This window comes from Rattus rattus, chromosome 14 (assembly GCF_011064425.1).
Source record: "Rattus rattus isolate New Zealand chromosome 14, Rrattus_CSIRO_v1, whole genome shotgun sequence".
Classification (NCBI taxonomy): Eukaryota; Metazoa; Chordata; class Mammalia; order Rodentia; family Muridae; genus Rattus; species Rattus rattus.
Genome location: NC_046167.1, coordinates 9,876,156 through 10,018,390, shown reverse-complemented (window position 1 = coordinate 10,018,390; position 142,235 = coordinate 9,876,156). Strand labels below are relative to the sequence as shown.

Sequence of the window (142,235 nt, the reverse complement as noted above, 5' to 3'; positions counted from 1 at the left end):
ACATGTGCATATACACATATATGAATACACACACGCACATATACTTAGAGTGGGCTCTTCATGCACATACGTGTTTAAGGGAGCCAACCTCTAAAAGCAGTTGAACCTGTGGCATAACAGAACTAGCCTTGGATGCTATCTTGGGGCCACTGTGAGAAGCCACTGTAAAGCCCACTCTTAACAAACAAATGGGAGTTGCATAATTTAATTTTTTATAATTAAATAACAATCACATTTCATCTCAATTGGAGCGTCTGAGAGACAAGTGAGTTTGGCCAGACATCACAACTGCTGTGTCTGTAACAACCATATGGATACTTTGTTTTCCTTACAAGCTGTCATAATCTGGGAAACATTCACTGGCTATCCTCTCTTAAAGTTATTCAGTCAAAGGTAAGATAGAGGCCTGGGGAGCATGAAAAATGTTTCTTAGCACAAGGGCTTGGATGTGGTCCCTAGTTGCAGATTTGAGAGAAATCCTACTCTCAGAGGCCAGGCATGAAGTCAGAGCCAGTTTAATGACAGTTTAATGTATCTGACAACGTTCTCACTGCCAAGGGAAGGGAAACACGTGTTTCAAAGGAAACCAACCACCTGAACCAAGTCAGCAAATGTATAGACTTTGTGGCTTGAACTTCTCTAAGTTGTGTTCAACGCCAACTTAACCTCTAAGCTAAGCTCAAATGGTAGAGAAATCCTTGAGAAGGAGCTAACTGTCATGATGATAGCATCTCTGGGTCGGGTCTCAGAGTAGAGCTATCAGAATCAGATGTGGCTGGCAGATCCTCCAAGCAGATGCTCTCTGACGACAAAGCTACAACACAGCCCTCAGCTTCAACCCTTCCCCTTAGCTCCCCCAAGATGGCTGCCACCGGGAGCCATCTTAAAAGCTTGTTTTTCATCTGCTCCTCTCCAGTGAACACTTCTTCACTTGGTTGCAATTTCCTAGCATCACATCTATAACAGGGGCATTTTTTTTTTTTTTTTTTTTTTTTTTTTTTAAGACGAGAGGAAAAGCATTTCAGGAAACTGAATTAACTTAAAAGATTCAGAATTATAGAGCCAAATGGGAGGTTACTACCTTGGAAATTTCCTGTCTCTTGTCCCTCCCTCCAATAATCTTCAGAAAAGTAAAATTGGCCTCCAAATGTTTAAGAAGTGATCTTGAGAACCATTTAGTAATTTGAGACTAGAGTCCAGGGTTTCTGGATACAAAATCCAAGACTCTTTTCCCTTTATCAAGTGCTTTGTAATTTCCTTGAGTGTCAACTTAGGCAGGCTATACCACCAAGGTATTTAATCAAACAGGAATCTAAGATTCCTAGGGAAGTCATTTGTAAGGAGGGCAAAGTCTACCATCAGTTGACTTGAAGAAAGACTGCAGTCGATAAAATAAGTGGGTATCATCTGATCAATCATAGACTTTCAGAGGAATCAGTGAGGTTCTGAAAGAAGATGAAAACACTCTGTGTCCAGGCAGCAGGGGTTAGGTAGTTGGTAGGGGGCAAAACTGCACTGTACATTTTGAACTTGTTAGTCCCAGTGAGGATATGAGTCAAACGTTTAAAACACCTCTACCTCCCTTTCTCTGTGATACACAAAGAAAGAGAGAGAGACAGACAGACAGATACACAAACACATTCATATTCTATTGACTCTGTTTCTTGAGAGAATCCTGAGTTACAAACACTAAACTTTTAAGCCAATGAGAACATGTTCATTCAAGGGAACATGTTGAATATTTTAAGCCAATGAGAACATGTCCATTCAAGAGAACATGTTGAATATTCTAAGTATTCGTTGGATAAAAGAATGATTGGGTGAAAGTTTTTCTGACCTGATTCCTTCCCAAGTAAAGCCAATCTCTACTGTGAAACACGGCAATGGATTGCGTAGAGATGGCTCTATGAGCGTATCCCCGTCATCCATGAGGGTCATACAGTGAGTGGGTGCCGGTAACACTGAGATGCTGGAGAGAAAAGGCCAGAGACTTGCCAATCGTGTACTCCTGAAAATAAGACAAGTTTAAAGCTCCCTAAGTGGGTCTTTCAACAGCTTGCTTTTAATGCTTGCCATAGGGAGTTTGCCTGGGACCTGTGGAGATACACGACAAGCAGGTCCATCCAGAGGATGCAGAAGTGAAAAACAAAAGGATCTGCTGCCGTTTGACTGCTGCCACCTAAAGTTATATTTAAGCGGAGGTGTTAAAAGACGGGGTCAGGGCCCGGGGGAATAGCTCAATGGGTAAAGTGTTTGCTTCCCAAGCATGAGGACTAGAATTTCCACCTGCAGCATCATGGTAGCTTGTCTGGGATCCCAGACATTTGGGAATTAAATACAAGGGATCCCTAGAGCAAGGTGGCTAGCTAGACAAACTGAATCAGTGATGTGGATTCATGTGAGAACCAACATGTAAGGCAGAGCATGTTTGATGAGGATACTGGATGTCACATACCTGTATTCACACATGTATGAACACACACACACACACACACACACACACACACACACACACACACACACACCAAAAAGAAAGGACACCAGGTATGGCTTTTGAGTAGCCGTTAACTCATCCGGGATCTGCTATCCATCTGCCTGGATGGATATATTCATGGGTTGTTTTCAAACTGGGGCAGTTGTAAAAAAACTATTTGGCATTTGTGGGTGCTGTGCTCATCACGTGAGACACAAGGGCACCTCAGAACTCCACATGAAGTCCCCATGACTGAGCGGGGTATCACCTACGTGTTCCCTTGATCCTTGACTTTCCAATCTCTAGAGCTATAAGAAATAAATGTAATAAACAACTCAGCCTTAGGTGGTAGTTTGCACTCAGAGTGTGGATTAGGGCAGAAAGTCTTTTTAGGTTGGAGCCCCGGGTTATAGCAACTGGGTTGTGAGTATTTCGAGAAAACATGGATTTTGAATCTAACCAAAACAAGAAGTAGGAAACAAAGGAAGAGACTAGGGAATAAATGTGAGGCAGAGACAAGACTCTGATGTAAAATCAAACTCAATTCACTGGGTGGGAAGGGAAAAAATGCTTACAGCCATATAAAGGCCTTTCAGCCCGACTGTAGGGATAAGTGTGGATGCTGTTTGACTGCTACTGCCTTTTACTGCAGCCGTTCATTGCCTGGCTGCTGGCCTAGCAGCAGTGACTCAGAGGCAAAGCCAGCGCCTTGTTCTTCAGAGCTTGCTAGCCCCGACAGCAACTTCCACTCCAAGGACGCGGGGAGCACATGCGAACTCTAAAACCTCAGACTTAGACTTGACGCCCATTACTGAAAGCACAGAAGAAATAACATATTGATAGTCTTGTTTGAAGTTATTTGTTTTTGCTGAGTCGAACCACTTTTCCCTTATTACAGACATCCTTCTGCGAACACAGGGAATGGATTCTGAGCTGACACACAGACACCAAAATCCAAAGATGTTCAAGTGCTTTATTTAACGGACATAATTTCTGCACATAATCTGCCCAATCCACCCACAAAGATGGTTTTGAGTCCTACTTGGTTACTTATTGCTGAAATCTATGAAAGTCTAGCATGTTGGCACATACCTAGAGTCTCAGCACTTTGGAGGTTGAGAGAAGAGGATACCCAGTTTGAAGCCAGCCCGGATTACATAGCCAGACTCTGTCTCAAAACCAAAGAGACACAAAACTGGGGGAGAGGAGATAGAAAGGGCAGAGAGGGGGAACTTGTAGAGCCCACCTCCAGTGGAAAGACAGGGCAGCAAGTGAGGGATGGGGCTGCTATCCCACAGTCAAAACTCTGACCCATAATTCTCTCTGTCTGAGAGAACTGCAGAGATGGAAATGGAGAAGAACCTGGGGAAGAGAAGCTCCAGGGACAGGCTCAAAGTGGGATTCCAGCCCAAGGTGAGGCCCCAATGTCTGACGCTGGTACTGAGGCTATGGAGCGCTCACAAAAAGGGACCTAACATGGCTGCCCTCCAAAAGACCCAACAAGCAGCTGAATGAGTCAGATGCAGACATGGGCACCCAACCAATCAGCAGAAGCTGCTGACCCCTGAGGTTGAATTGGGAAAAAGCTAGAGGAAGCTAAAGAGGAGGGCAACCCTGTAAGACAACCAGCGGTCTCAATTAACCTGTACTCCCGAGATCTCTCAGATACTGGATCACCAACCAGGCAGCATACACCAGCTGAGATGAGGCTCCCAACACACATACAGCAGAGGACTCCCGGGTCTGGGTTCAGTCAGAGAAGATGCACCTAACCCTCAAGAGACTGGAGGCCCCAGCAGATCTAGAGGTCTGGTGGGGTGGGTGGGTGGGGAACATCCTCATGGAGATGGGGGAGGGGGCCGTGGCAGGAGGAAGGATGGGAGGGCGGGACTAAGAGGGAATAAAATCTGAGTGTATAATTAATAAATGAAAGAAAGGAAGGAAGGAAGGAAGGAAGGAGGCAGAAAGAGAAAAAGAAAGGAATAAAGAAAAAGAAAGCAACAGAAAAATAATGGAAATAAAAGGAAAGGACGGCTATTAAATAGTTGCTTTATTTACTCTGTAGGGAATACAAGGACAAGTCCCTGCACATGTTCAGGGCAGAGGCAAACACCATGGACCTCAGTACACACTGAATGATCCTTGTGGGGCTGAATGAATGGTTGCAGGATGTGTGGGTTCTGAGTGCTGACTGCCAACACTGCTTAGTTTAACCACAATCCAGAAGCCCTTGGCTGACTAGCCTTCAAATTTAGAAAGTAGTGTGTGTGAGTACAAGATTATATAGTTCATACTTCAATCAGATGTTCAAAAACATCTTATGGACACAAAGTCCTCTACAAATTGGGGGAGGGAGGCATTCAAAATGTTGAAAGTCCAGAATTATGAGAGAAAATGGTAAAAGCCCTCCTGGCATTGACCCCCACGTCCTTCAAATAGCTCAGAACCTTGCAAAAGTGATCAATATCAGTGTGTGCTTCCTGACTGATATTAAAATCATGAGGAAAACATGGCCCCTGCTTTCCTGTTTCTGTCCTGTGTTTTTCCTAAATCGTTTAAAGTCCAAGGCAGGTAGCTGCTCTTTCTGAAACAGCACTGGGACCATATCAATGTCTAGGGTCATACGGAAAAACCAAAGCACAAAGGCTTTAGTTTCTATCGTGCAGCAAATGGCAGTGAAACAGACAGATTGGCTGGGGAGATCAAAAGCACATTTTCCTCTGGCTCAGTTCATTTGGGAAGGAAGTGTTCTTAGTTTCATCTCAAGCCTGGTAGGGACACAGTTTATTCTTCCAGAGGAAAGTGATCCTGACTTCTACCCCTTCTACACAATCTTAAATTATTTCCGTGGGTTTCTAGAAAAAGGGGATAGATCACAAAGACATTGGCAGTGCTGAGCAAAGGCTAAATGGTAAGAATATATAAAAGCGAGAAGTTCTGTGTCGTTAGTCCGCCCCTTGGTTTTGCTTTGTGGGCTGATTCTCCTTTTCATGTATTCAAAAATCCTATAAAAGTGCTGGAGGGATGGCTCAGTGATTAAGAGCATTAGCTACTCTTCCAGAGGCCCTGGGTTTGATTCCTAGCACCTCCATGGCCGCTCACAACCATCTGTAACTCCACCTCCTGGAAATCAAATGTCCTCTGCTGGCCTCCAAAAACAATGCATGTCCATGGTGTGCAGACAGGCATGCAAGGAAAAGATTAACGTATACACATCAAATAAAAATAAATTTGAAAAGTGGATCTTATAAGGTGTTGGAGATGTGAGTCAGTGGTAGAGTATTTGTCTAGCATGTTCGAGGCATAAGTTTGATCCCCAGAACCATAAGAATCTGTGAAAATATTGGGCAAACATGATAGCCCACCTATAACACAGAACAAATTGGCTAGCTGGACCAGCCTGTGTGGGTGAGTTCTGGGTTTGATTAATTTGGCTAGCTGGACCAGCCTATGTGGGTGAGTTCTGGGTTTGATTAATTTGGCTAGCTGGACCAGCCTATGTGGGTGAGTTCTGGGTTTGACTAATAGACCTGTCTCAAGGAGTGATGACACAGCAACAGGAAAGATTCCTGAAATGCAACCCCTATGGGCCTCCAAATGCTCAAACAAAACAGGATTCACACATGTGAGCTTTATGTTCAAAAATAACCTCCTCTAACGCCAGTTATTTAGGAAAATTACAGGTCAAACAAACAATATTCATAAAGACAGGGGTTTGGGATTTATGTCAGTGGTATAACCTCCTAGGAAGTAAGGCCCGTTCAGTTGGTTACTTGTAAATTACAGGTCGTGATAATAGGTCGTGATGGTTGAAATAAGAAGGTCCCCCAGAGGCTCCTGTGTCCGAACGTTTGGTCCGAGGTTAGTGGTACTCTCGATTAGCACCGAGTTAAAGGAGACCCAGATTCCTGCTGTTTGTTGAGGATTTGGTGTGCTTCCCTATGTATTCATGTATCCGTGTGCGTTTACACATGTACATGCTCATCCTTGGGAACACAAACTACCTTCTCTGAGTCAGAGCTCCTCACTGTGCTGGGGGAGCTCACCACTTGACAGGACCGCTAGCGAGTCACAGGGATCCTCCCGTTCTCACTTCCCCAACCCTGGTATTTCAATTGCACGGCCATACCCAGCATTTTTAAAACAGTGGGTCTTGGGGGTCAAACTCAAGTTCTCAGGCTTGGGAGGTGATCGCTTTACCAACTGACCTATATCCTCAGCCCAAGACTTCAAATTTTAAGTTATGTGGCCTAATTTTTTTTTCCCCAGGCAGGCAGCATCTGAGGAGGAATTTCTCCTTATAATGATCAAATCACACCTGTGGCTTAGGTTCCAACCGAACTGTCATTTCCCATTTAGGTAAGCATGGCAGGCACATACTGGGTTTCCAGAATGAGACTGTCCACATCTCCTGTCTCAGTGGCTCTAGTGGGAGCTTCTCTTCCTCTAACTGCCTCCTCTTTCCAGCCTCTCGCTTCCCCGGTGCTGAATTACAAAACCAACTGCGTCCAGAGCATATTGGAAAAAGCGTTAAGTGAACGAGTTATGTTTTCTTTGGAAAGGAAGAAGAGCGAGTGGCGAAGGAACAACAGCTCAGATCAGGTTAACAGAGTCCTTAGCTGGAAAAAAAAATCCTCTCCCGTTTCCCATGATTGATACAGCACATTCATTCAGCTGCCCCCTGTGGCTCCCAGAGCATAAGACGTGTTCAAGTTTCCAGCATATTCAGCAAGTGTAATGGTGGAACAAAAAATTTCAGCTGAAGTATGACCCTCGGCTATATAATGAAGAAGACAGTGATTCCAACTAGACAGATGCAGATAGTCTTGGGTGGGGGTCTTCCCAACTACAATCTCCTTGGTAGTTCTTTGGTTAGATGATCAAGAGCATTGCCTTTAAACACTTACATTTACTCTGTAAAAGCTGGGGTTAGGGAACACCAAGGACATGGCTCAGTTGGTAAGGTGCTTGCCCAGCATGCATGAAGGCACATCCGGTCCCCAGTAGCTCATAAACCTGCTCTGGAAGCACAGAGTTGAGCTCTCGGTACTATAGAGGTGCAGGAAGGAGAATCAGGAGTTCAAGGTCATCCTTGGCTAAGTTAGGAGTTCAAGACCAGCATAGAGTTACACAAGACCTTGCCTTTGAAAAGTAATAAAGAAAGAGTACCAATGAGTCACAAAGAGACATTAGACTCTCACTGTATAACTGAAAAGGGGTGCACCACGAACATGGGACAACCTCTCCCTCTGTACCTCTCTCCCTCTGGCATGACAGTCTCCGCTGGAATGAGTGTCGGTTTAAACTGAATTGCTAAGCAGTGGCAACCTACTCGAAAGCAGTGCCTGGGGTGCTTGTTAAATCATACACCTGTGTCTTCTTTCTCGGTTTGGAACGTGCATTCCACTCAGCTCTACCGGGTCTGGGAGTTCTGCATATTTTCTGTCCTCTGGAGTCCTTCATGGAAGATTTCCAAGAGGCAGAGCTGTACAGTGTACATTTCATGGTTTTATGAGGATCATTCATTTCACTCCATCCTCAGAGGAGCCAAGAAGCTGTTTCTCTCTCCCCCCCCTTTTTTTTTCTTTCCAGTTGGAATGCAACTGAATATCTGCCTTAGGAAATTCCTGCCCCAGTGCATAGGTGCATCATACACGAGCCGGTGCTCTGCTCGACATCTGCTGAAAGCAGGAGCGTGGCATGGAAAATCACCAGTGCTGAAATGGGATGGGCTGCGACCTGCTTGACCATCAAACCTCTGTGTCTGAGAAAGCAAAAGACGGCTGTTCCACTCGGTACACAGGACGAAACAGGACAACTTACTGAGATGGTGTGAGTTTCTAATTTGCTTTTTGATTCAAAAAACATTCCAGGGGGCCTAATACCTAGAATATATTTTTAAAAAATCATAAAAATTAAGTTCTGAAACCCAGGTCATCCAGTCAACAAGTTGGCCAATGAGCTGAAGAGGCAGTTTTCTAAAGAAGAAATACAAATGAAAAATGAGTGCTTGAAAAAGGACTCAGCACCCCTAACCACCACAGAGGCACACATTAGGGTTGCTTTGAGCCTCCGTCTCACCCCAGCCGGATGGCTGTCCTGAAAACAAACAGTTAATGCTGGCAAGGACGTCGATGAACAAGGATGTCGGGTATGCTGCTGGTGGGAATGTAAGCCTATACAGCTACCATGAAACTACCGCACAGGTTCCTCAGGAGACAACAAGACTGCTGCATGACCTAGCTGTAATGTTCCTGGATGTAATATCCAGAGGCACCGGGTCAACCTAGCACACAGACATTTGCACGCTCGTGTTTACTGCTGCACTGTGTATTCACGCCAACTAATAAGAGGAAGCAGCTGAAATGTCTATCAGCAGACGAGCAGATAAAAGGCACGGTGTCCAGAAAAGGAACAAAACCATGACGTTTGCAGCTAAGTGGATGGAACTGGAGATCATTGTGTTAAGCAACATAAGTAAGATTCACAAAGACAAATACCATACGCTTTCAGCAGACTCTAGTTTTAAGTGTGCATGTGTATACCTGTGTGCATGTATGTGTGTGTGTGTGTGTGTGTGTGTGTGTGTGTGTGTGTGTGTGTGTGATGTGAAAGTAGAAAGAGGAATGTGGGATAGGCAGAGGTCTTACCAGAAGGAAGAGAGAAGGAAAAGCAGGAAAAGCCACTACACTCAGGAACTCACAGCACCCGTGTTTGCCTGTCCAGCTGTGCAAGATCAAGTCAGTCTGCATTCTACCATGGAGCGGGAAGGGGGTCATACGTCTCACCTCCATCCGAGGAGCTACGGAGAGCTCATGGTGTGGAGAAAAAGTCATTTTTAAGGGGAGTGGCTCCTGGGAGGTGCCACATGCCCCAGGCCCCACATTCAGAAATACACGGACAACACAAATTGGAGCTATTACATTTTTACAAAAGAGTACATGAAGGGAGGATCTCAGCTGGAGGTCGGGAAAGACTTGGGGGAAAATGCAATCAAAATACATTGTAAGAAATCCTAAAATAATTAATAAAATATTTATTTAAGTAAATAAGGGGAAGGGGAGAAAGGAAATAAAAATAGAGTGATGAAGTACATGTAACATGCAAGCACATGAAGTACATGTAACATGCAAACAGATGAAGCACATGTGACATGTAAGCAGATGAAGTACATGTAACATGCAAGCAGATGAAATACATGCAGTGACGTGCAAAAGATAAAGTACATGTAACATGCAAGCAGATGAAATACATGTGACATGCAAAAGATAAAGTACATGTAACATGCAAGCAGATGAAATACATTTGACATACAAGCAGATGAAGTACATGTAACATGCAAGCAGATGAAGTACATGTAGCATACAAACAGATAAAGCACATGTAACATGCAAGCAGATGAAGTACATTTGACATACAAGCAGATGAAGTACATGTAACATGCAAGCAGATGAAGTACATGTAGCATGCAAACAGATGAAGTACATATAACATGCAAGCAGAAGAGGGCATGGTTCAGAAGACAGAAAGGACCCAGCAGGAGTGGCATGGAGCTGGAGAAGAAAGGGGGAGAGGAGGAAATCACTATGGCACATACGTCTATTTACAATGCCAACATGAAGCCTATGACTCAGTGTGTCAACTGGAAATTTTACTAAAGGTCACGTCAAATCATATGTTTAGCAGGAAGCATCCCCGACAAGGCACTTGCTTTTAATAGCTAGCTCAAGGTTCTTCAGACCCATTAGAAAAAGATACAGATCTCATTCTAAAAAAGAATGCAAGGAAATTAGTTTGTACAAAAAAATTAATATGTAGCCTCACAGAGTGTCTCCCAGTGGTACTGCCTTTGTTAGGTTTTGTTACTGGGATAAAAGACTCTAAGGAAAAGCAGCTAGGGGAGGAAAGGTTGTGTTTCATCGAACAGCTCCATGTAACAGTTCATCACGGGAAATCCAGGGCAGGAACTCAAGGCAGGAACCTGGGGGCAGGAAGTGAGCAGAGACCGTGGAAAACACCACTTTCTGGCTGGTTTCCAGCTCATGTTCAGCTTCCTTGACTACTGCCCAGGTTCACTGCTCAGGAAATTCACTGCCCAGAGAGGGCTGGGCCCCCTACTTCAGAAAAAAAATACTCTGCTGACATGCCCACTGCCAATCTGATCTTTACTTGTATGTGTGTGTGTATTTCTGGACATGTGGTTGCACATGTACACGCTGGTGTGCTACACATACATGTATGAGAGTATGCCCATGTGTGAGAACATGTATGTGGAAGCCAGAGATGAACTCAGGCGTCATTACAAGGCATCTACTTTGCTTTTTGAGACCACCATGCCCGTGAGCACCACCATGCCTGTGAGCACCATCATGCCCGTGAGCACCACCATGCCTGTGAGCACCACCATGCCTGTGAGCACCATCAGACCCATGAGCATCATCATACATGTGAGCACCACCACGCCTGTGAGCGCCACCATGCCCGTGAGCACCATCATGCCTATGAGTACCACGATGCCTGTGGATTAAACTCAACCCCTCATGCTTATGAAGCCAGCACATTACTAACAAAGGCATTTCCCTGGTCCCTACGCGTACTTTTTTTAAAGGATAGAGCATCTGGCTAGGTCTGTCCAACTCTGACAGTTAATTCCCAAGGTCTGTGATGAGACAGGCATTCTAATGTACACGTTTGGCTCTTCAAAACTTGTACCAAGACTGTGTGTTGGATAAAGAGGACAAAGGGAAATAGCCACCCCAAAGGCAGCAAAGCCAAGGTCCATGCCTTGAAAAACGAGGACTGCCTGAGTCTCTGAGTTTCCCTGGGCCTCTGTGAGACTGCAGGAATGGCTTTGCTTGCTGTCTTATGTCTGACTGTGAAATCAGCTCGTTCCAAAATGCAACACACACTCTAAGGTGGACACTGTAACCCTGAATTTTTACATAATTGACTTTTTTTAGTTACAATTATTCCCTCTCCTGTGTCAGACTGGTTACCCCCACACCAAGAACTAGGTTAAAAAAAAAAACATTGCTATATACTTTCTCAACCATGAAAAATATCTGAAGCCCTTAGCGACTCGCAGCCTTTTTTATTCCCTTACTCTATCTACAGTACCAAGACGCCGCAGGGTAAAGCACTGCCAGCCATGTAGGAAGGAGGCAGTGTGGGCTGGAAACTCATCTGTCAATCATCTACCAGTTGCCCTGCCTCCCAATCTTCTCAAGGCATCCAGCACTTAAGCCTTCTCGTACACTGCTGATATCACCAGCTTCTGCATCTGTCTCTCCCAGTGGAGTGCGAACAACTTAAGAGATTGTCCATTCATCTGCATTCCTGGGGCCAGGACTGTCTTCCCACAGAGGAACATCACAGCAACTTTAAGCTACAGCATTAAACAGAATCATTTCCGTACCCTATGGTCTGTATGACTCTACCAGTTATGAGAGGCTTCCCCTGTGAGACAGACCACCAAGGAAACATTATGAGTCCCAACCATAGAACACGTTTCGAGCTTTTTACCGTGATTCCAAGCATGAAACGGGAAAGGGACACATACAAAAACTGTTGAAACCAAGCACGGTGGCGCACGCCTTTAATTCCAGCCCTTGGGAGGCAGAGGCAGAGGCAGAGAGATCTCCATGAGTTCAAAGCCACTGTGGTCTACATAGTGAGTTCTAGGTCTGCCAGAGCTGCATAGTGAGACACTGCTTCAAAAAAGAAGGAAAAGGAGGAAGAAGGAAAAGAGGAGTAGGAAGAGGAGGAGGAAGAGGAAGAGGAGAAAGAAGAACTGAAGTCTAGTTAATATCACTTATGATTTTCAGATCATTTTTCTCGTTTCTTTTCTTTCTCTCTTTTTTTTTTGTTTGTTTGTTTTTGGTTTTTGGTTTTGAAACAGGGTTTCTTTGTGCAACTGTCTTCATTGGCTGTCCTGGAACTCACTTTGTAGACCAAGCTAAACTGGAACTACAGAGATCCACCTGCCTCTGCCTCTTGAGTGCTGGGGTTAAAGGCATGAACTACTATGCCCGCTAGTCAGATAACTTTTTAAATTAAAAAAAAATGATTTATGGGGCTGGAGAGATGACTCAGTGGTTAAGAGCACTGACTGCTCTTCCAGAGGTCCTGAGTTCAAATCCCAGCAACCACATGGTAGCTCACAACCATCTGTAATGGGATCTGATGCCCTCTTCTGCTGTGTCTGAAGACAGCGACAGTGTATTTATCTAGAATAAATAAATAAATCTTTATAAAAATGATTTACGTTTATAATGTGTGTATAATGTAAGGAATAAAAACTCAGGCTGTCAGCCTTGGGCAACAAATGCCAGCCATCTCTCTGGCCTGACATCGTTTTCTCAGTAAAGATGCACATGCCTTTCTGTACCCCAAATAAACCCTTTTGCTTCTACTTAGTCTATGCATTCATTACTCTTAGCTCTTCCACTCAGACTAGGTTCTGTTTCAGATTGAAATGACCCTCTCTCCCCTCTGATCACCAGGGTAAGGAAAGACGCCTGAGGGGTGTCTGTCCTCAGGTCACGTTGTTATAGTCTGAAGCGGAACTTCCGAAAGGAATGCAAGTATCATTAATGATCACTACCAAAGCAGCTTCCTGGGGGAGGACCGGGACACCTAAAGGGGAAATACGTCAGCCACCAGGCAAGACTGTAATAAAGCTAGCCCATTCATCAGTCACTTAGGGGAAACACATCACTGAAGACACTGTCAGGTCACAAAGAAGCCTCTGGCACTTTTAATCAGAAGTTCCCCCACGGCCATCAGCAAAGCTTTGTCTCTGACAGGAAATGAAAAATATCTCTTTCCGTAGTGTTACACACCTGCCACCATGGCAGGAAAAAAAAAGTTATGCAAATTAATTTTTAAAACGAATAATTATAATCATACACACGTATGCATTTATAAATATACATTACACTGCTGGGGGTTGAGCCCAAAGCAATCTAGTCCAGCTGCTACATTTACAGGTCCTGTACATTTTTATAAAGACACAGCATATACCCGTATGAGGCGCTCTAACTAGATTCAAAAGGAAGTGACCTCATATAGGTCACCCTATCTGGTTCTAAGTCCTCGAACATTACATATCAGTAATAAGAAGCAACTTTTATCTCCAAGGTGAACTTGGGAGTTGGAGAGAACTGACTGTATCCCTGAGCCTGACACTCCCTCCCTTTGTGGCCTTAGGAACCTCCCTAGAGTCAGATAGCCTCTGTGTAAATGCTTTGAGAAAGACAGGCAGAATGTAGGTGCTCTGTGCGGGTGAGCTCTTGGCATTGGAATCACTCCGGATGCCCACTCATCTCCTCTTAGCACACTCCCTGCCCCTTGATTTCATTCTCTTTCAGCCTTCCCAAGGTCAGCAGATGCACCCACTTCTGCCTGTAGCATTTCCTGCTGGTCCTTTTATGACTGACCCCAGAACTGAGGTACTGTACTGGCTTCTCAACTTTAGCCTTCTCAATTCTAGACCATCCCAGAACGAAATCCCGTCCACCCCATTGCTCTGTACAAAAGCCCTGAAGCTCCCACTGTGGCTCAACGTCTCTCCCTGTAGCATCCCAGACACCCCTTTGTGAGTCTTGGTCACATGACTCCTTCATCACAATGTCCCTCCCTTATTTGTTTAACTACTAAGGCTTGAGCAGACAAGATAGCTAAGTGAGGGAAGGCGCTTGCAACTTGCTACCAACCCTCATGACCCGAGCTTGACTCCTGGGACCTGAATGGAGAAGTAGAGAAGGGACTCCCGTTGCGTTTCATGGGCTCTTGTGAAATGTCAGGAGCCATTAGAAACAGAAGATCAGACCAAGCCCTTCTCTTCAGCGCTACCAAGCTCAGCAATGGAGGGTGGAGGCTGGGTTGCTGCCCGCCCTCCTTGACAGAAGCTCGTCAAGGTAGTGTAACTTCATTTCTTGATGGCGCAGCTTACGTGAACTTGGCCATGATACACAGATACTCAGATCCGCTATGGATATCTCAGTCTATGCATGGATATGCACGGAAAACTAGACGAGTGCATTGGGTTTTGTTGTTTGTTTAGGGGATTGATTTAACGATACTAACGAAAAAAATTAATGCTACTAAGATACAGTCCGGTGAAATCTTCTGCCCAGTTTCAGAACACCAGGATTCAAACAATGAAGTTAAACTTAGCCATTTTTGTTTTGTTCCCTGGCTGTTCTAGGGATGGAGTCCAGGGCCTGGTGCAAGCTGACCAAGGGCCCTACCACTGAGCTATGCCCCCCTAGACCACTTAACATAGTGCTAGATTAAGTTCACCCACTCAACACAGTGCTAGAGACCAGTGGCTCTAACCTGTGGGTCGAGATCTCTTTTCGAGGTCAAATGACCCTTTCGCAGGTGGGGGTCATCTAAGACCATCAGAAGAGGCAGACATTTTACACCAGGACTCATACCAGTAGAAAAGTTACAGTTACAAAGTAGCAATGAGGGCTGGAGAGATGGCTCAATGGTTAAGAGCACTGACTGCTCTTTCAGAGGTCCAGAGTTCAATTCCCAGCAACCACATGGTGGCTCACATCCATCTGTAATGAGATCTGGTGCCCTCTTCTGGTGTGTCTGAAGACAGCTACAGTGTACTCACATACATAAAGGCTGAGAACCATCGCTACGGACTGCCAAACAGAACTATCTTTTCAATTACGTTGTAACTCTATCTTTGATATTTTTTTTATTGCTAAAAAGACTACTTAGACCAAGTAAGCAAATCAGACAAAAAAACCCACTATTATTTAATAAATTAGGTGAGAAAAAAAAAGGCTTAAATCAGAACATCTTATTAATGAATACCAAAACCCTTTCAGGCTCTTTAACACGGTCCTCCAACGACACGATGCTTAAATAACATTTTGGGGGTTCTGCCCTTTAGAAGACTCTTTCTCCACTGCTCCTCTTAAGTGGGATTGCCAAGGACTCTAAAATGGTGTGTACAGCTCAGACAAATCAGAACGTTCAGAAACTAAAATCCAATGATGCCAAAACAAAGGCACGAAAGCTCAGGCTCAGGACCAAGCCCCAGAGGAGCAAGGAAGCCAGGCTTCAAACCTTCTCTTCCTGTCTTTAGATCTTAAACATTAGAGAAGCATCCATTTTATGAATACCGCTTTCCCTGCTTATCCCAACTTTCCCCATCATTCCCAGTTTTCCAGACATGATACATTGCAAGCACTAAAGACAATTTCTGAAATTCATAGTCGGATATATATATATATATATATATATACATATATATTATATATATATATATTGCATATATCCTCTGATCTTTTGTTTGCTCAGAGGCACTATAACCAGTTCACTAAAGTCTGGTTTGCCACTGTCACAGCCCCTGGACTCTGTCATTTCTCTCTCTACCTCTTCAGAGAACACGCTGAGAATTTAAAAGGCTTTCCCCACTTCCTCCCACTAGCGAGCGAGAATTCCTTGTTTCTTGTAAAGTAATGAATTTAAACAAGAATATTTGCGAGTTTCCAGAAACAAAAAACAACAAAACAAAAAGCAACACGTTGAACGTTCCCTAACACTGCCCCATCTGTCTCAGCATTGGGAAAGCTCACTCACCTTTGGCATGTCAATAATTGATGGTCTCGGGATGGACGTCTGGAAAGGAACGGCTTCGTGGTCTGGTTCGTCCTTCAGGGACCTGGGCAAATCCTCGGGGGTCTCTGCAGGCTGGACAGCGGAATGTTTGCTCTTACTGCCATTCCCAGTGCCGTTTTGTTCCGAGTGCATACCAGAATCTCGCCTTTTCTCTGGCGCTCCTTCTTCTACCTTTGGGTGACTTGGATGTCTGCCTGCTTTGGCCGTGGGCTGGACATAGATGGCGGAGTGAGTATCCGTCGAGCTGGACTGATCAAAGGCAGCATTTTCCCTGGTGGTCCCGAAACAGGCCAGCAGAGCTGAGCATGGGAAGGAGTGCATCCTTCGAGACGGGAGCTTCAGGCTTTTGGTGAGCCTCGATTTCCACGTGGACATGGTCTGCAGCGACACATGGCAGAGTTTAAAAGAGAAAAAGGAATCTTCCAGAGCTTTCCTTCGAGTGTCCGTTTCTGCCCCTGAAGAGGACACACTAGTGACTGTTGCCCCTACATAGATGTGGCGATGGCAGGGCCATCCTCTCTGAGAGTCTCTCGGCATCTAGCCCCGCTTGGAAGGCTCCATCCGGGGGATTCCACGCTCTTCCTCTCTTGCCTTCAGTAGCTAAGGAAGCCTCTGTGAGGCAGGCAGTTGGCTCGGGTTACAGTCCCCAGCAGGGCAGACGCGGCAGGGTAAGGTAGTGCCAAGGCAATAGACAGCTGCTTCAGGTTACCTCGGAGGCATAAAGATAATGTAGCCTGTTAGCACCCGCCATAACAGCGTCAGCCCGTGTATCAATAACACCATAACGGCCGCAAAACCTTCTACGGTTTCCCCCTTCAAATATTTATTCCCCCAAACAAAACAGAAACCACCCCAGTTATCTATGCCAAACGAAGACCCCTGTGAGAGGCCACAACCCTGGCACCTGCTTCATTATTAAAATAGAAGGTACACTGGATATTTCATCCAGAGAGATCCATGTTTGTACCTAAGGTCATAAAGAATGTTCTGGATCATTCCTGAGGCTTTCCCCAATACAGTGGCCTGGCTTCAGGGTCCAGGTTGGCTCTGGTAACCACAAGTTAGAGTTTATTAATCTGTTTCCTTAACATCGACTTCCTAATTGTTTTTTTTTAAACAGCACAAAAAACAAGATCACACTAACAATTAAAATTTTGAAGTAGGCTATGCTACCAAAGCTACTGTGTATGTGTGGAGTGGTATTCATTGCACATAGTGTATGTGAAGGAAGCTGACTGAGTGTGGGGGCAGATGCCTCTAACCCCAGAACTCAGGAGACAGAGACAGGAGGATCACCCCAAGTTCAAGGCCAAACTGGGCTACATAGCAAACTGTAGGCCGACGACGGCTACTTAATGAGAGCCTATCTCAAAAATAATTAAATGCTAATCGTGATAGTAAATTCTAAGAATTTCCCTCTAGCCAAACATCTGCTAGGAATGTTCTAGAAATGGAGTACTATAATGATTTTGTTGTAGAGACTTCTGGATCAGGGTTTTAGGATATATTACCAATTCTAATTTATTTATTGTTTGCTCTTTTATTTAATGTCAAACTATATCCCTTACCTGAGAAAGAATATAATAATAATAATAATAATAATAATAATAATAATAATGTAATACCCAATTTACAGATTCAGAAGCTCTTTATTTATTTATTATGTGTATGGTGTTGTGCCTGCATGTATGCCTGCAGGCCAGATGGTTGTGAGCCACCATGTGGTTGCTGGGAATTGAATTCAGGACCTGTGGAAGAGCAGCCAGTGCTCTTCACCACTGAGCCATCTCTCCAGCCCCCCGAAGCTGAGTCTCTGAATTTCAACTGACTAAAGGAAAATTACGCCGCCAGGAGATCTGGATGAGAATTCGAAGGGCCTCCTGGACACACTGTCAAATGCAGACTTTATTTTAGCGTCCACCAAAAGTTTGAAATGGGAACATGGGAAGACGCCACTTGCAGAAAGATCACCACACAACACCCCTGCATCAGGAGTCCTGGGGGTTAGTGCTCCTCGTTCTTCTGCTAAAACACAAGTGCACAGCCTGACTCTTGCTCCCAGAAAGGAGCAGGAAGTCCATGCATGCGTTCAGACGGCCTCTCACTCCTGGGGAGCCTGGAAACTGTTCAACTTCTCACCTGCCCCTCTGCTACCGTCAGTTTGGGCACAACCACTCCATGCTGCCTTCGAAGTACTTATGGGTAAGGGTGGCTGTGAGGCCTAACGAGGATTTCGAGAGCTTGTCGATAACAGGAAGAAACTGAAGACAATTCTTAAGTCTAGTTGTATTCATTTGTTCATTCGAGCACAAGTGAAGCACTGGTGAAATGGCAGATCCGGGGTTAACAACACCACTTTCTTTCATTTTGAAAGGGGGTCTCTCAGGGGTCTCTCAGGGGTCTCTCAGGGGTCTCTCAGGCACACCAGTCTGACCTCAAACTATTGATCACCCTGATTCCATCTCCCTCCCCAGTGCTGAGTCTGCATGGAAGGAAACCCAAATAAGCCAGCTTGGTCTACAGAGTAAGATTCAGGACATCCAGGGCCACACAGAGAAGCTGTCTGTGTTTCAAGAAAACAGTGTGTGTGTGTGTGTGTGTGTGTGTGTGTGTGTGTGTGTCTGTGTGTCTGTGTGTCTGTGTGTCTGTGTGTGTGTATGTAGCCAGCCATCTGTACAAAAATATTACATAGTAATCAAAAATAAGGATGCAGACATCTCCAGCATAATGCTGTGTACTAATTAAGCGCGTGTGTACACAGACTCTGCTGTGTGAGGAATCAATGCATCGACGGCAATGGAGCTCTCTTCAGGTCTAAATGCACAGCACTGAGAAGCGTGAGAAGACGCTCATCAATATACCAGAGAGCCCGGCAACCTCCTACAAGATCCCATATGAAACATTATTGATGAGTGGTTATTCATGAAAAGAGCTAATTAACGCTTACTAATGAAAGCAGCCTGAGTGCTTTCGGGACCACACGGGAGCCCTTGATCAGGACCCTAAGCAGAAGATCTCAAGACTAGGTCTAAGAACAGGATTAACTGTGCTGGTGTGAAAGTCAAACTCTCCTAAGTATGAAACTCTTCTAAGTAGGAAAGTCGAAGTTGCCTAGATCTGTCTACCTGAAGATAACATACACCTCCAGTCATGATGGATTCCTGATTGATTTACTGGATTTAAAACAGCACATTTAAAACCTGAGGTTTAAATCTAAGAGGAGGAGGGAAGGGAGGAGGGGAGGAGGAAGGGAGAAGAGGAAGGGGAGGAAGGGGAGGGAGAGAGGGAGAGGGAAGAGGAAAGAGGAGGAGAAGACAAGGAGGAGGGGGAGGGAGGAGGAAGAAGAGAGACAAGGAGGAGAAGGGAAGGAAGAGGAGGAGGAGAAAGGAGGAAAAGGGGAGGAGGGTGGGAGGAGGAGGAGGAGGGAAGAGAAGGAGGGGGAAGGAAGAGGAGGAGGAGAAGGAGGAAAAGGAGGAGGGGAAGGTGAAAGGTGGAATAGCTGCTAGCATCTTGAAAGGAGAGCTCACTTAAGAACTGTGAAAGAAGACTCACATCAAGGCTCCTGGATCAAGCTTTACCTGCAACCACATCTATATCCAACTTCCCTGTTTGCCATGCAAACAAGTCTTTTTCCTTTGCTTCTCTGTGAGCTTTGGGCGGAGGGATTTTAGACTTGCTACTAAGCCCCAATCAACACAAGCTCACTAAAAAAGACTTCCTAGGGATGGTGGCCACAGTGACCTAAAATAAATGGCGTCACTCTGAGCCTTCGTCAGAAGGCCTTAAGATTACTCGTCTTCCACAGAGCACATGGAGTTGATTCACTAACACTCCACTCATTTTTGTAACTTACCGAGAATAGGACAAGCCCATCTCACTGCCTCAGCCAGTGGGGCATCTTGGGAGGGAGTTTGTTGTGACGGAAGCCAGGTGACTCCCAGGAGAGAGAGTGGGCTGACCTCACAGCCAGAAGCACAATTCCTAGTTCTGCTCTCTCCCTGCTAACCACTGCTTTGCCACAGTGGCCTTCAACTGCACGACCCTGTGCTTCAGGAGTCCAGCCCATTCAGACATGTAAGTAACCGCTCCCTCTCCACACATCAGCTGATAATAAATTATCCACCATGTTTGAGCAGGCATCATTGACTAGAAAGGGGAATGTGACTTCCTCCTTCTCCATGCCTGCTTCCTATGCCATCTCTGAGAAGAGCTGACCATCCTGCCCTCTCAGGCCCATCTGGCCTCCTGACCACAGAGAGTCCAGAGATAAGACTCTCAACTCTCCTTCTCCTTTCTTGTCATTTCCTGCTCCAGAGTTGTGAATGCTGGGATATCCTCTGCCCTACGAAAGGCCTCTCTTTGTCACCAAGGCTTAGATTATGTCCCATAAGACATGCACATCTGTGTTTAGGAGCCCAACATAAGCTGCTGCAAGTGGCAGGAAGGGTCATTTCCTTCTAAGAGTGAGAGAAGAATGGAAGGTCGCCCAGGACAGGAGGACAGGTGCAAGGAGCAGAAGGCTCAAGAATCGGATCTCCATGTTGTAGGTAACATTCTGCTGCTGTTTGGCTTTATGTCTCTCTTTCCTTGTATCTATAAATCAAAGTGAATTAGAATGGAATTGTACTTTTTATTAAAACTGTTTTGAATTTCTCAAACATTCATGAGAAGATGTGAAAACATTTTAATTTGTCACAAAATCAGATTTGAGGAGAGCTCAGGTTTTTTCTTAAATAAAGCTGACCTATCTTTACATTCTCTTTCCTAGAGCTAGGAGCTGGCTCGCTGGGTGACATGCTTACAATGCAATGATGAGGATCTGAGTTTGAATCCCCTGTACCCATGTAAAAAGCTGTGGAAAATGCCTACAATCCCAGAGTCCAGGAAGGCAGGGACGGGAGATTCCCTGGGACTGACTGGCCATCCTGTCCAGTCAGTGAACAAGCTTCAGGCAGTCAGAGACCCTGCCTCACAAAATAAAAGGTAGAGCCAGGAGGCCATGAGTGGGCTCTCTCTGTGGGACCAGGTCTCTGTCTCCTCTCCCTCTCCTCTGTCTCTCCCTCTCCTGTCTCTGTCTCTCTCTGTCTCTGTCTCTGTCTGTCTCTGTCTCTGTCTGTCTCTGTCTCTGTCTCTCTGTCTCTGTCTCTGTCTCTGTCCTGTCCCTGTCCTCTCTCTCCTCTCCTCTCCCTCTCCCCTCTCCTCCCCTATATTCCTCTCACCCACTCTCGTTAAAGCTCTCTCTCTTAACTCTCTCTTATTTGGGGCTCTGGCTCCTCCCTCTCCTTTTTCTCTTTCCACTGAGCTGGATCCCTTTCTCCCCTCTCCCTCTCCCTCTAACCTCTCCCTCTGGACCTCCCCCTCCCAGGAAGCTCCCAGCCAGTCTCCCTAATATTAAGCTCCACACTCCCACACAAATTAATAACACAATAATAATAACTCAAAATAATTTATTTGGGGCTGGATGCCTCCACATGGAGGGAAGTGCACTTTTTACCAGACAACATGTAAAACTGAGTTTGATCCTGCCCTGCCCATAAAGACTTGTTTTGTTTTTCATAAAACCCCAGCACTGAGGGGTTGCTCCACACAGGCAAATCCCAGGAAGGACTTAATAACAGCCAGTTTCATCTTTTTAAAATTAAGTCCAAAGGCCAGGCTGTGATGGAGTCCCACCACAAAATTAAGAAGAAGAAGGAGGAGGAGGAGGAGGAGGAGCCTGGAGGAGGAGGAGGAGAGGGAGGAAGAGAAACCTGGAGGAAGATACTTTGATGTTGTCTCTGGCCTGGAACCACATAGAGGCACCTGGGGAAGTGCACTTATACACCAGCATACATGTAAACAGTTCCTGATGCAAATGTTATATGTTCATTTGCAAAACCTCACAGATTTACATACGTTTTAAAGGGTGCGTTGTATGTCTTTCAAATGTATACTTTCATAAACCTAGCTTAAATTTTTTAAAGGTGTTAGTAAAACATCTCTAAAAAGCAAAAAAAAAAATCAAAAGACTGTGCTGTTATAAATAACATTAAAATGTCATCACAGGGTTGGGGATTTAGCTCAGTGGTAGAGCACTTGCCTAGCAAGCACAAGGCCCTGGGTTCAGTCCCCAGCTCCGAAAAAAAGAAAAAGAAAAAAAAATGTCATCACACTCCCTCTACCCCATGACTCTACCACGGACATCCGGAGGAACGACCCACTCATTAGCTTACACCATCGACATGCACGCAGCCTCCCCCACCTCAGCCTCCCATGGCCCTTTATTCCCACAGTTCTATATGTTGCTGATTTATATCTTTTTTTCCCCCTGCATCTATATCGAGTGCATATGTGTGTTCATGTGTGCATGTGGATGGGTGGAGTGGAAATTTTTTGTTTCTATGGAGACTCAGTTGTGTCATGTGATGTTTTTCTGGATGCTGTCTTGCGAAAGGGCATGGGATGTTTTGCTGAAGCAGACACTGGAGAGGGCGAGTGATGTGTGGAAAGACTGTAATTACAACCCAACAGACTGTGAACGATGCCTTTGCATTGGTTCGCCTTGCAACACTCTGTTGTTCTTCGCTGATCTTCACTTGCTCGTGATTTTGTAGAGAGAAAAGTACCAAAGAACTCGTGGTGTTCCAGCTGCTTCCTGCTGCTTCTGAAGACTCATGCTGATACAGGGGAGCCTTGAGGTTTCTTCTGCACAGAGCTGCTGTTAAGGATTTGTGTTCAGTGTTTGCGGATTGGACTGGACTGTTGCTACTGATTCGTGTTTGGAATCACCCCCAAAGAACTACTTCTAAACAGGTCCACGTCCCCCTTGTCCTATTAACCATATTTCTCCCCTACCTTTGGTCAGTGGGCTTAAGGGAGCTTGAAGTGTTTAAGAATCCTTATTAAAGCAGGTTTTGAAAAATCTAAGCCTACATGGGGTGCATGGGGTGGGGTGATCATGCATTTGTGCACACGCCTGCATGTGTAGTCCCAAATCATCCTTAATTTCTCTTTTGCCTTCTTTGAGGCAGGATCTTTCAATCAATCCCAGAGTTCACTGATGTAGCCAGTCTCGTTGGGCTGTTTTCTCTGAGGATTGGCTCCACATTCCAAAGCTGGAGTTACATACTGTTCACCATACACAGCTTTTACTTAACGTTCTGGAAGAGAAGCTATTGTTCATAAGCTTGTGCAGCAAGGGCTTTGATCGCTAAGCCATTTCCCTTGTCCTTTGTCCTGTTTTAATCTTGGCTTCTTTTTCTATTTCCTCACTCCAGTCAAATAACTCGCTTTTGATTGTATTCCTTCTCTATCACTTCTGTTCTTTAGTTCCTTGATTCTGATTTTCATCTCTGTGAGATAAAGGATTTACACTTTGGGGATTTTTGAAATTGAAATAAGTGTATTTTGTATAATAAAAGAACCCTGTTAACCTATGGGCCCAAGAGATATAAGGCTGTGGCTTAAAAGCGATATATTTGAGTTTGAAGTTGACAAAGGTTGGAGTTATAATGGTTAACCTTGGCTGTCAACTTGATGGGGTTCAGGATTTAGAATGGCATTTAAAATAACCTATGGGTTATTTTATGGGTTGATCTTATTAGAGAGTTTCCGTATTTGGTCATCTGAGGTGGGAAGACCTTAACTGTGGGCAGCAACATTCCATGAGATCATCTGGGGTTTGGACATGAGTTGAAAAGAAAAAACGAGTTTAGCCCCTGTACCTATCACTCTGATTGTGGATATGATGTGATTGGCCATCATCCCTTCCCCGACATGATAGACTGTGTCTCCTGGAACTGTAAGCCAAAACTTTATGTTTCTTTTTGTCAAGAGTTTTGTTTGCTATGAGACAAGTACCTAATACAGGAAGTTTGTTTACATATCCTTTGGTTACTAACTTACAACCATTTTCCACAGTGATGAAATCATAAGATTTAGAATCTGTTGGGTTTGCTCATCTGACCTGGTCTTTGTTCTGTGTTTATATATGTTTTATGTGTGTTTGAGAAAAGCGTGTGTTGTTAATGAAATTAGAATCAGTACCATGTGTACAGGGAGAGCGGGCATTGGCCTGAGCCTTCTGGAATCCTTTGCTTCTCAGAGCAACTTAGACTTTGTATTCTATTCATATAAGCAAGAAATTGACTGATGGTGTGGTATGGATATTTACAACTGCACCCGGGGATGTAGCTTGGTGAGAGGGCTTGATCAGAGCGCAGGAGGTCCTAGGTTCAGTTCCCAGTAGTGGTACTGAAAAAAAAAAAAACAAATAAGAATAAAATGTTTCAGCAACTAATCGTTTCCGGAACAATTTTTTTTTTATGTTTATTCACAGTGAATCAGAGAATGAAAATATCGCCTTGTTATGTGAGCTCTCCTTATCCTTTCTTTGATAAGATGTTTCTTTGTCTGCAGTGTCCTGTACTCCCCGATAACACAGCTGAGAGGAGAAAATCTGTAGAGGCATCGAAAGCCAACTAGAGACTTCACTTGCTGCCCGTGGAGATTGAGAAACTAAACCCGGGACACCAGCCAGCCAGCTCCACAGACTGCCATCTGCTGGTGGCTACACGCTATGCGCTGCTGTTCCTAGGGTTTGGTGCCAGGAGTGATGTGTTCAAACAGGCGTCGTCCTGCTAAAAGTCAGAGACAAAATGCACTTGAGCACATGTGTTGCTCTCTTAGCTTCTGCGTCTTCAGAGGGAAAACAAAAATCTAAAGCTTTCTGTCTGCTATCGGACGTGTGTAAAAGCTCTCCCGGTGTCCATGAGCTACACTATTTCATGAATGCTTAATGAAGTGATTTCATTTTAATCATGCATCCTTCAATTGTTGGGGTGTGTGTGTGTGTGTGTGTGTGTGTGTGTTGTGGAATGCAATATATATATATATATACATATATATATATTCAATTGTTTAACAAGTGACTTGGAATGGCCAGCAGTTCATGCTCTGTGTGTCAGATCATTGAAGGATGGCTCATAAGGGCAGTTCTTAGTGGTCCCGTGAGCTTCCCTCTATGAAAGCCCAGGGGATTCTAACTCCCCCTTAGAACACATTATAACTAATCAGTCAGTCTCACTTAAACTACATTCTTATCACCGTCAACAGCTGAGCTCAAACGATGACAGAAACCTCTGTGTGTGTGCATGAGTGAGTGTGTGCATGTTCCCCTTCCTTTATCTAAAATACTTATAAGCAGAGACTACTCTGAGATCTTCAGGGCTCATGCAGCAAGAGGCTAACAGGCCAGAAGAGGATGTACCCTATACCTATTAGATTCCTCTTTGTTTCCCTTCACTGGTCTCCCAAACCCCTTCTTCACCATCTTCCTGAAAGTAGACATTCCCATCTGTGCATTGGGAAGGTTATTGTACCAACTTAATAGCATCGCTTATGCAGGTTATGGTAACAAAGAAGTCAACAGAAGAAAAAATGCTTACCTAAGGGAATGCATCAATGTCTTTAGACTAGGTAATGCATGGGACTCAGACGTGTGTATATTTTAGAAGCACAGTGTCACTGAAAATGCAGGGAAAACTTCTTCAGTTCCTGAAGCCTTTAGCTTTCTAAAGTATGTGGCATTTATACTGAGCACTTAGTGGGAATGAATTATACAGAAACAGAGGGACTCAGGGAGATGGGAAGGGACAGTCTAGGTAGAAGAGGAAGTATACAGTGAGATCCAGGAGCCAAAGAAAGTGTAGTTCCCTTAGGACAGACCAGTATGGCTAAAAGTAGAGAGGCCAGAGATTACACTCCAGGCTGTAAACCTCAGGGGAGGTGAACGTGGTCCTTCTCTGCCCTGCTGAAAAGTGAGCTTCATCTTGAAGGCTCTTGGGAAGCACTGGAGAAATAAAGCAGCCTAAATTCTAGAAGATATTGTGAAGGCCGGGGCCAACATTGTACCATTAAAGAGTGGCCAGTCCACATCTGGATCCACTTAGACAGGGCAGCTTAGAACTGGGTGACTGCCCAAGTGCTTCTCTCTGAGGTTCTGGTTTTTCTAGATGCTCTCCAGTCAGCCATTTACATAGGAGTCACCAAAGCTCATACTTCAACAAGCAGAACACTCCAAAATTTCTAAAAAGTAGCATGATAGGGGAAGAAGAGGAGGGGAGGGGAGGAGGAGGAGGAGGAGGAGGAGAAGAAGAAGAAGAAGAAGAAGAAGAAGAAGAAGAAGAAGAAGAAGAAGAAGAAGAAGAAGAAGAAGAGGAGGAGGAGGAGGAGGGAGGAGGAGGAGGAGGAGGAGGAGGAGGAGGAGGAGGAGGAGGAGGAGGAGGAGGAGGAGGAGGAGGAGGAGGAGGAGGGGGGGGGAGGAGGAGGAGAAAGAAGAAGAAGAGGAGGAGGAGGAGGAGGAGGAGGGGAGGGGAGGGGAGGGGGAGGGAGGGGGAAGGGGAAGGTAGTCTATGGCTTCTTGTTGAGACTTTAAAATAGCTATGTAGTTAGCATATCCATTCTATATCATATACAGGCACATATATTTAAATAAGGTAGCATTACCTCGAAGTGTGTGAAAAATCTAGAAGCACAGATAGCATTCAAGATATTTTGCTGGAAAGTAGAGACATGGAGTCATGGTTGGTAAACAGAGATCTTAGGTTCTGTTTTCTTCCTATTTATAGGTAAAGAGAAATAGAGAATATTCAGATGTCTATGAGAAGAATTCGAAAGAATGAAGAAGACCCACATTGTAGGAAAGGGAAGGATTTTAGAGGGGGAAAAAAACAAACCACTGAGCACAGTCGGGTCATCCTATGTAATAAGAGGAAAACAGCTCATACTCTTAACACTAGCAAAGTCAATGGGAGAAGTCAAAGTGCCCTCTTGTGATGACTTCTGGCTTTTAAATTGGAGTCAAGGCCATGCGCTAACCCCCATCAATGAAGAGGACTAATCAGAAGCTACCTACCAAAGAGACAGGCATATAAAGACTGCCCTGGCTTCTCTCTCTCTCTCTCTCTCTCTCTCTCTCTCTCTCTCTCTCTCTCTCCTACTTATCCTCCACCCCCACCCCACCCCCCATCCCCACCCAGCCTCTTCTCCCTTTCTCCTCTCTCTGTGCCTCTCTGCCTCTACCCTCTTCCTCAGGTCCCAAATAAACTCCCTTTTATACTGAGCCTATCCTATAGCTTTCTTCCTCCACTCCCTCACCACCTTTAATAAAACACAACAGTCTTCTCCGAGTATAGAAGAGCTAATCACCTCAGAAAACAAGGAAAGACGACCAGGCTCACTGAAGGCTCCCTGGGTTGACAGCCACAGAGTTGGTGTTGTGCAGTCCTCATGATTGTGAGCTTTTCTCCATGCTGTCAGGGAAGTGTAGACCAAAGGTAGAGTCTACAAGAAGTCGGTAGGGAAGTACAGGGCGAAAGCCTGGTGGCAGGGGTTAAATATTGTTAGTTATAGTGAGAAGGAAGTAAGGATGTAGGATGGATGGGTTGGTAGGTTATAAAAATACTAGTTACCCACCTCCAAATGCTAGCCAAACGATGAGACCAGCATGCTTCACAAAGTGGCTGTGTGTCTTAGGGTTTCTTTGCTGTGAAGAGACAACACGACCAAGGCAACTGTTACAGAGGCAAACATTTAATTGGGGCTGGAGTATAATTTCAGAAGTTTAATCCATTATCATCATGGCGGGAATCATGGCTGCATCCCAGCAGACTTGGTGCTGGAGGAGCCAAGGGTTCTACACCTTGATTTGAAAGCAGCCAGGATACTGTCTTCTGCACTGGGCAGAGCCTAAGCATAGGAGACGACAAAGCCTACCTACATAATGATACACTTCCTCCAACAAGGCCACACCTCCTCTGATAAGGCCACACCCCCTCTGATAAGGCCACACCTCCTCTATAAGGCCACACCCCAATGATAAGGCCGCACCTCTTCTGTAAGGCCACACCCCTCTGATAAGGCCACACCCCCTCTATAGGCCACACCTCCTCTATAGGCCACACCTCCTAATGATGTCACTTCCTAGGCCAAACATTCAAACCCATGAATCTATGTAAGTCAGACCTATTCAAACCACCACACTGATGGGATGCTTGGTGTTACGTCCTGGGTCGCTTCCACCATCTATCTCCCTTGTGTGTTCCTCTTGTCCTTGCTGCCGTCCAGTTGTTAGCACTCAGTTGTGTATCACCAATTTCACCGAGAAATCCCAAGGGTTATGTTTTTATTGGATGCTTTTCCCAAGAGTGTAGCAGGTACATTAGTCCTCCATGATGGCATTCTGCACCACGTACCCCTCCCCCACTCCAGTCCTCAAATTCCTTCAGCCTCTTTCCCCATGATGCTTCCTGGGAGTCGGGGGTGATCGAATACTTTCATCTTGATGAATTAAACTTTCTGGATAGGGATCTTGAACATTTCAGGGTGATATTATGAGTCATGTGCAAAGAGCAAATCACAAAATTTGGGCAGCGTTTTTACCACACACTAACATGATGTCTGAATGAATGAAAAGTTAGGCAGTGCCAGAAGAGAGTCCTAGTCCTGATCTGGTGATTTTTTTACATCCTATTTGGAGATTGTGTCTTACTGTATAGCCCAAATTCATGATTTCCCGCTCCATGATTCCACATGCTGCCATTATAAATCCCATGTCATTATGCCCGGCTGATCCAGTGATTGGGGGTTTTTGTTTGTTTGTTTGTTAGACATACATGATGGGAACATTCACAGATCTTTAGAGTAAATCTTCTAGGAGATTCCGAGTAAACTTGACCTTTGGGTAGTATTTTCTTCCCTGATGATGCAGTAAAAATTCCAAGACAAGGCAGTTAACTTTATATATTATTCTTCCTACTGACCACTGACCCATTGATCCAGTGTCAAAGGAAAGTCAGAGACCTGGGATCCCCATAAGTCAGTGTGTCTACAGCTCCAAGAACAGTGGTCTCCTACCTAGGGTGCGCGCGCGCGCACACACACACACACACACACACACACACACACACACACACACACCTCCTTCCAGTCTATTTAAGAGCCCTGTTTAACAAAGAAACTTCAATGAATGGTGCCCTGGAATAGAAAAGGCCTGTGCTGCATTTCCTCTGGGATCTGGACACCAGCCAGTTTCCACAGGAAACTCCACCGAGTGACAAACAGGCTACCCCGGCCTCTCCACCTGGAAGACAGGTCCCATGGGAAGAAGGTGCCCCAGAGAGGAGCACCCACCCAGAGGGGTGCGTTTGTATACACCACACAGCGCCCACACAAGCTCTGCTGTCACCAGATGCTCTGGAGGGGATATTGTTGTGCTAAGTCCATCCAGCCAACGGAGCAGGAAGGGCAGAGAAGACGCCCCACGGGGAACCTGGTTCTCTCTGCACAGAATGGAGAGAGCAGGGTAGGAACGCCATCACATAATGTTTACACTTGTGCAAAGAGATCGGTCTGGAAAGGGCGAGTTCCACGCATAAACAGCAGTTATTCTTGCCCTAATGGGGTTACCAGGAATAGTTGTTAGTTTTGCCTAGCTGGGTTTCATGCACTCTCTTCGGTGAACACCCACTGCCTTTGAAAGCGTACTGGAAGACATTCATTAAATGATCTCCAGTTCCATGCTCTGGGGAACATTACCTCATCCAGTCCTCAGCTGCTTCTCTGCAGTCGGCGAGCCCACATCCCCATCAGGTTGAGAGGAAGGAGAGCGGAGCCCCAGATTTACCTCACTCTATGATGAGTGGTCCTGCTGGGTGCTTCCCTCTGGCTTGGCTGAGATGTCTGCCCTGAAGTCCTTTCACAACCTCCAGCTAAAAGTTAGCACTTTTAATCAATGTTTGATCGATGACCACTCAACTGGGGAAGAGAGAATCCTTTCTTCTGACACTAAGATCCATGCTCAAATCAGGGGAAGGGGGCCGATAACTGCTTTGACCCTGTTAGGGCTTTTCTTTGAACAGAGAAAGTTTAGACACTAGAAGACATTAAGTAATTTGCTTAAGACTACCCAGCCAGCAAGTGACAGGGCTGTTATATATGCTAGAGCCTGTGCTTGTAGATCCTCATACTCGACTGTGTGTAAAAGCCATCTTGGTGAAGTAGTCATGACTCACTGAGGATGGCACGGATGTGGAGGTCTCAGCTCGACACCCACAGAGCTGCGGTGACTCTCTTTGTACCTAGTCTAACCCTGGCTAATGTATGTTAGACACACTGGTGTTGAGGAGAAGTTGCAATGAATGTAAGGTTGACTATGTGCAAAAGAATTAATCAGAAGCATTGATGATAGGGGCTAGCTTTCTCTGATGACAAAAAGCACAACATTCCTTTATAATTTATGTGATTAGGGGCACTCGTATGAATGCAGTGGTGTCAAGAGATTCAGATACAGAAACTGATAAAGTCTGTACATGTGGCTGTGTGTAGCCCGACCCTCTACCGAGAGATGCTGGGATCAATGAGACCCTAGACAGAGTACTGTTAATGCCTAAATCTCAGTTTCTCAATATCATTTTTAATTAAAAATTACTGAACATAGCTGAACATACAGTTCAGCTGCCTGTCACGGAAGAAAGCCTGAATTCAACTCCAGTTCCACATAAAACCAGGCACGATGGTGAATTTCTGTAACTGCAGCACTCAGGAGACGGAGGAGGGAGAATTAAAGAGTTCAGGACTAGCCTTGGCTATATAGTGAATTTTAAGGTCAGCCTAGGCTACATGAAACTCTGTCCAAAAAATTTACTTTAGCTTTGTATAGAAATAACTGACTGAGGCATGAAACATACCAAGATAAGTTATAGAATTTCTGGTAACAGGAAACTAGGACTTTGTTCTGGTTTCTTTTTCTGGTGGGGTCCAGTAAGAGGCACCAAAGCCATTTTCAAAAGGCTCCTTCTGGTTAAATTTGAGACAGCTCAAGAATTCAGGGAAATAATGTTCAAACATTATGATTCAGTCAACAAAATAAGAACCCACCAATCAACAATGGCTTAAATAAATAAAAACTAGACTTTGAGGTAGAATGCTAAGTGATCATTTTGAGAGGAATGGCTTGCATGTTATAATTATTGATCAATAATATTAATAATTGGCTTAGGTAGATGTAATAGGCAGTGGTTCACTGAGACAATAGATGTGTGTACAGCCTCCCAGTCTTCCCCACAGAACACTAATAACATCCTAGAGAATTGTTACGAGCATAGAGCAACGCTTATTAAAATAACTTCACAGAGAATGTAATGACCCTCTCCGCGGAGAAACTGGCCAGCAACCACCTGTACCACATGCGAAAAGTTTACAGGAGCAGAAGCAGGTTAAATCGTCATCATGTGCCTTTGATACGATGTTTCAAGATGAACACATTGTTGTTCCTGTTGACATTCCAATAACAGGGCTGTACACACAAACTAATGACAAAGTATCAGATAATCTGGAACTGAGACATTCTTCCTGCTAACTAAGCTGAACTTCAAGAACATCAAAAGCATGAAAGACAGCAAGACTAAATTCCTGTTCCAAACTGAAGGTGACTAAAGAGAATTTCTTTTTCTTTCATCCATCTGTCCGTCCGTCCATCCATCCTTCCTTCCTTCCATTCACTTTACATCCCAATCAATGCCCCTCCTCTCCCAGTCCACCCCCTCCAGTTTGTTCCCCATTCCACCATCTCCCTCTCCTCTGAAAAGGTGGGGCCCCACCCCTTGCCCCCTCACCTTCCCAGCCCCCCCACCCCGCTCCCTTGCTCCCAGAATCCCCGCACTCAGGCATATCAAGTCTCCCCAGGGTGAGGAGCATCCTCTCCCGCTGAGGCCAGACAAGGCAGCCCGGGTAGGGGAATGGATTCCACCAATAGGCAACAGCTTTAGGGATAGCCCCTGCTCCTATTGTTTCAGACCCACATGAAGATGGACCTGCACATCTGCTACATATGTGCGGGGAAGGGAGGCGTGAATGCTCTCCAGTTGGTGGCTCAGTGTCTGAGAGCCCCCACGGGTGCAGGCCGGCCGACTAAGTGCAATGTGTGGTCCTAACCTGGATCTTGATCCTATAAAAACCAAGGGTGTCAATTAGTCAGTTTTACACTGCTGTAACAAGGCGGCTGAAACTATTAACTTACACAGAGCCAAGTTTTATTTTGCTCCATGGTCTACGTTGGGAGCTTCCATTTCAGCATCAGTTGGAATAGATGCTTTAGGCCTCCGGTGTGCATGAAGGATGACATTGGTATGTGTTGGGGGGAGGGGAAATGACACAGTGCAGCAAACTGCTCACCTCACAGCCAGGTAGTGAGCTGGTTGTCTACAGTCCCCAAATCCCCCTCAGGGACACACCCTTAATGACCTAAGGGCCTGAGTCTCTCCACTAAACCCCTCATAATAAAAGTTTCACCTCTTCCGAACAGCACCAGCATCAGGACCGGTCTCTTAACACGGGACCCATTTGGAGGTCATCACTGAGATCATTAGTGAAATCTGAGTGGAGATATGTTGCTAAGAAAGAAGTGTGGTATCGATGTTAACGTCCTGATTTGTGCCTATCGAGTAGCTATGCAGGATGCTCCCTTACTTAAAGAGAACGAAGCACTGTGTCTTTAGCAGTTTCTCAAGCAGTTAGGGGAAAACTATGTAAAGGTAGAGAAAGAGCCAAGCAACATAAACGCAGTCAACCATGGGTAAACCTGGAGGAGGGTTTATCCGACTTCTGTGTACTTCTCATAAAATTGCAATTCAAGTGTTGAACTGTAAATTAAGTCACATTATTGAAATCATGAATAAGCCGAGTTATTTTAAGGTAAATTATTTGAAAAAAACATACACTAAAAGTCAGCACCAGCTGGGAGGTGGTGGTTCATGCATCTAATCTCAGGAGGCGGAAGCAGGGAGGTCTCTGTGAGTTTGAGGCCAGCCTGGGCTACAGAGCAAGTACCAGATCAGCCAGGGCTGCACAGAGAAACCCTACCTTGAAAAAAAAATTCAACAGCAACTTTTATCTAAGTGGATAATGTATATAATGGAAAAAAACAAACAGAAAAGAATGTTATTGAGACACACGTTTCTACAGTTATTTACAATACAAATACTTTGTTGCATTCTCTAAAACACAAAGAATCAGGGCTGGAGAGACTGCTCTGTGGTTAAGAGCATTTGCTGCTCCATTGGGAAAACCAATACTGATTCCCATCACCAGTGTTAGATGGCTCACAAACGCTATATTCCAACCCCAGGGGTTCCAGTGACCGCTTCTAGCCTCTGTGGTCACCTGCATGTGCATGACAGACCTACACGGACAGACAATTAAATAAAAATAAAAATTAAACTATTCTGCGTGACTTGCTTCTTCTTTCTTCCTTCCTGTCCTTTTGTTTGTTTTGTTTTGTTTTTAAAGACAGGTTTCTCACTCTGCAGCCCTGGCTGGCATAGAACTCACTGTATGAACCAAGCTGGCCTCAAACTCACAGAGATACACCTTCTCTCCTGCCTCTGCTCCCCCAGTGTTGGGATTTAAGAAACTACACCACCACACTCAATGTGGCTTTCTTTTTATAACTTAAAAGTAAATCATAGAGCTCTTTCTACACGGGTATAGACAAATCTACATTGGTTTTTAACTGTGTGTAGCCTTGCCATCAACTGATAGCCTTTCACTTTTAAGTCAACTCCACATCAAAAGATATCACATTGCTCTCTAATATTCTTTACTTGTGAGTGTGTATGTATATGCTCATGTGTGTACACACAGTATGCATGTGTATGTTCATGTGTGTGTTGTATATGGAAGACAGAGACTGACATCAGGTGTTTTCCTCAGTTGCTCTCTACCTTCTTTTTTGAGATAAGGTGTGTGTGTGTGTGTGTGTGTGTGTGTGTCTCTCTCTCTGTGTCTCTCTGTGTCTTACTCTGTCTCTCTGTCTCTCTGTGTGTCTCTTTCTGTATCTCTCTCTGTCTCTGTTCCTCTCTGTCTCACTATCTGTTTTTCTCTGTGTGTGTCTTTCTCTGTCTCTCTCTCTGTGTCTCTGTCTCTCTCTGTCTCACTCTGTGTCTCTGTCTCTGTGTGTGTCTCTGTCTCTCTTTGTGTCTATCTCTCTCTCTGTCTCACTCTATGCTTCTCTCTGTCTCTCTGTCTCTTTCTCTCTGTCTCACTCTGTCTCTGTTCTTTCTCTCTGTCTCTGTCTCTGTCTCTCTCTCTGTCACTGTCTCTGTCTCTCTCTCTCTCTCTCTGAACCTGGAGCTCTTTTATTTGGTTGGGCAACAAACCCCAGGAATCCCGCAGTCTCTATTTCCCACTTCCACACACTCCCAGTGTTGAGGTTACAAAGAGCTCGTGTGCCTGGCTGTTCCATGGGTGTTGGGGACCCAAAAACTCAGGTCCTCGTGTTTGCATAGCAGGCTCTTTACTCCCTAGGCAACCTCCCCTCCCTGCTATTTGACATTTTCTAGAACACTTATCCTTTAAAATGTATGCTGCTATAGTATATAACGGACTCAAAATCAGGATAGAAATCACCAAACGTCAGAGAAGGGAAGTTCTTCACGCTTGACTTACTAAAGTATTCAAAAGTAATGAGAAGTCCAAGGTAAATGGAGCCTAGGCTCCTCCCCATGAATCCCCTCCCCAGCACTGAAATTGGCAAATCTCAATGTGTGTCTTCAACTTATTTCGTTTTAGAAATCTACTTAAGTTCAAGACTTTATTTTTTCAAAGCTCTGTTTCTGGTTTTAATTATGGGGGTGTGAGGGTATTTGAATGCAAGTGCTTGTACAGGATCCCCTGGAGCTGGAATTATAGGGGTGTATGACCTGGGGCCAGTGGGGCCTGACCTTGGGTGCTCTGTGAGAGCAGTCAATATGTGTTCTTAACTGCTTAGCCGTCTCTCCAGACTGCTTTAGGCTGGGAAATCTTTGTTAGCCTCCGGGGAACGAGCCTTGGCACCTACCAACTTTTTTAAACCTAGACCGTTCCTACCTCTGTTACAGAAGGCAAACACGCAAAACTACTCAACCATACTCATAATCAGCAGAACTAGAATCCGGGAAAACACGTCCGTGGGGCCTGTTGCTAAAGAACGCTGTCCTCTGACTCTTTAGGTACGTGATAGAGCATGGCTGCCAGATTGGGAACAGCAGTTGCTGCAGACACAGCGTTGCTCCACGTCATTCCTCCATGCTTCTGGGATTGGGAGAGCTCACCTGTCAAAGAGTTTAACATTCCAAACACCGCGAGACTGAGTCAGTCATGAACGCAACACCATCACCCTGCCCAGAGACGAAACAGACCGGAACCACAGCAGGACCGGTGCTGAGGCGATCGCCCAAAGCTTGGGCACCTGGGAATCACGGGAAATACGTGGTACAGTTTACAGACGCCAAGGGAAAATAAGTTCGCGGTGTTTTTATGAGGCTTCTAAATGAAGGGATGCCCTAGGATCATTCACGACGCCATCATCAAAGAGTCCAGATCACTGGAGTTGGGTGTTTATAAATGTCACGGCCACAACCCTGGTTCCTTTTAAGCCATACATGGTAGCCACCTTAAACATATCTTAAACATATCAAATTATCCCCTACTCCCCACGGTAGCCGGACAACACAAAATGGATTGTGAGAAGAAGTAAGCTCAGGGTTGGGTGTCCCAGAAGGTGAGGGTGGAGAGGGAGGTTATGGGAGGAAGGTGAGGGTGGAGAGGGAGGCTACGGGAGGAAGGTGAGGGTGGACAGGGAGGTTATGGGAGGAAGGTGAGGGTGGACAGGGAGGCTATGGGAGGAGTTGGGGTAAATATGATCACATTACCTTTTATGAGACTCTCAAAGAATTGCTAAGAAATATCTTTTAAAGTAAAGCTACCTATCATTATCCTTGCAGGCTGGGGAAAACACTCCATGGGAGTCAACTGCAATGACCAGCCAAAGCCATCACATTTAGTCAATGAAATTTCTCACGAAGGCTTAGGCTTAAAACCAAGATGTTAAAAGGGCGTTTGGCCAAAATGAATCATACCACAGATACTCCTTGTTTGCTCCTAGCACTATATTGAGCATTTTTTCTTCCCTCCAGTAAGTATAGTTAGATAGAAATCATTGGTGCTACTATTTTAAAAAGAAAGAAAGCCAATCCTTTTATTTTCTAGCAATGTAAACAAGTAGGGGGGAAAACCTTCAAGTTGAAACAATTGACTTCTTTTTCTTTGAGATAGAGCCATGCTTTGCAGCTCTGGCTGACCTTCCATTCATGATCCTCCTGCCTCAGCTTCCCACACATGTACTACAGAATCTGCCTTATTACCTACTACATTTGCTGCCTCATAGAAAAAAAAAATAAGAGAAAGGGGGATGGGAGTGGCGAGGTGGTTGCTTGCTCTGGGAGAAGGTCAGAGTTCAGTTCCCAGCACCCATAGGAGAGAGCTCACAACCACTATAACTCCAGTGCCAGGGGACCTGATGCCCTCTTCTGTCCTCCAAGGGCACTGCACTCACATATACAAATAGTTAAAAATAAATATAAATATCTAAAGGAATAAAAAGGGAGCGAGAGGGGAAAACTAGTTCTAATGAAGTCCACAAAGCACCACACTCTTATGTGATTGAATCTCGAGTGTTCTCGGAGACAGGTGCTAGTGAGGCAGTGAGGCTGGAGAACTACTGTGTGCAGCAGACAGATCTGTGAACTCATTTCCTCATTCTCTGTGTTGTCGAGCCAACAGTTTGCCTAGGCTATCCCGGAGCTAACCTGATGCAATAGCGTCACAGAGGTGTGTAGGACAGAACTAAAGGGTGTTCCAGAAACATCGAGTCATCCCCTCCCCACCAAAAAAGACCATCACAGGTCATAGGTATGACCCAGAGCACATTGTACTGCTGTTTATTGAATTCCAGCCTCGTCATGTCAAATCATCGCAAGATACGGCCATGGTTGGAACTCACCACACTTTCATCTCACACTCTCTAAGGACCAGCAAAAGCCCCTAAGGAAGGGTACCAGGCAGAGCTGGGTGTGGTGGGGCACGATTGTAATCTCAGCACTGGGGAGGCTGAGGCAGGAGGTTGGTGAGTCCAAACCTAACCTGAGTCTCATAGTAAAATCACAAGGAAGAAGAGAAGGGAGGAGGGTAGGAGGGAGAGAAGAGGGTACCATTCAGATTCGAATACTATCTACTGAGAGATCTGTTTGATACTTGTTCTCTATTTATTTTGCTTATATCTTTCATTTAATCTTCGTAATAACTCCATATTGTAATTACTAAATACATTCTTTTTTTAGATTTATTTATTTATTTAATGTATATGAGTACATGGTTGCTGTCTTCAGACACACCAGAAGAGGGCATCGGATCCCATTACAGATGATTGTGAGCCACCATGTGGTTGCTGGGAATTGAACTCAGGACCTCTGGAAGAGCAGTCAGTGCTCTTAACCACTGAGCCATCTCTCCAGCCCCAATCGTTCTTAGATACAACACCAAAGGACCAGAAAAGTCGGTTAACTTTTCTCCTCAGCTGGTGCAACCAGCCAAATGCAGACCTAGAATTCGAACCCTGATTCGCCTTTCTTCTCAACTTCTTGTTTTCCTCGGCAGCTTCAGATGTCCTGGAGGCTGAGGTCACGGAATGAAAAGTCTAGGGATTACTAACAGTCAGAAAACCGACCGAGTCTGAGTCAGACTTAGAGTGCTTCCTGCACAAGGTCAAGGTGCAGTTGAACTTTCTGGGGGGTGTGGGGATGGAGCATATATGGCCTGTGAAGGAGAAAGCAAAGAACCTCCCATTAGCTTAAGATGATAAAAGACCGGAGGGACTGGGGTCGTGGCTCCAGGGCTGGGGAAATGGCTCCCTGGGTAAAAGTGCTTGCTTAGCTAGCATGGGGACCTGAATTCAAATCCCCGGCAACCTCATTAAAGGTAAACATGACTGTGTGGGCCTGCAACTACAGGACTGTGAGGAAGAAAGACGAATGTCTGCGGCTTGTTGGCTGCCTGTCTATCTCCAGGTTCAATGAGAGAAACTGTCTCGAGGGAATACAGCAATGAGTGACAAACAGGACACCTAAGAAGGTCTTATGGCCTCCACATGCACATGGGTGCACACATCCAAACACACACACACACACATGCATTTGCATCACACACACACGTGTGCACTTGTATCACACACACATACACATGTGCACTTGTATCACACACACACATGCATTTGCATCACACACACACGTGTGCACTTGTATCACACACACACATACACACACATGTGCACTTGTATCACACACACACATGTGCACTTGTATCACACACACAAAGACTGGAGATATGTAAATGCAAATTCAGCCAGCAGAGGAAGGGGTACCACGTGAATTCCCCAGATCTACACAGGAATTTTGAGAAGACACCCAGCAAGGAGACGAGGTCCTAGTAGGAATCGCATGGCTCAAGAGCCTTTGCAATGTATTTATAGCTGCCTGGTGACTAAGAAGCTAACATTTGATCCGTTCTTTCCAAAATGGGCTTTTAAAAAATGCAAAAGGAAAATGAGTAGGAACCCAGTGAAGAGCGTTTTCTGCAGCCGGCTGTCCACAGTGAAGCCTGAAAGACTATCTGAGATGGGCACCAGAGGCTGACCAGAGAGCATGGCTTGTAATGAGAGTGACACTCTGAGGGTGGGGCCTGCAAGGAGGGGGAGTGGCTGCTCCCTTCTTGGCTCTCATCACCTATACAGACCACCATACCTGATGCAGCTCTAAGGGGAGGGAAAGTAATGTGGTGAATGTTTCTTCTGGAGCTATCTGACGCTGAAGCTTCTCAGAATGCTATGAAAAGCAGGCCAGACACCCGAATCCCTGGCTTTCTGGTGGCCCCAAGTACTTTTCAACGTCTAGACGCCTGTGGGAAATGGGAAATGGGAGTTTTTATAGAGGAGTGCCCAATATGCTATTTAATGATTGAGACTCACTTAGGCCAGAGTTTCCATAAAAATGACATCTGTCACTCAACAATCATCACCCTAGTCCCCTATTCCACAAAGTTCTGATAACCGTAAGTCCCTTTGTAGATCTCACCTGAATTCTTCCAGTGACACTGTCTGGCCTGGACATACAGAAGGTGTTACAGGATGCTGGTCAAGCCACTAACAGGGGAAATTATCCATAGTGGTATATGCACCAGGGTTATAGCATTTACCTAGCATGGTGAGCCCCTGAGTTCCATTTCTAGAACTTATATATCACTACTTATGTGAAATATACTATTTATAAACTTAAAAAATGTTTTTGAGTTCCCAGAACATGTGTCTGCAGAGATCTTGGGGCTGGGCTGCAGGACTGTGTGTTGCCTCTATGTGAATTTTCATCTTGGGTCTCGATGGGGGTGAATCCATCTATGACCCAGAGTGGTCATTGTCACCTTGCTTAGAATCACCATGGAAAGACACCTCTGGCATGGGGAATCCCCCATGATTACTGGGAATCATGGGGGATTCCCAGGAAGGTTTAACAGGACAGAGAAGACCCACCTTGAACGTGAGTGGCATCATCCTGTGGGCAAGGGTCTCAGGCAGAAGAACGAGCAAGGGGGCTGAGAGTGAGCTTCCTCCTTCCAGACAGCGGGTGCCGTGTGACCACTCACCTCGGAGTCCTTCCACCCTGCCTTCCCCATCCAGATGGACTACACCCTTAAACTGTGGCCAAAATAGATCCTTCCTTTAAGCTGCTTTTGTCGAGAATTTTGTCACAGATACGAAACAGGTAACTGTTGCTCTCAGTGTAGACAGCTAAACCTAGACTCTTAATGAGTGGGTGTTTGCACACCCACACAGAAAGTGCACCACACAGTATCCCAAGTGCGTTAGCTTTTTTTTTTTTTTTTTTTTTTTTTGGTTCTTTTTTTGGACTGGGGACCGAACCCAGGGCCTTCCTAGGTAAGCACTCAAGCTGGCTAAATCCCCAGCCCCCAAGTCGTTAGCTTTAGGTCAACCATCAAACTTTAGGAGAGCCAAGCCGCTCAGATGAGCTTCACTCACTAGTTCTCTTCCTCCCTAGGAGGCAGATGCCACCATTTCAGGCAGAGTACTTAGGACAGTGATTGCCCAAGCTCAGCATCACACTGGAATCATCTAGGCAGCTTTAATAATATTGACACTTATTATTCTCTCTCTCTCTCTCTCTCTCTCTCTCTCTCTCTCTCTCTCTCTCTCTCTCCCCCCCCCCACCCTCATCCAAAGACCGAAAGGAACTACTCTAGGGTGCAGCCAGTACTGGGGATTACTAATTATCTCCAGGTGCCTCTAATATATAGCAGAAGGTTAAAAAAATCCACACTTAAAGCAATGCCTTAAGTCCATACCTTTCACTTACAATTAATGGTCCATCCTTGTCAACTACCATGTTGGTTTTGTCGCTCTTTTATATGTGTGTAGTGTACATGTGAGCATGTGCTCATTTGCATATGCGTGGGCACATGTGGATGTGTATGAGAATGCATGTGGAGATCCAAGTGGGTGGCAAGAATCTTTTTTCTATCCTATTAATCAAGACAGACTCTAGACTAGCTACCCAGCTTGCTCTAGAGCTCCCTGTGTCCACCTCTGAAGATGGACTTACAGGAGGGCCCACACTCATAACCACATTTACATGGGCTCTGGGATCTGAACTCCACTCCTCGTGATGTACGCACTTTAACCAGTGAGGCATCTCCTCGGCCCCGGCTACCGTATTAAAAATGCTGCTTTATCAGTCCCACAATCTACCAGAAAGAGTGATAGACTGAGGCCCAGCCAGGCGTACCCAATCGCAAATCTCCACATTTTTATCAGTGAAAAGCACCTTTTAACAATATCAACTGTCTTAATTGGGTTTCTACTGCTGTGATAAAATGCTAACTGAAAGCAAGGTATGGAGGAGAACGTTTATTTTGGCTTACAGTTTATAGTTACCATTGAGAGAAGTCAAGGCAGGAACTTGAGCAGAGACCTAGAGGAGTGCCACTTACCGTCCTGTTCCTTCTGGCTTGCTCAGCCTGCTCTTTTATACACTCCAGGCCCACCTGCCCAGGGGTGGTGCCAGCTACATTGAGCTGGACCCTCACACATCAATCATTAATCAAGAAAATGCCCCATCATCTTATATCTGGGTCCATCTTACATAGGCAGTGTCTCCATCAAGGTTCTCTCTTCTCAGATGACCGTAGCTTATGTCAAGTTGGAAGAAGAAGAAGGAGGAGAAGAAGGAAAAAGGAAGGAAAGGAAGGAAAGGAGAAGAAGGAAGGAAGAAGAAGAAGAAGGAAGAAGGAAGAAGAAGAAGAAGAAGAAGAAGAAGAAAGAAGGAAGAAGAAGAAGGGAAGAAGGGAAGGAGGGAAGAGGAGGAGGAAGGAGGGAAAGGGAGGAGGAGGAAGGAGGAGGAAGAAGGAGAAGAAGGAAAAGGAGGAAGGAAAAGGAAGAAGGAGGAGGAAGAGGAAGAAGGAAGGAAGAAGAAGAAGAAGGAAGGAAGAAGAAAGAAGAAGAGGAAGGAGGAGGAAGAAGGAGGATGAGGAAGGAGGGGAGGAGGAGGAGAAGGAAAAGAAGAAGAAGGAGGAGGGAAGGAAGGAGGAGGAGGGAGGAAGAAGAAGGAAGAAGAAGAAGAAGAAGAAGAAGAAGAAGAAGAAGAAGAAGAAGAAGAAGAAGAAGAAGAAGAAGAAGAAGAAGAAAAGAAGAAGAAGGGAAGGAGAAGGAGAAAGAAGAAGGAGGATGAGGAAAGGAGGAGAAGGAGGAGGAGAAGGAAAAGGAGAAGAAGGAGGGAAGGAGAAGGAGGAAGGAGGAAGGAGGAAGAAGGAAGAAGGAAGAAGAAGAAGAAGAAGAAGAGAGAAAGGAGGAAGGAAGAAGGAAGAAGGAGGAAGAGGAAGAAGAAGAGAGAAAGGAGGAAGGAGGAAGGAAGGAGGAGGAGGGAGGAAGGAAGGAGGAGGAGGAAGAGGACAACATCTACACATTTTCTATTGACCTTTATTTTAGGTTGGTGTGTGTGTGTGTGTGTGTGTGTGTGTGTGTGTGTGTGTGTCTGTGAAATAATAACTTGATCTCCTAATTCTAGAATTTTTGATATTACAATTTTTGATATTTTTGATGCCCACACTCTAAAAGAAAAAAAGATAGGTAGTAAGAAAACTATAGTTTCTGTATTCAGAAAGTTCATATGCCCAAGGAAGATTTTTCTTAGGTGGAATAATCTTTTCAATGTATTTTTGAGAGGACAGCCACCAACCATGCTGTCTTTCAGATGGGAGTCTTGAAACGTCACAGATTTTGGGTGTCTGTTCTTACCTCTCACTCGTTTTTGAGGCAGGGTCTCTTTGTAGTTCCTCACTGCGAACTCCAGGTTAACGCTGCCTGGAGCTTCCCAGAATTCTCCTGTTTTCACTCTCATCTCACCTTAGCACAGCTGGAATTACAGATCCATACACATACCACCATTCCCAGCTTCATGTGGGTTCTGGGGATCCAAACTCGGGTCCTTGCACTGTAGGACAAGTGCTTTACCCACTGAGCCAACTCCCTGGTTTCCACTCATTTGTTAGTTCAGAATTGTATTGCTTTTTTTTTCAGATTGTATACCTTCTTCATCTTCTGTGTTTATATATTTTTCATTGACACACATGGAAAATGCATACACAAACATACACAATGAGAGAAGCAGCAAGTAAAAATGAAGATGAAACAGAAAAATAATTCTCCTGCCCCCCCCAAAAACCCAATAAACGAAGCAAAGTTATTGCCATCTACGTGTATGAATGATTGAAATAGCCAGGAGAAGGGTTACTTAGAGTAAATAACACAGAATTATAGCCTAGGATTTATGCTGCCCCACAAACCTGCGTTGTGCTCACAAACTATTTCTCCCCTTCGTCTCAGTGAAAATCTGATTCAATTTCAACAGCCAGGCTCTGAGCTGAGAGATATTACTTCCCAGATCCCTGCAGCTGAGCTCAATGATTCAGTTCTGGTCGTTGGTGTAGAGGCAGCTCATGGAATGAGGGTGGGGCTGAGCTCAGGGAAGGCAGAGCACCTTCTGTAGTGTGGGAGTTTATCAGCCAACTCAGACCTGGGGTCAGCAACAGAATCAACTGTCACTTGGATATAAGGAAACAACTTTAAGCTGAATCCTTGGGAGCATTGTAGCCACCAAATTTACTCTGAATTTCTACTGGACTATTTTCACACAAAAGAATAAACTCTCTGCATTTCTGATGTTCTTGATATATTTACATAGCTACAGTGTGCTCATATAAATATAATAAATCTTTTGGACTGGAGAGATGGCTCAGCGGAGAAGAGCACTGACTGCTCTTCCAGAGGTGCTGAGTTCAATTCCCAGCAACCACATGGTGGCTCACAACCATCTGTAAAGAGATCCAATGCCCTCTTCTGGTGTGTCTGAAGACAGCTACAGTGTACTTATATATAATAAATGAATAAATAAATCAAAAAAAAAAAAAAACCTAACTGACTGAGGTTTAGGGGACAGCTCAGTCAGTAAAGTTCTTGACTCACAAGCTTGAGGGCCTGAGTTCAGATCTCCAAACCTGACATAAAGCCAAGCATGAATACACATGCCTATAGTCCCAGCCCTGGAAAGTAGAGGTAGGCAGACCCCGGGAGCTTACTGATCAACCAGCGGAGCTGTAAAGTATACGTTTCCGCTCCAGTGAGAAGCCCTGCCTCAGGGGATGAGGTGGAGACTTACAGAGCAGGACTCTTGGTCCTCCTCCAACCACTGCGTGCAAGAGCTCCGGCATGTATGTGTGCATGTGCAGCATGTGTGTGTATGCAGCATGTGTGTGTATGCAGCATGTGCACACACACACACACACACACACAGACAGAGAGACAGAGACAGAGAGCGAGAGACAGAGAGACAGACAGAGACACACAGAGAGAGACAGACAGACAGAGACAGAGGAGACAGACAGACAGACAGAGAGAGAGAAACAGACAGACACAGACAGAGAGACAGAGAGAGACAGAAAGAGAGACAGACACAGAGAGACACAGAGAGAGACAGAGAGAGAGAGAGACAGAGAGAGAGAGAGAGAAAGAGAGAGAGAGAGAGAAGATACTGAAGCCCTGCCACAGACTCACAGGATAAGAATACGCAGTGTAGTAAATGTTCCTACAGCTCATCCAAGCAACTTCAGGAGTTTGGGAAGCATTTGTATAAAAATCTCTTCGAGAAAAACAGATTATGACCAGCACTGAGTAGGGAGGAGGAGGAGGGGGAGGAAGAGAAGGAGGGAGAAGAGGAGGAGGAGACTACGACATCAGTGATTTGAATGGCCTACTAAGCAGTGTTCCCATTACCTACATTCCTGGGGGAAACAAATGACACAGAAATCGGACCTAATTTTGAAATCAGAGAACTAAGATTATCTCCAAATGGCAAGTTTCCTGATGCGTTCAAAGTACGAAACAGAAACAGATCGTAGGGGTTTGAACAAGAGTGACCTCCTAAGGCTGGAGAGACGGCTCAATGGTTAAGAGCACTGACTGCTCTTCCGGAGGTCCTGAGTTCAATTCCCATCAGCTACATGGTGGCTCACAGTCATCTACAATGGGATCAGATGCCCTCTTCTGGTGTATCTGGACACAGCAACAATGTGTTCATATACATAAAATAAATAAAAATAAATACTAAGAGAGAGAGAGAGAGAGAGAGAGAGAGAGAGAGAGAGAGAGAGAGAGAGAATGGCTTCCTAAGCTTATAAACTTGAATGCTTAGTCATCAGGAGTGACACTGTTTGAGAAGGATTTGGAGCTGTGCGGCCATCTCCAAATGTTGCCTGCATGTGGAGGTCTACCACGTGTGTGCCTGGACCCTGTGGAGGTTAAAAGGTGTTGGAGCCTCTGGTTGTGAGCTGCCTTGTGGGTGCTGGGAATCCAATCTGGGCCATCCAGTAGAGCCAGTGCTCTTAACCACTGAGCCATCTCTCCAGTCCCATTTTGGGATTTTTTTTTAATACAACTCAGAATGAAGGAGACCATTCCCACATGGTAAGAAAACTCTAAATTTCAGAAACGGTAGCCACCATGGGCCGTTCATCACACTGGTGCTGGGAATCCAATCTGGGCCATCCAGTAGAGCCAGTGCTCTTAACCACTGAGCCATCTCTCCAGTCCCATTTTGGGATTTTTTTTTAATACAACTCAGAATGAAGGAGACCATTCCCACATGGTAAGAAAACTCTAAATTTCAGAAACGGTAGCCACCATGGGCCGTTCATCACACTGGGGCCTTTAGTCTCATTTTTCATTGTAGTCTCATTTGCACAACCTCCATATCTCCTCGGGAACGACTACTTCTCTAACAAATTCACGTTTACCCCATTGCTTAGCTGAAAACGCATTCCCTTGCATCGTTTAGAAGATTGCCAGGTGAGTACGTTGGTTATTTAAACGAACAGTTGCTGTCTTAGTCAGGGTTTCTATTCCTACACAAACATCAGAACCAAGAGGCGAGTTGGGGAGAAAAGGGTTTATTCAGCTCACACGTCCACATTGCTATTCATCACCAAAGGAAGTCAAGACTTGAGCTTAAGCAGGTCAGGAAGCAGGAACTGATGCAGAGGCCATGGAGAGATGTTACTTACTGGCTTGCTCCCCCTGGCTTGCTCAGCTTGCTTTCTTATAGAACCCAAGACCAGCAGCCCAGGGACAGCACCACCCACAGTGGGCTGGGTCCTCCCTCCTTGATCATTAATTGAGAAGATGCCTTACAGCTGGGTCTCATGGAGGCATTTCCTTAAGGGAGGCTCCTTTCTCTGTGGTAACTCCAGCTTGTGTCAAGTTGACACGCAGAACCAGCCAGCACAGTTGCTTTTAATCAATTAATTTGGGGAAATTTTCAAATAATTCCTACAACTTTTAATGAAATAGAATTGATATACAACAGAATCTAATTGTACTTCTATACCAATATGGCGATCATGTCTGTCACCGACTGCCTTGACAGGAATAGTCCCATCACCCCAGAAAGTTCCGAGAGAATGCTTTCGTGAGTAGCTACACCCCGACCTGTGACACAAAGGCAACCACTTTAAGCATGTGCGTCCTCCTCATCTCTGGACAGAAAATGGAGCTGAAACATTGCTTCTTAAAGCTGATAGGCTAGCATGAGACACCACAAGTACCCCTGCTGCCTGCCCCTGCGGTGTGCGCTTTCCTCCTGCCTGACGTGGGACAGTGAAGAAGGAAGGAGATTCTGAACCGGGGTTCACTTGGCAACTCAAGGCGGTTATAATTAGCCCAAGCATAGACATTTCGTGGATCGTTGATTTGTCCTCTTCCAATGAGTTTTCTTTACATGAGCAATGGGAACTTCTAGTCACAACGCGCAATGGTTAACTGCCAGTGTTAACTTGCTGGAATTTAGAATTGCCTAGGAGATGCACGCCCCTGGGCATGCGCAAGAGGTTTAACTGTGGAACGAAGACCCCACCCCGGATGTGGGTAGCAGCAGCCCTGTGCTGGGGTCCTCGACTGACAACACCTATCACAGCACCTGCTTTCACCTCTGCTTCTAGAATGTGGACATCTGCGACGGCTGGCCTCACACTCCTGCCACCGTGATGAACTGTAATCTCAAACCGTGAGCCAAACGAACCCCCTGCCTTGATTGTTTCTCTCAGGTATTTTGTCTCAAGAGTCTGTAACGTAATGAATGCTTCCCGGCCTTGCTGGGCCAAGGAAAGAAAATATTTAGAGTGATTTGCGGTTTTTGAAAATTCTATTTTTAAAGAATGAAATGGAACAGGGACTTTCGAGTTGTGTTAGGTGGTTATCTGGGGTTGAAGTTGCACAGTGGATAACCCATAGTTTCTGATATCCCGGTCTAACGCATTCATTTTAAAAGCCTTTTCCGAAGAGATGTCTGTCGTCCCTTTCCTTCCTTCAAATGTATTATTCCATCCATTTCCGAAGCCCACTTGAGTCACTAATGATAAATCACACTGTCCTTCTGCCGTGCCTTGGATCTGAAATGTCCTCCAGTACCTTTTTCTGCTTGGTTTGGTTTAGTTTCGTTGGTTGGTTGGTTTTTGTTTGTCTGGGGTTTGGTATGTGTTTGTTTTTCAAGACAATGTTTCTCTGTGTGATCCTGGCTATCCTAGACTCACTTTGCAGACCAGGCTGGCCTCAGGCTCACAGAGATCTGCCTCCTGACAGAGGGCTGGGACTAAAGGCATTCACCTGGCATCGGTGTATTTGGAAGGTGTGTCCCCCAGCTCGTGGAGGCTGTGAGGTGGGTGACTGCCTGGCGGAAGTGGATGAGGAGGGCTAGCCCTTTGAAGGTTACAACCTTATCTTTATCTGACCTCGCTTTCTGCTTCTCTGTCCACCATAACAGCAATGGCCTCTACCACAAGCTCCTGTCTCCCTGCTCTGAGCTGCTCTGCCCTTAGCTACTCTGCCAAAGTGAACCTTCCCTCTCCGGACTTGTTTCTGTTGGGCATTATTGTCACCGTGATGCAAAGAGAACCACTGCACCCTCCGAAGAAGGACGACAGAGGCACTTTGAGGTCTCCATACTCTGCAAATGAGGGCGGCCAGCGGGAAGCACAGGTTGATTATGAGCCTATACAGCACAACTCCACAATACAACAGCAAGACCGGCAGCCAGCCTAGCAGTTCCTGGTTAGCCTTAACCAGCACAATCTCGTCTTAGTCCTTTTTCTCTAACTACAGTCCACTCTCTCGGACAGCCGACAGCCGACGAAATCAGAGCTCTGTTTGGGGGCGCGTCTCTACGTATTTGGGGGCCAGTTCTTTAATGAGGTTCACGTAGTCATGCTTCTCCGCGCAGGCCCTGCACTCTTCCCCCCAGCTGTGAAGGATCTGCTTCAGCTCTGAAGCTCTCATCTTCCACAGGTCCACAGATTCCAAGTCCAGTTTCTTCTCTAAATGCCAAGAAAAAGAACACACGACTGAATGACAGAACAAAAACCTCATAAAACTCTTCAAAGGGCTGACTCCATTTCCCTTCAGTGTGAGACGATCACCCTTCCCACGGGGACCAGGACGTACCCAATGAGAATGCGGTATCACCAGTCAGCCTGTGCCCTTGGGGGTCTATGTCCTTGAATGCCACCAACCATAGACCAACGGATATTCAGGGATGGAAATACTCAATCTGTGCTAATCATATACAAAGGTGACTTTTGTTTGGTTGGTTGGGATTTTTTTTTTGTTATAACCCCCTAAACAACACAGTATAATGACTATTTGCTGGCTGGCAAGATGGCTCAGTGGGTGAAGGCACTTGCGACCAAGCCCAAGGACCTAAGTTGAATCCCCAGTGATCCCACATATGGGAAAGAGGGAACTGGCTCCCACGAATTGTTCCCTGACCTTCACATGTATGCTGTGGCACAAATGCACTCACATACATATACACACACAGGAGCACAGGCACAAATGTGCATACACACACACACACACACACACACACACACACATACATACACACAATGTAATGGAAAACTATTTCAACAACATTTACATTGTATTATCAATGATAGCAATCTGGAGATGATTTATGGTCCAAAAGAGGATGTGTGGGGATTCTGTGGAAATTTCATGGCCTTTTTTATTAGGAACTTGAACATCTGAGGACTGTGTTATCCTCAACCGTATAAAGCTACTAAGACAATTTGCCTCTAACCATCCCTCTAAAGGACTATTCAGGCTTTAAAACAAGGGGCTGGGAGCTCTGGAGCTCTCAAAGCTGCATTTCTGAAACAAACTTAAACACTTCTCCAAAGGTTGAAGACAGAAATGTATGAACAAAAGCCAGTGTCTTTGGCCTGGCCTTCACTGGGGCTGAAAGGCACAGTCCCAACTAAGCAGCAGGTTATAGTCCAGCTTTAAGAGAAAATACATCTTCAGCGCCGTATGTGCCCATCACAGAGGCTCCGTAATAAGGTGACGAGGTCTGCTGGAGAGCTGCCTCTGGGTTAGGAGCCTGTACTGTTCTTACAGAGGGGCCGAGTCAGCACGCACACCAGGTAGTTCAGAACCACCTAGAACTCCAGCTCCCGAGAGTCCGACAATAAGCTGAGAAGAATATCTAACTATTGATATACTCAAGAGAAGTGGTTGGAGGAGAAAAAGAACCAAGTAAATGGCAGCAGTTTCTTTGGTGTTTTTCTAGGGGGAAAACAAACAATCAAACAAAAAACAGCATCTGGCACTAAATTTGAAAGCACCACAATACTCTTAAAAGTACAAGAAAGAGGTCAATACAAAAATAAAAATTAGTTTATGGCTTCCAAAGGTTCCCTGATGACCAGTGTTCCCATGTTCAAGTAAATATTAATTTCCTCCATAATATCCGGTGCTTTTTCTAATATCTAAAGAGCCGTGGCAGGCATAGCCACCGCATATACAAGTCTTCAGACAGGAATGAGTTGAATGAAAGACTCAGCACGCAGTCGCCCCTCTGTGCACGTGGTTTGTACAGACTCAGGGCTTCCTAACTCTACTCTGTTCCTTTGACGCCTATAAAAAGGCACAATAATCACTACCCTGGGAGTCAGGGCCAGTGCTGGGCAAACTAAGAACTAGGCTGTTGTTGGGACCTTTCAACCTTAAGCCTGATTCATGTCTGCTGTATAGTTAGATGCACTCATTGCAAGGTTGTGGTGGGAAATGAGCCAAAATGATTCCTTAGATTTGCGTGTGTGTGTGTGTGTGTGTGTGTGTCTGTGTGTCTGTGTGTGTGAGTGTATGTGTGTGTGTCTGTGTGTGTGAGTGTGTGTGTGTCTGTGTGTGCGTATATGTGTACATGTGTGTATGTGTGTGTATCTCTGTGTGTGTCTGTGTGTGTGTGTGTGTGTGTCTGTGTGTGTGTCTGTGTGTGTGTGTGTGTGTGTGTTTGTGTGTGTGTCTATGTGTGTGTGTGTGTGTATGTATGTGTGTGTGTGAGTGTGTGTGTGTGTCTGTGTATCTGTGTGTCTCTGTGTGTGTGTGTGTGTGTGTGTGTGTGTGTGTGTGTGTGTGTGTATGTGTGTGTGTGTGTGTGTGTGTGTATCTGTGTGTCTGTGTGTGTCTGTGTATGTGTTTGTGTGTCTGTGTGTGTGTCTGTGTGTGTCTGTGTGTGTTTGTGTGTGTGTTTGTGTGTGTTTGTGTGTGTGTGTGTGTGTGTGTGTGTGTGTGGCAGAAAACAACAACTTATGCAGAAAGGAAGAGTCTGTCTTACAGGAATTTCAGACGTTAACGATAGCCGAGGGAACATTTTCCCAGCCTTTAGTCACACTGACCCCACCTACGCAAGAGGCTGGCCCGGATACAGCCCTTCAGTGTAAGAATAGATTTAGCCATGTGAAATTTATAAGGCCAAGGATAGAGCGTTAAATAGGACATCACCTTCCTTTCCTTGCTGGTTATTTTAGGCACCTCTGATAAGCTGGGTCACCGGGCAGAGCCTGATTTGATGGAAAAAAGTCAAGCTCCTAAAAGAGGGGAGGAGGGGGGAGCAGAAGGGTAAACCCGCCTAGGAGGGAAACAGTCGCACCATGACTTCAAAGTCCTGCCGCCATTGTGCATACGTAACTCAGTCTTCGTAGTTCACTGAGAGGAGCTCCACGATTCACTTTCTGACTCTCACGGTTGACATCACCTTGGTAAACTAGGAACTTAAACTTTAGGCTGGGAGTTCCAACTTAATGCTGATTGTCTGTTATTATCCGATATTCACTATTAGGTTCTCATTGGTTTACTCATTTCTCTTCCTTTATAGGAGCTCAGCTGACAGGAAAACACCAGCCCAGCAACTGATGGAGAATCCCTTCCCTCTAACACTGGCTTTGATAACATGGCCCGGGGTTTCAAAGCTTCCTAACACCTGGGAAAGGCAGTTGGGTCTCTCGTACCATATTTCAGCTCGCAGATCTGGCTGTCCATCTTCTTCAGCTTCTCACAAATCTTCACCGTGGGCATGTGTACACTCATGGGACGAGTGACTTCACCTAGGATCTTGGTGGCCGCGTCTTTGGTAGCTCCTAGATAATAGCACTGAAAAAGAGAATGATTGGGGAGAAGGCTGGAGAGATGGCTCAGTGGTTAGTAACACTGACTGCTCTTCCAGAGGTCCTGAGTTCAAATCCCAGCAACCACATGGTGGTTCACAACCATCTGTAATGGGATCCAATGCCCTCTTCTGGTGTGTCTGAAGACAGCAACAGTATACTTATATAAATAAAATGAAAATCAATAGATTTTAGAAAGAGAGAGAATGATGGGAAATATGGGACTGGTGAGGCGATTCTGAGGCCTTAGACACCTACCACCAAAGCCAACAACTTTAGTGTGACCCCCTGAGGCTGTGGAAGGAGAGAACTGACTTTTGCACCTCTGACCTCTCTATGCACGCCACACACATGCACACGGAGTAAGTAAGTGGAATGTGATTAAAAAGACTGTTGCTGGGGTTGGGGATTTAGCTCAGTGGTAGAGTACTTCCCTGCAAGCGCAAGGCCCTGGGTTCAGTCCCCAGCTCCGAAAAAAGAAAAAAAAAAAAAAAGACTGTTGCTGACGATGAGTAAAAGCAAGCAAAACAGTACAAAGAAGGGAGATAGAGGTCATCCTTGTTAAATTTGAACTCCATCTGGCTGAGGCACCTGTCTCTCACCCTCACGGGGATTATCAGGTGCATCTAATTAGCCTGATGACAGAGTCCAGTGGTACGCAGTGACACGACCACTTTAGGCAAAGAAGAAAAAAGAACTGGACCGGTCCCTGAGGTACAGTTCAGCGGCAAAACACATGCTCAGCATGGACAAGGTTATGGGTTCAATACCAAGATGGGACAGAAAAGGATTTGATTTGAAATTGTCTTTATTGATATAGAAATATCGAAGTAAGACATACATTAAATTCAGGAAACGCGGTCTTAAAAGGAAAATATAAAAGCCTTAATCGTTACACGTAAATGATTCTGAGGTGACTTATGGGTTCCAGTGAGTGTCTTGGACACAGATGAAGACGCTTTCCCGTCCTTATAACAGTAAACCCTCGTCAGCTTCACGATTCCACTTAAGAAAATGTGAAACTGCTCGCCTCTGGCTTACTTAGAAAGGAAAACTGGAGAACTCCCAATTAGAATCCACAGTGAATGGGAAAAGAAACAAAACGGGAAGGACAGGGCTGCCCCAAGGTGTGATGCAGGAGAAGGTTTATAGTAGTTAAAAGGGACAGCAGAGCCAGGGGTAGGGACGTCTGGGAGAGTCCAGAGCAGACAGGACCCTGAGCTGGATGATGAGGGATTGGGCAGAGAGGGGAACAGCCAGAAGGCCCAAAAGAGGAGGGGTAACCAAAATGGCTAGATTATATAAGGAGGAAGGACAGCCCAGACCCTGGGCTGGAAAAGGGTGGCAGTGGGGTGTGCCAGCCAGGAGGACCCTATAACTGGTAGGGACTGAGGGATGCTGGGGGAACCTGGCAGCCGGGTCTGCTTTAATTAGTTACACCTCAGCCAGTTGTCTCAGGGTTTGAGACTTAATACATGGGATCTGTTTTCCAGACCTGATTTCTGCTGGCTGTCTACAGCGGGCATGCTGGAAGCAGGCACGGAAGGAGGAAAACACCAGGTGGAAAGGGAAACTCTTAGTAGTTTTCTTGAAGCACAACGAGAAAAAGAAAAGTGAAATTTATCATACCAGGCGGTTTTCTTTTCCCTTGGTGTCCACGCAAAAGCTGATCAGCTCTTCCTCTATGGCATCCACAGAGAAGTCTATTCCTCTGGTTAGCAAGGAGTTGTAGAATCGGTTTAAGAACTCTTTGCATACTGGAAGGAAGAGAGACTTAGGTCTGTTACACAATTCTACCTTGACCACATTTATACCTGAGCTCACCCACCAAGTGAAAATGTAGAGAAATGATTCAGGAGACGTAGCTCAGCCATTAAGAGCACATGCTGCTCTCATGGAAGACCCAAGCTCAGTTCCCAGCACCTGCAGCTTACAAAACCTGTGTGACTTCATCTCTAAGGCTCTGATGTCCTCTTTCGGTCTCCATTGGCCCCGGGAACACGTGTGGTACAAATACATACATTCAGGCAAACACTTATATGCATAAAATCAGAGTAAAAATTTAAAATGTCTAGGTATGATTCAGTGTATTACGACCATGGGTTCAAACCCTAAGCATTAATTGGGGCTCCGTTCTGAAAGCCATCAACACAGAAGACGTTTTATCTGAGCTTACCAATCAGTCTTTAGAACTAAGTTTCACCCAAAATGAAAACGTTTGTATAAACTTTGGCAGACCCTAAAAGATAAGACGGCTTTTGTGTAGGTATGCTCTTGGGGATACCTTTGCTTCAGGTATAGAGAAAAATCTGAATAACTCTAATACCTTAAATGAAGATCTTTATCGAGCAAGTATTGTGGTCCACCGCCATGAGACTAGGCTTGGTGGAAACCTAATCCAGTGGATTTTTTTTTTAAACCATGCTTTATGTATATCAATAGTTAAATCCTAACTCGAAGACCCATACTCAGTCCCAATTGCCTTGAGCCCTGAGACAGGACAGCCATGAGCCGTGGGGCTCGCTGGTCAGAGGTTTATCCTCACCAGAGAGAAAAGCAACCCCCATGTTAACGTTTGTCGGGGGCTGGCAGGAGCCGGCAGGGGCTGACTCTGATGCAAGCATCTCACGTATTTTAACTCGTTCAAGTTTCACAACAAAGCCATAGATACTTTACTGTCCTCTCTCTCAAGATAGAGAGACTGAGCCAAAGAAACATCACCAAGACTCGCAGGGTTAAGTGGTAAAGAGAGGACTTGATCCTCAGTGGCCCCTGGCTGGTGTCCTCCCCTACCGTGGGAGGAAGAATAAATCTTTCCTTCTTTGCGTTGTTTTAGTCAGGAGTTTTGACATAGCAGGAAGTGACATCACTAGTGCACACATCCTCTCTCCTGACCTTCTGGAAATCCAACGATCATATATTGGAGTTTTCTTTATTTTTATTGTTTCTTTCCCGTATTCCGCTTCCATCTCTCAGTGATACATTGTTAGCCATCTTCCAATTCGCGAGGGGCTGTAACCTCGTTGTAAGTTAGAGACGAGCACAAACGCACAGGTATGCACACACGCACACGCACACGCACATCTTACATTGGTCCTGTCCTATGAGGAATTCTGACTAATGCGTAATTCAAGTAGAAATGGCGAGGAAACGTCTCAGTACGGCCAGGCTTCTCTTAAGAATGGGGATAACATCTGAGACGGTTGCTAGGTGACTTTGTTGTGGGAACGTCAAAGGAGTTACTTACAGACGCTTAGATGCTACCACCTGCTATACACACCCAGGTCCTAGTGTAGAGCTCGTAGCTCCCAGTCTACAGGCTGGGTGTGTGTGCTCAATCTCTCGGCATTACGGCACCATGTCATCGATTTAGCTCAGTGGTAGAGCGCTTGCCTAGGGCATAAAGGCCCTGGGTTTGGTCCCCAGCTCGAAAAAAAAAGAACCAAAAAAAAAAAAAAAAAAAGAACCGTGTAATTGAGTTACAAGAGATAAAAACTTCATATGCAAAAATCTTATAATGCTCTGTGATTTTGTGTTGAGCTACACCCACGCTATCCTGAGCCATACGCAGCCTGCAGCTACGAGGTGATCATGCCTGTGTGTAGAACTTGTTACCATACTGAGGGCTGTGGGTAAGTTTCACTGAACTTTGGGTACGCAAACCTAAGAAAGTTGCAGTAAAAAGGTACTAGTAGTTATCTGGGCTGGAACGATGGCCCAGTGGTTAAGAGCACTTGCTGCTCCTCCAGAGGTCTCAAGTTCAATTCCCAGCACCATCAGGTGGCTCTCAACCACCTGAAACTCCAGTTTCGGGGAATCAGGCGCCCTCTGCTGGCCTCTGAAGGTTCCTGCACACATGCACTCTACATACCAAACAGAGACACAGACATAAATCTTCAAAACAAGAGAGTCTTAAAATGGTGTGCCTGTATATGGCCCTTACTATGAATGGAGCCTATAGAATTAGAGGCCGCGCTGGGGGAGCCAGAAAGGGGTGAACCAACATGACGGCCGAGAGCATAGTTCGCACTGAGGCTCTGAACACTTAGACTATATGAAATTTGGGGGGTAGCATATTTCTCCCGCAATAAATGAACTTTAGCTTACTATAAGTTCTCCACCGTATACACTGTTTGAGTTTTAAAAACCTGTTTGACCATTTTGTTACGACACTTCGCTCAAAACAGGAACAGACTGCACCTTCCTTCTTTAAACCTTTATTCCTTAAGTTACTAATCTATTTACTTTTAAAACTTGTTTGTTAAAATAACTAAGGCACAAAAAAACATGCACTAGCCTAAGCCCACACAGGATACAGATGACTGGTACCACTTCCCCACATCTTGTCCCACTACGACCCTTTCAGAGGCAATGACAAATGTGGATTGGGCTTGTATACTAAAACTACTTTCTTCTGGGATACTTTTGGGTTGTGTACTGGCTGGTTTTGTGTGTCAACTTGACATAAGCTGGAGTTATCACAGAGAAAGGAACCTCCCCTAAAGAAATGCCTACATGAGACCCAGCTGTAAGGCATTTTCTTAACTAGTGATCAAGGCGGGAGTGCCCAGCCCATTGTGGGTGGTGCCATCACTGGGCTGGTGGTCCTGAGTTCTATAAGAAAGCAAGCTGAGCAAGCCAAGGGAAGCAAACCAGTAAGGAATATCCCTCCATGGCCTCTGCATCAGCTCCTGCTTCCTGACCTGCTTGAGTTCCAGTCCTGACTTCCTTTGGTGGTGAACAGTAATGTGGAAGTGTAAGCTGAATAAACCCTTTCCTCCCCAACTTGCTTCTTGGTCCTGATGTTTGTGCAGGAATAGAAACCCTGTGTAAGACAGGTTGTTTGTTTAGTTTTGCTTTGAGGCAGGATCTCCCTGTGTAGAACAGGCTGGCCTCAAACCCACAGAGATTGGTCTGCCTCTGAGAGTGATGGGATTAAGGACGTGGGGCACGATGTCCCTCTCTCCTGGGACGTTTTCTAAAGTACTTGCGGGAGGCTATTTTACATTTACTTTCCTTTTGAAGTAAGAAACATCCAAGCAATGACTGTGGAGGGTAAATAAACAGTTGGTTTGTTTGTCTTATGAGGATAAGCCGTGTGCATTCTACATGCTGCATTGCTGTCATTCATGTCCCTAGCAGTTCGCTGGGCCTGTTTGTTCCGGAGCCAACACAAACGACTGATTTGAAACAGGGGATTCAAAATCACTGAGTGGTAGAAAGTTTCCATAATCCCATAGAACCATTTTTACATGCATGGCCCATCACTGGCTGAAATGATGATGTGAGGCACATGGACCTAAATCTGAGAACTGGGACGTGGTCTAGGATGGTGTGTAAGTGTGTAATTCACCACATTCGAGCAATATTCAGACAACGAGACCCCAGAGAAGGCGAGATGGAGAAAGTACAGGCTGGGAATCCTCTTCACGAATGCCAACATTTAGAGGTTGAGAACGTAAGGCAGAATCAGGAAGGGACTCTTAGGAACAGCCATCGAGGCAGGACAAGATAAAGGGCCGGTGTTCTCGCCAGAGGCAAGTGACGGACAGCATCTGACTGACAGCCAAAGTTATGAGACACTGAAAGAGTGAAAAATGTCTTCTAACAGGTCTCTTACTCAGCTTAATAATCAACTACATTAAGTCTACAGAGAAGACACCTGCTGTCATGATCAGTGCTGTGAGCAGGAATTCATCGGTCTCTAAGCAACCTCCCATCTTGTCTTGCTATAAGAGAGCTCCAGTCTTGCAAAGATCTCATATCTCTTCCCCAACATATCCTCATATGATTTCTAAACGTTGCCATCATTCTGACAAGGTGTCATTTACCCAAATGAGGAAAACTCAAGAACTCTAGCTTTGGGTTTTAAAGACAGACATTTGGCTCACCAGAACATGCATGAAGTCAATGCCTCAGCAGATATATATATATATATATATATATATAGATAGATAGATAATAGATAGATAGATAGATATAGATAGATAGATATAGATAGATAGATAGATATAGATATATATCCTTTATCAGTAGTCTGCCTACGGTGTGCAATAATAAGAGTCTTAAAACCATGGGATGAGAGACACCATCTAGAGAGACTTTTTAAAGCACATAGCTGCCTGGTGGGTAGTGAATGATTCTTGAATCTTCTTCCGAGAAACTGTGGGGGAGGGGGAGAGGCTACCTGGAGGAAACCGGGAACCCTGACAACTCTCCCAGAGATGGGGCAAGCTACAGGATGGGAGGATACCAGGACAATAGAGAGGAAGAACACTGCAGCAAGGCATGGGAAGAAGGAAGGTAGAAAGTTCAACGGCAGGTAGAGTTAATAGACAAGCGATTGGCCAGCAGAAAGAAGGAAAGGAAATACAGCACAAACCAGCTAATTTTACTGACCTCGCAGCAGAGGGATAAGTTCCTGAGGAATAGACCATGCGAGGATTACTTATTAACTACGTCGTGTTTTTGGAACGCTTAGTCATTCCATAATCACCTGATGGAAAATATGTCCCAAACTGTGGGAAGAAGGTCGGTTAGACCCAGCGATGGAGGGTTTACTGGACGGACAGGCAGACTGATAGTAAATATGGACAGGAGGCATGACGCGGGAAAATTCCAACAAGCAAGCCATGGCTGGGGCAGGCACTGATGACACCCATCTTTAATCCCCTCTCTTGGGAGGCAGAGGCAGGCAGGTCTCTCTGTGAGCTTGAAGTCTGTTTCCTCTGCCTTAGCGAGTTACAAGCCGCTAAGGGCTACATAGTGAGGCCCTGTATCAAAAGAAAGACTAAGAGGATGGGAGGAAGGAACAAACGAATGCATGAATGAATGAACAAACAACAAACACAAAAATGAGCAACAAAAGCCAGCCGTGACCAGAGGATTAGAAGGATCAGAGGATGAAGAAACAGAAAATGTTTGCTGTCACACAGGCAAAGACACAAGAAGCAGCAGTGACAAAGGCATCAAGGCAGGAAGTTTTGAAAAGAAAAATTCTTACAGTGTCAGGAGTCACGGAGAAACCCAAGTCCAGCCCTTGGATTTCAGTGGATTAGTCTGGGATAACCTCACCACAGACGTCTGGAGCTTGTAACCTAAGGGTCCCAGTTGTGAGTATTGGTGTCCAGTCAAGCGGTTACATTGTTTTTATTTATGGTGCAAGATTTTCTTTGTGGTATTTTTTTTTTCTGTTTTGCTTGTGTTTGCTTTTTTTGTTGTTGTTGTTTTAAGATTTATTTATTTTATATATGTGAGAACACTGTCACTGTTTTCAGACACACCAGAAGAGGGCAACAGATTTCATTACAGATGGTTGTGAGCCACCATGTGGTTGCTGGGAATTGAACTCAGGACCTCTGGAAGAGCAGTCAGTGCTCTTAACCACTAAGCTATCTCTCAGCCCTTTTTTGTTTGTTTATTTGATGTAGTTTCATGTTGCTGTAAAAATATAAAAAATAAAAAATATATTGTTGTCTTTTACCTTGCTAGGTCCAGCACCACGGTGCACCAAGATATCTTCAAGAAACACATCCCAACTCCGAGGTGGCCCAGACCACCACACTCCATTACACTTAAATCTACACATTAAAGAACACACAACACAATAACCTTAGATTCAATTGATAAGATATAATTGCCCACCTAAACATACAAAGCCCAGTACCATCCATCCCTTAGGAACATTTGTAACAACCTGTAAAGGTACAGCGTGGAATCTTAACGTCACCCGCCATATTGTCCTGCCACGGCTTCTCTCCCTGTCCCTCTCCTCTCCTCCTTTCTGTCCCAGTCTCCTCCTCTTCCTTCAAACTTCTCTCCCGCCCATCCTTCCTTCTCCTCCAAAGACAGGCCTCCTTCTATCCTGTACCTGCCTCTCACCTGTATTTTACAAATTCAATTGGGAGAAGGTTCTGGTGAAGTCACCTGAGTCCTGAGCATGTGACTAGGCAGCTGTCCCTGGGGCAGTGGAATTAGCATCAAAATACAGATAACTCCAGGGCAAACCACAACTTTTCCCCCTTTATGTCCAGTTAAAAAGCCTTTTCACTTATATATAAATTGAGAACAATTATTACCATTCTACAATTTATAAAGCATATGATATACTCAACACCCAGTCCATCACTATATCAGTTAAACAGAACATTTAGTTATCCATTTGGAGACGAGAAGGGAAAGGGAAAAGACAGCAGAGAAGGAGAGAAGCCCTGGCAGGACAATGGAGGCTGACGTAAAGATCTCGCTCTGTGTATTTACAGGTTGTTATCAATGTTCCTAAGGGATGGATGGTACTGGGCTTTGTATATTTAAGTGGGCAATTATATCTTATCAATTGGATCTAAGATTATTGTGTTGTGTGTTATTTTATGTGAGGGTTTGAGTGTAGGAAAGTGTGCAGCAGCTGGAGACACTGGGCCACCGAGGAGTTGGGATGTGTTTCCGCCCAGATATCTAGCAGATATCTTGGGGCACCACAGTGCTGGACCAAGCGAGGTAAAAGACAACAATACAGGGTTGGGGATTTAGCTCAGTGGTAGAGCGCTTGCCTAGCAAGTGCAAGGCCCTGGGTTTAGTCCCCAGCTCCGAAAAAGAGGAAAAAAAAAAAAAGACAACAATACTTTTTTTATTTTTATGTTTTTTCAACAGTTTCACACATCAATCTATAATGATTTCAGAATAGTTTAAGTTCTATAATAAAATCCTTTTAAGAGAGCTGGAAATATGTTTTCGCAGAAAAACCTCAAATTACCTAAGCATAAGACTTACAAACTAAACTACCTACAGGGACTGGATAAGCGAAAAGAATAAGAGAGGCGATTTGAAAATCTCCCCGAACCAGAAGGCGCCGAGGGTCAATAGTGATCCGTGACCGTGTGTTTACCACTGCTGTGTTACTACAGCAGAATACGCATGCCGTCTTGTATGCAGTATCGTACATACTGTGGTGTATGTAATATAATACACAATGCTCACCTCATACACTGATAGGAAATTAAGTGACTAATAAGACAGTGCTAGAAGGGGCTACTGAGGTGGTTCGGTGGGAAAGAAGCTGATGCCAAGTCTGATAACCTGAGTTTGAGTCCCTGGACCCACACTGCGAAAGGAGAGAAAGGATTCTGTTCTCTGACCTCCTCACTTACACTCTGGGGCTTGGGCCAGACACACAAAATAAATAAAAATAAAAGACTAATAAACAGAAACAGAACCTAGCTCTTGGTCTATGGTAATCCCTGCCTGCGTGAGTATACGGCCTCTTTACTGAGCAAATGAAATACTTTAGTGGGTTAGCCAGACACTCGAGCCAAGAGTCAAGCTGTAGTAAATTTAGAAAACGTGACAGGCTTCTCAGTTAATCCACACGCCCTGTCTCTTCTGAAATGTGTTCAGATCAAAACTACAAAAAAAAAAAAAATGTGGATCGCCCATTGAATTTATAGTACATGCCTCACAAAGGAAGCCTGGATGTGTTGCTAAATATGAGATCTTTTAACGATATTACATGCATTTATTAATTTACTTCACTAGTCAGCACACCGTGGCTGTGTGTGGAGGTGAGAGGACTAGTTGCAGGAGTCATTTTTTTCCCTTCTATCATGTGGTGTCTGGAGGCTAAACCGTGTGTGGGACCTGAGGACCAAACTGAGGTCCTCAGACTTGGGAACAACCACCTTTAGCTGCAGAGCCATTTGCTTGCCCAAAATGAGATCTTTAACTGAAATTATAACTGTAAGGCCATTATCTTTAGTTACAGGATTTTTCAATAACATTTAAACTTATTTTCAATGTCTAGAGGCAGATTGGATAATTGCCGATAGAAAGCTGGGCTCCAACAATTAAGACTATCTACTTACAATAAGACTATATACTAAACCATTCATTCCATATGAATCTTGTGCGACTCCATTTCCTGTTTAGTGCATCTGCTCTCAAGATCAGAAGATGTACATTTAAACCACTTCAATAAAACGAGAAGGTAAGTGCTACTGTGGTCCCAGAGAGACTATCAAAACTCTTCTTGGCTCTTGTTAATAGCTCTCTACAAAGTACACTGTGTTTGTGTGTGTGTGTGTGTGTGTGTCTGTGTGTGTGTGTGTGTGTGTGTGTGTGTGCGTGTGTGTGTTTAAATAAAACCTAGGGAGTATAACACCCTCAAAGCCAAGTGGGATGAAGGTATTCTGATCGCCAGGTCCACGAAAAAAAAAAGGTGTCTCTCTATTTTCTTTCTCTTCTCGAGGAATTAATGTGCTCCTTCAACAGTCCTAACCAGCCGTAACCTTCTCTTAAATTTTAGCAACCCCCGCACATTTCCATGTTTCATTTACCGTCTGGGAGTGACAATTAGTTTGAACCTCAAAACATGTCTTCTGTGCTGAGAGGCCAGTCTCCCCATTTAGGAGCAACAAAACCAAGTTGGCAGCGAGATCGTTTGCACAAAATCGAATGCGAATCCCAGCTCACTCCTTTTCCTGCGCCACCAAAATACTGACAGCAAAAGCAGAAGGTGTCCTTAAGTGTCACTGGGCCCAAGTCAAGCTTTTGCTTAGGCTGGGAAAGGCAGGGGGAAATCACAGACTGAGCCGCACTTCTTGGGTGAAATGTTATTTACAGCCTGGGCCCGGAGAAGCTGTTTAGGTAACTGCTAGGCTGAGCGCGGTGTCGCCGCCATGCAAGCAGGTCACACACCGCTCACCTTCACAGTCAGCCCTCGGTCGCACACCGGCCTCCAGGCCCTGTGCCAGCACATGGTTCGAGATCCAAAGCCCGGCGCAAAAAGTCACCAGGGCAGCCGGACTGGTGCACCGCATGCTGAGCCTGGGACCGGGAACTTCCCACACCTTGCTTACTGTAGCGGAGGTTGCCTCCTGAGGCCGGTAGGCGGAAACAAGTGACGCAATCTCACCAAGCGTTCTCATTGGCTCTGATAAACTGAGCTCAGGAGAGGGAGGAGCTAAGGACCCTTTTCCGGGCCTTTCCGGTTTGCGCGTGCGCGGAACGTCATGTACGCCGAACTCCAAAGGAGCGCGGAGTGATGAGCTAAAACTATTGGCTAACCGTTCTGATGAAAGGCGGAATCCTTTTGTTAATTGGCTGCGACTCGGGAGGCCGGCGCCGCAGACCGGACGCAGTAGGCGGGCGGGAACGTGAAGTCTCCGCAGTGCCTGATGGGCTTGTTCCAGGCCGGCTAGCTACGGCTGCTGAAGGGCCCGTCGTTGAGCTGCCTTGGTCACCGCCGCCTTATGGCGGCGATCGGCGTGCACCTGGGCTGCACATCAGCCTGTGTGGCTGTCTACAAGGTGAGACTGGCATGCTGTCCCCGGGTTTCGTGGCTGCTACCTTATTCTCTGGGCTCCGGGTCATCCGCCCGGGAACAGTGCATGCAAGCAAGTGACAGTGTTGCGGGTTCTCAGCTCTCCCTCCACAGCCAAGCACGCTGTATGGAGGGTGGATGCGGAGGAGAGATCTTGGATACTCCAGGATGTCCTCCTGGACGTCTGACGCCTGGGCTGCTGGCTTCTCTGAGAAGTTTTAGGGACAGAAAGGCCCCGGGATGCCCAGAGCAGTCTCAAGCCTGCAGGGTGCACTTACGAAGCTCGGGCCATTGCATGCGCAGAAGAGTTCAGAAGACATCGGGGCTCCAGGATGCCTGGAGGAGTCCCCGGGGCGGGGGACATCCTTCTTTAAAGATACTTAGAACAAGCCTGGATGTCAGGACCCCCAGGATGCCAAAAAGGTCCTAGTGACAACTGACCGCAGATTCCCTAGGAAGTCACAATGACGTCACGGGTTCGGGGTTCCCGGAGGTGGGAGGTATTTGGAATTTCTGGGAAACCAGCAGCACTGTGGAACTGCGCTCTAGAGAAGGGTACCTAGTTAAAAAGTGACACTGCTATACACACTTGATGATTCTAGAACTGAGAACTTGACAAGGAACTATGGCTTTTTTTTCTTCTGAATAAAGATGCAGGAGGGACAATGCCAAGGAATTTACCTGCTGCTAGAGCTTCAGCCTTAAGCTTTATGTGATTTATAGGGAAAGTCCCAGGGGAGTAGCTACTGCATGTGTAGGGAGGTGGGGGGAAGAGCTGTATTTGTGGGAGAGTCGTGTAACCATGCTTGCTGGGTATAGAATGTATACATTTGACCCAGCTTACTGTGCAGAACTAAGTGGAAAAATGCATGGGATAGAAAAGCCTTTTATTTAAAGATGGGTAACAAGTAGTGGCAGTTAAAGGACTGATTTATGAAGGACAGTCTAAGAAAGAGAGACACTGCCAGTATAGTAAGGCTTTGCAAGGTGGAGCAGTCTGTGAGGACTGAACTCGGGAAGCCTTATGTTTTTATTGTTACAAAAAAAAGGCCTTTTAGCAACTCAGTTCCCAAATACCAGAACATCTTCTGTGATCTAGGAATTGTCTGTAGGAACCATTACCACCTAAGTGATTGTCAGCCATTACGGGGGAGTGTCTTGCTAATGAGGTTCCCAAAGGAAGAGCTACCCCATAAATCCCAGTCACTGATTATTTACAGAAGATGACTTCAAGGCCTCGGTGGCCATCAGTCAGACACCCGAGTGAATGCCAGGCAGAATGGCTTTTCTAAAGTTCAACAACTTTAGAACAACCTGCGGGTCTATTCGGTGAGATGGTGTACTCCAGTGTGAGAGAACTAACCCTGGGTCATCTTTTTCTTTAGGATGGCCGGGCTGATGTGGTTGCGAATGATGCGGGGGACAGAGTCACGCCCGCCGTTGTTGCTTACTCAGAACGTGAACAGGTACCGTCTAGTCCCCTCATTGGTCGTTCTTGAAAATAATGAAGCGTCATGAGCATTGTCCCTGAAGTGCTGCTCTTTTTCAGGTGGTTGGACTGGCGGCAAAACAAAGTAGGATAAGGAATATCTCAAGCACGGTAGTGAAAGTAAAACAGATCCTTGGCAGAAGGTATGGTATAAAGAACTTTACGTTGTGGTAGCCAAAAGAAGAAAAACATGCTTGCACATTCTGGACGTAATGCCAAGGAAAGGGGAGACACTCCAGTCTGTTTGCTGGCGGTTACTTTGGGGAGCTCCCCAGAGTGGGTTTGTTCAGAAGTTCGATTCTTGCTGACAGGTCTGTAGTGTTAATGAATGCCAACACTCCTAGTCGTTTGTGCCAGTCACAAGTGGTTCTTCGGGCTTTTTGCGTTCTTAAATCTGCTTGAACGGAGTGAACTTGGATCGTTTTGTAGGAGTTTGAAGGTTTCTCTGCATTGCTGCTGGGGTTTTGCAAAATCTCTTATTGTTGGTCATAATGTAGGCAGCAACTGTTGATTTTGCAAGTCCTTGGGCTTTCTTGTGACACTTTCTGGGCACTGGTTCTTCCAGTTGACTCACAAATGTAATCACTGGAGAAACGCCTCAATGAATATCTTAAGAAGCAGGTCAGTCATCTGTTATGGCTTTAACTGGAAGATTCCAGAGGCTTGCTTCCCCAGACTTCTGTCTCCTCAAATTATAGATTATGGTAATAATTAGGGCCCTTTCATTTTTCACTGGAGCAGTGGTGCTCGACGAGGATGTTTTGCGTGCTTTCACATCTATGATACTATTGGGTCCTCTCGACGTCCCATAAAAACCGGTCGGCCAGGTACCATCCTTTGATAATTACAGGCGAGGAGGTCAAGGCACCCGGAATCTGTGACTTTCCCAAAGTAGAGTGGGGAATAGGATAAGCCTGCAGGTCCGGACTTCTAATCCTTCTCTCCCCTCTGCCTTTTCTACCTCATCTGATTAGAATAGAAACGTTAGGCATTTCCTTGTGTGGAATTTAAAACTTGGAGGTTGTTCATTTCCAAGGGCGTGTTCGTCAACACCCCCCCCCCCCCACCTGGGGACCGACCCCAGGGCCTTGCGCTTCCTTGCCCTTCCTAGGCAAGCGCTCTCCCACTGAGCTAAATCCCCAACCCCGCTGCTCTTGCCACCTCACACCAAACTCAAGGAGACGGTGTTAGAGGACAAATTCAGATGTTTTTGTCGTGACTATAATCCCATATCCTTTAGTGTTGGTGGATATCACTAAGCGTATTAAAATGTACTGCTAAGCGTATTAAAAAGAAATTGGCATCGAATGTTTTCGAATCATAAATGAGTCGTGATAGGCCTTGAAGCCAGAGTCCTTAAGGAGACAGTATTTTTAAGTCACTTTCCCCGTTCAGAGAGAATTCTAGTTTCCTCTGAATGAAAACGAGGGCAGCCAGTGTATTGTTAGATTCGCCGTTTCCGTCAGTGGGACTGTCCTGCTAGTTGAGCATCACAACCAGAGCACTAATGCTGATTCAGTCAAGATGGAATGTTTCTGTGTGGATCCCCTGGAAGCCGGTGGTGTTCGCATCTGTTTCCTTTCTGCCGTCATTCACCCTATGATGTACTGTGTATCAGCAGACCAGCTCAAGCTTGCTTTTCTGGCCTTGAAAGTTAAGTCCATTTAGCAAGAACACACCAGTGAGTCAGACGGGTAACACGTAGATAGACACACCACAGCAAATGGGCCACAGTCAGGAAAAAATCCAGTACCGTTCGAACATACCATTAGGCCACCTGCGGTCCTGCTGATACTTAAGTTAGGCCGAAGTTGCCTTATGTTTTCCTTCGCGGCCTAACTACTGAACCAGACATGGTTAGCTTGGGTCTCAGCCCTGGATATGCTTAGCCCTTTGTACAAGAGCCTGTCCTTTTGTTACCAAGCTGTTAAGCCCATGGTTGGGCACGTCCCGTGGGTGGATGAACTCCCAAGGTCTCGGCCGTTTGCCATGTGACCTACACACAGGGTAGCACTGCTTCTCTTGCTGCCAGGATGCTCCTTACACCTGCCCGGTAACTCTCATTCCCCTGTGGCCTTCCAGCCAGAAGTGTGGTCCTCGGACCCGTCTTCTCAGCAGTGAGCCCTGGGAGGGAAGAACCCGCTGGCTCCTGGAAATTTGCTGAGAACACGCAGAGCTCCCCCCACGCCTTCAAAACTGTGCCCTGCTGCCCAGGAGCCTGCTTCAGTAGCCTCCCTTCCCTGACTGATATGGCTACCGCCAATAGCAGTGCGGGCATCCGTTGGTCCAGACAGGAGACGCGAACTCTTCTCTCCATACTGGGCGAGGCAGAGTATATCCAGCGTCTCCAGACTGTGCATCACAATGCGGACGTTTATCGGGCTGTGTCTAAGCGAATGCAGCAGGAAGGCTTCCGCCGCACCGAACGCCAGTGCCGCTCCAAGTTTAAAGTTCTGAAGGCAATGTATTTAAAGGCCTGTGTGGCCCGGGCCACAAGTCTGGGGGGTCCACCGCACTGCCCGTTTTATGATACATTGGATCAGCTTCTTCGAAATCAGACGGTAACTGACCCAGACAACTTAATGGAGGCCACCGCTTGGGCCAAGCACTGTGATCAGGATTTAGTGGTCTCTGACAAGCCAGGGGATGAGGGAGCCAGTGTTCAGGAAGCGAAAAGGACTCGGGCAGCTTGTCATCGGCGTGTTTTGCAAACAGTGAAGGAATCGGATGAGGATTGCCAACTGAGGATCAGTGATGGGATGGACGAAGCCAGTGACATCGAGGACTCCTGGGATGAATCCTCAGGTGCAGGTAACTCCCGGGACATGAGAGGGACTGGGTCTCAGAGTCACTTGGTCCCAGATAGCGTTAAGAGTTTGGATAGTACCCTCTTGAGAGTACTTTTCATTTCTGTTTCATTGAACTCTCTTTTTAAATAAAGTACTCCGATGTTTTTAGCTATGACCCTGGTATGTAGTCAGACTCTTCACATGTAAAGACATGGTCTTTCAAAGCATGTTAGCTTGGGCGTTATTTGTGCATGCTTGGCAAGTGCTCCAACCCTGAATGATTTGTCTGGCCTTGGGCATTAGAAGGTACTTAGGACTTCATGGCAGCAGGGTCAGGGGTGGGGGAATGAGTCGGATAGCCACAAGAAAATCGTCTTCAGGAACACAGTCATTTTTATAGCCAGTTAAAGAAGCCAGGATAGCCACATTACAGAATTATCTCCCTTTTATCCCCTTGTGCACGGAGGCTTTCTCAAGAACTGCATACTTTTCTAAGTGCCTCAGCCCTGTTGCTGGCTGCGAGCATCCCCTTAGCAGGAATGTCCTCTTTGCAATGCTCTGGCTTTGTTTTTCAGGGTGCTCTCAAGGGACCCTCAACTACCGCAGCTCCCACCACCTTTTCAAAGGTGCAGTAGCTCCCTGTCAGAGCAGCCCCATGACCAGACTGGCTGTGTCGAGGGAATGCAGTCCCTGCACCAGCACCAGCCGAATCCCCCTTGGGGCATTCTCCACACCACAGCCTCCCGGTTCCTCCTCAAGGCTTGCTTTTCTCTCTGGTGAGGATAGACCTCTGACCAGCGAGCCCTCTCCAAGGTGCACAAGGCAGAGAAAGCACTCGGTGGCCAGAACCATTGCCGCTGAATTGGCAGAAAACAGGAGGTTGGCACGAGAACTCTCCAGCAGAGAGGAAGAGAAGCTGGACAGGTTGATTGCCATGGGCGAGGAGGCCAGTGCCCGGCAAGACACCGCCAATGAGCTGCGCAGGGATGCTGTCACGGCTGTCAGGCGCCTGGCGACAGCAGTGGAAGAAGCAACGGGTGCTTTCCAGCTAGGGCTTGAGAAGTTGCTTCAGAGACTGATCTCAGATACCAAAAGCTAGGAGCTGGGAGTGCATACATTTCCCAAACTGGTACAAGGCTATTTCTAACAAGCTCCTTCTGGAACCCTGGCTCCTTGTCTGTGTCTTCAGGAGAGAAAGAACAGATGAACTGTTAATACGCAGAAGAGTTCCTTGTCCTCAGGTTCTCCACTAATGGAAAGGCCTCGTTCCAAAGAGCTGACCAGTAGAAACCAGAAGGAACCGAATCCATGAGCTAGCCTGTCCTGGCTTCCTCACCGTGTGGGGCAATTTTCTTTACCTCTATCATGGTCTCCTCATCTCTCGAGGCAGACCTGCCCTGCCTACCTCACAGGGTTGTTGTGAGGATCAAGTGGCTTATAGATGTGAAAAGGTTTTAAAGTTTGAAAGCACTATACACATGTAAGTTATTAATGCATTGCCCTTGGCTACGGGGAGCTGGGGCAAGCACGTTCGTTTACAACACACACAAGTGTAGCGGTGCCCCCGACCTCATTGCTTGGACCTTTACATGTTTAATTTACTGTCCTTTTAGGTTGAGGTCTCAGCATCTTACACCTCTCTGTGGCTCACTAGTCTGGTCACGACTGCGTTTGTGTCTTTGTGTCTTACAGTTCCACTGCTCTATCCCTGACCTGCCTACTAGCAAGCCCTCGTAGTCCAACCAGCTAACCCCTTCATTTTACTACTTCCTGGCCTCTGTAGAGATGAGCTTCTAGTTGAGCGCTGTGGGGGGTAGATCTTTATGAGGTAAAATAGTGACTGACAGTTTTATGAAGTAGAACATCTGAGTAAGTTCTTTGCAATTCGTATATCTGAGGCTCTTGAAATGCCTAAATTGTGTGTTTACACTGCGGTTGCCATTTGAACATGGAAATAACCTGGATTAACGCATTTGCATCAATCCATCTCCAATCTGCTTGTGGCTGATGGCCTTTGTTTGTACTAGCCGGTGTTTCGTTTGGGCACTGACATGTTACTAAGGGCAAGCCTAGGTCCAGAGTGGTAACTTTATTTAAGTGATGAAAACGGGAGTTGGTAGGGTCAGTGGCTATGATCAAAGAGAGCAGCTAGCCTTTGCCCTTCAGCCTGGAGAACGGTAGAGGCCTCTACCCAGTGATAGTTCTCTTTAAGCACAAGCCCCAAGCAAGCACACTCCCCTGACTGAGGCACACATCCTTGCGGGGAGGTGGTGACACTGAACTGGTTCTGAGTTGGTCTTATAGAACTCTAGAATCACAGGTAAATTGTGATTTTAAATGGGTGAAAATGAGCAGGTGTGTGGGGAGGGGTTTGGGGTTTGGGAGTGGGGCAGGGGAGTGTCGCTTTGTAGTCAGGCTTAGTGGAAGCTGGAAATTTGAATTAGTGAAGAAAAGGACAGAAAACTAAAATGGCGTGAACCTGTAAGCCAGCTCCAATTAAATGTTGTTCTTAGAAAAAGGAGAAAAAAAAAAAAAAAAAAACTAAGATGGTGGGGAACCAGCTGCTGTAGAGTAAGCAGTGGGAGTGCTGGAGTATGCTGGAATCTGGCTGGACAGCCCGCCCTGCCACGCCAGCCCTGCCACGGTTGTTGCTGCGTTGGGGAGGTGGGCTATTTACAGTATTTTCAGTCAGCGGCTGCCGCTGAACGTGTGAAGTACTGTTCACAACTGTATTTTAAGGCCCTCCAGAGTGTGGACACTTATTGCTATGCTGCTGAAAGCTCTAATCATCATACCGGAAGGACGCCCACTGATGCCTTTCTTTCCTTGGAGTGAACATATAAGTGGGTTTGAGGCCATGATGTGGAAAGGCACATATCTGTTGTAACCAAATAAAACGAATGTAATTATAGTTTCCTGGAAAAAAACACAAGTGCTTTAAGGAGACCCAGACCTGTGTCATGAGGATCTAATGGTGATGGGCATCTGCTTGACATGGGAGACAGGCTGGGGCAGAAGAGTTAGAGTTGAGGTATTTTGAAAACCCTCATGGGCAGAGTGACCAAAAGAAGGGAATAGACCTCGGTCCTGAAGAGTTAACAAGAACACACGTGAAACAGTACAGTGCGTGGCCACGTGCCACGTGCAGAGAGGCAGGCTGGAGTCCTGCCTGAGCTTCAGGCCTAGCCCTGCCTCCTCCAACAAGCCTCCACCGTTCTTTAACTCAGGCTCTCCCTCTCAAGTGGGAGCTAACGCTTGCCCGTCCTACCCACTTCACGGGGGTGGTGTGAGGACCAGCGCACAGATGAACAAATGTACAGTTAGATTTGTGGGGGTGTAACAGGAGTGGGGTAGGAGGCCACACAGCACGTGAGTGCTGGTGTTGCCAAACCCAGGGCCCTGACCACTGTGAGAGATACCTGAGGATAAGGTGGACATGCATTGCTCGTAAGAAGTTGTGGTGCAGTGGGAGGCGTGACTCCTCCTGCAGGGCACGGTGTGAACGAACCAGTCGCCCACCTTTGTCCGTCACTTAACCTAATCCTGCTGTAGACAAATAAAGTTTGACTTGTGTGTACTTGTGGGTCTGTCCACTGCTTTCTGATGGTAACCGGTCCTTCGTCACCTCCACCCTGCTGTGTGTCTGCCTGTGACCCTCCAGTGTCGTATGTTTGTCTCGCCCCCTGTGCCTACGTGTGTTTGTGCATCCTATTCCCACAGGGAAGAGCCCTCTTTGCATGACAGTTAGCCATGAATCTCTATATAAAATACCTTCCCTGAAAACAACCTCTGTTATCTATCGGTTAGTAACTTACACTCTGTACAGTCAGTAGACGTTCCTGGCCAGTTAAATTCTGGTCTGAACACGTGAGAATTACGTGGGACTGGGGCGTCGGAACAAATTCCTACTCTGGAGAAGCTTCGTCTCGCTTTCTCTACCCTCCCTTAAGATATCTAGGATGGGGTCCATAGATTTGGGAAACATGAAGGCCAAGCAATTTCATGAAAAAATAATTTCCTGAACCCTACGCTGTAGGTCTGGTGTTGGCCTGTGACCTCATTAATTAGCTGTGACACTTGGGGCAAGCGTCCTACCTCTGGCCTGTACTAATTCGTTCTCAAATTAATTTTTCGGTGATATAAGACAGGTAAGGTGAACCTGCGTGTGATTCCAGAGTCCTAAATGAGCCTGTTCTAAACCCTTAGATGGCACGGGTCGAGGTTCTCAAGTGGCTCCTGGCCCACTGGAGTCCGCTATTCATTTTCAGCCCCTATTAAACTTTTAAGACTGTAGGGAGCAGCCATGGCTCCTTAGAAGTCTACAAGAAAGGTGCAGACTTCGTTTTCATTTCTACATGAAATTAAAGCCAAGGATCAGAGTTCTTTGAGGAACAGAAAGAGCGGTCATTTACCAGGTTAGCAGATGTGGCTGGGATCGAGTCCTGGCTTTGTCCCTCTCTGAGCATGTCTCCAAAATAACAGGTGCCACTTGGCATCTATCAGAAAGCCTGAGTGGGTGGTAAGTTTGAAAAGTGACAGTTGTGTTCGTTGGTATTAGCATCTTTAATTTGCCCGTTTTTTCACTTCATGGGCAGTTACTTGGTATTTTATGAGGCATTAATCTAAAGTGTCTTGGTGTATGCACCAAGAGCACAGCTTTCCTTATAAATGTTCGTTCACACTTTTGCTTGATTTTGGTGTTGGGTGTTAATTGCCAAGTATAAAAACCAAGCAACAAATGTGGGTTAGGAGTTTACCCTGAGTTCAGTGTTACAGAAGCCCTTTGGATCTCAGGGGTTGGGTCTTCAGGATTGTGGGTATGAAAATAGAGGGTATAAGATCATAGGCAGGTATGAGATCAAGCTCATTCAGAAATGTCTGGCAAGGTCAGAACAAGGAAGTTTATACTTTGAAATGTGATGACTAACAATTACAGCTGTTTTAACCACTCCATTAAATTCAAGCTTCTGTGTTATTACCGAACAGTTTAGTTTGTTGGTATACTCTTTATCTGCTCAGTGGTGCAGACTTCACCTTTTGTGTCTACGATATTAATATTTTAATGCTGAGGTGTCTTTATATTTCCCCATGAACAGCGCTGCTGATCCACAAGCTCAGAAATACATCTCAGAAAGTAAATGCTTAGTAAGTATTCTTCTACTCTCTTCCCGTCCTCAAAGTAGTTCATTGCCAGAGGTCATGGCATAGAGCGTTAAGCTGAAACTCATCTAAAGTTTTATTTAAATTATTCTGTATTTGGTACAATTATAATTTTTCTAGGTCATTGAGAAAAATGGGAAGTTGCGGTATGAAATAGATACAGGAGAAGAAACAAAACTCGTTAGTCCAGAAGATGTTGCCAGACTGATATTCAGTAAAATGAAAGGTACTGCAAAAGTTAATAACTTACTTTAGTTTGCAACTTCTTTAAACATATTTGTATTATTTATTTACATGTACGTGTGTGTGTGTGTGTGTGAGTGTGTGTGTGTGTGTGTGTGTGTGTGAGAGAGAGAGAGAGAGAGAGAGAGAGAGAGAGAGAGAGAGAGAGAAAGAAAAAGAAAGTCTGTATATGTGCATGTGCCTGAGATTAGAAACATCCCCTGAAGCTGGAATTAGAAGCAATTGTGAGCTACTTGATGTGGGTGCTGGGAATTGAACTCATGTCCTCTGAGAGAACAATACATGTTCTTAACCACTGAGCCACCTCTCCGGCCCCTGTTAACTTTTAAATGATCACTTAAAAAAGTGGGGACAGTGTTTCCCAGTGGGGAGGAATTGGAGACAGACGTATGCTTTGGGCCTGTGGCTGGCCATTTCAGCCTACTGTGAGTTGTAGGCACGCGTGCATACACACACACACACACACACACACACACACACACACACAGATTTGAGGAGAAACAGCGAGTCCACAAATTAGCAGTTAGATCTAAACCAGCCTTTGCTTGGGTCTGACCTTAACCTTCCCTGTAAGGACAGGTCATACCTGAAATTAGAACCAGAGTTACATAAAATTTCAGATTCTTTTAAACAGAGTCTGCCAGTTAAGAATCCCTCATTCCTGGGTGGTGGCTCATGTGGGAGGCAGAGGCAAGCGATCATCTATGTGAGTTTGAAACCAGCCAGGTCTGCAGAGTGAGTTCCAGGACAGCCAGGGATACTTAGAGAAACACTGTTGAACAAAAGGACTCTTGGAGGCGAGGCAGTCCTTACGTGGGGTCTCTTCACATTAATGCATTCAGAACTAGTTCCCCGGACGCAGTCTGATGTAGATTTTTGACAGTCCAAAGCTGAAGCGCCACACTCTTGGAAAGGACCTGGTTCTGTGCCCGCAATCTGTCACGAGAACCACAGGAAGCACAGTGGCATGACCTAAGCCACAGGAGGGAGTGGACAGGGTGGGCAGGCCCAGGATCTCTGCTTGGCGAGAAGGTCTTGGGCTTCCATTAGGAAACTACGGAGAGTGTCCTTGCCTAGCGTGTGTCACCACAGTGTATTTATTTGTGCTTCTTTTACATGCACAGAAACAGCACACTCTGTCCTGGGCTCAGATGCAAACGACGTCGTTGTTACCGTCCCTTTTGACTTTGGAGAAAAGCAGAAGTCTGCTCTGGGGTGAGTGTTAACTGTCTTAACATAGTTAAAAGAGATAGAGATTACACTCGGGAATAAAATGTAAAGTTGTCTCTGGAACAGCTCAGGGAGCACAGTATCTCACGGTAATGTCATTAGATGCTGTGTGTCCTCCCTGTTGTGATGGGAGCTGTTTTAACCACCAGGGTAAATGGTGTTTGTGCATCATTTTGCCTGTCTCATGTAGTTGATTGAGGCTTCTGTGGGAAATACATAAAAATAATGAAAAGAAAAAAGTAATTGCTGAATGAGATGGTTACTGTAAAGAAACCAGGATAGCTGCTTCCTGGGTAAAGGGAAGTTTATTCAGAACCACTGGGGCTGCCCCTGGGAAAAGCAGAGGGAAGGAGGGGATTCCCAGGGCTTTAAGGGAAACACGTACTGGAGAGGGAGGGAACCGGTAAGCCAGGGTGGGGGGCTTTGAAGTGTGTGACAGATACTGTTGACTAGACTGACAGCCTAGAAGCTGGCATAGACCTTGATGTGCTATTAGGCACCACGGGCGTGTGTCGGTGGGAGAACCAGGGGTCCCTCTTGCTAGAGATAAGGAGCCACTTCTTTCTAGCAGGTAGAAGGTGCTGGAGACTCAAACCCGGACCCCTCATGCTTGTGTGGCACCCCATAGCCCTAGAGAAAGCCCATAGGTTTTCTTTTTCTTATTCAGTATAAGCACAAACCATTGTCAAAAACCAGTGCATTTTAAAACAGAAAGCTCCGGCCCTTCCTTCCCATGGGCTCTGCTCTCCCACTGTGTCTTCTGGGGCATCACTTGCCAGAGCCTGAACCTTTGAGCCCAGCTGTGTGTAGGACTGAGGGTGTCGTGATACAAAATTCATTGAGCGCACTCTTCACAGAGAGGCAGCTGGAGCCGCCGGGTTTAATGTGTTGCGACTAATACATGAGCCGTCTGCAGCTCTCCTGGCCTATGGAATTGGACAAGACTGCCCTACCGGGAAGAGGTAAACCACATCTCTAGTTTTCAGGAGGACTCCAGCAGCCCGCCAGCACCTAGGAAATTCTCCTCGTGCTGAGCAGCTGTGGAGATGGGAAAGAGGGAAAGGAGAAGCTGACCGTCTCCTGTCACCTCATCTTGTCGTGGAGATTAGCTAATTGTAGAGTGGTCCCGTTTCCAGCTGATACCAGAGCACTGTTGATCTCGCTGCTGCTTCAGTTTTTAGACATGTTTAGGAACAGCTGGTATAATTTAACAGCATTGATGGCCACACATGTCAGAGAAATTAATTTCGATACAGTGTTAACCTTTTCAAATAGTTGGACCCTGTCCAAATTTCTCATGGTCAAAGAAACTAATGTGTATAAACCACTAGGAAATTATTTTGAGGTAAAGCGGATTAACGTAAAAATATTAGAAATTGTGAGTTGTTATATATTTAAATATATGAAGTGGGAAGCTGGTTTCTACTGCCCTGTGTTGGATCGGTAGGCTATGTTGTAGTAACTTGTAAACTATTTACAGGATCGCTGTATTTAATTCCACTCAGATTCATAATGGTCATGAACCCCTTGTTTGATTTACTTTGAAAAGTTAGTGTTTTGAGGTCTAGTCGCTCAAATAGATTCTTCAGTTAACTAACTGAAAGGAGTTTTGATTTGGTTTGAGAAGATCATGAGTTCAAAGCTCAGTCCAGCACATGACAGGAGACGAGTGGATGAGACTTTCCTCATTGTGACTCTGTGTGTGTGTGTGTGTGTGTGTGTGTGTGTGTGTGTGTGTGTGTGTGTGTGTGTGTATGTGTGTATGTATGCATGTATGTATGTATGTATGTATGTATGTATGTATGTATGTATATGAGAGCTATCTGCATGTACACCTGCATGCCAAAAGAGGGCAGCAGATCACATTACAAGTGGTTGTGAGCTACCCTGTGTGTGGTTGCTGGGAATTGAACCCTGGTCCTCTGGAAGGGTAGCCAGTGCTCTTACCTGCTGAGTCAGCTCTCCAGCCCTCTCTCATAAATAGATTCAAAGAATGGCTTCAAAAGTGGTCTGGCTTTAAAATCTTGTGATTCTCAGATTCGTTACCCTTTTTTCTCTCTCTCTTGAAGCAATGTTTTGGTGTTTAAGCTGGGAGGAACATCCTTGTCGCTCAGTATCATGGAAGTGAACAGCGGGATGTATCGGGTTCTTTCCACTAACACCAGTGACAACATCGGGGGTGCACATTTCACAGACAGCTTAGCTCAGTACCTGGCTTCGGAGTTCCAGAGGTGAGTGCCCAGCCCAGTGATCGGGGTTCACCCCAAGGGCTCGCTCGGCGTGTTTGTTTTGCCAATTTAAACTTGTCTCTTTTTTTAAGATTTCTGTGGCTGGGGAGGTAGAGCCTGTTGTAGGGGACCTGAACTCCGGTCTGATAGTTTTTACAGTCCCCGTGTTTTAGACTGTTCATCTGTGAATCAGAATGTCCTCGGAAGTTGGCTCAGCGCGGTGCCTTTTCAGCCAGGCATGGCCGTGCACATTTGGAGTCCCAGCGCTTGCAAGGCAGGGCAGGGGACACTCAGGGGACACTCAAGTTGAGGCCAACTTGATTTTTTTTTCTAAAGGGTGACTTCCCACATGGAATAAAAACATGTACTGCTTTTTATTATAAAGGTATTGCTTAACAAAACAATTGATCATTACTTAAAGTAACCCACGCTGCAGATGACAGACTTTAACTCACACATCTTTCGGGGCGTGAGGAAGCACCATGAGCTCAGCAGTGTTATCACCTGGCTCCCATCATACACAGTGACTGTGTGGTGACGTAACGGTGACACACAGTCTCCGGCCTGATTGTCTGGCCTGCTGTAGACTCTCACATCAAAGGACGGTTTCTCATGGGTACTTACTACAGCCATTCCAAATAGTGTAAAAACACACACGCTTTCCCTGAGAGGGGCCAGACAGTGTGCACAGAAACGTTTACCAGCATTAGAGGCCTCGTTACTAGTATTTGATTAATTTATTATTGCCGTGATGGTGTTTAGAATATGGTGGCATTAAATTGTAAATGACCTAGGACCTTTAAACTGCAAACGTGTGTCTAGGCTGTTCAAGCACGATGTGAGAGGAAGTGCCCGGGCCATGATGAAGCTGATGAACAGCGCTGAGGTGGCCAAGCACTCTCTGTCCACCCTGGGAAGTGCCAATTGCTTCGTGGACTCCTTGTATGAAGGTCAAGACTTCGACTGCAATGTGTCCAGGTGAAATTACACGAAGGCCCAGACACTGCGTGTGGGATTTTCCAGCCTTTCTTTCCTTCCTCGGTTATCTGCAGCAAGGGGACCTCACTGTCCAGATCGTAACAGACTAAGTAGTTGTTACAGTTCAGTCACATTACAGAGTCTTCCCAGGAGCCTTTGTGGCTGGTGAATAGCTCTTTAGTGTAGCCCAAAGGACAGAAATTGTGCTAACGTGCATTGAAGGCTCTTCAGGGGCTGAGAATCCTCACGTTGTTTCTGTGTCTACAATGCCGACTGCCGAGTCTTTCAAATACTCAATTTGTGTTTGCTTATTCATATCTGTGGAAAAAGGAATTTATCTCAAACATTTTCAACTATAAAGTATATTTAGTATTTGTAGGTAAGAAAATTTAAAATCGCTCTCACCTGCATTTAAGAAATTGACTGTGGCTCAGCGGGTAGAGGTGCTTGTCTGTCTGTGTATAAGCACCGTGCAGACACATTCGAATGCGGAAATGATCAGATACAGGAGGACAGAAGGAGCAGCCAGCAGTGTTGGCAGTTGTACAACTTGCTGTGGGTGGGTTGGATGGCGATATCTGGGTTTTTCTTGCTGTTCATGAATAAAGTGTGGTAACTTTTAAAACACTGAGTATGAGATGAGGCCGTCCAGCTTTCATGGATAGATGGATCTCAGTCCTCCGTGTCAGCACGCAGCTTTCTTGTACAGACTCCATGTTGCTGTGACGTGATCTCAGGCTGTAGGTGTGACTGGGAATGCCTGTGAAAGTGTGGACATAGAAAGAGCGAAATGGCCTAGTCAGCAGGTCTGGTGTTCGCAGAGACTTACTGCTGGGCATGCCGTGGATTTGCCTGTCTTCTTAGCTGGTTTTGGGTGCTGATGGGTGAGCATGAGCGACGGCCCTCCCTTTGAATTGGATGTAACAGCCGTGTAGGTGAATAACTCCGGGACACACACACACAGAGTGTCTGCTGATGTGCAGTCAGTTCTTGAGATCGGTCACTCTTCCGAGAACTGCACTAAGTGTACTCTGCCCTCTCCTCTGTCCCCTGTCCCTGTCGCTGCAGAGCAAGATTTGAGCTTCTTTGTTCTCCGCTTTTTAACAAATGTATAGAAGCAGTCCGGGCGCTCCTACAGCAGAGTGGATTTACAGCAGATGACATTAACAAGGTAATGCTCTGGCCATTCCCACCGTCTTTTAGGGACAGTTTCAGATCTAAAACAGGGAATAACAGTGTAGAAAAATATTTATGTTTCGGAACTACTTTTGTTAATGTGAATGATCTGGAGAACTCATGTATGTATGTATATTCTGTTTCTTTACACACACACACACACACACACACACACACACACACACACGAACCAGAATAGTCCCCTCCCAGTGTGTTTCTGTACATGTGAGACAGACACATAGTGAAGTCTGTCCTGCCTGTGCCTGTCAGCTCTGAGGTGGGTAGGAACTGCTGTCTGCCCCAGCTCGATAAGTGAGAAGACACTCGAGTGCAGAGATGAAGTGACTTCCTGACGACCTTGAGGTTAGTGAGGAGTAGGTGCAGGATTAACCCAGATTCGTTCCTCAATTTAAGGGATGACTATAGGAACATAGGCAGCTCCAGGGAAGCTGCATCATGGGAAAACCCTCACCAGGGGTTGGGGATTTAGCTAAGTGGTAGAGCGCTTGCCTAGCAAGCAAAAGGCCCTGGGTTCGGTCCCCAGCTCCAAAAAAAAAAAGAAAAGGAAAAAAAAAAAAAACCCTCACCAGCCAGATGACTCCCTGGAACGCCCTATCCACTTGCAGGCAGCCCTGCCTCATTGCCTGCTGTCCCCAAAGCCAGTGTTATTCTTCTGTAACTGAGGGGCAGACCACGTGGGACCTTAAAAGGTTTCCTTAGCTTGCTGAAGTTATGGCTTCCCTCCTGGACATTGTTGCAGTTCAGGGGGAACAAGCAGCTGCATGTAACTGTGTCTTACTTTCTCTTATAAGACGGAGGCAGTACTTCACCATGGAAGTGGTGTAGATGATTCTGAGGGTTCCTGGGGACAGTAACTGGAATGTCACCCAGGGAACATTCGGAAATAAACCGTACCATGGGTGATGAGTTAGTGTCAGTTCCCTTCCTCATTTAACGGACACTGAGTACAGCTCTGACTTGTTTGAATTGACGTAGCGTCTCCTTTAGCCTTGCTGTTGCTGTGGATACAGGCTTTTAGGAATTTAAAACCCCAACCGTGTTCCGTCTGCACTGCCCTTGCTGCAGTAGGAACCTGGGCTGCATGTCCAGCAGACTCTGGCCGGAGCTCCGCTCCCATGGCTGTTCCCCTGACCTCACAACCACAGGATGTAGACTAAAGGAGCAGCTGTTCGCAGTTCCCGCCCCATGGGGTTGTGAAAGACGATGAACATTTGAGAACGCCCGCTACCTCTAATGCTTCTGTTTGATATGGTACGACAGTGTATGTGGTTAGGCTCTGAGACAGGCCCGCCATGATGGGTCCTCTTACAGAGAAGGGAGAGAACGATTGGGCTTTATGGGCATGAAAACATTTAATCCTCACAGCAGCCCTTCAAGGTAGGCACCGTCTACACTTCCAGATGTTCTACTTAAAACACTGGCACTACAGTAGTAAGAACAGATGATTAGCACCATGTCTACAGTGATGTCTGCCAGTAAACTAAAGCCTTATGTAGTAGTTTCTTATGAGCTGATTGTTTACTGTTAACATTGATGGTACCACTATGTACTTTTCATCCGAAAATGAAACATTAAAAACCAAAATTTTCCAGGGGTTTTGGGGGGGGGGGTCACTAATAGTTTTTTGTTGAATTATGCTAACTTACAGTTTACTAATACAGCTTTTTGTTGAATATGAGATTTTTTTAAAAGACACATTCTACATTTTTGTTCTGTATTTACTAGGATCATAAAATTTTAGGAAAAAAATTCCTTCCCAAAGGCAAACCCACTTTAAAAAAACAAACAAGACTGGTTGTCTCACCCATCACCCGCAGACTGGTGTGGTCCCTGTCTCGTCCACATTCCCCAGGGCACTCCTGTTCTAGCCGAGCTTCGGCGACACTGAATTTGGGGAGCCTCCGTTAAAAGATTAAATAAGTGGCTGTTGACGACCTCCCGTCCAGGCTGGGCTAGTTCAGCGCCCTGCACGTCCAGAGTCTCGGATGGTGATTGGATGAATCAGAAACCTGGGGGATTTACAGAGGAGTTTTAAATGAAGTTCTTCAAGACGGGATTTAGTCAGATAGCATACCAAGAGCTTCAAATTTTTTAAAAATGTAAACATATTTTTTTCCTCAAGGTCCTTGCTAGTTTTCCATTAAGGATACTGGTTACAAAAATGAAGTGGTGTACAACACATTCCTTATAAACTGTGGGGATGATACAGAATAGTAATTCCTGCTATCAATTGACTTCATGATTAAACTATACCATATTGATCCTAAGCCCAATGTCTGTTGCTGTGCTGTGATTCTGTATCTTCCGTCTGTTGAGAGGGAAAGCCCATAAGCCTGTTGTACGTTAGGTAACTGTGTCGGACATGGTCTCATGGGGTAGCGTTGGCCCATCCTGTCCTTCTTGTTCTAGGTTGTGCTGTGTGGTGGATCGTCAAGGATCCCAAGGCTGCAGCAGCTGATTAAAGATCTCTTCCCAGCTGGGGACCTTCTCAACTCCATCCCTCCAGATGAGGTCATCCCTATCGGTGCAGCCATCGAGGCCGGGATTCTTGTTGGGAAGGAGAGCACCTCAGGGGACGACTCTGTCCTGATCGAGTGTTCAGCCCGGGATATTTTAGTTAAGGTGTGTTCAGTTTTCTGTTACGTAGTTACTACAAAGTGATTGCCATAGGTTTCCTTCATGAGGTATTATGTCATAAGCCCTGTAACAAGTGCGGGAGGAACTTAAGTTTAGACTAGTGATTCTTTTCATGGGCTCTTTATGTTGTGTCACTCAGTATCTGCGGAACAAGTTGACTTCCCACGAAACTGAAAATACAGTTTTAATGCTAGCTTCTAGCATCTGTAGAGAGAACTGTGTATCAGTGAGTAATTAAATATGGGGAAGGGGGGTGGACCTGGGGGCTGTACCTGTGTTTTCTGTCCTCTTCCCAGAGTATCAGTGAGGACTGTGTATGTCCATTACAGCAGGAATAACGGGCTGTTTTCAGTTGAAAAGATAAAAACCAGCACACTCCTCTTGCTTTCCTGCCTCTTAGGGAGTCGATGAATCAGGTGCCAACAGATTCACAGTGCTGTTCCCCTCTGGGACTCCTCTGCCAGCGCGAAGACAGCACACGCTACAAGCCCCTGGCGGTATATCTTCTGTTTGCCTTGAACTCTATGAGTCTGAGGGCAAGAACTCTGTTAAAGAGGAGACCAAGTTTGCACAGGTAAATATGTAAACCTGGACATTACAACTTTGTCTCAGGCAAATATTTCTTCCACTTTTCCTCCTGAAGTTAATTCCGTTCCCATCTCCATTAATACAAATATGTACCCTGGGAACTCCTAAGACTAAGCTGCTTCTACTTACTCAACTTTCCAAAGTGAGAAGGGATCATTGGTCAGCGTTGTGAAACAAGAAGAATGAAACCATTTTGTGTTTGCTTCTCTGTGCTCTTGGCTCATCTTAGTAATTTGGCAACTAGCAGAAGAAGACAAGATTTTCTGTTTGGTAAATACCAGATGCCGTACGAGGTAATGCTCAAACAGGACCGCCTGCCTCAAGCTGCTCTCTGACCTTTACACGCCTGTCAAGGCCCATGCACGTATGCACACAAAATAACTAAGATAAAATAGTTCTGTGAAAGAAAATTGCAGGCTGGGCAGTAGTGGGTAGTGTGCACCTTTAATCCCAGCACTCGGGAGGCAGAGGCAGGCAGATCTCGGGAGATCTGAGGACAGCCAGGGCTACACGCAGAAACCCTGTCTTAGAAAAAGAAAAAGGAAATTTAGAAGATATGTGGAACCAAGTTGGGAGGAGAAGGTTTCTGTGCTCCCGTATGTTCACACACCCTTGCCAAGTGAGTCACAGGACAGCGACTTATAAAATCATTAAATTTGATCCTGGCAGAGTCCAGGGCGCAATGCTGAACTTCTAACTGGGTGTATTGGAACACCTATCTTTCAGAAACTAAGAAATGACAGACTTTCATAACACCTCTTGCTGACAAATGTTACCCAAAAATTCTGTATATTTCTTTTAAATGGATAGCATTCCAAGTATACACAGAAAGTATGCTTGAAGGGTAATCTGTGTTACTACGGGCAATGACTTACTTCCAAAAGTAGTCTGGGTTCTTTTGAGGACAATACTTCCTAACAACAATCATGTTAATCAGATATGACATAAAAGAAGGACAGATACAGTAATTGTCTTATATCTTTCTAAAGGAGATATAAGCCTCTTAACAAGGCTTAACTCCTTAATTTCTGAATTCTCTCTAAATGGTAAGATAGTTGAAAACTGTCCCACTTTAAAAGGTTTGTTTTGGTTAGAACTTTGATCCTTTACAATGAGAAAGTACTGAATTACCTTTATTTTTTTGTTGTTTATCTGTTTTGCTTTTACACAAACAGGTTGTGCTCCAGGACTTAGATAAAAAAGAAAATGGATTACGTGATATATTAGCTGTCCTTACTATGAAAAGGTACAAAATGAAATGTTTCCAATATTATGAAGTTTCTTTGAAACTTGGTCCCTTTAGTTTGGCTAAATTATCATTCCAGGCAAATCCCTTGTTAGAACACTGCAGTTCTTCCTAGTGAGCGCTTCTATTTTAGGAAAAAGGTGTCTATCGAGTAATCAGCAGCCTTGTGGGTCTTCTGTTGTCCCTTCTATCTCTATGTGGAAACTCCAGGAAGTTTGTTGCTAGCCACATTCAGCTGTTACCATGTTTGCTAGCAAGGCCATCTTACTGTTTATTTCAAGGAAACATTTCTCATTTGACTTTAGGAATAATATAGGCTGTAAACCATATTTAGAAAGATCTCGAATGGCCTTGACAGAGCCTGAGTTAGAGTTGGCATGACCTGTCTTGAGTGTATGTAAAGTTTTAAGCTTTTATGGTCTTGGATTTTTAGGGAATATAGCTGTGAGGTCAGAGGTTTAGAAGGAAATCCAAGAGCCTCCTAGAAAAGGCACAGGCCAAATTTAAAGACACTGAACTCGTATTTAATCTTTGTCTTAATAAACTTCTTTTGAAACTTTCCAAGTCTTCCTTAAAGACTTGGTGCTTGTAGAAACTGAGCTGATGAAACCTATTTTCTATATCTTAGGGATGGATCTTTACAGGTGACGTGCACAGACCAAGAGACCGGGAAGTGTGAGGCCATCACTGTTGAAGTTGCATCCTAACTGTTCAGATAAACCAAGACGTTTTTTAGAACTGTAATATCAACATTATTTGGTTTTGTGTATAAGTGTTGTTTATAATAAAATGCTTTTTCAAAGAATGGTATAAGCTATGTTTCTATTAAAATACAATTCATTAGTAAGTACTGGAGTCTTTGTTTTCTTTTTCATATAAGATTAACCATTATTAATGGAAAATAGGAAAGCTATTTAAGATATACGTTGATTTGATTGAAGATTTACTGAAAATTGTAGAAGTTTTAAATGTTCTAATTTGAAAGCGTTCCGTTGGTTTCTTGATGAGTAAGAGCACTTAACTCCCTTTCATAGTAACTGAGAACAGTTGCAGGCTAGAGTGTATTAGCTTCCTCATTACTATGACAAAATCCCCAACAAAAACCTAAAAGGAGGACAGATTTATTTCGCTTATGGTTTCAGAGATTTCTTTCCATTATGAGGGCGTGGTACTACAGCTCACACCAGACAAGGGGTACAGAAAGAAGCCAGAGGAAGAGAAATCTCCCAAGACACTTTCTTTAACTCTGCCTCACCCCTACTTCCCACCCAGTTCCCAATAGGGCCGTCATGGGGAGCGGGAGCACTCTTCTGATCCCAGCCTTGTCTACAGAACAAATTCCAGGACAACCAGGGCTACAGAGAAACTCTCAGAAAAGGGAAAGGAAAAACAAGTTACATATTTCTAGCACACTATGGTATTGAGTGATATACGTATTCCTAAAGAAGTGCAGGCATAGAAAGCCTGACCAAAACCTACTAAGGCAAATACTAAATACTTTTGGTCTGAGTTTTGAGGCCATCCCGGACTACAGAGTTCCAGGATAGCCAGGGCTATATGGAAAATTCACAGAAACCTTGTCTCAAAAAGCCAGGGGGCGGGATGAGGGGAAGGAAGCCCTCTGTGAGCAGAATGCCTCAGGGTTTCAGCAAACTCACATTTTCATCTGTGAGGTGGCAATAGGTGGGGGTCTCAATGATTCCTGAGGTGGCATCAAGTCCTGATTTGTATAAAATACTAGGCTTCTTTTTAGTAATCTAGTCTTTTAACAAGCCCACTTTCTTTGACCCAATTCCTATTTTAATCAAAATCTTATTTTCAGCCATTTCTGTACTTTCCTTCCCATTCTTACTGTAAGTATGACTAAAGGCAGTAGGCAAAAATCATACCATAGACTATTAGACTACATTAAATTTTTTCCTACCAAAATCGTTGGCAAATTACTCTTTAATTTAGCCTCATACAAAATCTTGGGGCACAAGTCCGACTGTAGACAAGTCCTCTGAGAGGAGGTGGAGTCTACTCCCCATCCCAGTAGAGGTTCATTACCATCTGAACCTCCTGAGCTACACTACTGTCCACACTCAAACCAATGCTCTGGCCTAAGTTCCCAAAGAACTGCCCATTTAACTGCTTACTATTCTCTAGCCTTCATTTCTAGGCGTTTCCAAATTCCTCTGTACACCAATTCCAAAGGTGTGCAGACAAGGTGAGTCGCATTATTGGGCAATGATACAACCATGATCTCATCTTAGCACCACCTTTCTCAGTTTTCTCAGCAGTGTGACAGAGTACCTGACATTGCCACCTTTAAATGAAGGATTTACTTCGTGGTTTTAGGGATTTCAGTTCATCGTGGTTGGGAACGATGAAAGGGCCAGTCACATGACAGACAGCAAAGGGAATACTGCAAGGGGCTAGAGTAAGATGCGCCCTCTAAGTCTGCCACAAACTCCTGTACTGGCCACTCACTCTTAGAACCAGACGGTCTCCGAGTGTACGGGAGGAATTATTTTGGCTCTTCTTGGTTCTGAGCTCATGGGCAGACCAGATAGAGAAAGGAGTATAGAGAAGTGGCTACTGACCACACCGCGGTGGGCAGTGTGTGTAGATTGGTTTCCCATGAAGGGAAGAATTTGCATTCATTCTCTCCTTGATTCCCACCCTTTCCCATAGGACATGGTAGCGCATGTTTGCAGCTGCAGCTGTTGGGACGCTAAGTAGGCAGGGTTGCCTTAGCCCAAGAGTCAGACCTGCCTGGACACCACAAGGAGAGAAGCTGTTAGCTCCACAGTAAGTTCCTAAGCTCTGTCTCTGTACCTTGTTCAAACTGTACGGATGTGGTTTATTGTTAGAAATGTTTATCGTGGAGATGGCAGCACCCTTTAGAAGTTCCTGAAGACGCAGGAGGCAGAGGCAAATGTTTGCATGGTAATTTTGTATCACATTAGTAGCAAACTGAATAGAAGGCATATCCTTAAATAAGGAAACAACTTCAAATTCTTGACCAAGTACTTTGTGTTTCTTGTGTAAAGTTAGTGATATTGAGAGATTATTTCTGTATCTAATCTATATAAACATCTGACCTCAGGACTAGGGAAATAACAGCTGGACTGGTTCAATTCCTAATATAAAATCTTTGTGCCTCAGAAAATATTTTAGGATTTTATTTTGTGGTTAGTGTTTTAAAAGAAACTAGGGGGCGCTGGAGAGATGGCTCAGCGGTTAAGAGCACCGACTGCTCTTCCAGAGGTCCTGAGTTCAATTCCCAGCAACCACATGGTGGCTTACAACCATCTGTAATGAGATCCGATGCCCTCTTCTGGTGTATCTGAAGATAGCTACAGTGTACCTATATATAAAATAAATGAATAAAACAAAAGAACCATTTTAAAAGAAACTAGGGGTTGGTAAACTTGAGCTTATAGGTCAGATCTCTCTCATACCCATTGTTGTAAGTAAAGCTGTATTAGAGCATAGCCTTGATTATGTGTCCCTGTGGCTGTGTGACAGGGTGTGTGATCCAGAGTTAAAATATTTACTCTCTAGCACTCTGCAAAGTAAGCTTGAATGCCAATGAGATGGCTTAGTGTGGAAAAGCAACTGCTCCCAGGTCTGATGACCCAGGGTGGAAGGAAGGAGCCAAACCTTCCCAGTTTTCCTCTGACTTTGAGTCACGGCACATGCACGCCCACATACTAAATAAAAATAAGTAAGAACAGTCTGTTAATTCAAAGTAGGTTATTTATATAACAAAGTACATGAGGGCTTATGTGAAATTTCCTTCCTTCCATATTGACTTTATTTACACTGAAGTCAAACTATAAGTCCGAGTGCGTGAGTGTGTGCCCCTGTGTGAAGACCAGAGGTTGAGTTGACCTCGGAAGGGATTTTCCTTCATTCCTCTTCATGTTATTTTTTGAGGTGGAGTGTCTCAGGGGACCTGGAGCTCACAGACTGGCTAGACTGGATGACCGAGGAGCCCCGGATCCTCCTGTCACTGCTCTCAGTGCCGAGATTATGGGTGACCAAAACAACTTTTTTTTTAAGGCATTTTTTTTTTTTTGGTTCTTTTTTTCCGGAGCTGGGGACCGAACCCAGGGCCTTGCGCTTCCTAGGCAAGCGCTCTACCACTGAGCTAAATCCCCAACCCCCTTTTTAAGGCATTTAATTGGGAGCTTGCTTACAATTTCATCAGAGGTCAGTCCATTATCACGGTAGTTTGTAGGCAGGCGTGGTGCTGGAGAAGTAGATGAGAGTTCTCCATCCAGATCTGGTGAGGCGGGCAGAGGGAAAGAGAGAGAGAAAGGAGGGAGGGGGAGGGGGAGGGGGAGGGGGAGGGAGAGAGACTGGGCCTCACATGGGCTTTTGAAACCTCAAACCCCACCCCTAGTGACATTTCCTCCAGCAAGGCCACACCTTCAAACAGTGCCACCACTCCTAGTGACTAAGCATTCAAACGTATGAACCTACGGAAGCCATTCTCCCTCGAGCCACTGCACAGGTGTGAGCTCCAAACTTGGCTCTTTTTTTAAACATGTGTGCTGAGGATCTGACCTCAGATCCTCAGGATTGCACTTAACTCGCTAAAGCCATATGCCCAGCCCGTCAAATTATAACTCTGCCACTGCACGACACTGTCTAAGGGAAACAACCAAATACAGGAATAGGAAAACCACAAGTCCTGGGATCGTAACTGAGGGTCTCTTTTACAGGGGTACAGTCTGTTAATTCAAAGTAGGTTATTCCATCACGGAAGGCCCTACTTTTGCAACCCAGTGGCCTCCGAGGGCTCTGATCCTAAGTATATATACTGGAAAGTGGGATTTTGACATGCGATTTAAGAGGTGAGGGGGTGCAAGCATTCAATCTGTATTCTATTACAGATTGATAGCTTTTACAGATTTTTTTTTCCGGAGCTGAGGACCGAACCCAGGGCCTTGTGCTTGCTAGGCAAGCACTCTACCACTGAGCTAAATCCCCAACCCCCAGATTAATTTTTTGAACTTACATTTTGTCTACTTACTATTTTAAGTACATTACATGCTTATTTAAATTCACATTTTTAATCCAGTGTGCATTTGTACTCTGCTTCTCAGAGAACATTCGAGTCGAAAAAGTTAAGCTCCGTAGGTCGGTGGAAATCACGTTTTCAGCGAGAATTATGAAAATTGAGAAATATCCTAATCCTGTTCTTCTATCCCAAAGACTGGGGTGCCTGCCAATCAATCAATCCAAATCAATCACTAGCCAGGGTTTACCAAGATCCTCAGTTTGGTCTCAGGACCTTTTACCTTCTTAAAAATTCTTGTGACGGAGCAGTACAGCGTTCCCTGTTATTTAGGAAGCAGAGGCAAGAGGACCATTTAAACCTAGGAATTCAGAGACAGCCTGGAAAACCTGATGAGATCCTGTCCCTTAAAAAAAACAATTGATAATCCAAAGAGCTTTTGTTTATAATATATAACTCCTTAGACAATCAAAGATTTTTCAAGTTATTCAATAGATTTTTAAAATAAATTTAAAATGTAAGACATAATTGAACATGTTACCCATGGGAATAGAATCTTTATAAAAATAATAATAACGCTTGAAACAGAAGCTTTAGCAGGAAGTGTGTGGTATCTTGTGTTCTTTTCAAGCCGCTTAACCTCTGGCTTCGGCAGGAGACAGCTATGTTTTGATAAGTGCGTTCCTCTGTCAGTGTATGAGACGAGTTGTGCGAGTTCTGGAAAATTACAGACATCCATGAGAAAACACAGAGAGATAAATGACAGGGCCTTCCCGGCATCAGGAAGAAAATGCTTAGTGCCTTTTCGTGAGGAGGACATGTGCTGAGAGGTGTGTTTTGTGGAGGTTAGTGTGTAAACATATGCAGCACTGGCAACCATGTCCTCAGGAGACAAAGTTGTTGCACGAGCAAAACTGCCATTCTGCACTCATGGGTTTCCTGAGGGCTTTCAGGCCCACTCGTCTACACTCTGAGAACGGAGTACACATTGATAAATGTTGAAATGGCCGGGTCTATGCTATGCCCTGGGACTGATAAGATTAAACAACGGAAACACTTCACTTATAAAATAATAATTTATATATAAAAATTTGCAATGTTGTGATCGACCCAGAGCCTTGAATCTTCAGACAACTGCTATTCCACCAAGATCTCCTGACCCCCCGGAGTCCTTTGCTAATTTTTTTAAAATGAAACTTAGCAAGACCAAAAATGCTTGTGAGATTCTACCCTGACAAATTTTGACAAAAGCTTTTAAAGGAGAGCTAGAGGACGCAGTCAGACAGAATGCCTAAGAGGCCTCTGAAGAAGTAACATTTGAGTTAAATCTAGCCATGTGAAACAGAAGGGCGCTCCACATGTAAGGGGCGGGAGCGAGTCCTTTGAGCTAGAACATGATTTCCAGTTTAAAGTGTGTATTAGGGGAGGGGGGACTTTGGTAATCCCAGCACACCAAAGTGGCAGCAAGAGGATCAGGACTTCAAAGCGATTCTCAGACAAAGCAACTTGGAAGCATGTTTCACTTTATGTATTAAAGGCTCCTTGGCTGGGCGGGAGGTGGCTGGAAAGGGGAGCAGTAGAGAGGTCAAGGAAGCTAGGCTTTTTTGGCTGAGAAATGATGGTGTGGGCAGTGGAATTAAAGAGGCGACAGGCAGTGTCTGATTAGCACTGACATGACCTGCTTACGGAATTACAGATGGTCTTTTATGTATAACGGTTCTCCTTACAAGTTGTCGGATTTACAGTGGTAAATGCCCTGATTCTCCCTGAGCATACGTGGCTAAAACCTGCCTTCAGCTTAAGGCTGTTAATGTTAGTCGAGTTCTTGGCAGGGTTGGTTGGATGCTGACAATGGTCAGGCCTTTCCTCTAAGTCCAGCTGCTACATGGCCACACCAACTCTTCAGAATCTCTTTGAGTGATTTCAACAGACCGCATCTCTCCAGGAGAACCCAACCAGCAGCAAATTTTAAGATCCTGAGCGGTAGTGGTGCGGAGAGAAAGGAAAAGTAATGGGGCTTGGTTGGGTGAGGTGCTGAGGAACAGGAGTGGGAAAGAAGCTACCTGCGCACACTAACCGGCCCAGCATTGTCTGAGTTTTGGGGCGTGCGCGTCAGGTCTTTGTGAAGAGACTGATTGTACCGCATGGGGGGAATCCTGGCAAGCAGCCTCCGAAGTCAAAGTGGATAACGTGCAGCGAGGGGCGGGGCCGGTTTCCACGGACAGGCCCCGCCCCCGCCCGCCCCCACCGTGCGGCGCAGGCGCGGTGGCTACCACGGCAGGGGTCGGCCTCCGCTGACGTCAGAACGCCTCGCTACTTACAGCCTCCCAGCTCCGGAGTCCCTCGCGGGCCGGGGCGGGGCGTCCGGCCAGCTGAGTTATTCGGGCTGACCGCGCCAGTTTGAATGAAAGCTCCGCAAGATGGCGGCGGCCAGGGCCAAGGCACGGAGCGGTGAGGCCAGAGCGCGGTGTCACCGGGCTCCAGGTCCGCCCCAGAGGCCCAAGCCCAGGCGAACGACGAGACGCTGCCGCGCGGACACCGTGACGGCGCGACGCTCGCGGTCGTCTGCGGGCGGGAGACGCGCCGGCTCCAACCGAGCGAGGTCCAGAGCTCCGCGGGCCGCGGTCTTTGGCGGCGAGTGTGCACGAGGTGCCTCATTCAAGGGTGAGCAGGAAAGCACACGCGCTGCCGCGGTAGTGGTCGCCACCTCCGAGCCGGGGGTGGGGTGGGGTAGCGGGGCTGAGGTGCGGTGCTGGAGAAAGGGGACCCTTGGTGCCTGCGTTCGAGCGGGCCTGGCATCGCTGTGAGGCGTCTGCAGACACAACCCTGAGCTCCTGGAAACTTTGGGGGCTGCCTGGAACTTGCAGGTTATTTATGTGGATGCTGAAGCCGGGGGCACGCACTGCGCGTGCGTACGCTCGAGTCGCGCGCGCCCTTTGAAAGTCTGGGTCTCGCAAAAGCCTTGTGGAATGAAAAGGCTGTTCTCCAGCTCTTCCCTCCGCTCCACTCAGATGGTGACACTTTATTATTCCCGTAACTCTGCTTCCTTGAAGCGCAGTGTGGGGGTGGGGTGGCAGAACGATTTTTATAAGCGGGATTTTTTTATTTTTAATATTCCGAGATGCTCAAAGATGTAGCATTTCTGTTGCGAGGGGAGGTGCGTTGTAATTACACATAACGCTTCGTTATGACGTTTTCACACGAATATTACGGTGATCATATTCAACACCACCCTCCATTATAGGGTTGTGTTTTTGGATTCTTGGCTAGGGGTAAGAATTAAAAAAAACAGCTAACACCTTGGTTACATAAAGGAGGGGACTCTTCTTTGCAGACGATTAGCATAAGGAGATTAGCATTAGACAAAACAGCCTGAAGATTTTTAGAAGCGATTTATGAGATGTTTTTACAGCTTTCTCGCCCCCAAACCACCACACCTAAGCAAATTGATGTTTTCTGGCAAATTTGAGGGAAAGTCTTTGCCTTTTGCAAGTGCCAGAAATAGGAGTTATTTGCATTGACTGGAGTGCTGAAGCTATGTTTAATGGTTTCTGACAATGAAGCCCTTCCTTGGGGAGGGTAAGGAAGGACTGTGGGAAAATTAGAGCGGTTATGTTGTCCCTTCCTGAAAATTTACCTCAAAACGTTTTTGCCCACCCCTTTGGAGAACTCCTAAATACAACTTGATGAGTTACAGATACATTTTCTTTGGTCACCTCTGTTTTCAACAAACCTCACTTTTTTTCAGTGAGTCCTACACACAAAAAGATTGAGACCTTCTGGAAGTTGTGTAGCTAGGTGGCCCACCAATGGGTAGATCGGAGGACTCTTGATCATCTCGTATTGATCCTGATATTAGCCATATAGTGAAGTTTGTTACATTTTCCTAGACATCAGCTGCGTAATTATATTTTTAAATTTAGGATGGAATACAGTTCATTTCTGACCTCTGTACGGTTATTGTTTAGTATGTCTGATTTTCAAGTCTGGCTTATGGATTATTTCCATTGGGTTGTGTAACTGCTGGCTTGAAAACTGTAGGGAGTGAGTATTACAAAGCTCACTATGCCCTCTATTTCAAGTAGAATTCTCTGGTTTATGCATGTTGAAAATATACTTCCCCATGCGCAAAATAAATGAAGCTAAAATTTCTGCCATTTTCCAAAATGGGAACGGTAGGATATGGATTTTAACTACAAAACTATATTTCAGACTTAAATTCTTACCATCTGCGTGACCATTTTAGAATATATTTTAGATATATTTCTAACAATGTGTCTTAGCTGTTTATTAGAACAGTTATAACCTGTGTAGAATAAAATAAAACAGTAAAAAAAAATTACTTTTTACCTTCGCATTTATATGTAACCCTAAGAAAGTTTAGACGTGAAATATTTTAAGTAGTTAAGCAAGAGTTAGGCATTTTGGTTACAAGTGGGATAGATGTGCACCGGAAAGTAAACCAATTCACCAAAACCAGTTCTTTACCCTGTAACTTTTTTCTTAGACATACATAGCTTCTTGTCATATGCGTTCCTAGACTATAAAATTGTCAGCTGAGAGGGTTTTAAGTTTTTGTTTCAGCCTAGTAGCTATTTTATTGGTAAAGAATTCTATTTTCTTATTGTAGCCTGGTGTGTGCCTTGCCTAGTTTCACTTGATACTCTCCAGGAATTATGTAGAAAAGAAAAGCTCACATGTAAATCGATTGGAATCACCAAAAGGAATCTAAACAATTATGAGGTGGAGTACTTGTGTGACTACAAGGTAGTAAAGGTAAGGCAACGTCTAGCCCCTGGGCAGAGACCTGTTCACACTGCAGTGTTTCCTATTTCTTTAACATAAAAAGAGCCTCAAAATAAGCAGAGTTCTTCTTAATGTTTAAGGCTGTAAGTCATAGACTTGTGTGCACTGTCATCGGTTTGGTCAACTGAGGGGATCCTGAAGCGTCAATGCTCTTGCATTAGAATATTTAGGGTGTTGATATCCTTCTGCATCCAACTCTTGACTGTTCCCATATGGATGACCAGAGCAAATGTGTCGTGTCAGATTGGCTTGTCCTGTAATTCATGTTGTTCCCGTAGCACCTGGGAGGAGCCCAGGTCTCAAGCCAACTGTAGAGTTATCGAATGTCCTCCAGAGGCAGCAGCACGTGTCTCCTGCCGTCCTGTCAGACTCTGTATGCTGTAGGGTTGATAAAACGGGCTAACTTTCATGGGCATTTTAAGCCATTGTTTCGTTGCTTACAATTTGAGCAAATGAGTTGTTCTAAGAAGCTATTTTATCTAAACCCTGTCATTATATTATTCATAATCCATTTACGTGTAGCCTTCCTCCGAGATCTGGCCATTAATCAAGAGTCCTATTTAGATTAGGTGATTTTTTTTTTCATCTTTGCTGAGACCTTCATTTAAGTCCATTTCTTCTTTGAAATGCTGTCTTCCTGTAGTAACTAACATGGCCTCCCCGGCACAGAGCTCTTGGTCCAGCATCTCTCCCAACCCTGAGCATCCTGCTCTGAATAGAGCCTAACTGTGTGCCCTCTTGGTTTACAGGCCCTAGGCTGAGCGGTCCAGCTGAGATCATCATCTGATCATGTGCATTAACTCCATTAAAAATATCCGTCTAAGCTGCACCTGCTGGACCTGCTGGGCCTGGAATCCCAGCTACTAGTAAGGCTCAAACAGGAGGCTCACAAGTTCAAGCCCATCTTGGGCAACCTAGACTCTTTAAAATTTATTTTTTAAAAAGATTTTAAAAGAAACTACAGCTCAGTATTAGAGCCCAACAAGTACAAAGCTCCAATAATGCCCTCAGTACACACACACACACACACACACACACACACACACACACACACACACACACAGAGCAAAACCCCAAATTTCTCCTATTCTCATATTGCTCATTTCTACTTGACAGGCTTTTCCCCTATTGCTCTGTTTTCTTATTTGTGTCAGTGGTTTTCCCAATGTCTATTACTATTTTGGATCTCCTCTCCCCTTACTTTCTCATGTCAGCAGAAGGCATCCCTGCCCTCCTTGAATGTAAGCCTTTAACATTCGGTTCACCTCCATCACTAGTTATCTGTCTTCTCTCTTTCTCTCTATCTATCTCTCTATCTCTCTATCTATCTATCTATCTATCTATCTATCTATCTATCTATCTTCTATCTTATCTACCTATCCATCCATCTATCATTATCTGTCTTCAGTCTCTCAAAGATGTCACCCTTTTCTCACTGTCTCCTTCCCCAGACTTTGCCTAAACCTGTGGTTTCTGTTTAATTAATTTAGACAAGGGCTTTCTATTTAGTTCCAGGCTGGCCTTGAACTCACAGTCATGGTGTTCTAGCCTCTTCAGTGCTGGGATTATTTGTATAATGTATACTTCCAGCTTATTGTCTTTTTAATACTAAGCTCTTTTCTCACTCGTTTACGACAGCCAATAAACTATATTTACATCTTCCCTGACCTTTGGATATCTTCCTTTGGCCTCCCTTCTCTACTTGCACAGCTATTTCTTACATTTTCCTTCTAATTCATTTAAAAAAATAATATATTATTGAGATATAATTTGCTTTAAAGTGTACAGTTCAAATCTTGGTATACTCACAGTCAGTCAATTTTAGAGCATACTCTCATTACTCTAAACAGAATCTCCAGACCTAACCATTGCTGGCCAAATTTCAATTACTCACCCTAAGAAACTGCTAAGTCTATTTTATGTTTCTGTAGAGTTGTGGGAACCTCCCATCCCCACTCTCTTCCTCTCCTCCACTCTCCTCCAGCTCTGTTCCAGAGAAGGACCTCTGCTATCCTGCTTTGTCATTCTCTGCCTGATTGCTTTGAGACCTGGTCTCTAGCTGAACCCAGAGCTAGGCTGGTAGACAGCAGGTCTCAGCAGTCCTCCTGTCTCTGCCTCCAGCAGCACTGGGATTACAGGTGCATGCAGTTTTCCCTGGCTTTTCATGACCTCTGGGACTAGAACTGGGTCCTCATGTTTCTGGAGCAAGTGTTGTTCCAGTGATCCATCCCAGCCCTGTCCTCCTCTTTGTATATGGAGAACAATACCTGCTTCTTAGTTACTGGCTTCACTTACTTCGAGTGATGGAGCATGTACTGGGTAAGTACCCTACCACACTGAGTTATATTCCCTAGACCTTCATTTTTCATTTTGAAATGAAGCCTTGCTAAAGTAGCCCAGGTTGGCCTTGAATTCACTTCAAATCCCAGAAAAGTCTTGAACTCGTAATCCCCCTTGTTTTAGCCATCTGAAGAGCTGAGATTACAAGTCTGCACCACTGGACTCACTCTTGAAATAATTTTTTTTCTTTTGTTTTTTTAAGACATGGTTTCTCTGGGTAGCCTTTGCTATCCTAGAAGTTACTCTGTAGATCAGGCTGGCTCGAACTCACAGAGATCACCTGCCTCTGGTTTCAGAGTGCTGGGATTAAAGGTATGTGTCTGGCCTGGAATAATGTTTTAAGGCTTATGTCTTTGGTCGTGTAAGATCATGCTGCTTCCCTTTCTGTGCCAGATACGTTCAGTTGTGTTGAGGCATCACATGCATCTGGGACAGACAGATCTGAGTTGTTTCCGTCTGGGCTGTAGAAACAAGGCTGATCCGATGCTCAAATGCAAGCTTCTGTGCGGACAAGGCTTCATTTCTCTTGGAGTGGAGTTGCTAGGTCCTGTGATGTTTTCGTTTAACTCTTTCGGGACCTGCCAGCCTTTTCCAGAACTGCATCCTTTGCTTCCACACCAGCAGGGAATGAGATTTAGTTTCTCTGTAGCGGTTGTCCTGGGAAATGCATCTCATTGTGGCTTTATTTACACTTTTCTGGAAGTTAATGGTGTCCAACATCTTTTTATCATTCTCTTACTGGACATTTGTATCTGTTGTGGTGAACTCATTATTCAGATACTTAGCTCATTCTAAAAATACTTTTCATATATTTATATCTCGTGTGTGTGTGTGTGTGTGTGTGTGTGTGTGTGTGAGAGAGAGAGAGAGACAGTGACAGGATCTCTCACTGAGCCACATGCATTCCATTTAGGTTATGTTGACTGGCCATTGGGCTCCCAGATTCTGCCTATCTATCCTTCCAAACCTAGAGTTACAGTATGTAGGGTTCAGAGGACAACTTTGAGTTGGTTCTCTCCTTGCATCATGTGGGGACTGGAAATCAAACTCAGGTTGTCAGGCCTGGAGTAAGGTGTCCCTTTACCTACTAAGGCATCCTCCTGCCCTGATCTTTTTTTTTTTTAAAAAAGATGTTGCTTTGCCTAGGCTGGAACCTGTGATCTCCAATAATCCCCACACCTTTATCTCTGGAGTAGCTGAGACTATGCATGTGAGCCACTACACCCTACTGAGGAAGAATTTGGAATTGTTTTGTGTTGCTGGGAATGGAACCCAGGGCCTTGGATATGTTGGGCAAGCATTCTACTCTGATGTCACCCTGCCCCAACAACCAGAATAAGAATAGCTTTGTTATAAATGGAAGGATGAACCTCTGTGTAGGTAGCAACACAGAGGAATTTGTAACAATTTGCAAGCAAAACACAATAGAGCAGTAAGTGGTTCTGTGGGTTTTTGTTTTTATAAAATAAACCTTATGCCTTCATCATGGAGCACAGAGTGGAGAATTATCAGATTGGAGTCAGGAAGCCATCTGGAAGATTAGTATGATGATCCAGATAAGAACGTGTCGCCAGAAGTGACTAATCTTTTGCATTAGAGATGGGTAGGAAGAAGCCCATCTCAAGTGAACCGTGATGATAGACTAGAGAGAAAGAATTAAGATAGCCCACCTGCTTCTCAGTTTTGTCCCTAGGTAGATAAGAGTCCTCTGATGAGTCATCCAGACAGAGCTGTTTAGGAAAAGAGGTGGATTCCCAAGCATCGATCATGGCCGTCAGGAGGCTATAGATTATGAGCAGCAGGTAATGTTTGGAAACCATCAGCATATAACTATTATATCATCAGGGAGGTGGGAAGATTGCCCAGAAAGTCTTAGAGCTGGAATTTCAGTAACCTGGAGTTACCCAAAGAGTTGCCTATATGGCATATGGCTTTATAGTGTTTCTCAGATTCTCAAAAAGAGAAACAGGTATCTAATAAGTATCTAATAAAAAGTGACCAAGAAGCTATGACCATAAAGAAAGTAGAAAAAGAACAAAAATACAGAGAAAATCATACATTGACCCCTAAGGAATGTTTTGTGGCTCCTGCTGTAGAGCCAGTTTGCCTGAGGACAGAAGATTGAGTTGTCTGGTAGGTAGAGTATAGAGTGGAGTGGAGTGCACTTATATAGAAGGGTCACACACCATGGATTCTAAGAATTGTCAGAAGTATCGTAGTAGCCAACGGAAAGTCCAGCACAGTGCCCGAAGGTCGTCCCCAGTACTTGTTGGCATTAGCATTGTTTTTAACATTCTCACCTTAAAACTAGACACACCCATTCTCTCAACTCTGGTTTCTTTTCTCTTTTGTTTTTTTGCTGCTTCCTTATAAGCCACAGGTTTTGCTTTTATCAAGCCTATTATGTCATACATAAAAATAACCTGTCAGTCTTTAACAGTATAGTTTTTTTTTTTTACTTTCCTCTGTACTTTTTAAAAATTATGTGATTTACAGATTTCCTTCTTTCTGTTTTAATAGTATTGTTAGGTTATTTTGGCATTTAATATTGAAATGGAAGGATTGATGTTTATTTCACATACTGCCTTTTCTCCCAAAGGGATTTTACCCCTTGTAATTCATCAAACCACATATGTCTGATAAAAGCCAAAAAGATTTTTAGCTTTTATTTGGAATTGTAGGTTACTGAATTAGTTAAATTTGCCTTGTAAGTCAGTGGTATTTATAAAGTAATCTTATTTTTCAAAAAGAGAAATCTCTTTTTTAGATTTTAAAAACAAAATATGCTTCTAAAATACTACAAACCAGAGGAAAATAAAATTTCCAAACTGTCAAAATCAATCCTGTATCCTTATGTTTATCAATTCTGTATAGTATAAATAAGTATTATATTTACTGTACAGAAATTGAGTAGTTACCAATGTGATAATGTATCATATCAGCCTTGGTCATTTTAAATACAAGTGCCTTATCCAAGATAAACCAGTTCAGGGAATCATCCAGGCAGTGAGCTTCAGTGGTGTTTTAAGTTTCATTCAGGCAGTGACTTAATCATGAACTTGTTGCCAGCACCTGTCTTTTACTGTTTTCTGAGGTAAAAGAACCAGTCTTTCATTGCCTTCCTCTGGGGTCAAAAGTCAAAATTGAAGCATTATGGGGAATAGGTGAGTTCAGACAATGCCAGTTAGCTCTCATATGTACTGAGGTGTAAGTAGATCTGGTACCAACAGTTCCAAATTATCATTGCCTGACTAGAGGAAGAAGTCCTCAGCCTTAGCGAGGCCCAGTTTGACACACTTTGCTGTATATCTTGACTTTCCATTTCTCCTCTCTCGAGTGACTGCTGTATATCTTGACTTTCCATTTCTCCTCTCTGGAGTGACCATACACACATACTTATGTAAATATAATGTGTATGCTACATATCTTCACATCTTAAACACATTTAACAGAAAAAAAACCAATATATTATGAACAGTTTCCAAAATGAAATTGAGTTTTTCAATTCTTAAGAATTACTGATGGGCAAGTAGGACGTAATAAGCATTAAGGTATTGATAATGACAATAAATTAAGTTCACTAGTGGGTGTGCAACTATTGTTTGTTTATTGTTATTTCATGTGCAGTGGTGTTTTGCCTGCATGTATGCTGTGCGAGGCTGTCGGATCCTCTGGAACTGGAGTCACAGACGGTTGTGAGCTGCCGTGTGGGTGCTAGGAATTGAGCCCGAGTCCTCTGAAGAGCAGCCAGCTCTTACCTGCAGAGCCATTTCTCCAGCCCCTGTGCAGCTATTTTTGAACCCAATTTGTACCTTGGCAATATGCCAAACCCATAGGGCATTTATTCTCAAGTCATGACTTAGGGTTGGGGCTGTAACTCAGTGTGAGTGCTTGGCTGGCATGTGTCAGGTCCTTCCGGAGTTTAAGCTCCAGTACTGTGTGTGCTGGGCAGGGGCAGCAAACAGCCAGCAGCTGGCTGGCTGCATGGGTAGAGGCCCCTGCCACCAAGGTGGACGGTTTCATCCTTGAGACCCACTGGTGGAAGCAGAGAACTGCTTGTCATCCGGTGCACAAGCACCCACACAGGAACATACACAGGAATAGACGTCATGTTAAAAAGACCTAGAAACAGCAAGTGGTGCTCGGTCACTCTGATACTTATCTCCTGTGCAGTGGTGCTTTGCCTGCATGTGTCTATGTGAGGGTGTTGCAACCCAGTTTCAATTGTGAACTGCTGTGTGGTTGCTGAAAATTGAACCCAGGTTCTGGAAGAACAGCCAGTGCGTTTAACCACTGAGCACACCCTTCCCCAACCCCCACATACTTTGATATTTCAAGAACATTTCTGGGCTTTAATTTGGGGCCTGTGGATGTGTGCTAGCTATTCTACGATGAAGGACTAATTACTGAAAGACATCACTTTAGAATCTTCTCATGTATATGAACTCCTTTTAAATAGGGCCCTTAGCAATGGCATCTGCTGACCTTAAGGAAAGCCACTGTGTACAAAGGATTTTCAGAAACCATGATGGCCAGTAACTAGGAGATAAAAAGTGGATCATTGCTGTCCTTCATACCTGCTACTGAAGCTACTCATAGCTTCTCACTGGAATATTGGTGACTTGTAGAAACATGATGTGCATTGCAATGTTCATTTCTTGGTAACCACATACGTGGCAGTAATTGGTTTCAGTAATTGATTCAGTATCTGTAAAATATTTCAACATACAGTCATTTTTAAAGGTAAAGATATTTTGCCTCCCCCACCCCAGTCTACTTTCTCGAAATTCAGTGCAATATTTATACAAAGTCTCTCATTTGAGAGTAACCACACTGCAGGTTCTCATTGGCTATCTGTGGCTAGCAGTGGCTTACCCAGCTTATCTTCAGAACACCTAAGGGATGCCTGGCCATGGTAGTGAGGGTGTAAGTTTCCATGCCCGAGAACTTACCAACTTAGAGCCTTCAGAGAGTGCGTGCAGCTGTGCTAGCTCTGAGCGCCTAGCCTAATGCTTGCTCTCTCTGGGGCCGCCTGTTCCATAAGCAGGGAAATACTTTGTTTGACCTAATACTATTTGGTAAAACAGTTATAGTTTTTATCAGTGCCTTTGTCTTTCCCTGGATAGGACTCGTTGGCCTGTTGTCCGTTGTTAAAGTTCACTAAATTATGTGTTTCACATAGCATACGAAAGTTTGTTTTGTATGACTCCTGCTTTCTCTTAGAAACTTGACTCTGTGCAGTTTGAACTAAGAGCAGTGCCATTATGGAGACTGTGGTAGTCTGATCTGTGTTTTCTCTTCTATTTTAAGGGTGTGGAATATTATCTTGTAAAGTGGAAAGGATGGCCAGACTCTACAAACACCTGGGAGCCCTTGTGGAACCTCAGGTGCCCACAGCTCCTGCAGCAGTTCTCTGACGACAAGAATACTTACTTATCCCAGGGAAGGAAATGCAAGGCCATCACTTCAAAAGACAATAACAAATCCTTGCAACCTGCAGTTGCTGAGTATATTGTACAGAAAGCTAGGCAAAGAATAGCTCTGCAGAGATGGCAAGATTACCTCAACAGAAGAAAGAACCACAAAGGGATGATATTTGTTGAAAATACTGTTGACTTAGAGGGCCCACCTTCAGACTTCTACTACATCAATGAATACAGGCCAGCTCCTGGGATCACCTTAAACAGTGAAGCTACCTTTGGGTGTTCGTGTACAAACTGCTTCTTTGAAAAGTGTTGTCCTGCTGAAGCTGGAGTTGTTTTGGCTTATAATAAGAACCGACAAATTAAAATCCAACCAGGCACTCCCATCTATGAATGCAACTCAAGGTGCCGATGTGGACCTGATTGTCCCAATAGGATTGTACAAAAAGGCACACAGTATTCCCTGTGCATCTTTAGAACTAGCAATGGCTGTGGCTGGGGTGTAAAAACCCTTGTGAAGATTAAAAGGATGAGTTTTGTCATGGAATATGTTGGAGAGGTACATTAAATTCATCCCATGCATATGAGCTTTATACTTTCTAACTTATTAATGTAAATACTTGATATATTTTGATGTTATCATTTGCAGATATGTAGAAATTCATTTTTGGGTTTAGGAGAAAGTTTCATTGGCATAGAAATATAAAACTTTATATGAGCAAATAGATAATATAAGTTAATAGTTATCATTCATAGCCACTGACCAAAGCATATATATTTTTATTTAAAATAAAAATTTAAAATATAACAACCATATTTCATAAAAGTCCTAAGGAGGAAGTCATACATGTTACCTACATACATGCTGACATTGAAACTTTGAAGTTACATTTATTTCCTTATTTGGCCCAATATGACTAAATTTCTTTTCCTATTTTGTATCAACATGATAGGTGTTACTAAGTAAAACATTCATTATGGGTATTGTGAAATATGTGTAAAAGCACTTACTGTATCAAAAAACACTAACCTAAACTCTGGCCACTTAAAGCTGCAGACCATTCTCTGATTACCAAATACTAGCATGTTTACTGTGACAAATATTACATGCATAAATATTAAAGTAGTGCTCATCATGGGACACAACTAAGCATCCTAGTACATTAACTTTCTAATCTTCAACTCTGAAAGAACAGTTACCTTCATTAATTCAAATGAAGAAACCGAGGCACAGAGACTTAGTTTAACTACAGCACCCAGATTTAATTGATTAGTGGTTAGTTTCACTTAACCACTGCTGGAGTCTTTGGCTGACCTAATAATCAAGCTGTACTCAGAAGAACAGAACTGCAGATACCGCGGTGACGGGATGGAGCCTAGCCAGCCCTGCCCGCCATGTTCTCCTGCTGCAGACAGCTCCACCCCCCCACCCTCCCACACCCCCCCCATTAGGTCTTTTGAGCTGAAGCATTTCCTGACTATCTCTTCCAAATAGTTCATTGCATACTAAACACACACTGTCTCTTAGATAACCAGTTTCCATTTGTTCTAGTTCACAGACAGGAACAATATACCTTTAGAGAGAGGTTCTCAACCTGTGGGTTGTTACCCCCATAGGAGTTGAGCAAACATTTCATGGGTTGTATATCAAATATCCTGCACGTTACATATTTACACTACAATTCGTAACAGTAGCAAAATTAGTTATGGATTAGCAGCAAAAATAATTTTATGGTTGGGGGTCACCACATCATGAGGAGCAGTATTAAAGGGTTGCAGCATTAGGATGGCTGAGAACCAGTGCTCTCGAGCATATGACCCTTGTTAAGGTGGTTCTAGTCCTCTCTGTCATCTCTGTCCTGTATAGCATAGGTGGATAGCTTCTTGCACAGCCTGATTATAATGTAGTACAATGTTCAGCTTACCTCAAATTGTACATTTAATCTCTTATCCTATCACTTTCCCTAATTTTTAATACTTTTCCCCTATATCTTTTATTTAAATGGTTAAATAATCAATAGATAAATAAGGTAGATAGATAAAAAGAAACTTGAATTTCTTTTTAAATATTTGTATCAGTGTTAATAGCTTAATGATTCTTTGGTTCCACAGTACTGCACACTATGTGCAGAACAGTGTCAGCTGCATTCCTACATGAGAGGCTGGGGTAGAAAGATCTTTTGAGTCCAGAAGTTGGAGAGATCCTGCATAAATAGAGAACATTGTAAAGCTACAGTTGCCCTGTTTTGTTCTGTTGTTTTGTTTCTCTTAGGTGATCACCAGTGAAGAGGCTGAGAGACGGGGACAGCTCTATGACAACAAAGGGATCACCTACCTTTTTGATCTGGACTATGAGTCTGATGAGTTCACAGTGGATGCAGCTCGATATGGAAATGTGTCTCATTTTGTGAATCATAGTGTAAGGAACACTTAGAGATAAGACAGTTCAAATTAGTGTTGTTTAGATGCTTTTTTTCCCTTAACTGAAGGATAGTCACTTTTACACAGCCATTCATAGTATTTTAGTATAAGGGCTTCTGTTAAATCATGCTATTATTGCTGTAATATGGACATACATATTGAGATGTTTGACAATTACTATGTTCTATAACAGTCTTTGTAACTCAGTTCATTTAAACTTTCCAGTAACTTTGCAGGATAAATAGATAACTTTATAGCAGAAGGAGAAGATTAACAGGCAAGGGAGTTAAGTAAAATGTTTTAAGAATATTAACAAAAGTTATCTTAACAGAGTTAATGCAAACATTTAAACTTGTCATACTCATTCACCTCACCCACATTTTACTTTCCACAGTTTCAGTTACCAAGTTAGCTGTGGTCCAAAAATATCCAGTGGAAGTTTCTAGAAATAATTCATTCTAAGTTTTAAGTTGTTTGCTCTTCTGCTGAGGAGTGGAAGTCTCCTGTGTGTAGACATGCTCCATCTCTAGTGAATACACTATACATGCTACCTGACAGTCACTTACCAAGCCTCTGGACTAGCAGGTTGGCCGTCAGAGTGTTACATGTGTTCAAGAACCCCCTGCTTTACTCAGCCACTGCCCAGAAGCATGGGATTAGTAGTGCTGGCTTGCCAGCCTGTTTCCTGTAAGCCACAAGGCAAATGAACGTATAGTAAGATATTTTCATAGTTTATTCAGTTGTGTTAGTTGTTAATCTCTTACTGTGTCTGAAGTAAAGTTAAATTACTATAAGTATATATGCATAGAGCAAAACCCTAGAATATATGGGGTTTGGTACTCTGGGCAGTTTCAGGCATCTACTGAGGGTCTTGGACAATCCTCCCATAGATACAGCTTAAAGGTAACAGGGTTTTTTGTTCGTTTGATTTTGTTTTTAATGTCATTATGTTAACATTTTAAAGTAAAATTGAAGATTTCTAGATCATTCAAGCATTTATGGTTATTTCCCTAAATTATAAATTAATATTCTTTAATTTTTAGTTGATGTTTGAAAAACTTAGATCTGCAGTCTTTTTAAAGATCATTTTGTGTGTGTGTGTGTGTGTGTGTGTGTGTGTAGAGTGTGTGTAATTAGAGTAATTGTCAAAATAAAATTGGCACAGTGGAACTCCATATTTCATACTGCATAGTTTCATCATTTAAGTACAGTAAGGCCAGGAGGTTGGTACCATCATCATTTTATACTGCATGACAGATGATGGAATATAGCTTAGAGGGTAGGTCCCAAAGCTGTTTGGAGTAGATGTAGCCAAGTTAAACTGTCTGGTAGATCGCTTCCAAGTTGTGTGTGAATCACAGTGAAATGGAGAGACCGTTAGGACTCCCTCTTTGGTTCTTTTAAATAATTTCTTCTTAATGACAAATTTGAGATTTAGCCATTCTTTTGTATTCCAGGGGATTAGTTCCAGGGCCTCCTGCAGATATCAACATTCTTACAAGTTCCTTATGTTAAATTTGAGACATAATAGCCCACATATCCTCTTTACACTTTAAATCATCTGTAGATTACTTCTAATGCCTGATAGAAAGTTATACTGCATTGTTTACGAATAAGGACACGAATACTCAGTCTGTACATGGTCAGGACTCTGGGGTGATTTTCTTTTCAATGAATACTTGATAGTTAGTTGACTCTGTAATTGGTTGAGGCCAGATGTGGGACCCTTGAAATGTAGAAGGCCAGCTCTGCTGCTCGGCAGACACTACCCTAGCTGACACGACTCCTTAGAGCTTCTGGAATGTTCATAGTTTAGTGTTGCTGAACAACTCCCAGTAAGAGTTCAAGTACTGAAGTCATTCAGTCTCAAGCCTGAGTTCCGGGCTGCTGGTTTTACTCTAAAATGATTACTCTAGCCGGGTGGTGGAGGAGGTGGTGGTGGTGGTGGTGGTGGTGGTGGTGGTGGTGGTGGTGGTGGTGGTGGTGGTGGTGGTCGTCGTGGTGGTGGCGGCGGCGGCGGCGGCGGTGGCCATGGTGGCCGTGGCCTGCCCTTAATCCCAGCACTTGAGAGGCAGAGGCAGGTGTCTTCTGAGCTTGAGACCAGCCTGGTCTCCATCTCCAAACCAAAATTACTCTAATTATTTAAAGTATGTATGTGTACACACACACACACACACACACACACACACACACACACACACACACACACCCCTTATTAAAATAGTTAAAAGTGAAATGCCCATGTTGTAAATGGAAATTGGATTAAGATTCTCCAGGGGAAAAAAAAAGCTGAGACAAAATCTCATTAATTGTGGAAGCAACATATTGGATATCTGACTTCTTGTATGGATGATTAACATCTTCTTATATATGAACACTGTATTTTGAGTGTGTGTGCAGTTTGTAGGACAACTTAAAATGGTCGTGTGGACAGTTAGCAATTGTATAGGGAACATAGAAGGTACCTCTCTGGCGGTTTTACTTGAACAGGTTTTATTGTTCTTTTTTAGTGTGACCCAAATCTTCAGGTGTTTAGTGTTTTCATCGATAACCTTGATACTCGGCTTCCCAGGATAGCATTGTTCTCCACAAGAACCATAAAGGCTGGAGAAGAGCTGACTTTTGACTATCAAATGAAAGGTATGGTTTTTAAGAATAATCGTACTGGTGTGAGCTTTAGTACGACAATGCAGGCAAGTCTTTGGACAACGGACCAAACTAACATTGAAGAAGAAGGAAATCACTGGAAGGGGATCAGTGTGGAGATGATGAACCACACTATTCCGTACTCATTTAAAGATCTTTTTAAAACTGAAAGAACTTGTGGAAGGAAGCTTGGGTCATCTTGCTTAAGGCCCAGAGCCCATCCCACAGACTAAAGCTAGCACTTGGTCTTTCTTCCAAGTCCTAGCAGCCTGACTTTTCTCAAGACTTCTAGTTTGGAAGCTTGACCTATCATAACACTAACAAAAGTATAGACAGTTTCTGAACTTTTACTAAAAGGTCTGACAGGATTAGAAGTATGATTTCAGTCACATATGAATTCTATGCCTTCTTGAATCTGGCTTTTTACAGTGCTTACTTCTGTTGGCTGTATTGTGACTGTGAATATCTTCTATGAACAGTGTGCATTACCTGCCGTTACTATGTCTCCTTGCTGTGCTCTTGGTGATGTGTAAGAATGCTTGTGCATTGGACTTTGTCAGTAGATGGCATCATGGCAGCCATTCTTACTAGTACACACCATCTTTCAAGATAGCTAAAATGAAATGTCTCAGAATAGTCACAGAAGTACAGGACTATTTATTTCCTTGGGAGTAAGCATTCACTATGCAGCCCTTGCTGTCCTGGAACTCACTGTGTAGACCAGGCTGGCCTCAGATTCACAGAGATCCTCCTTCCTCTGCCTCCCAAGTGCTGAGATTAAAGATGTGTGCTATCATGCCCAACTAAAGTATCCTTTTAAGGTAAAGATTTATGTGTGTCCATGTGAATGTGGGTACCGTGGAGACCAGAAGCTGGGGTTTCGGGCAGTTGTGAGGTGCCTGACAGGAATGCTGGGTATGAATTTCGGCCCTCTAAAAGACCAAGGCTCCTCTTCCCACTGAGCCATCTTCCAGCCCTGTTCTCAGATGTTTCTCTCCTGTGTTTTCAGGCTCTGGAGAACTGTCTTCAGACTCTATTGACTACAGCCCTGCCAGAAAAAGGGTCAGAACCCAATGTAAATGTGGAGCTGAGACCTGCAGAGGTTACCTCAACTGAAAGTTCAGGAAGTGGAGCTCACGTTGTTTGTTTTTTTGTTTTGTTTGTCTTCTAACAACTGAAAAAAGTATTTGGGACTCCTTTCTATTACCTATGTATTGTATTATATGATGTTAATGTACAATTCATGGCTCAAGATATATGCCAAGTATATTACTATTGATTCTAAAAAGGACTGCAAGGCCATGTAAACAAGATGGTGGTTACATGGGAAGTGAAATGTATAAATCACTTGAGAGTCGAAGTAGACAGTCGTCCCTTTAGTGTTGGAAGTGAGTCGACCACAGCTATTATGGAGCCTTACCCTGCCTCAAACAGAGAACTCACTTTAGGCAAATGTATAAATTTTATTTTTTTACTATATTGTTTCTGTTTAATACTCACTGATCTTGTATCAGAGACAAATAAGTGACACTGAATTTTTTACTGTATTTTCTACTTTTACATTAAAATATTGGCATCTTAATGATATATTTCAGGTGTAAAAAATGTGAAAGATTTACTTTTAGCTTGATCTTACTTTGAAGCAATAGATACCGTTACAAAGGTATCTAAACCTGAAATTCTTAAAAGATGTTTTTACCCCCACAGAAGAAGTCTCTGATCACCTCTCTGGAAGTCTGTAGTGGCTGGCCACTGTGTTTCTGTGATCAGACAGAACAGTGACTGAGGACCCACTGGAGTGTTAGGCAGTAAAGGAGTACAGCCTAAGCCATTCAGCATGTGTGAGGTTTGCACCGTGTCTCTCTCTCTCCCCGGAACAGGAGAGCGAGATCCCTGAGGGGCACAGGTCCCCAATGGCAGTGTAATTCACATCACATACTGTCATTTCAAGGCAGTTTTAATTCCTACCCACTAAATTTCAATACTTTTGTATTTTGTGCATGCCCTTGAAAAGCAAGCTCTATTTGCCCTGATGCTTGTTTTATACAAGAGTTTTTAGATAGGATGAAACTTAGCTTGGCCAAAAGTCGGTCTGAGTGAACTTTTATCACCTCTGGGGATTAGATTGGATTTCCCCTGTGTAGTAAAACCCAATAAAGAAAAAAACTTTGATCTTTCTGGGTCTGGGAGTTCTAATCGTGGTGTCCAATGTGAAGACAGAAACAAAATGCAGCAAATAAACAAAGCTTTTGGTATCCTAAGAGTTTCCTAAGCTCACTGCTCCAGGCTTGAATAACTGTAATAAGCTTAAGTAAAATGAACTGAATTCAAGAACTCAGTACTTCCTTTAACTTTCTAACTCTTAACCTGTTTTAAGAGAAGCTACAGTGTTATTCAGAATATTGCCTTCGGGAGCTACTTGTTCACAATACATAATATACAGTGTTTGCATGTTTGGGGCCTCACAGTCATGCCTGCTACCCAAAACTTTCAGAATGTGTCAAGAAAAAATATAATTTTAAATGGTATTTCTTTTGTTTTTCTTTGAGAATCTTAAAAGCATCACAGGTCTGTTTTTCTCACACACACCTCCACCGCCACTGCAACCCTCCATGGCCAAGCTCACTTTGAATTAGTCTCAGGTTTAAAAATTAAAAAAAAAAAAATGTTTGTCTAGATATTTGGTCTTATTTACTGTTTAGGTTAAAAGGAAACTTAGGAGGGCAAGAAGACAATGACTTGTGTTTAGGAAACGTGTGGCTTTGTTTTGTCTTACTAATAGAAATTTAATGGCCCTAAGGTTCTGTGGGAGTGGGTGGCCTTCAGACAGTGTCTTGTAGCTCAGGTTGGCCTTGAGTTTGCTGTGTACCTGAGTGTTTTCTTGAACTCTTCAGTCCTCCTGCCTCTCCCTCCCAGTGCTGGGGTTGTGGGCCTGTGCCACCATGCCCTTTGACCTTTAAACACACGCCAATTTCACTCGTGTTCCACACATGGACTGCGTTACTCTCTCTCAACGTCCCCCATTACTGTCCTCCAGTTCCTCTTCTGCTTTCACCTCATGCGAGCTGTCCATACAGCGGTGTGTGTATTTCCTTGTTGCTGTGATCAAAGCGATCAATTCAGCTCTGCCTTGATTCCTCAAATCACATGTCCTAAGTGTCTTCACGACATACTCAGCTCTGGGAGGTGATCATGACAGGAACTTTCGAGCAGAGGCTGGAACTGTGGAGCACAGCTCACTGGCTGGCTCCCAGGCTCCCAGGCTCCCCTCAGCTAGGCTTTCCTACACAGCCCACCCGCCCAGGAATGGTGTAATGGTACCTAGTAAGCGAGACCCTGCCACATCAGTTAGCCATCAAGAAAATCCAGGCCAATGGGACAGAGACAGTTCCTCAGAGGAGGTTATGTTTCCCCAGGTAACCCCAGGCTGTCAAGTATGATAAGGTACATGCAACCATTTTGCATTTGACTGACAGCTCTTAAAGGCTGGCCCACCCTTAGGATTCTGGGATGTATCGTGACATTCCTAGACGTTTTTAACCTTTGCTAATCTGTAACTCTTGAATGAAGTAGCCACTACAGTTAGTCCTGCCTGTTTTCCTGCTGTCTGTACGGAGCTTCCCTCACACAGCCTAGATAACTCTGAAGCCCTGCTGCTTGCACCTGGCTGCTGGCTGTGTCGCTTACTAGCTGTGTGAACTAACCTGTGTGCCTTCCTGCCTACCTCAAAGTGCGCTTTCACAGACTAAAGCTTTATGAAGTGTGTGTGTGTTTTTAAATCACAGAATAAACACATATGTAAAGATTTCCTATTGTTCTGTACTCAAAACGTAAGCTGTAAAAGCTGATCAGCTATATTGACCTAAATTCACTGTATTCGTAGGTCTTGACCTCGTTCTAGCCAGTGTTCCTGCCAGACCTAAGACCTAAGGCATGAAAATGACAATTATAAAATGTTAGAAATGCATTCAGAACAATGTCTACAGGCAGGCTTTGAGGGCTTACCTTGGATCATAAAATATTCTATTAAACCAAGTCGGGCTGAGTGTGGCTGAGTTCAAAGTAAACAAAATTCAGTTTTGAGCACTAGTGAATATATACAGAGGCATATATGTACATATATTCTAAGTCCTGTCACCCAGTAAGTTGGGTCCGTAATTCCTGGCAGTTATAATCTGTGGCATTCAGCTTTAACTGTCAAGTTGGAAGACTCTTTTTTAAACTTACGTGGCATGCCTACATCTTTTCCCTTGATTTATAAAATGTCATCATGCCAAAGTGCTTATGAAAATATTTATAAAGCTTTATTAACCCATATACATCAATACAAAAGCATTGTACTTTAAGGCAGTTTAACAATTCATAGAACATATATGTTAAACATTTAAGTATTTTTACGTTCTGATTGTTGTAGTTTCAGTGGTATCACTGCATTGGTAAACAAACTCTTGCTACACTGCTCAGGCTTGACCTCCAACTCTCTCTCCGGTCTCAGCTTCTAGAACACAGCCTTGCCTGGCCTGCTGGTAGCTTTTAAGGTTTATTTTTGTTTTCTGTATGAGCCACCATGTGGGTGTAGGGAACCAAAGCTGGGTCCTCCAACAAACCCGACAAGTGCTCGAAACTGCTAAGCCAGCTCTCCAGCCTTCATAAGGTCCTGGTTCCCCTCCTGCTGTCAGTTTACTATAGTTCTTCTAGACTGTTGTAGTGACTCAAGACAGTGTACTTGGTGGAGGAATGGTTCTTGTATACTTGAAGAGATGTATTCTGCTGTGAAGTAAAATCCTCTTGTCTGTCAGATCCAATTGCTGGTGGTGGTGAGTTCTTGTCTTGCTGATTTCCTGTGTGTGCACTGGTTCTCTAAGAGAAGTGTGTTAAGTGTTTTGTGTCTGGATTGTTTGGTCTCTTGTGGAAGGAGTCCTGGGGACTGAACCAGAGCTTCCTCCATTCTAGGCAAGGACTCTCACCATTACATCTCGGCGAGTCAGACGTTCCTTCGGGGACGGCGTCTGCTCTCACAGTATACACTGGCTTTCTTTAACTTCCTTCACCTCTCTCGCTTGAGTCGTCTATCAACAGCACATAGTTGGCCCATGTTTTTCGTGGACTCTTCTTATAAATCTTTTTACATCATTTGTATTTCATGTGATTATATGTTTAGACTTAATTCTACCGTCTCACGCAGCGCTGTTTTCAGCCTGTTTCTCTTTTAGGTGATTTGATCATCCTTCTAATATTTTATTTTGCTCTTTTATTACACAGATGCTTCACTTCACTTTTCAGGGGTTGGTCTGACAAGTGTGTTACCCACCAGGCCACACACCCACAGCTGTGCCTGCTGCCCAGCACATTTATGTGTGTCATTGTGTTGCAACAGCAAAAGACTGGACATCCTTGCTAGGATGAGTTTTATTTAAATATCTGGGAGTGAACATTTTCTTTTTTCAACACTATACTCTCACCTGTTGCCAGCTTTCCATATAAGAACTGTAAATGCTCTGGCTTGGGAAGCTCAGCTTCTGGAGTTGAGGGGATTTCAAAGTCAGAGGAGCTCTGTGAGTCTGCATGTGTGCTGGTTAGCGATGTTTTCTCAGGTGAAGATCTCCTGCCACTCACAGTATCTGGTTCTTCAATACAAGGGGCTCCATTTACTTCAGCTCCGCTTTTCAAATCACAGTGAGTATCCTGTGGACAAAGTGCATTCTGTTCTGTTTGGGAGGCAGAAATACTATCTTTGGGTTTTGGTTTGTAGGTATCCTTGTTCAAAGAGGTGCTATCCCCACCACTTTTCTCTTGGGAAGATAACAAAACGGTATCACACTGGCTGTCCCAGCCTTGGCTTCCTTGATCCGTTATGTGGGTTGACTGAGATGAATTCTGGGAAGAGATGTGGGTGGATTCTCCATCAGAGTCACTGCCCAGCTTTGGTGAGTCACTGAAACGCTTTGGTGACTGCGATCCCCCTGTCTCTATGGAGGAAGGTAAGTTTTCCAAACATTCATCTGTGATTTCATCTTTTTTGAAGAACACTTCCCACCGAGGCACATCCACATCCGGATCAGCGTTTTGCTGGGGGAGTGTTGTGGGGCCGAGACCTCCCTGCAGAGAAGGCGGGGTCTCTAACTCTCCTTCACTGTCACTGTTGGACTCGTCACAGTCCACAAAGTTGGCCAAAGAAGGACTTGGCGTACTCTCTGCTTTACAGCATCCGGGGCTTTGTCCCAGTTCAGGCTGATCTAGTGGTAGTGCCTTCATTGAAAATGCCTCAGGGTGAAGAGTTCCTTGGTACGGAACTTTGCGCCTTGAATGTGTTAGTAGAGGGTCATCAAAGAGATCATCGTCTTCCTCTGAAACAAAACAGGCATGTCCAGAACAAGGACAGGGATCTGCACTTAATTAAAGTCAAAGTAGCGTTTACCTAGGATTTTACTCTTGGGATTGTATAAAACACAGGTGCCAGGATTCAAAGAGGCTGCTCTCTGTTGAGAATATAGCCCGAACTTTTCAAACTTGAGTGATCACTAGATTTCACAGGATGACATACTTTTTAAGGCTTTGGTTTTTAATTACGTGTATGTGCGTGTCTGTGTATGGTATGTTCCCATGAATAAAGGGCCTAAGAAGGCTCCATCTCTGCAGCCGGGTTACAGGCAGTTGTGCGGATGCCATATTCCTGTGTGCGGACGATCCACAGAACATTTTAGGAACTAAAGGATATGAAGGCCTGGTTAACAAACTTGTAGAGAATGAGCTGTAAATCCACAAGTCTAGTTTCAGACCCTCCGCTCTCCGGCTTTTTATGAATGAGCCACCTTTCCTGGATAAGTGTAGCCACTGCCCCCATCAAAAAAGCCTCTCTACAGCAAATGGGGACATCACGGAGAACCACAACTGATCATGGAGAGCACAGCCCCACCCAGCAGATACAGGTGCATCACAGCTACATCATGGATAGATGCATCCCACTATGTCACAGCTTCTGAAGCTACGTCTGGAAGGGGTGCAGAAAGACTAAATGAGCCAAAATCCAAAAAGTCTGCCGTGAAATAGTCTATCCTAGAGACGGCTGTGTGAGCAAGATGGGGTGGCAATACCAGCTGTGATGTTAATGTGCAAGGGGGAGATTCTGCAGTGTCCTACGCTAGACAAAGAGCCACAGACAACTAATGACTACAGAGAAGGATGATTAGCCTCTCCAGAGATGAGCCAGCCCTCGTATTATCCAATGCAAAGTTGTCAGCCCTGAAACCGTACGTACAAACAACCCAAGCTTTATTTCTATATATTTGTGCATAGTTGTGTATGTGTAATAACGAGAGGCTATCAACGTGAGGGGAGATGGGAAGGACTGGAGAAAGAGGGAGAGGGATGCAATTTCAAACCCACTCAAAGTCAATGACATGCATCTAAAACACACAATAGCTTCTACTATGTACTACAAAGTGTCTGGTAGAGATTTCCACTAGGTCGTTAAAATAGCCGTAAAAACGAGAAGTGATGTGGATTATTACTACATTACACATTAGTAAGGAATGATAAGCAAAGGCTCTAGAAAGGGCAGAACCAAAGATAATAAATATGGAAAAGGAAAATCACAAATAGGAATGAGCACTAATCAAATATTTAAACCAGTATTTCAATCCAAACAAAAATTTTAAAAAAGAGAGATTTGATAGGTGCCTCAAAGGAACAGATTTCCTTTTCCTGCTGAGTCTAGCACGCCCCTACGGAAGTTCATGGAGTCGTCGGGTGGGACCTGACGACACCTCTTCAGTGCCCTCTCCACTGTTCACACATAACGGGAAGGAAGGCCAAGTAAGCACAGGATGGTGGCCAACTCCAAACCACAAAACCGCCTCCCTGAGACCTACATTACCAGTCTTGTTCTACTTCTCATAGTTCTTCCAGCCTCCAGAACCGTAAGAGATAAATCCATTAGACTGGAGAGGTGGCTCAGTGGTTAGAGCACTGACTGCTCTTGCAGAGGTCCTGAGTTCAGTTCCCAGCAGCCACATGGTGGCTCAGTCATCTGTAGCTCTAGTTCCAAAGCCAGATGCTTTCTGATCTTTGCGGGCCCCAGGCACGCATGTGTACAGACACACTTGGGAGCAAAAGAATATACATAAAGTAAAATAAGATATCCAAGGTAGTTTTAAGTCAGACTCTAAATAGTACAAATACAAAAGCAAAAATGGAAGACAGGATAGGTTCAAAGCCCAGCCCTTTTACTTCCTGCCAGATTTGGGGTGGGTGGGTTAAAATCTAGTGTTCTCTCTAGCAAAGCCAGACTGGTGTCACTTGGACGTTTGTTTACAGGTTAAGCTGTAATATGTGTAGAAGATGGAGTGTTCCACCAAAGGATGAAAATCTAAAGTTGTAGCCACCACGCGTGGCTGCTATAAGCCAACAGGAATCTGAGGTTCTCATTTCTAGTCAGAGTTCATCTGTGTTCTTAACTACCAGTAAAGGAGCATGGTAGGAAAGTAGGAATGGACAGAGAAGAGCTGCTTGTATATCCTCACTGCTCCTGTGGATCAGCATCTGCTAATGTAGCAAAATACCCCAGAGTGAGAAAACAGCCTGCCTCACAGCCCACACCAGCCACAGGGCGTATCTCAGAACCATCCTTACCTGAGTCAAGGTGAACTGTTCTAGCTCTCTTCAGCTTCCCGAGGGGCTTGTACTTTGGTTCAGCACATTGGGAAGAGCGGCACAGAGGCTTTAAACTGACAAAACATTTGAAAAATCTTACTTTGACTTCGGGGGGAAGCTGACAGACATTATATTACATATAGAGATTACAGCGAAGCCATAGGGAGATCACGTGTGCACTTGTGGGAGATGGAGGCAATGCTTAATAAAGATCCTGTAAAATAGCCAAGTGGGCCACGGAAGTGCTTAAAGCCAGCACAGTTGATACCGATCTCTACAGAGGGAACTGCCTTAGCAGATTAAAGCCAAACTTGATTGCTCCTACAATTCAGGAAAGAACTTTATCCCAAGACAGGGTTAAGTAACCAGTGACACCTAGCATCCAGAGAACAGAGGCAGGCACTCCTTGATGGCTCTTTTTTCCCTCTTGCAGGAATCCCCAACTTTATCTCCTAATTGTAGAGCCACGGGCTGAAGGCTAGGACACAGAAATGAGCCTGAAGGGTCTCCTCACTGAGGGCTACATTACCTACTTTCCTCTGCCAGGTTGCCAGAAGCCTTGAGGATCATAGCCAACACAGCCAACGTGAGAACCATGAGGCTCCCATCCCGACGTCTAACTCGCCCAGACTTCTTTCCCTTTCTCCCATGTCCGATCTGTCCCATCGCACACCTCCAGAATCAGCGGTTACCGCTTCTCTGGAGCCATCTCCCGCATTCTCTCTGGGTAACTCTTGCAAAGTGAGGATCACTCTCCACCCCCACAACACCTACCTCCAACAGATTTCCCGATAGAATGCAAGATAGGAGAATATACATTTTAACAAGGACTCCAGATGATTCTAAGTATTTTCCTACTTAAATCTATAAGACAATCTTGAACTCAGCTTGCAGGATCAGGTTCTTAACCCTTGCCGTGCTAGCCAGCATGATGCTTCCTTTAGACTACCATGCTTTTTTGGACTCTTAACTCACAAGTCTAAGACTGCTTTGGGCATTCACGGGTACCTCGTCACCAAGGTAACCAGGGACATCACAGTCCCTGTGCTAGGTCATTTTAAAAAAAGGTTTTTTCTTTCTGTATTGATTCATGTGTCTATCACATGTTTGAGGGTGGGCAGTTCCGTGGAGGACAGACAGGGCACTGGGTCCCCTGGGGCTGGAGTTACAGCTAGTTGTGCACCTTTGGGTGTGGGTGCTGAGGCCAAACGGATCCCCAGGAAGAGCCTTTAACCTCTGAACCATCTCTTCAGTTCACCAGAACTGGCCACTAATACCTCCTTACTTCCCCTCCCCCTTCCCCTCCCCCCACTGCAGGAACCTGCATCTCTCTCTCTCTCTCTCTTGCTCCTCTCCTTAGTCTCCTACTGGAGTTCTGGTCTCAGCCTGGCTATCATTCTTCATGCTTTCTTGGTGATTTTGTCCTTCATTTCAGTTACTGCCCTCAAAGTCTGGCATTTAGACAAAGGCATCCCCTCAGGGACTTGAGAGAATAGAAGAGGAAAAGGAACCTTTCTCCTGACCTCTGACACTTCCGGCTCTCCCATGGACACACCTGGGTGCCTGTTAGCACATCAGGGGCTGTGCTGGCTTCAGTCTCCAGTCAACAAGTCACAGGTTTCCTTCCTCCCAAGTACCTGGTTCCTTTTAAAACCCTGGAAATCTCCTCACCTCTCCCCACCCCTCCCCCTTCTCACTGCTTTCCTCAGAGACAGGCAGCCCTGCCTGTTCTGAATAAACTTTTCCTTTTTACTTACAGAGTAGCATTTTGGTTTCGCCACTGCACCTATTTCATCTGAAAGGACAACATAAACCCCATTTGTCTCCATTTAAGGACCAGGCCTGATTTCAGAAAGTAGGCCGTAAGACACCAGCTCCAGATAGACCATCAAATCCAAAACAAGACCATAAAAACCCCGCCCAAAGAACAGCCTGGGGATAACCACAAGAATGGGGAACTAGCTTATCTCAGGATGGGCCATCTGTGCTGGGCAGACTTATTTCACCATATAGTTAAATACTCATGACATTGGAATGCAGACCACTGACCACCTGTGCACACAACACGTACACGCACACCACCACCACCACTCACCAATGAAATTTTAAATTAACTAATCCTAGGGAGTTCCCCGGTTCCCTGTACGAAGGCCTGTATGGAGTCATCATTTTAGAGAATGGTTGACCCCCACATGCTGGATGTTTGTGCATACTAGAGTCTGGGCCCTTCCTTCAGTGATTTTCAGACCCTTACACACTCACCACCTAGACCTCTCCAGAGACTGAGTCCGTTTCCCTTCTGTCCGTCTAAGCACAGTAATACAGTTTTCATCAGTCCCGGGAGATTTCCCAAACACCAGGATGATTTCCTTCATGGCCCTGGCACACATGTGCGTGTGAGTGTGCAAACACACACACTAAATTAATGTGACAAAATATGAGTCACATAAAGTGGGGACAGAAAAACAACTATCACACTGCTTGCTCTCCCATTCCACTGATACACTGACTGAGACCCTATTGGCTCTCTGCCAGGTGCTTTTCAGTAGTTCTCTATAGATCCCTGAGAACTCCAAGTAGGCATATATGAATACTCCTATTCACTGATTTTTTTTTTTTTTTGATTCATTGATTTGCTTGTTAGATCTGACTGGTTCTGAAGTGATGTGGCAAATTCACATTGCAAGTAATTGGTGGACAGGGTTCTACCTAGGACAAACTGACATTAATTACCCACACATTCTCCCCACTAAAAATGATAGGAAGAACTGGAAATAAAGGGAAACTCAAATGTTACCATCAGAGGGATGGGTTCTAGGGTCACAACTTTTCAGACAGACAGGACACTCCCGTGCCCCCCAGCCAACACCACCGCCAGCAACACAAGCCTCCAGTCCAGAAACTACTCACAAGTCCATGACCTTATCCACAGTGAGGCCGATCGGAATGACATTTGGATACGCATTCACTGGGCAGATGTAGCTCAAAAAGTCTTTAATCTAGAAGGAATATAGGACGCACCAGTTAAGTGTGTGACGGGAAATGGGGTGTTGGTCTACTCACAGATCCCACATACAGAAGCAGTCTCGACACCTATCTCCGGGTGAATGAATGGAGAGTGCACCACGCAGAAGCAATGGCATTTTCTCCAGCTATAAGGAATAAATATGTCGTTTGCAGGAAAATCGATAAAACTAGAGATCACTGTGCTAGGCAAAATAAGCCAAACTCAGGCAAAAAGCATGTGGATCCTGTATGGATACACACGTGTGCAGGTATGTGGCAGGTATGTGTGCAGGTATGTGGCAGGAAAGCGGACGAGGAACTACATGGGGGAAGGGAAGAGGAACAAGAGGATCAGACAGGAAATCAGATGACCGTCTAGTCTGTTTTCTGTGGGAACTAGATTTAACAATACATAACGAGAACCGAGTGGAACTGTTTGGGGAGAGCCAGGGACCAGTGAGCGGAGAGGAGGGCTCAGGAGAGGGTAATGGCGGGCATATGTGAACAAGTAGGAAGCTCTACTATGAACATATCCATGGCATGTGACCAGCCGGGGACACGTGCAATGCCTCGGCCTCCTTCCCCAGAGCCCCAGTACTGGGCTACGAGGACTTGCACATCTGAACTCTGTGCCAGGTTCCAGCTCCACAGAAAGACGTTGAGTTGCAGATAAATGATATCTAAAGATGTTGTCTTTTTACAGTATGACATCCATCCTCTCTCCAAGGCCAGCTGCTTACATTTGGGAACCTTCTTCCCTGAGAGTCAGAACACAGATGACTAGTTGTGGGGCAGTGGACTGTGTTCCAGGACAGGAACCTGGTCGGGAGTAGATTTAAACACCTACCATTCTCATTTATGAGAATTGCTGGGGTTCCTGAATCTGCTTGACCTTACCAGTTTCCTGTCTGGTGGCACGGTCCACTTGCTCCACAACTCCACCATTTTGTGACCATAACACACACAAGAAGACTGCCGGGAGCCAAGCACACTAAGTCTCAGGAATTCCTCTCAGGAATGCTCTGCTCATTGTATGGCCCCTATCTTCTCAGGAATGCTCTGCTCATTGTATGGCTGCTATCTCCAGGAAAATTAAGCCGGTTACAGCCTCCAGCCTTGGGACACCTAGCCAGTCGTCTGTTCTTATCAGTGAATACCTGCAATTTATGGTTTAGGGCTATAGGAAGGGTGATGGCAGTGATGGATCGTCCTGGGTAACCTTCCCGCCTGCTGGTCTTTATAAGCCGCTGGTTTTTGAAATAAACTTTGAGAGCTTGATCAGAACACAGACTTGCTCTCCTTATTTGTGCCTCCTGTCCCCAGTTCTTTCGCCCCCGGAGGTCCACTCGGAACCCCCACTGGCCGAGGCAGAAGACAACCTCTTTCCCTGTACCAGTAATGATTACCAAGGTAACTGCATCTTGGAGATTACTTGATTTTTCTCTAATGCCTATTCTTGTGGAGTCAAATAGCACACAGTGGTCCCCCCCCCCCCCCCACCCCCCCCCGTCACCCCCCCGGGAAGACACTAAAGTCTTCCACCCCTTTCGCCTTAGACAGCAGTTGATACCAGAGCACTTCACATCTGGAGCCAGACAGTAAGGGTGGTTCTTACAAAGCTGTAACCCAAGCCTGCACGCCTCTCCTGGCGAGCAACAGAGAACAACCTGCCTGTGCCCAGACCTGCCTGTGCCCACCCAGAGCTGCCTGTGCCCAGACCTGCCTGTGCCCAGACCTGCCTGCCTGACCTGCCTGTGCTCAGACCTGCCCGTGCCCACCCAGACCTGCCTGTGCCCAGACCTGCCCGTGCCCACCCAGACCTGCCTGTGCCCACCCAGACCTGCCTGTGCCCAGACCTGCCTGTGCCCAGACCTGCCTGTGCTCAGACCTGCCCGTGCCCACCCAGACCTGCCTGTGCCCAGACCTGCCTGTGCCCACCCAGACCTGCCTGTGCCCACCCAGACCTGCCTGTGCCCACCCAGACCTGCCTGTGCCCACCCAGACCTGCCTGTGCCCAGACCTGCCTGTGCTCAGACCTGCCTGTGCTCAGACCTGCCCGTGCCCACACCTACCTGCCCGCAGCCAGACCTGTCCGTGCCCAGACCTGCCTGTGCTCAGACCTGCCCGTGCCCACCCAGACCTGCCTGTGCCCAGACCTGCCCGTGCCCACCCAGACCTGCCTGTGCCCACCCAGACCTGCCTGTGCCCACCCAGACCTGCCTGTGCCCAGACCTGCCTGTGCTCAGACCTGCCTGTGCCCACCCAGACCTGCCTGTGCCCAGACCTGCCTGTGCCCACCCAGACCTGCCTGTGCCCACCCAGACCTGCCTGTGCCCACCCAGACCTGCCTGTGCCCACCCAGACCTGCCTGTGCCCACCCAGACCTGCCTGTGCCCAGACCTGCCTGTGCCCACCCAGACCTGCCTGTGCCCACCCAGACCTGCCTGTGCCCACCCAGACCTGCCTGTGCCCAGACCTGCCTGTGCTCAGACCTGCCTGTGCCCACCCAGACCTGCCTGTGCCCGGACCTGCCTGTGCCCAGACCTACCTGTGCACGTCTCTAGGGCCAGAGGAAGGGCCCCTTAGCATAGTCTGAAACACTGATGCTAAGGTGAAAGCTGTTCTCACATGGGTGGACGCAGAATAAGGGGCACACCCAAGACTGCAACAGGAAAAGCCCAAGCAGAGATGGCCTTCCTGAGGGTGACACCCTCGGCTGTCCTCTGGTCTCCACTCACCTGCGCATACACTCACTCCACATACGTGCACTTACATGTAGCCTCCCCTGAGTTAGGCGCTGACGGGGACTCTTACCTCACTGTAGGAGGAGTGGAAAGAGAAGCAAGCTCTGTATGAGCTCTCTCCGGTTCTGAGGGGAAGCACAACACAAAAGGACACTGAGAAAGCTAAACGGGGTCACAGGCTGCAACTTCCAATGTGCAACCCGGCTATGGTCATTCTAAAGAGCCCAAGTCAAGGAGGCTAAGGTCTGAGGGCCACTGTGGGCGCCTCCGCTGCACCAGGTGCCTCATTCTCTCCAATACCAGTCTGTGCTACAGAGCAAAGCCCTCTGATGCCCTCAGAGCCCAGCCGTCTTGTCTCACAGTGAAAGCCCCCGGCTATACCAGCTATTGTACTGCCACAGATCGGGAAGAAACAGCCCTCCATTTTAAATGTTTAAGTGAAAAGGGTGTTTCCCGTAGTTAAGCATGTCCTCTCCTTGGGCTTATGCTGATCTGAGTGCAAACCACACTGGATTCAACACTTCACTTCTCGCTCAGAAGACCACGCACTTACCTCACAATCACATTTGTTTTTCTGGTCCTCTCTCCAAACCACATGGTAGATGGCTTGATGCTGATCGTGTGGAGTACAGTTTTAGTTTTGGAAGCCATGCCACAGGGTAACTTATTCCACTGAAAATACTCTTCTGCCTGAAAGCAAAACAAACAAACAGACCCCAAGCACATTTGTTTTAAATTGCAGTTACGTATCCTCAACACGGCTGCTTGTAGACTGAATCTCAAAAGCAATTGCAGATGAGGTTTTGGACATGAAAAAATCAGGTCATTCCAAAATGAGAGCTCGCCTACAGAACGCTGGGTGTGGATGCCTTACCACCCTACATATGTAGCAAGAGAATCCTCAGGCTCCTCAGGCGCATGGCTGGAAGGTCGTGAGTTTGAGCCCAGCCTAGACTACAGCAACCTGACTCTGTCTAGAGTGAAGACTCAAAAGAGAAAATCAAGATCAAGCTACTCTTTGGGCTGGGTAAGGTGGCACACAACTGGATGAAAAAAGAAATAAAAAGGAAAGCCAACAAGACTGGTCCCACGTATGCTGGAGAAGGCTTACTGTAGATATGTGGGAGAGCAGAGCAGAGGCAGGGGCATCCTGGAAAGTCTAAGATATGATCAGACTAAGGCTGGGCCATGGGGGCGTGGGGGTGTCGGGGTGGGGGATTGAAAGGGAAGAGAGCAGAAGAACCAAATGCAGCAACGAGGAGGTCCAAAGGTACAAGAAGAGCAGGTAACCAAAATGGATTATATAGGGAAGAGCAGCCCACCCTCTGGGCTGGAGAGAGCAGGGTAGAGGGTAGGGGGTGCCAGCCAGGAGGACCCTGTAACAGGTCGCGGCTGAGGGATGCAGCAAGAAGCTGGCAGCCGGTCCGATCAATGATGTTCAATAGGATCTCAGCAGGTGTCCCGGCTTCAGACCCAACCATGACTTGAGAAACAAAGGCAGGAGGGTTAAAAGTCTGAGCCTGGCCAATGCTCCAATAGCCTGAGTAGGCCCAGGCCTCTCGGTTTATGTTACCCACATTCTTTTAGCTATCCAAGAGCCTACTGCATGTGCAGCTACATACAGTTAAATACACGCATGCGCGTTAGAATATGTAGCCTGCCTATCGCCGAGAGTACTTTCTAATGTGCAGCTGTATTAATGGGGGAAATAAAATTCCTTTTTATTTATAGTTATGTATGTGTGCCTACGTAAACATCTATGTGTGTGGGTGCCCAAGGAAGCCAGAAGAGGGCACGGGACCACTGGAGTTGGATTTATAGGAGTTGTGAGCTGGGAAGCAAACCCAGGTCCTCTGAAAGAACAACAGGAGCTCTTAACCACTGAGCCATCTCTCCAGCCCCTTTGAGGTGCAGCCCTCTTACAAAGGCTTCTTTCAGGACATTCCCTGCTGCTGATGTCCTGTCCTTAATGGTTGGAGGGGATGAAGTGATGCTGCCATCGCAAGAGAGTGCTACGTATGTACGCTCGTGTCGCTGAGGGGACTATGCTGAGTTTACGTTTTAGGGGAAAATTAGAACCAGGCTCGTAACTGTACTAGAAGGTGGCTAAGTTAACTGTCTTAATTAAATATCAAAGAGACTAGTTGGGAAGAGGCTACAAATCAAAGGGAGTAAGAGAGGGTCAGAAGACCTTGGGAGTAAATATGATTAAAAATACATTGTATACATACATGAACATGTAGGGGGAAAGACATTATCACAAGGGGGGAAATGTCAAAGGCAAATTTAAAATAGCAGTCTGGCATTCAGTAACCCGAGAGGCTATGGGAGAATTACAAAGATATTACGAGTAATCAGCCGAGAGACTGGAGGTGCTTGGGAATTGCACCAATAAGGTAACTCCTTTGAAGTTGGAAGGAGGTTAGAGGTCTAGACATTTATTTTAAGTGAGAAGGAAAAACTAGAGTTTATAAGCATGTACGTTGTCTGAGGTCTCAGGGACAAATAGTAACCCCTCTGAGTATATTTGCTTACACAATAAACTGGACACGGTACCTGGCTGGCCTCTACATTAGGACTCCCCTATCCATAGAGCAGCGCAGCCCTCAGACCTCATCAGAGAAGTTTCTCTGTGCAGCAGACAACGGTTAACAGAGAAACAACTGAACAGAGTGTGGAGATGTGGAGTAGTGTGCGTGGTCAGACTGTGGAGATGTGGGAGTAGTGCGCGTGGCCAGAGTGTGGAGATGTGGAGTAGTGTGCACGGCCAGTGTGTGGAGATGTGGAGTAGTGCGCGTGGTCAGAGTGTGGAGGTGTGGGAGTAGTGCGCACGGTCAGAGTGTGGAGATGTGGAGTAGTGTGCACAGCCAGAGTGTGGAGATGTGGGAGTAGTGCACGGCCAGAGTGTGGAGATGTGGGAGTAGTGTGCACAGCCAGTGCACGGGCCAGAGTGTGGGGATGTGGGAGTAGTGGGCACAGCCAGAGTGTGGAGATGTGGAGTAGTGCGCAGGGTCAGAGTGTAGAGATGTGGAGTAGTGCGCGTGGTCAGAGTGTGGAGATGTGGAGTAGTGTGCACGGCCAGAGTGTGGAGATGTGGAGAGTGTGCACAGCCAGGGTGTGGAGATGTGGAGAAAAAGTGCATGGGGTCAGAGTGTGGAGATGTGGAGTAGTCTGGCGTGGTCAGAGGTGTGGAGATGTGGAGTAGTCTTGTGGTCAGAGTGTGGAGATGTGGAGTAGTGTGCACGGCCAGAGTGTGGAGATGTGGAGTAGTGCGCGTGGTCAGAGTGTGGAGATGTGGAGTAGTGCGCGTGGTCAGAGTGTGGAGATGTGGAGTAGTGTGCACGGCCAGTGTGTGGGGATGTGGAGTAGTGCGCGTGGTCAGAGTGTGGGGTGTGGGAGTAGTGCGCGTGGTCAGAGTGTGGAGATGTGGAGTAGTGCGCGTGGTCAGAGTGTGGAGATGTGGCCAGAGTGTGGGGATGTGGAGTAGTGTGCATGGTCAGAGTGTGGAGATGTGGAGTAGTGCGCAGAGGTCAGAGTGTGGAGATGTGGAGTAGTGCGCGTGGTCAGAGTGTGGAGATGTGGAGTAGTGCGCGCGGTCAGAGTGTGGAGATGTGGAGTAGTGCGCGTGGTCAGAGTGTGGAGATGTGGAGTAGTGTGCGTGGTCAGACTGTGGAGATGTGGGAGTAGTGCGCGTGGCCAGAGTGTGGAGATGTGGAGTAGTGTGCACGGCCAGTGTGTGGAGATGTGGAGTGGTGTGCCTGGCCAGTGTGTGGAGATGTGGGAGTGCGGCGTGGTCAGAGTGTGGAGGTGTGGGAGTAGTCTTGGCGTGGTCAGAGTGTGGAGATGTGGAAAAGTGACGTCGGAGAGTGTGGAGATGTGGAGTAGTGTGCACAGCCAGGTGTGGAGATGTGGGGAAAAACGGCCAGGTGTGGAGATGTGGGGAGTGTGCACAGCCAGAGTGTGGAGATGTGGAGTAGTGCGCGTGGTCAGAGTGTGGAGATGTGGAGTAGTGCGCAGGGTCAGAGTGTGGAGATGTGGGAGTAGTGCGCACGGCCAGAGTGTGGAGATGTGGAGTAGTGCGCACGGCCAGAGTGTGGAGATGTGGAGTAGTGTGCATGGTCAGAGTGTGGAGATGTGGGAGTAGTGCGCGTGGTCAGAGTGTGGAGATGTGGAGTAGTGTGGTGGTCAGACTGTGGAGATGTGGAGTGGTCTTGTGGTCAGAGGTGGAGATGTGGAGTAGTGTGCACGGCCAGAGTGTGGAGATGTGGGAGTAGTGTGTGCACAGCCAGAGCCAGAGTGTGGAGATGTGGAGTGGTGTGGCGTGGTCAGGTGTGGAGATGTGGGGAGTGTGCACGGCCAGAGGTGTGGAGATGTGGAGAAAAGGCGTGGTCAGAGTGTGGAGATGTGGAGTAGTGCTGACGGCCAGAGTGTGGAGATGTGGGTGGTGCTTGGGGTCAGGTGTGGAGATGTGGAGTGGCAGGGTCAGAGTGTGGAGATGTGGGGAAAGTCATGGGGTCAGAGTGTGGAGATGTGGAGTAGTCGACGGTCAGAGTGTGGAGATGTGGAAAGTGCGAGGGGTCAGAGTGTGGAGATGTGGGTAGTGCACGGGTCAGAGTGTGGAGATGTGGAGAGTGTCATGGGGTCAGAGTGTAGAGATGTGGAGTAAAAAGCGTGGTCAGAGTGTGGAGATGTGGAGTAGTGCACGGCCAGGTGTGGAGATGTGGGAGTGTGGCGTGGTCAGAGTGTGGAGATGTGGAGTGGGCGTGGTCAGGTGTGGAGATGTGGAGAGTGTGCACGGTCAGAGTGTGGAGATGTGGAGTGGTCGGCGTGGTCAGAGTGTGGAGATGTGGGAGTCTGGCGTGGTCAGGTGTGGAGATGTGGAGTAGTGCTGGCGTGGTCAGGTGTGGAGATGTGGAGAGTCTTGGCGTGGTCAGGTGTGGAGATGTGGAGAAAAGACGGCCAGGTGTGGAGATGTGGAGAAAGTGTGCATGGTCAGGTGTGGGAGATGGGAGTAGTGCACGGCCAGGTGTGGAGATGTGGAAAAAGTGCACGGCCAGAGTGTGGAGATGTGGAGTAGTGTGCACGGCCAGAGTGTGGAGATGTGGAGTAGTGCGCGTGGTCAGAGTGTGGAGATGTGGAGTAGTGCGCACGGCCAGAGTGTGGAGATGTGGAGTAGTGCACGGTCAGAGTGTGGAGATGTGGAGTAGTGCGCACGGTCAGAGTGTGTGTGGAGATGTGGAGTAGTGCGCGTGGTCAGAGTGTGGAGATGTGGAGTAGTGCGCGTGGTCAGAGTGTGGAGATGTGGAGTAGTGCGCGTGGTCAGAGTGTGGAGATGTGGAGTAGTGCGCGTGGTCAGAGTGTGGAGATGTGGAGTAGTGCGCGTGGTCAGAGTGTGGAGATGTGGAGTAGTGTGCACGGTCAGAGTGTGGAGATGTGGAGTAGTGCGCACGGTCAGAGTGTGGAGATGTGGAGTAGTGCGCACGGTCAGAGTGTGGAGATGTGGAGTAGTGCGCGGTCAGAGTGTGGAGATGTGGAGTAGTGTGCACGGCCAGAGTGTGGAGATGTGGAGTAGTGCGCAGGGTCAGAGTGTGGAGATGTGGAGTAGTGCGCACGGTCAGAGTGTGGAGATGTGGAGTAGTGCGCGTGGTCAGAGTGTGGAGATGTGGAGTAGTGCGCGTGGTCAGAGTGTGGAGATGTGGGAGTAGTGCACGGCCAGAGTGTGGAGATGTGTGGAGTAGTGTGCACAGCCAGAGTGTGGAGATGTGGAGTAGTGCACAGCCACACAGGAGACGTCTATGTCCACCCCTGAAGGTCAGGATCATCATGGAAGTGGCAGTGAGACTGTGAGAGCCAGAGGCTGTGGGGGAAGGGACCAGTTTCGTGTAGACGTGACCCCAGTGCTGCACACGTGAACTCACTGCCACTGTGATTCTCCGCACAAGGTCAGGCCAGTCGACATTTTAACAGAGGGAGTAGTGTTCATGAGCCCGCGCTCCTGAGATGCTATGAACAGTCAATGACTTCTGCAAGAGAGGGAGTCAGTTTTCTTTAAGGGTGAGACTCCTGGCAGGTCAACTGTGCTCCGGTGAAGGCCCCACACCCAGGAATATATGGGGAGCACAGACAGAACTCTGTGGGTTATTAAAACCAACAAGAATAAGAGGCCACATGCAGTAGGGAGAGGGGTGGATCTGAGAGGAGTTAGAGGAAGAGTAGAGGGTAAATATGACCAAAACATTGTGTGAAATTCTCAACGAATTAATAATCTGCTTAAATTATAAGCTAGCAAGATTACTAATTTCATTAAAGTAAATTTTCACTCTCATGCAGAAGAATCACTTTTATGTAAAAGTGTGGGACCCTGTGTCTGTAGCTGTAAATACTTCAACTAACAGTCTAAGATCACACAGAGGCTCAAGGTCCCCAAGTGATAGGACAAATGATACTACCTTCGGGTGGCGGCAGGCGTGGATCTGGGTGTTTCGATCCGTTGTGAGATGGTGCAGGATGTCAGGCATGTTTTTAAACATGTCCAGCTTGTCCACATGAACCTGTGCGTGACAGCAGAAGAAAGCACATTGTTTGAAATGCATTCCTAAGAATGAATAGTTCTGGGGTCATTAGTCAGGGGGACTGTCCAGAGTGGACAGACCTTCAATTTTCTCTTGCAGTTTAGTCCTGGACTATTTCTGTGTGGTAATACCCTGCCAGGAGGTCACTAGAAAAGGGAGGGGGAGGGGGAGCAGCCAGAAAAGTCTGCCTTGTGAGCATAAGGGATTGTTTGTTCCCCATCTGGTTGTGTTAATACTGTCCCTGAAGAATCACTTGGTTCACGCTGATTATGCATCTACTGATGTCAGACTCAGTTATAGCAAAGACCAAGGAGGACAGAAGCAATCAACAATCACCTACTGGGCTAGTGAGACAGCTCAGTGGGTGAAGAAGGGTGTGGTAAGCCTGGTGATGGGAATTCAATGCCCAGAATTCACAGAAAAGAGGAAGGAAGGAGACAACTAACTCTGATTACCAAGTTGTCCTCTGACCTCTATAAGGACGCTGGTGTGCATGTTCCCCCCAACAAAGCACGGCCCACTGTAATGGGAAGCCACATGCCACACAGAACAGCTGGTGCAGTAACAGTGGGGCCTGGCTTGTGCTGTCTCAGAAAACTTCACTAGGCAGAGAAGAGAAAGATGCAGAGAACAAACGGAAACCCTCAAACCTGGCTGCCCTTGAGAAGTTTACAGCTAATAACAATTTAAAGGACTAAAACCAATCCTGTCGGCTTTACTAAAAGCTTGGCTTCTGGATCTTTCAAAGTAGATGATATTAGTTTAAATTGATACCGGGATCATGATACAAAGTTAAAATAGTAGGATTCTATGTTAGTGTGAGACCAACAAACACCCCCGAAATCCTGTCCAGTCGCTCGCTGTGCTGGCTGATACCGAGGCAGGGTGCAGAAGGAACTCAGCAACCACTCATTTACTGCATGGTCACTCAGCTCACAAGTGACTTACTCATGACCAATAAGAAAGGGGGGAGGGGGAGACAGAGCGGCCAGTAAAGCCCACCTTGCAGGTGTAAGGAATTAAGTTGGATCTCCAGAACCCATGCCAAAAAAAAAAAAAAAATCTGGCTGTGGTGGCCTGAGCTTGTGATCCCAAGGTGGGAGAGAGGTGAGAGGTGGGAGGTGGGAGGTGGGAGGTGGGAGGTGGGTCCTCGGGCCTCACCCACCAGCCAGGATACCTGCCGAATTCCAGGTCAGTGAGAAACTCTTGTCTTAAAAAAAAATTAACTTTTGGCCTCTAACACAGGCAGTCACATGCACAGTATGTGTGTGTGTGTGTGTGTGTGTGTGTGTGTATATATATATATACACACACACACACATGTATGTATATGTATATATGTGTGTATATATATACATACATACATATATATATATTTATTTATATATGCATGCATGCATAGGCACAAACATACAGAGAAAATTTAAGCCAGGTATAGTGCAGGACTATAACCCCAGCACTTGGAGGGCTGAGGCAGGAGGATCATGGGTTTGAGGTCAGTCTGGCTATAGAGTGAGTTTCCAGACCAGCCTGGGCCATGCACCTGCTCCCCTCAGAAAAAGATGAAATGAAGTAATGGTGACTGCGATTTCCCACACTCTCTAAGGAGATGGAGTGAACAGCACATGAGAATCGTCATGGAAACGTCTGGAAAGGCAGCTGAAGGTTATCTCTGAACTACAGTACTAGTGACCATCACTGGTTTCTCTTTGGGAAGGCCTGATCTACAACTGTCCCCATCTCTGGCAGAGGGACTTAAGGAAACGCTGGGACCAACATCAAATGCCTCTCCCTGAAGCGCTCCCTGGTCCCGGCTTCTTTCCCCGGGGGCTCAGAGAGGTCGCTTCCACTCTTTAGACACCCCTGAAATTACACCACAAGTTTAGGGGAAGCAAACTGTTGCCACCTTTATAGAGTTCAGAGACAAGGTGAGAGAAAAGAATCTAAAAGACAGGTGATTCAGATAAGTGTGTTTGTCTATGCGTGTGTGTGATGTGTGAATATTATCACGACTGTGATTTTAACTTTAAAGGACAATACACTGCCAGTCCCTTAACTGCATGCAATACACCCAGACATTACTTGGTTCAAGTTTACTTTTGATAATGGTCACAACCATATGCATTTCATAACCCACACTTTGGAAAAAGAATACTTCGCCTCTGGGCACTGACAACTCCTCTCCCTTTGTGGGCTGTGACATCCTTTTGTGTGGAGAGTTCCGAGAGGCCAGCCTCCGCTGCAGCTGTGGGGAGGGAGAGGGAGGACTCGGAGCCTGGAGGGACTGCCTGGTACCTGGACTCCCAGCTCCTCACTCAGGTTGGTGAATAAGTACTCATAGCCGTAGGCGGCCTTGCAGTTCAGCCACACGACGTGCTTCGGACTCCTCGTTATCCAGCTCCGAACCAGCTCCAGAACGCCCCTCAAGCACTCCTCCTGCACACCAACAATGTCCTACTGTGAGAAGCGCACATAACCTGGTCTCCCGAGACATTCAGAAGTAATCACGTGCAAGGGGACAGGCGGCCACACCCCAGCTCACCACCCCAGGCAGACTGGTCACCCAGGCAGGCCCATCACCCCAGGCAGGCATCACCCCAGGCAGGCCCAATCACCCCAGGCAGGCCCAATCACCCCAGGCAGGCCCATCACCCAGGCAGGCAACACCCCAGGCAGGCATCACCCCAGGCAAGCCCATCACCCCAGGCAAGCCCATCACCCCAGGCAGGCCCATCACCCAGGCAGGCATCACCCCAGGGAAACATACACGACTTGGAATTTGATAAAACCTTGGGTCACAGAAAGTGGTGTCTAAATATACACTTTGGATGTCTTTTACTCTGAAAAGGAAAGAAAATAGTGTTAGCCATTTCATGGGACATAATTGTGTACAAGATGATATAGACCCTCAGGTATTTTTGAGGGTGTTCCATTCCACTTACAAATATTTTGTTCATAACTTTACTGAAAAATAAATTCCATACAATAAAAAGATCTTTGGACCAGAGAAATGACTTGGTGGGTAAAGGCAACTTTAACCTTTCCACCTTTCACCTTTCACCTGACAGCCTGAGTTAGGTCCCCAGGATCCATCTGGTGAAAGAACTGACTCCCACAAATTATCCTCACCTACACACACACACACACACACACACACACACACACACACACGCACGCACGCACACACACACATGCACACACACACACAGAGCACGCATGCACAAATAAATAATATTTAAAAATATTGAGTTTGCACGCTTGGTCCAGTGACATATTGATTTATGTTGCCATCATCCCATTATAATCAGTGTATAGAACACTGAATGACCTCATTTTAAAGGGAGGAATTTGTGCTACTATTACAACATTTTTTTTTAAAAGACTAGGTCTTACTGTGTAGCCTTGGCTATCCTGGAACTCAGGCTTGAACTCACCACCCTCGAACTCAGAGATCCGTCTGCCCGCCTCTGCCTCTCAAGTGCTGGGATTAAAGTTTGCACCACCCCCGCCAGCTTTATTACAACTCCTACAATCGAGTCGATTTCTAATCCGACAGGAGCTTGGAATGAACGATGGGGACAGTGGGCGCATGCACACAAGCATGCACACCCACCCACACACATTTAGTCAACTCAAGGTGCACAGCCAAGAACTCCAGAAGGTCCTGTACCTGCCCCCAGAGTGCAGAAGCTCCATTCTGGAAGCTTCTCCTTTCGCCAGTCTGAAGTCTCCTGTATATAAGACAGTTCCATTACTGCCCTGAAATAGAAACCTGAAAAACAAGTGCGTCTCAATGACCTCCAAATTACCAAGTCCTAAGAAAGCAAGCCTCAAACCCCACGAAGGCCTCCTGCACAACACGTCCCTCACAGTGTGCTGTAGCAGAGCTCAGCAACGCTCAATCCCGGGAACTGCCAACTTCCCCGTGAAATAATAAGCAAAGAATAAATGCAATCAAGTAAGATAAAATAGCAGGATGGGAGAGCACTGGGTGTGGCCTGTAATGCCTAGCACTTCACATATACACTCAGATCAGTCCACCCGGGGGAGAGAAATGCCCGTGATAAGACAGCCAGTCATGGGAGAAACACCAATTAAAGGCAGCCACACGCCATATGGTCTCCATCTACCAAGCTCAATTTTAAATCAAGATTATCAACATGGCCAGAAAAAGAGTATCCATTTCTGTACACATACTACCTTCAAACCCTAAAAAGTTATTTCTACAAATATGATATATATACATATATATGTATGTATACACACACACACAGACACACACACACAGACATACACACACACACACACACACACACACACACACACACACACAGAGAGAGAGAGAGAAATGGAAACAGATGCGCCCCTTACATAACTGAACCTGGGCAGTGACCAGCTGGTAAGAGAGTCACAACAACCTCTTCCTTCTAAAAAGAAAAAGAAAAAAAAAAAAAGGAACGGAAGTTATCATTAGGAGCTGGCTAAGTTCACAATGTATCACAAGAATACACCTCATTCTCATTCCCTCATGGTCCAAACCCCAGAGTATGGGGACCCTCATCTACTCCCCTAAACAGAACTACGACAGGGCCACTTCCATTTTTAGGTTCACACTCAAGAATGACCACACAGGGGGTTGGGGATTTAGCTCAGTGGTAGAGCGCTTGCCTAGCAAGCGAAAGGCCCTGGGTTCGGTCCCCAGCTCTGGAAAAAAATAAAAAAAAGAATGACCACACAGACATTAGTTTGCGGATGTCCACTGCATGATCACTCACACCAGCCCCAAAGGAGAAAGGCTTCAAAATGTCTGGCAGCCAATAAACAGATAAACAACGTGTGCTTTGTCCACGCCGTGCAATGCCATCTGCCATAAAGATAAATCCACACAGGGATGCCACCCAGATACATGGATGCCGCTTGAAAAACACTCAGTGGAAGAAGTCACATGGTACAGCATAATTCCACAGACCCGCGGCACGTCCAAAAGGACAAAGGAAATGGTCATTACCGGGAGCTGGGACAGGAGGGGTGGGAGAGCCCATCCCAGGCCCAGGGTTTCCAAGTGAGGAAACTACTCTAAAGTTGACTGTGGTGCTGTGAAGATAGCCCCGAGGATGTGCTGAAGCCACCAGGCCTTCAAATGGGTGAACTGGATGACGATGAATACTGCAATGGCACCATTATTGACCAGGGGAGCAGACGCAGCCTAGTCTCGGTCACCACATTCTCCATGGCACTGTCCCTTTAGGACAGAGCCTGTTGGCTCTCCAGCCATCCAAGAAGGGGGCAGAGCTCTGTCCGCAATGGTTCACTGCCCAGTAATAACTGCCCAACCTCTCCTCCCACTACTCATCCTGCAGGCCCTTTCCACAGGGGTCTCCCAGCTGGGGCCACGCAATGCACGAAAGCCAGGTCACAGGACAAGGCACATGACCAGTGGCATAGCAAGACCACTCCCAAGGGCTTGCCTTATCAAGCTGGGGTTGGAGGGGGCATCCATAGGTGACAAGGCCAATAAAAACATCCTTCCCAGTCACACTTACAAAGGCTCAGGCCTGTTCCCTTGCTCACCTGCCTGCTCTCCTGCTTGCCTGTCCTCCCTCCCTCCCTCCCTCCCTCCCTCCCTCCCTCCCTCCCCTCCCTCCTTGCTCTGCTTTTCATCCCCCACCAATTAAACCTGGCTCTACCAGGATGAAATGCTGAAGAACACTTGTGACCTTCTCCTAAGGAGAAAGAGCTAAAAGGCCACCTCTCTTCTGATCAGTCACATACACAGGTCGCCCTCAGAGGTCCACACAGTGAAGCCATAGATGGTGCTTTATCAGACTACAGAGCAAATGCTAAGTCAGCTGCCAGAAACCAGAAAGACCCCTCTTAGCCTCGGCTGCCATTTTGATGGGGTTTTGCCTTTTGTTTATGGTAGGTCTACAGTCTTTATTATTAGCAATACATTCAAAAATTACTAGCACTAAATTTAAAGTTAAATTTTATTGACTTGGACAGAGAGTTTATTTATTAAAGATTTATTTATTTAATGTCTGAGTATCTGCATGTACACCTGTGTGCCAGAAGAGGGCACCGGATTCCATTACAGATGGCTGTGAGCCACCATGTGGTTGCTGGGAATTGAACTCAGGACCTCTGGAAGAGCAGTCAGTGCTCTTAATCTCTGAGCCATCTCTCCAGCTCATCTTAAAATAAGGAAATTATTTAAGAAGAAGATAACCATTACACTTGAATTTGCTTCAAGTTGAATAACTAACCACTCACTACTTTGTATCTCAGATATAAGAAACTTAATAAATGTGACAGTGGCTTTGTGTAATTAACAAATAACATCCTCATGTAAAACTAAAAAAATGGAAAAAATTAAAAAATAAATATGCCGTGTTTAATCCTTCCGATGTTAGAAGTAATCACGGCACTCAATGACTGAATGTCTCTATCCCCTGAAGCCTGGGGATGAAACAGTAATTTAATTACTGTTTAAAGTTTAATTAAGATGCTTTTGACTGGTGATTCCTTCTTGAAGTTAACCCCCAGTAAACAGATTAGTGCTCTCCACTGTTTAGTCCTCCTTAACTGTTTCACTTCTCCCACTGTGTGAAGACACCAGGAAACGGAAGCCAAGAACTCACAGTGAGAGACAAAGAGAACGCCAGGCCACTGCCGGAGAACCGGGGCCCCAGTGAGAGCACAGGACATGGGGATCAAAACACTCGCAAACGTTGTAGTTATTTTTCTAAAATGAACTTCACTCATAAGGCATTGCTTATGAGTAAACAAGAATTCTAAATTAAAGAGAAAGTTAAATAATCATTTTAGCACTGAGAAGAAAATATAAAATATTTGTTATATAGTTACCTCACCCGATGCCTCATCAACTAAAGATACCTGGGTAGGAGTTTCAATTTCAATTGCTATCTGAAAAGACAGTAAGTAGAGAAGCACTTCTGATTTCATGTATACATTCTGACGTCATTTACATATTCTGACTTCATGCATACATTCTGATTCATGTATCTATTCTGATTTCACATATCTATTCTGATTTCATGTATCTATTTCTGATCTCAGTATAACTAAAGTTTAAAAAATGCCATAAGAAGCCAAAAAGCCTTTTATTGCACTGGGGTTGCAGCCCAGTGTTGGCACTTAGTATGCACAAGGCTTTAGGTTCCAGGCCGAGCACACACAGGGAGCACATAGACATAGTGAGTACTCATACACACACTTAGCACACACACACACACACACACAGTATACACACGTACACACTCACTAATAATGTATCACATTTACGGAAGAAAGTCTTGCTCATGATGCACTGGGCCTGAGAGTATTTTTGAAGAGATTTTTGATAGCTTTAATTCTCTCTACTTTTTCCATTTGCATGTATATGTGTGTGGTGACACGCATGGGGCCTGTTAAGCACTCTACCGCTGAGCTAAGGCACTGGCACTAGCCAGAACTCCTGAGTGTGTACATGTTCCTGTGTGTGTGCCTGTGCATAGGGACGCCAGAGGTTCACGTCAGGTGTCTTCTCTGAGAAAGGCTCTCTCACTGAACCTGGAGCTGACCAGTGAGCACCAGGAATCCTCCTAGCTCCAGTTCCCCCAGCTGGGATTCCTGGCATTTATTCCCCAGTCAGGGGCCAATGCAGGGTCAAAGCAGGCAATCGGCAGGAGGCTGGAGGGAGAGCCTGGGCTGGCTGCTCTCCCAGACTCCAGCTTGTGTCTGGTCTTCCTCACTCCTTGACTGCCCCTGACAGATTAACTTCGGAGGACTACAGGCCCGATCCCAGAGGCAAAGGAAGAGCTGGCTGGCTGCTGGGACGGCTCAGCAGAGCACGCAGACATCTTCCAGTTGGCAGACGGGATGTGGAGACTAAACACGCACAGTGAAAGGCTCCTCCCAGCACGGGGTCTTCTGAGTGCAGCACCCAAGCAGAGTGAGGGGGGCTGGTGTGGCTTCAGAGACAGTGTTGGCAGCTGTTTTTGTCGAAACATAATATCCACGTATACTTATGGATAGAGAACAACCAGTTATCAGACTTTCTCCTCCTTACCTAGTCATCCTTTGGACCCTATTATTACAGACTGCTGTAGACTCGGTCTACAGTGGAAGATTGTTCCTATCTGATCAGTGCAGTAGAGGGGGCCGTGAGCATGTGGAGTCAGACCTCTCCTTCTGCTAGAAGGATCCCCGGGATCCAAGAGTGCTGGCCGGTGCCTGAACCCACAGCCACATACAGCAAGGCTCCTGCCTTCGTGTTGCGCTGTTTTGGTAGCACTGGGGGTCAAACCCCCAAGGCTCACGTGCACCCCCTCTGAGCTGCACACCTGGCCTCTGTGGTAAAGGGGTGGCCACGGCCTTGGGCTTGCTTGTTTTGATCTTGTCTTTTTTTTTTTTTTTTTGCAGAGGCAGGCCAGATGTGGGGCAGAGGGGAGGGAAGAGGAGGAACTTAAACTGTCATCTGTCAGACAGCAGCAAGATGCTACCCTTCATGCAGACTTGTAGTAAGTCCTAACTCTAATCCTACTCCCCATTCTTCTCGAGTGGAGCAGCAGACCAGACAGATTATGAGTCAGACGTATTTTGTTGAGGGAATCTACGTTCATGCCCTCTTGATCTAGAAACAGCAAACAGCATCCTCCTGGGACCTTACAGGGCTGTTTTTTGTTTGTTTGGTGTTGCTTTTTGTTTGTTGTGGCTTTAGGTTCTATTCTATGATGGGGGAACAGCTACTTGGGCTCTTTGGACTTCTGCTTGGTACCTGTTCTTCTTCCCCTTTCTTTTATTTTTCCTTTTTATTTTTAAAATCAATCCTTTTACTTTATCTATATCTGGATTACTGTACTATTGGTCTTCATTTGGGCTTTCTTAGAATTTTTTTTAGCCTCAACTGAGAAATCTATTCCTACTTAAAGCAATAAGGATCATAATAGGACTTTTTCTGCCATGTTTGCATTTTATATGTTGTAGTAATTTTCTTTGGACTACTTTCTGGAGGAGAGATCTACTTCATTTTTCCGGAATAAAAAGTTATTGATTCTAGGAGTTGGGGATTTAGCTCAGTGGTAGAGTGCTTGTCTAGCAAGCGGAAGGCCCTGGGTTTGGTCCCCAGCTCCAAAAAAAAAAAAAAAAAAGAAAAGAAAAAAGTTACTATTCTAGACCAGGCATGGTGGCACACACATTTAATCCCAGCACTGGGGAGGCAGAGGCAGATGGTTCTCTCTTTCTCTCTCTCTCTCTCTCTCTCTCTCTCTCTCTCTCTCTCTCTCTCCCCTCTCTCCCTCCCCTCTCTCTCTCTCTCTCTCTCTCTCTCTCTCTCTCTCTCTCTCAGTTGTCTATTCTATTTCTCATTCTTTCTTGCTATGTAGGTCAAGATGACAGGGATATAGGTCAGTGGCAGAGCGCTTGCCTGCCACACACAGAGCCTTGGGCTCACTCTGCAGAACCACAGAGAAAGAAACTTGTGATCTTCTCGCTTCAGACTCCCAGGCTGGGATCTCGGGCCTGTAGCACCACCTTTGCTCGGTCCTATCTTTAGTAGGCTAGTATTCTGACTGCCACCTTTTCTTCTTCTTTTTTTTAAGATTTAATTTTATTTTTATTTGTGTGTGTGTGTGTGTGTGTGTGTGTGTGTGTACATGCATACATGCACCTGTGTGTAGAAGCATGTTGAGGACTCTCAGATCCTCTTGGGCTAGAGTTACCAGCAGTTGTGAGATGCCTAACTTTGGTGCAGGTACCCAAGTTTAGGTCCTCTGGAAGAGCATCCTGACCACTGAACCAAAAATGCCACTGTTCTACTTCATGATGAATTCACACACACGAAGAAAGGGGTTTGAATAATGCCAACGAGTTTTTTAAAGATGCCTCTGAAAACACGCCACATGTACACAACAAAGGGGGTGCTATTCAAAATTACAACTTTTTGAACTTCAGGTGACTTACAATTCGGTTTTCCCAGAACTTGTACTTCGGGCTGGTTAAGAGCAGCTCCTTAGTGACTGGAGAACAGTACAGGAAGACCTTCAAACTGAAAGCAGAAACAAAGAAGCAGAAGGGAGAAAAAAACCGTCTCAGCACAGTCCAAAGTAAGCCGCTTTGACGAGCCTGCAATGCAGTCTGCAGAATGGCATTCTTCTCTCGTAAATCGCAACCAGTTGACAAGGTTCCCAACACACCTGCCATGATTTGGCTATAAAATCCCCTCCAAAACCCAAGGGCCAAGGCTTGCGTCTCCAGTGCAGTGTTCAGAGAGGTTGGGCTCTGGAGATACCTGAGGGCCCTGACCTAATCCATGCATTAATCCTGTGACGTGGCCATGAACTGACAGCATTGCTGGAGGAAGAACTTCCCAGTCCCAGTCCCTCCTGTCTCTAGCTCTCGGCTTCATGTCTTTCAGGGGGTGAGCAACTTTCATCTGCCTTGTCCATTGCTATGTCCCTCCCTCGCCAGGAGCCTAAAGGCAGTGGATCCAGCCAATCACTGACTGAAGGCAGGAGGGAAAGTAAATCCTCCCCTTTTTAGGTTGGTTTTTTCAGGTGTTTTGCCACAGTGACAGCAAGCTGGTGAGCAGAGTACCAGTATATCATTGACTATTTCTCAGCCCTGTCCACGGGTCCTTCCGCTTCCTAAGAAGACCACCATTTGTCTTATGCCGTGCTGCTAAGCATGCAGACTAAGTACTGGGGGCTGGAAGTGTAGCAAAGTCCTTCATTAAACTGTGTGTGGTAGCACATGCCTGCAATCCAGGCATCGGAAGGAGGTAGAGGCTTACTGCACGTTTGAGGCGTGTTTGATTAATGTACCTAAGCTCTAGAAAACAGCTGGAGCTATAAGGAAAGGCTGACACACCCACACATTCCCACAGTGACATGAAGAGTTTATATCTCTCGGCTTGAACTGGGTAGATCTTCGTAACTTCAGGAATTTCTTCCCCCTGGCTTGAGACCGAGTTTCTCTGTGTAACAGCCCTGGCTGTCCTGGAACTCACTCTGTAGACCAGGCTAACCTTTAACTCACAGAGATCCACCTGCCTCTGCCTCCCTAGTGCTGGGATTAAAGGTGTTCGGCACCATACCCAGTAGCTGCAGGATGTTTTTCTATATAGCCCTGCTTTTCTATACAGAGTTTCTCTACATAGCCCTGTCTATCCTGGAACTCTTTCGGTAGGGCTGGCCTCAAACTGCCCATCTCTGCCTCCTGAGTGCTGGGATTAAAGACGTGAGCTACGAACACCCTGGCTAACTGCAAGATTCTTGAAGCTTGGTCTTAGGACAACAGACCTGCCTCGTGACTCTCTCTTGGGGGTTTATCTTGTATTATTTCAACACTGACTCGGTATGTCATCCTGTCTAACCTGGAACTTGCTATGTAGACCAGGTTGGCTCTTAATGCACAGAGATTTGTCTAGACATCTTCCTCATGAGTGCTTTCACTGAAAGCGTGTTTCCCATGTCTGTCCCAGGACGGACAGTTTCTAAACCTAAATTCTCTATTAACAAAACCGGCCATCCCAGGTTGAAGAAATCTTTCGAGAGGGACAAGCTCAAGAAGTCAGCTGGTCTAGGCCTTGTTGCTGTTACGAATCTTCCCAGGTTACAGACACTTGAGCCTTCAGATAATGTCACTGTTGCCTGATCCTAGAAACCAGAAATTCCCACAGTACACTGTCATAATTCCTGACCCAGAGGAACTGGAGGGTTGGTGTCATTTAAAGATAGTCAGTTACAAGGTAGTGTGTTACCCAGCAACAGATAGTTGACGCAGAGGCTCGACTATGTATCGTTAGACAGACCTGGTTAACACCCGGGTCTGGCCACTCACTGGTTCTGTGACACTGGGCAACTAATGTAACCTGTCTGCCTTCTTAGTTTCCTCATCTGTAAATTAGAAGGAATCATAATACCTATTTCAAAGGTTATCAAGAGGCTCTAACGAGGACACCAGCTCCAAGTAGGCAGTAGTAGAGATCTAGTAGAACCAGATCTAGGGTAAACATTAGAATGAAATCGTTGCTCTTTACTGTACCTAGGGTAGGCATCAGGATGAAGACTTCTTTTCTAGAAGTACTTTGGCCTTTTGAAGAAATCACTGTAGAAAACAGTGACTGTTTTCTCATCTATAGAGTTATTAACCTGAAGGAAGTTTACTCCCTCTGACAAGACGGTCATTGGCACGTCAGGAATGTCTCCCATTACTGAATATTGCAAACAGTACACAGTAAGGATTAAAGCTGCAGGGGCCATGATATTTTCTTTCACAAAGCATTTAGATTACATTAGGAGCCTTGGTTTGAGGAATGTGTCTTACCCCTCACCCCCCCCAAAAAAAAGCCGTTTGTGTAATAATCAATAAATATGCTTTTGTGAGGCTGTTTGAGGTTCAGTTCATCCAGGCTGGCCCTCCCTGTTGTATCGGAGCCAGATTACACTCTGGGGCGACCCTCTTTGACCGACCCTTGACTCAAAACTCAGTCTGACAGTGAACTACGACATTCTCAACCTCCATCACGTCTGGTTCATCCCAGCAGCCAGCGCTCACCACTGAGCCGTCTCTCCGGCGTAGGGTTCCTGCTGGCAGAACCACCATTTACAACATAAACATATACTCTTACAAAAATACAAGCAAACGAGTCACTGCTGCAGCTGGCAACACAGATGGGTCGCATAAATGCAATGTTAAGAACTCGATGGGGCTGGAGAAATAGTTCAAGTAGTTAAGATGGCTGCTCTTCCAGAAGACCAAGGTTCAATTCCTAGCACTCACGGGACAGCTAACCATGTCAGTAACCATGGCTGCACACAGGTAAAACAAGCATACATGTAAAATTTTAAAAAAATAAACCTTTGAAAAATATTGAAGGAGATTTCTTAATCTATCCAGTATATGATCCTATTTTTTTTAGTTTTGTTTTTTTAAGACAAGTTTCATTATCTAACTCAGGTTGGCCTTGAACTCACAAATCCTCTTGATTCCTCAGTATTGGGATTATACCACCATATCAAGCCATCTGTTTATATACAATTTAAGAATAACCAAAGTCAAAATAGAAGGAAAAACAGGTTAGATTACACAGGGGTCTGGGTCATAGCAGTGTTCAATTTCCTATTCTGTGGAAGCTACCTAATGTTTATATAAGCTCATGTTTACATAGGCTACCCTGTTATCTCTCAGTAAGATGTTTACTTACACACAAATAAGTAGCAAAACTAATTACCTGCATTCCAGCCTTCTTTTCATGGAAGGAGCCCTTAATCCTTTCATGTGATCTACAAGGAAAAGAATTAGAAGTCATAAATATGTTTTGTTTTTGTTTTGTTTGTTTGTTTGTTTTAGAGGATTCCTTTGCCTACAACATGGGAGCTGTCTTTGTAAGCTTCCTACTGAGAGAAACTGCACAAGGTTCACCGCTATGAGCAAATAGAGTCCCACAGGTCTTGGGCCCTTCTGCGGACGAGGAACCTTTCAGAGTTTAGGCCAGGAACTACTAAGAAGTGTCAGGCCCTGAGCCGATGAAAGGAATTCAAGACCCCCCCGTGGGTCAGGAGAGCAAGGCAGGAAGATCAAGGGCTAGTATGAGAGAACCTAGGTGGGTTGACCTGACTACAGTTAGGATGTGCTCCTCAACCTTAAATAAGTAAATAATAAAAAAGAAAAATGGGGGACACTTGGCCAAGCTTGTAGATTGATTGCACACACACATATACACAAAGACACACACACACACACACACACACACACACACGTAGAGTTTAGTGTGAGAGACATTTGTTTGTGTGCGGGAGGAAAGGTGGGAGCAAGGGAGGGAGGGGGAGGGAGAGAGAGAGAGAGAGAGAGAGAGAGAGAGAGAGAGAGAGAGAGAGAGAGAGAGAAAGAGGCAGACAAACAAACAGATCCATCTTAGGCTCTTGCCAAATGTCTCCGGGATGCATAACTTCTGAAACGTGTGTCTGTGTGAGCGAGGGGCTTTTCGCTCTTTCCTAATGTCTCGGAGTGTAGAAGTTCTGAAACGTGTTTTCTTTACTCGTGATAAACGAGAATTAGGGAAGTTTGGGCATGAGCTAATTCAGCCTTACCAAACAGATACTCTCCGCTGGGAGAGCAACCAGCACTTCTAACAGCTCTGCCTCACCACAGCATCCAGGCTCAGATTGCGACCGGAGCTGGGGTTACAGAGGTGGTACAGACCTGGAGCTCAATAAAGCCAGAGGTTAAGCGCCAACTAGGACTAGGAGTGCTTCCCAATGCCTCGCGGAGTCCCAGCCTGCTCTCCCCTCACCCGAGCGCCCCTGAAGTAGGTGGCGAGAGGGACTCACTCACCCTTGTGGCAGTGCGAAAGGAAGTAGGCACGGGCTTTCAGGTTCTCCCTGTCGAAGCGGTCAATGGAGATGGTTGGATATTCCTCCATCTGTCCCTGGAAAGAACTCATAGCGCCAGGGAAGACTAGAAACGAAGCCCACCTCGGAAACAGAAGTGCACATTGACCCTGGGCGCTACTTCCGGGAGCCTGCGCACCACCTCCTCATAGGCCGGCCGAGCTGAGCCACATCCAATCAAAGGAACCATGCGCTAGGGGCGGAGCCAAGGAGCATCCAATCCTGATCCAGCCTCCCAAGTCCCTGGGTTTAAATTACTGCACCAGCTGAGCACGGAGAACCAGCCATAAGCAGTTTGTGGATACCATTGTCTGGTGTTGGAGAGTCAGGTTCCTGCCAGAAAGCAAAAGAAGAAACCAAAAGTGTTTGTTGCACAGATTCAGATCTGTCCGCATCTGTGGAGGAACCAAGGCAGGAAGCGAAACACAGCTGGAAACAGCGGCCAGGAGCTTCCCTTTTCTTAATCACATTGTCTTGCATGCATTTCCTCAGATCTACAGGAGATCGAGTTGTGTTTGTTCGTTCGTTCGTTCGTTCGTTCCTTTGGTTGGTTGGTTGATTAGTTTTGGTCTCCTCCCAATTTGTATTTAATAGGATAACCATGAGGATTGGATGAATCATTGCCTCTGACTCCTGGTTAATAGATCCCGTTGGTACTCTTTCCCTCTTCTGTACAATAAGCTAACTCTACTTTGAAGGCTACAATTTAGACATAGATTCTTAGAGAGGAAAATAAAAAGTAAAGATCCCGTTGGTCTGCTAGCCTCCAGTAGTCACTGAGCTGTTTTTTTTTTTTTTTTTTTGGAAGGATGGATGTATAAAGAAGCAGCAGGAGAGTATGTGGGGGAAGTTTGGGAGAGTGTGTAGTAACAGTATCAAGATCCACCAAAGACTTTGTCAGTGGCATTTATTGTCTCCTCCCTAGCAAGTTTTCTCCTCAGACACTCAGCACTGTTGATCACAGACAACTGGAACCTCCGAACTGAAAAGCAGCAGCGTCTGCAGAAACTGACCAGCTGGTTTCAGTACAGTGGACAGAATAGAAGGTTGCAGTTACCATGGTTCCATAGGCTAGTTACCATCTCCTGAGCTAGTTCTAGCCCTTGGGAATAGCCATTCTTTATCCATCTCTGCTGGAACTAACATCTTGTGACTAACACATTAAAAAAAAACCTTTTGGAATCTATTAGTTTAGCAGACCACTATTTTCCCCCACCCCAAAAGCTAAGAATGTCATCAGATAGCATCCTGGCCCTATAGAAAAGCTTCCTCATCTTTTCTGTATTGGCCTTTCTGATGTACACTATATTTTAAATATGACTTGACTTATGACTTTCTTCTATAAAACCATGAAACTCTTTCCGTGTTAGATCATGGAATTTAGGATGACCCAAATCTGTGTCCCAGCCCCAAGGTTATTAAAAATGGCCCCAGAATAAAGTCTCTTTTTCTTTTCGGATGAGGTTTCTCTGTCCACAGTGGTTACATAGCTAACTCATGTGCCATCAGAAATCAGCACATTTGAAAAACCACAGAAGTTTAGAATATGGCAAAGAATACTTTCACACACAGAGAGAAGTGATGAGGCCAGGAGTAAGCTCTGAGTGGAGGGGTTGGAATGTCATGGTCAGAGAACAGCAGGTTATTCTTGCAGTCATAATGCCCGGTTCTATTCACATTCAGATTTTCATAAAGAGGAAGCGGGGAGGAAGGGGAGTAGAAGGAAGTGCTCTAGACATAGGTAGCAACTTAGACATTCTACCACAGCAACACTGGCAAAGGCTTGGCTGTGTGTAACATGGTCTTTCCTAGACTAAGCGAGGATGGCTGCTGTGGCTGGGTTGTCCATACAGGACAGTAAATTCTGCACTGAGTCTGGTCGTCTGGAGAATTTCTCAGAAGTTGGAGCTCCTAGAAAGGCAAGACAAACTATGATTCATGGTCTTATTTACTTGTTCACTCCTTTTCTCTTTTCAATGTATACAGTAGGAAATAATTGTGAGAAGCAAGTTACCCCTGTAAGCAACACGCGTACTTCTATTC

The 142,235-nt window shown here is 45.5% G+C and overlaps 6 protein-coding genes across 8 annotated transcripts in view; 3 read left to right on the top strand and 3 right to left on the bottom strand.

Annotated features, from left to right (window-relative positions):
- Fam107b (family with sequence similarity 107 member B) overlaps window positions 1-16,492 on the bottom strand; it is a 199,327-nt gene extending 182,835 nt beyond the window's left edge. Inside the window, exon 1 of the mRNA XM_032884556.1 lies at window positions 16,079-16,492. Coding sequence (XP_032740447.1) covers window positions 16,079-16,492 — 414 coding nt within the window. The remainder of the gene's footprint in view (window positions 1-16,078) is intronic.
- Window positions 16,493-47,483: 30,991 nt separating this feature from the next.
- On the bottom strand, window positions 47,484-62,005 carry Cdnf (cerebral dopamine neurotrophic factor). The gene is made up of 4 exons (XM_032884961.1): window positions 61,779-62,005; window positions 52,712-52,839; window positions 50,927-51,068; window positions 47,484-47,953 (listed from the first exon to the last, which is right to left on the bottom strand). Exons 1-4 carry the CDS (start codon window positions 61,999-62,001, stop codon window positions 47,775-47,777), a joined length of 672 nt encoding a protein of 223 aa, XP_032740852.1. The 5' UTR covers window positions 62,002-62,005; the 3' UTR covers window positions 47,484-47,774.
- Window positions 62,006-62,221: 216 nt separating this feature from the next.
- Hspa14 (heat shock protein family A (Hsp70) member 14) lies at window positions 62,222-83,031 on the top strand. 2 transcript variants are annotated; one of them, XM_032884540.1, is made up of 14 exons: window positions 62,222-62,382; window positions 63,782-63,862; window positions 63,946-64,028; window positions 71,771-71,819; window positions 71,955-72,060; window positions 73,202-73,292; window positions 74,165-74,269; window positions 75,377-75,538; window positions 76,358-76,513; window positions 77,582-77,684; window positions 80,120-80,332; window positions 80,748-80,921; window positions 82,111-82,181; window positions 82,810-83,031. In XM_032884540.1, the coding sequence occupies exons 1-14, from the start codon at window positions 62,326-62,328 to the stop codon at window positions 82,886-82,888; spliced, it is 1,530 nt and encodes a 509-aa protein (XP_032740431.1). In that variant the 5' UTR covers window positions 62,222-62,325; the 3' UTR covers window positions 82,889-83,031. The 2 variants fall into 2 exon arrangements, with proteins under 2 accessions (XP_032740431.1, XP_032740432.1); XM_032884541.1 differs by lacking the exons at window positions 62,222-62,382; window positions 63,946-64,028 and having other exon boundaries at window positions 63,783-63,862.
- Window positions 66,050-68,509, top strand: LOC116883412. The gene is made up of 2 exons (XM_032884539.1): window positions 66,050-66,696; window positions 67,250-68,509. Exons 1-2 carry the CDS (start codon window positions 66,135-66,137, stop codon window positions 67,771-67,773), a joined length of 1,086 nt encoding a protein of 361 aa, XP_032740430.1. The 5' UTR covers window positions 66,050-66,134; the 3' UTR covers window positions 67,774-68,509.
- A 6,489-nt stretch (window positions 83,032-89,520) lies between the features above and the next one.
- Window positions 89,521-107,089, top strand: Suv39h2 (suppressor of variegation 3-9 homolog 2). 2 transcript variants are annotated; one of them, XM_032884284.1, is made up of 6 exons: window positions 89,521-89,856; window positions 91,823-91,968; window positions 99,649-100,320; window positions 102,034-102,180; window positions 104,693-104,822; window positions 105,838-107,089. In XM_032884284.1, the coding sequence occupies exons 1-6, from the start codon at window positions 89,613-89,615 to the stop codon at window positions 105,942-105,944; spliced, it is 1,446 nt and encodes a 481-aa protein (XP_032740175.1). In that variant the 5' UTR covers window positions 89,521-89,612; the 3' UTR covers window positions 105,945-107,089. The 2 variants fall into 2 exon arrangements, with proteins under 2 accessions (XP_032740175.1, XP_032740173.1); XM_032884282.1 differs by lacking the exon at window positions 105,838-107,089 and having other exon boundaries at window positions 104,693-105,419.
- A 2,021-nt stretch (window positions 107,090-109,110) lies between these two features.
- Window positions 109,111-140,315, bottom strand: Dclre1c (DNA cross-link repair 1C). The gene is made up of 14 exons (XM_032884281.1): window positions 140,137-140,315; window positions 139,034-139,085; window positions 135,763-135,847; window positions 132,667-132,726; window positions 130,174-130,229; window positions 129,473-129,574; window positions 128,570-128,642; window positions 128,098-128,238; window positions 125,680-125,781; window positions 119,784-119,920; window positions 119,301-119,355; window positions 116,391-116,479; window positions 113,460-113,554; window positions 109,111-111,175 (listed from the first exon to the last, which is right to left on the bottom strand). Exons 1-14 carry the CDS (start codon window positions 140,243-140,245, stop codon window positions 110,238-110,240), a joined length of 2,094 nt encoding a protein of 697 aa, XP_032740172.1. The 5' UTR covers window positions 140,246-140,315; the 3' UTR covers window positions 109,111-110,237.
- Between the last annotated feature and the right edge of the window lie 1,920 nt (window positions 140,316-142,235).

Bases quoted from the DNA above. Each gene is read 5' to 3' on its own strand.
- Dclre1c (XM_032884281.1), bottom strand. From the start codon at position 140,245: ATGAGTTCTTTCCAGGGACAGATGGAGGAATATCCAACCATCTCCATT. The intron at 129,575-130,173 runs GTAAGGGGCGCA...CTTGTTTTTCAG, and splicing joins CACTGCCCAGGTTCAGTTAT to GTTTCTATTTCAGGGCAGTA. The intron at 128,239-128,569 runs GTATGTTTCCCT...GTTGGTGTGCAG, and splicing joins TTTATCAAATTCCAAGTCGT to GAGGAGTGCTTGAGGGGCGT.
- Hspa14 (XM_032884540.1), top strand. From the start codon at position 62,326: ATGGCGGCGATCGGCGTGCACCTGGGCTGCACATCAGCCTGTGTGGCT. The intron at 76,514-77,581 runs GTGAAATTACAC...CTGTCGCTGCAG, and splicing joins TTCGACTGCAATGTGTCCAG to AGCAAGATTTGAGCTTCTTT. The intron at 82,182-82,809 runs GTACAAAATGAA...TCTATATCTTAG, and splicing joins GCTGTCCTTACTATGAAAAG to GGATGGATCTTTACAGGTGA.
- Cdnf (XM_032884961.1), bottom strand. From the start codon at position 62,001: ATGAGAACGCTTGGTGAGATTGCGTCACTTGTTTCCGCCTACCGGCCT. The intron at 51,069-52,711 runs GTATGATAAATT...TCTCTTTTTCAG, and splicing joins AGGGAAAAGAAAACCGCCTG to TGCTATTATCTAGGAGCTAC. The intron at 47,954-50,926 runs GTACGAGAGACC...CTTGGCATTTAG, and splicing joins GATCTGCGAGCTGAAATATG to AGAAGAAACTGGACTTGGAA.
- LOC116883412 (XM_032884539.1), top strand. From the start codon at position 66,135: ATGGCTACCGCCAATAGCAGTGCGGGCATCCGTTGGTCCAGACAGGAG. The intron at 66,697-67,249 runs GTAACTCCCGGG...TTTGTTTTTCAG, and splicing joins GGATGAATCCTCAGGTGCAG to GGTGCTCTCAAGGGACCCTC.
- Suv39h2 (XM_032884282.1), top strand. From the start codon at position 89,613: ATGGCGGCGGCCAGGGCCAAGGCACGGAGCGGTGAGGCCAGAGCGCGG. The intron at 91,969-99,648 runs GTAAGGCAACGT...TTCTATTTTAAG, and splicing joins GTGACTACAAGGTAGTAAAG to GGTGTGGAATATTATCTTGT. The intron at 102,181-104,692 runs GTAAGGAACACT...GTTCTTTTTTAG, and splicing joins CTCATTTTGTGAATCATAGT to TGTGACCCAAATCTTCAGGT.